Source organism: Brachypodium distachyon, chromosome 1, assembly GCF_000005505.3.
Source record: "Brachypodium distachyon strain Bd21 chromosome 1, Brachypodium_distachyon_v3.0, whole genome shotgun sequence".
NCBI classification, from domain to species: domain Eukaryota; kingdom Viridiplantae; phylum Streptophyta; class Magnoliopsida; order Poales; family Poaceae; genus Brachypodium; species Brachypodium distachyon.
The window spans coordinates 27,170,018-27,305,955 of NC_016131.3; the positions used below are offsets into that span (position 1 = coordinate 27,170,018).

The 135,938-nt window shown below is 46.3% G+C and overlaps 14 protein-coding genes, 5 long non-coding RNA genes and 1 other non-coding gene across 35 annotated transcripts in view; 9 read left to right on the forward strand and 11 right to left on the reverse strand.

Annotated features, from left to right (window-relative positions):
* Nucleotides 1-1,886, forward strand: part of LOC100831391 — a 5,858-nt gene extending 3,972 nt beyond the window's left edge. Inside the window, exons 4-5 of the long non-coding RNA XR_733199.2 lie at nt 332-629; nt 798-1,886. This is a non-coding gene — a long non-coding RNA (uncharacterized LOC100831391). The remainder of the gene's footprint in view (nt 1-331; nt 630-797) is intronic.
* Nucleotides 1,887-6,078: 4,192 nt separating this feature from the next.
* Nucleotides 6,079-7,074, forward strand: LOC112269891. The gene is made up of 2 exons (XR_002962123.1): nt 6,079-6,331; nt 6,693-7,074. It is a non-coding gene; the product is annotated as an uncharacterized LOC112269891 (long non-coding RNA).
* A 20,989-nt stretch (nt 7,075-28,063) lies between these two features.
* On the forward strand, nt 28,064-34,506 carry LOC100831907. 8 transcript variants are annotated; one of them, XR_001407541.1, is made up of 8 exons: nt 28,064-28,297; nt 29,620-30,777; nt 31,729-31,893; nt 32,367-32,457; nt 32,762-32,809; nt 33,431-33,536; nt 33,799-33,870; nt 33,975-33,985. XR_001407541.1 is itself a non-coding variant. In XM_014902103.1 (8 exons), the coding sequence occupies exons 2-7, from the start codon at nt 29,768-29,770 to the stop codon at nt 33,867-33,869; spliced, it is 1,434 nt and encodes a 477-aa protein (XP_014757589.1). In that variant the 5' UTR covers nt 28,064-28,297; nt 29,620-29,767; the 3' UTR covers nt 33,870; nt 33,972-34,485. The 8 variants fall into 8 exon arrangements, 7 of the variants coding, with proteins under 7 accessions (XP_014757589.1, XP_014757586.1, XP_014757593.1 ...); XM_014902103.1 differs by having other exon boundaries at nt 33,431-33,479; nt 33,972-34,485; XM_014902100.1 differs by having other exon boundaries at nt 33,431-33,479; nt 33,975-34,485.
* A 975-nt stretch (nt 34,507-35,481) lies between these two features.
* Nucleotides 35,482-39,893, forward strand: LOC100843438 (putative clathrin assembly protein At5g57200). 2 transcript variants are annotated; one of them, XM_010241958.3, is made up of 15 exons: nt 35,482-36,108; nt 36,224-36,293; nt 36,413-36,510; nt 36,680-36,818; nt 36,919-37,046; nt 37,148-37,240; nt 37,314-37,364; nt 37,465-37,530; nt 37,639-37,704; nt 37,807-37,887; nt 38,160-38,252; nt 38,339-38,515; nt 38,604-38,682; nt 38,886-39,004; nt 39,332-39,893. In XM_010241958.3, exons 1-15 carry the CDS (start codon nt 36,022-36,024, stop codon nt 39,719-39,721), a joined length of 1,737 nt encoding a protein of 578 aa, XP_010240260.1. In that variant the 5' UTR covers nt 35,482-36,021; the 3' UTR covers nt 39,722-39,893. The 2 variants fall into 2 exon arrangements, with proteins under 2 accessions (XP_010240260.1, XP_003563341.1); XM_003563293.4 differs by having other exon boundaries at nt 35,483-36,108; nt 38,160-38,237.
* Nucleotides 39,894-40,074: 181 nt separating this feature from the next.
* On the reverse strand, nt 40,075-41,137 carry LOC100826206. The gene is made up of 2 exons (XM_003563322.4): nt 40,534-41,137; nt 40,075-40,290 (listed from the first exon to the last, which is right to left on the reverse strand). The coding sequence occupies exons 1-2, from the start codon at nt 40,967-40,969 to the stop codon at nt 40,226-40,228; spliced, it is 501 nt and encodes a 166-aa protein (XP_003563370.1). The 5' UTR covers nt 40,970-41,137; the 3' UTR covers nt 40,075-40,225.
* Nucleotides 40,075-48,254, reverse strand: LOC100824664 (TBC1 domain family member 5 homolog B). 4 transcript variants are annotated; one of them, XM_010241975.3, is made up of 6 exons: nt 47,760-48,252; nt 47,364-47,467; nt 46,785-46,961; nt 44,708-46,317; nt 44,037-44,186; nt 40,075-40,290 (listed from the first exon to the last, which is right to left on the reverse strand). In XM_010241975.3, the coding sequence occupies exons 1-5, from the start codon at nt 47,894-47,896 to the stop codon at nt 44,040-44,042; spliced, it is 2,175 nt and encodes a 724-aa protein (XP_010240277.1). In that variant the 5' UTR covers nt 47,897-48,252; the 3' UTR covers nt 40,075-40,290; nt 44,037-44,039. The 4 variants fall into 4 exon arrangements, with proteins under 4 accessions (XP_010240277.1, XP_024311818.1, XP_024311820.1 ...); XM_024456050.1 differs by lacking the exon at nt 40,075-40,290 and having other exon boundaries at nt 43,820-44,186; nt 47,360-47,467; nt 47,760-47,902; XM_024456048.1 differs by lacking the exons at nt 40,075-40,290; nt 44,037-44,186 and adding an exon at nt 44,282-44,332 and having other exon boundaries at nt 47,760-48,254.
* LOC100828064 (diphthamide biosynthesis protein 3) lies at nt 41,287-43,410 on the forward strand. The gene is made up of 2 exons (XM_003563328.4): nt 41,287-41,676; nt 43,115-43,410. Exon 1 carries the CDS (start codon nt 41,412-41,414, stop codon nt 41,646-41,648), a length of 237 nt encoding a protein of 78 aa, XP_003563376.1. The 5' UTR covers nt 41,287-41,411; the 3' UTR covers nt 41,649-41,676; nt 43,115-43,410.
* A 1,318-nt stretch (nt 48,255-49,572) lies between the features above and the next one.
* On the reverse strand, nt 49,573-52,744 carry LOC104585406. Its single transcript, XR_733211.3, has 2 exons — nt 50,563-52,744; nt 49,573-49,799 (listed from the first exon to the last, which is right to left on the reverse strand). It is a non-coding gene; the product is annotated as an uncharacterized LOC104585406 (long non-coding RNA).
* An 861-nt stretch (nt 52,745-53,605) lies between these two features.
* Nucleotides 53,606-55,992, forward strand: LOC100828366. Its single transcript, XM_003563329.4, has 5 exons — nt 53,606-53,743; nt 54,569-54,652; nt 54,746-54,887; nt 55,187-55,247; nt 55,492-55,992. The coding sequence occupies exons 2-5, from the start codon at nt 54,610-54,612 to the stop codon at nt 55,669-55,671; spliced, it is 426 nt and encodes a 141-aa protein (XP_003563377.1). The 5' UTR covers nt 53,606-53,743; nt 54,569-54,609; the 3' UTR covers nt 55,672-55,992.
* An 87-nt stretch (nt 55,993-56,079) lies between these two features.
* Nucleotides 56,080-59,624, reverse strand: LOC100845878 (cryptochrome DASH, chloroplastic/mitochondrial). Of its 2 annotated transcripts, none has more exons than XM_003563301.4 (12): nt 59,031-59,624; nt 58,697-58,836; nt 58,316-58,540; nt 58,085-58,229; nt 57,789-57,976; nt 57,672-57,718; nt 57,480-57,556; nt 57,227-57,302; nt 57,083-57,152; nt 56,865-56,988; nt 56,655-56,704; nt 56,080-56,402 (listed from the first exon to the last, which is right to left on the reverse strand). In XM_003563301.4, exons 1-12 carry the CDS (start codon nt 59,446-59,448, stop codon nt 56,199-56,201), a joined length of 1,764 nt encoding a protein of 587 aa, XP_003563349.1. In that variant the 5' UTR covers nt 59,449-59,624; the 3' UTR covers nt 56,080-56,198. The 2 variants fall into 2 exon arrangements, with proteins under 2 accessions (XP_003563349.1, XP_010240284.1); XM_010241982.3 differs by having other exon boundaries at nt 57,789-57,980; nt 58,089-58,229; nt 59,031-59,622.
* Nucleotides 59,625-60,112: 488 nt separating this feature from the next.
* Nucleotides 60,113-64,984, reverse strand: LOC100832202. The gene is made up of 11 exons (XM_010241998.3): nt 64,651-64,984; nt 63,851-64,358; nt 63,266-63,364; nt 62,541-62,641; nt 62,388-62,459; nt 62,109-62,199; nt 61,770-61,850; nt 61,246-61,302; nt 61,035-61,157; nt 60,881-60,919; nt 60,113-60,653 (listed from the first exon to the last, which is right to left on the reverse strand). Exons 2-11 carry the CDS (start codon nt 64,193-64,195, stop codon nt 60,525-60,527), a joined length of 1,137 nt encoding a protein of 378 aa, XP_010240300.1. The 5' UTR covers nt 64,196-64,358; nt 64,651-64,984; the 3' UTR covers nt 60,113-60,524.
* Nucleotides 64,985-67,839: 2,855 nt separating this feature from the next.
* Nucleotides 67,840-73,765, reverse strand: LOC100842214 (V-type proton ATPase catalytic subunit A). The gene is made up of 19 exons (XM_010242003.3): nt 73,525-73,765; nt 72,837-72,963; nt 72,684-72,739; nt 72,541-72,597; nt 72,342-72,453; nt 72,198-72,235; nt 72,020-72,121; nt 71,872-71,928; nt 71,723-71,794; nt 71,462-71,563; nt 71,143-71,338; nt 70,526-70,632; nt 70,035-70,229; nt 69,844-69,930; nt 69,379-69,483; nt 68,923-69,020; nt 68,756-68,834; nt 68,359-68,447; nt 67,840-68,257 (listed from the first exon to the last, which is right to left on the reverse strand). Exons 1-19 carry the CDS (start codon nt 73,594-73,596, stop codon nt 68,143-68,145), a joined length of 1,866 nt encoding a protein of 621 aa, XP_010240305.1. The 5' UTR covers nt 73,597-73,765; the 3' UTR covers nt 67,840-68,142.
* A 4,290-nt stretch (nt 73,766-78,055) lies between these two features.
* Nucleotides 78,056-78,161, reverse strand: MIR169B (microRNA MIR169b). Its single transcript, NR_126834.1, has one exon. It is a non-coding gene; the product is annotated as a microRNA MIR169b (primary transcript).
* A 2,312-nt stretch (nt 78,162-80,473) lies between these two features.
* On the reverse strand, nt 80,474-83,162 carry LOC100825273 (bZIP transcription factor RISBZ5). Of its 2 annotated transcripts, none has more exons than XM_003563319.4 (6): nt 82,359-83,162; nt 82,136-82,250; nt 81,653-81,782; nt 81,467-81,542; nt 81,130-81,255; nt 80,474-81,047 (listed from the first exon to the last, which is right to left on the reverse strand). In XM_003563319.4, the coding sequence occupies exons 1-6, from the start codon at nt 82,512-82,514 to the stop codon at nt 80,769-80,771; spliced, it is 882 nt and encodes a 293-aa protein (XP_003563367.1). In that variant the 5' UTR covers nt 82,515-83,162; the 3' UTR covers nt 80,474-80,768. The 2 variants fall into 2 exon arrangements, with proteins under 2 accessions (XP_003563367.1, XP_010240308.1); XM_010242006.3 differs by having other exon boundaries at nt 82,136-82,253.
* Nucleotides 81,190-82,248, forward strand: LOC106865925. The gene is made up of 3 exons (XR_002961597.1): nt 81,190-81,332; nt 81,401-81,558; nt 82,113-82,248. It is a non-coding gene; the product is annotated as an uncharacterized LOC106865925 (long non-coding RNA).
* Nucleotides 83,163-84,826: 1,664 nt separating the features above from the next.
* LOC100844442 (guanine nucleotide-binding protein-like NSN1) lies at nt 84,827-88,535 on the forward strand. Of its 2 annotated transcripts, none has more exons than XM_024457829.1 (8): nt 84,827-85,218; nt 85,518-85,659; nt 85,745-85,918; nt 86,072-86,286; nt 86,775-87,039; nt 87,205-87,384; nt 87,474-87,685; nt 87,760-87,957. In XM_024457829.1, the coding sequence occupies exons 1-8, from the start codon at nt 84,952-84,954 to the stop codon at nt 87,862-87,864; spliced, it is 1,560 nt and encodes a 519-aa protein (XP_024313597.1). In that variant the 5' UTR covers nt 84,827-84,951; the 3' UTR covers nt 87,865-87,957. The 2 variants fall into 2 exon arrangements, with proteins under 2 accessions (XP_024313597.1, XP_003563345.1); XM_003563297.4 differs by lacking the exon at nt 87,760-87,957 and adding an exon at nt 88,074-88,535 and having other exon boundaries at nt 84,830-85,218.
* Nucleotides 88,536-123,978: 35,443 nt separating this feature from the next.
* On the forward strand, nt 123,979-128,143 carry LOC100832510 (pollen receptor-like kinase 5). Its single transcript, XM_024456667.1, has 3 exons — nt 123,979-124,979; nt 126,448-127,355; nt 127,438-128,143. The coding sequence occupies exons 1-3, from the start codon at nt 124,283-124,285 to the stop codon at nt 127,882-127,884; spliced, it is 2,052 nt and encodes a 683-aa protein (XP_024312435.1). The 5' UTR covers nt 123,979-124,282; the 3' UTR covers nt 127,885-128,143.
* On the reverse strand, nt 126,163-127,441 carry LOC112269723. The gene is made up of 2 exons (XR_002961644.1): nt 127,218-127,441; nt 126,163-127,057 (listed from the first exon to the last, which is right to left on the reverse strand). It is a non-coding gene; the product is annotated as an uncharacterized LOC112269723 (long non-coding RNA).
* LOC100821582 (tRNA pseudouridine synthase A) lies at nt 128,069-131,943 on the reverse strand. 2 transcript variants are annotated; one of them, XM_003563307.4, is made up of 9 exons: nt 131,584-131,942; nt 131,381-131,498; nt 130,772-130,956; nt 130,484-130,629; nt 130,135-130,226; nt 129,697-129,944; nt 129,364-129,433; nt 128,607-128,669; nt 128,069-128,516 (listed from the first exon to the last, which is right to left on the reverse strand). In XM_003563307.4, exons 1-9 carry the CDS (start codon nt 131,727-131,729, stop codon nt 128,328-128,330), a joined length of 1,257 nt encoding a protein of 418 aa, XP_003563355.2. In that variant the 5' UTR covers nt 131,730-131,942; the 3' UTR covers nt 128,069-128,327. The 2 variants fall into 2 exon arrangements, with proteins under 2 accessions (XP_003563355.2, XP_010240321.1); XM_010242019.3 differs by lacking the exon at nt 130,135-130,226 and having other exon boundaries at nt 130,515-130,629; nt 131,584-131,943.
* Nucleotides 131,944-132,200: 257 nt separating this feature from the next.
* LOC100822517 (probable serine/threonine-protein kinase PBL17) overlaps nt 132,201-135,938 on the reverse strand; it is a 4,968-nt gene continuing 1,230 nt past the window's right edge. Inside the window, exons 2-6 of the mRNA XM_003563310.4 lie at nt 134,952-135,271; nt 134,357-134,492; nt 133,817-133,953; nt 133,291-133,414; nt 132,201-133,147 (exon numbers count right to left, since the gene is read on the reverse strand). Of these exons, the coding sequence (XP_003563358.1) occupies nt 132,492-133,147; nt 133,291-133,414; nt 133,817-133,953; nt 134,357-134,492; nt 134,952-135,271 (1,373 nt within the window). The 3' untranslated portion in view covers nt 132,201-132,491. The remainder of the gene's footprint in view (nt 133,148-133,290; nt 133,415-133,816; nt 133,954-134,356; nt 134,493-134,951; nt 135,272-135,938) is intronic.

Sequence of the window (135,938 nt, forward strand, 5' to 3'; positions counted from 1 at the left end):
TACACTTGTCTAATGGTTCACCAATGCATGACATAGAAATTCATGCTAGTCTTATACTCCTCCGATTTTAAACTCTTGTCGTTGTTTTAGTACAAATTTAAATGAAAATCACAATAACAATTTAAGATCAGAGATACTCCCTCCGTCCAACAAAAGATGTCTCAAGTTTGTCAAATTTTGGATGTCTGGACATGACTAAGTGTATAGATGCATTCAAATTTGATCAAAGTTGAAACATTCTTTGTTGGACGGAGGGAGTAATATATTTGTAAGAAACGAGTATTTTTTTTCGTGTGTGTTATCAATCTTATTAGTTGTTCCTTGTACTCAGGCCGCCTGGTCCACCGAGAGAAGGTGGTGGTGGTTCAGGTGGTGCCTTCAGTGGAACTCCGGATAAACCACGTCCTAAAGCAGCTGGTAAACCGGTTGGTCGCTAAGGTGGGACAAGGGATATGCCTCATGCGTGTGACTTGTTTCTGTGTTGCAGATTGTCTGTATCCTATGAACATGTTAATCAATCTATACCAATATATTAAACTAGCATGTGTGCCCGCGCGTTGCTACGAGTCAACAAAATCACAAACTATTTATTTTCATTTTCTGTGTAAGCAACTCATGGCGCCGTCGAGGTCGGCATGCGGGTGTGGTGGCGTCGGTTGTAAGACGAAGTAGGAGAAATCGTGAAAAAAACTGGAGGAAAAGAAAATAACGGACAGTGGCATATTGGTTGTAATTTTAATGAAATTAACCTACGGTGGCGACCGTTTTCTGTGTAGGTAACTCATGGCGCCGTCAAGGTCGGCATGCGGGTGTGGTGGCGTCGGTTGTAAGACGGAGTAGGAGAAATCGTGAAAAAAACTGAAGGAAAAGAAAATAACGGACAGTGACATATTGGTTGTAATTTTAACGAAATTAACCTACGGTCGCAAGTTAACCTACGGTGGCTATCATTTTTTATATATTGATATAGATTGGAGTTGGTGGTACAGTCGCCGTACGTCCTCAACCCCTTCCGCCCGACCCTATCGCACGGGAGAGTCCCTTGCACGCGGCCCGACCTTATCCCCTCTCCCTCTGGCTGTCTCGCACCTATCCCCTCGATCATGGAGTTGGTTGCGTCCTGCACTCCTGCCTCTTCCCCTCCCCTCGTCCCGATCGCCCACACGTAACCTCCCTCGCCCCCTCCACAATCCAACCCGCTCGACACTCGGCTCGCTGCCTCCTCCTCGTCCGTGCTCCTGCACGCAAAGCTCCGCCGCTACTTGAGCATATCGACCGGATCCAGCCGCCGCACGAGCTCCTCCTCTCGCCCCATCCCCCGTGCCATGCTCCTCCTCCGCCTGAGGCGCCCCTTGGCCGGACCCCGCCGCCCGTTCGTCTCGCCTGCGCATCCCGGCCGTATCAGGCCGCTAGCCCTAACCTCCTCTCGCCCCATCCCTTGTGCAGATCTCTGCTTCGCCCCCACCTGAGCGCCTCGGCCGGATCCACCGCTTGAACTCCTCCTCTCAACCCATCCCTTCTCAGATGCTAGCTAGGTTGCCGTGGCAGCCGTCTCTGTCATGTGTGGGAGAGCATGGAAGACAATCCCGACACAACACCATTACTTTGATCTACTAATATGGTTGTTTGATTGAGATGATAATTTGTTCTACTCCGTATGTGTTTGTGGTCAACCGGATTGAACTCCAACTTGAACGTGCAAATAATTTTGCAGTTCACAACTCCACATGCCTGAGTGCTAATCCTGAATGAGTTCAGAACTTCAGATAAGAAATGCATGTTGCATTCTCATTGGTTGTATTTTCCCCCCCTTGAAACTTGAATTGTGCTCTGCTGAAATAAGTTTACGTTGGTACCTGGGAATTTATTCTGAAGTGTTTAGTATATCACTAGTAGAGTGCCCGTGCGTTGTCCCGGTCTCTTAAACACCTGCACACGAAAATTCATGTTTATAAAAAAAACAACAATTTCATTTGACTCAAGCAACCAGGGCGCATGTGGCAGCTCCCCATGCGCGCAGAGGGCTCGCAGCACCACGCTCGGGTCGGCGGAGAACGTGGAGGCCGCCGTCGCTGACGTTGACGACACCGAGACGGTGGCGCGAGGAGGCCAGGCGGGCCAGGAGCTGAGGCGCTTGTTCCGCGGGCGTGTGGGCGGGACTGTTGCGGGGAGCGGATGGAAGCGAGGAGGGTACAGGTGGTGCTTGGTCGGCGTAGGAGCTAGACACACACAGCAGCCGCCGCCACTCGGATCTGAGGCCCCCAGTGAAAGGGCATTTCGATCCCTAATGAGTTTTGGTGTTAATGACAACATAACTTGTGGACTAATCGTGCGCCAAGTGTTTTCAGATTTGATAACTAGTGTTGTGACACGATTCATTGCCCTCAAAAAGGAAAGAAGCGTATAAGGATTTACGGTCTTTTATTTTATTGAGTCGTAGGAAAATCCGTACTATAAAGAGAGAGTCCATTTGGGAAAGCTTTGGGCGAATCAACTTCACGTACACAAATCTACTAGATTGCACCCACATAAAGCCTAAACCCAGTTTTGAGTTGAGAGTTGCTTTAATCCTGCTAAGTCTGCCAGACAATTTCAGTTTTAGCCGGTACTACCTCCTAATTAAGAGGAGGTTCCGGTGGGCAAAACTTCTACCCAGGTACTGTAACACTACTGGAATCCAACTGCGTATAGCGGTAGGAGGCCGGTAGCAGGGCAGAAGTTCTACCCCCTAGAACTTCTGGTCTGCCTCCTCCCAGGTACTGGTCTAACTGAAATTGGTCGTAACGGTTAGATTTTGAGGCTACTTAAAGGGGCTTCGTCCCCAACGGGTTTTTTCACCAAGCACAGCCAAGAAAAACCCCTCTCTCACCCCAAGAACACAAGAGTTTCATTTCCCTTGATCTCCCTCCCTAGTCCCCCCTTTGATTCATCTTTTGAGGATTGGAGGAGAAGATCAAGATCTAGGGTTTCACCAAGTCAAAAAGTTGATTCCTCTAGTTTCCTTTGTGGATTTTGTTACTCTTGGAATTTTGGGATCCTTAGCCGGAAGGTGTCTCCTCAAGGCCACTAATCTTGTGATTTTGGTCTAGCAGGTGTGCCGGCGCGTTGCTACGGGTCAACAAAATCACAAACTATTTATTTTTATTTTCCATGTAGGCAACTCATGGCGCCGTCGAGGTCGGCATGCGGGTGTGGTGGCGCCGGTTGTAAGACGGAGTAGGAGAAATCGTAAAAAAAACTGGAAGAAAAGAAAATAACAGGCAATGGCATATTGGTTGTAATTTTAACGAAGTTAACCTACAGTGACGACGACCGTACCATCACCACCAACTCCAATTTAAACTCATGGCGCCATCAAGGTTGGCATGTGGGTGTGGTGGCGCCGGTTGTAAGACGGAGTAGGAGAAATCGTGAAAAAAATTGGAAGAAAAGAAAATAACAGGCAATGGCATATTGGTTGTAATTTTAACGAAGTTAACCTACGGTGACGACGACCGTACCATCACCACCAACTCCAATTTAATAGATAGTAATAGATAAAGCACCAGAAGAAGAAAAAAATGGCATGACCGGTGTAACATGTATAGATATGTTGTATCTCGTGTGTTTTCGGGTTTTATTGTACGTAAATTTTGGGAATCCTATATGTTTGCGATTAATTTTATGACTAACTTGATACCCATCCAGTACTTTTAGATATATTTTTGTGTATATTTCACTCAAAAATGAACTTTTGGACTCTCTTTGGTGATATTTACGTTGTCATCCTCCAAATACTCCCTCGTCGCCTCTTACCTTCGGATCGGGTCGACGTGTTTGCTTGGGCCTTGGCTTTTTTTTTTGAGAGGGCTTGGGCAAAGGCACAGTAGTAGCAAAGGCCCATGACACCATGTCCGACCGGACTTGTCACAAGGCCCGAGTCCTTGCGCTCAAAAAGAAAAAACAAGGCCCGAGTTCTTCGCCTAAAAAAAAAAGAGGCCCGAGTTCTTCAGAGAAGAACCTGAAAAGCGAAGTGACGATCGAACCGGACTCCAACGAGTCAATGACCACACGTCCGGTCATAAGCGAACTGGAGTAGCTATTCTTGGAATTCCTCTAAAAACAAAAAGAAGCTATTCTTGGAATTCAGCTCTGCCCGGCACGGTTCCATATGTTTCAACCTTACGCGCGTTGGTCACCCGGTGTTGAAAATTATTCGGGATACAGTACAAAATACACCACGTGCAATTCGGCAGGCTGAAGCTGCCCGAGGCACAGCTGGCCGGTCCGGTCGCATCGCTGGAACTGAACCGCATATGCAGTCTACGGCACCGGCGAACGTTGGTGTGAAGTGTGAACATGACAATTTCAAGGTACCGTAGAACATTTGAAGTGTGAACATTTGTGTTGGAGTAGCAAGATGTAACAGTTTATTTGAGCCCTTAGATTGAAAAAATGAACGATTCATATAATTTCAAGGTACCGTAGAATAGCTCACATTTATTTGTGGACGGAAGAAGTAGTAGCTGGGCCACAGCCGGCTAGTGATCCTGCTCCAAAGGCCTCACCTTTCAGCAGAACTCCGGATACCCAAGGGCCCCTTAATGCTTCCACGCTCCAAGTGGGATTACGGGACATATATACGTGTGTATGACTTGCTTCGACATTAATTTTATCATATAAACAATGTTAATAATTGGGACAACGAAAAGGAGAAGAAATGGCACAGTCACAACACTTGTACATGCATGCATCATATACGGGTATGGAATTTCTGCACGAAACCACTTAATTAGGGTTTATTTGGATCATAAGGATCCAAAAATATAGGGATAGAAAAAAAATGTAGGATTGCAATGTCAGGGCATGTTGGATAACTACAGGAATAAAAACTACACAAACTGTTTAAAATAAGTGTTTGGATGCTACACATAAACAACACAGGAATGTTGAGATTAGATGGTATTCAATTAGAGTAAGGGAGGAGAGATATAGAGAAGTTGCATTGAAACTTTCAAAGAAAAAAATTTCCGTGAGATTTGACCTCGTGTTTAGATTTCTACAAAGTTTGGAGGAAAAATTCATATCCCATAAAATTTCTTTGATGTCAATTCTATAATCCAAAGGGCATATATAGGAATTATTCCTTAGGATTAGAATTCTCTTATTTTTTTCTACAAAATTCCTATGATCCAAAGAAGGCCTTAGGTATTATTTCCTCTAATTCATAATAAGTGTCTCAGTTTTCATACAATTTTGTACTAAATCTGTAATTGGCTATATTTTGTACTCCAGCCTGCTCACTTTATTTGTTTTGGGCCAATCTTCCGCTGCGGTTCATTCAAACCTTAAGTTTGTTAGCCACCGGTTGACTTATCGCTGAAATACTCCCTCCGTTCATAGATACTTATCACTGAAATACTCAAGTCTACCTACAGTACGATTAATACAACGTGTGCAACAATTTGCAAGATGCTCTACTGTCAGGACTCATCAGGAAGAAGGCCAGAAGCGCAAACGACGGAACGTAGTCTGAACTCTGAACACACGTCGATGCCTTCCGGATCGGTTAATGTAGTTGTTGACTGAGATTGATCCCAGCTTATGAAATATGAATACCTTGTGCAGCCAAAACCGGTCTAGCTGGAGCCTAGAGGCGTCTATTAATTTCTGCCAGGATCGATCCGTGTGTGCAAAGTTCAGAAAAAAAAACCGAAGCGATGTCAGAGAACTGGCTGGCTAAGCTAGCTAGGCAGATGCATGCATGCTTTCGGAATCCAGCCTCAGCTGAGGTCCATTCAAACCTAGCTCTTACGTTAGCCACCAGTTGACATATTTCATTATTTCGGGTACATATACAGTTGTTCAAGTCTACGGGCAAATACAATTAATAATACACGACAGCACGTCACTATGTGCAATTGGTGTCAAAATAAAATGAAATACAGCATGTGTGCAATCTGCTGCTGTCAGGACGAGAATATTTAGGTTGCGCAAATTAAACGAGGTTGAGAGCGCATCGGGACGTGGTGTAAACGCACGTCGACGCCTTCCGGAACGGTCGCCGGGTTAAGGAAGGTTCGCTCCTTATAAATAAGGAGTACCATGTGCAGGCAAAACTGGTCTAGCAACAAGCTGCAGGGCGTCTATTTCTGCCAGGATTCCCCGTGTGCAAAGTTCAGAATAGAAATGGTACTCCCTACCGGCTCCGGTTGCGCTCCTGGCGGCGCCGATCCTCCGCCTCCGGTCGCTCCCGCCGTTGACCAGCCTCAAGCAGCTCCAGAGGTCTCTCCGCCTGCAGTTGACCAGCCTCCTGCCGTCGATCCTCAGCTCCCCGGTCCTGCCGCTCCAGGTTGCCATCATCTTTCTTGCCTTCTCATTCCCAGCACGTTTTCATTGCTTCGTCTTGGGTGTTTAGTGCTAAATTCCCCGGCAGATCAATTACTCCCTGTTTTCTACTCGATTCCTCGTTCCAAATAAATAAGTTGCATATGGCACGAGACGTTACGCCAATATTATTTTCGGAAATAAAAAAACTTTCATACACATGGCCGGAGGCATACCATCATTTTCGGAAGAAGAAAAAACTTTCGCACACATGTCAAATATTACTTATCAAAGTTTGACATGAAATTCCATGTTAGTCTTGTATATTTGTAAGAAGGAATTACTTCTTTTTTTGTCTCATCAATCTAATTACTTCCTACCTGTAGTCGTGCCGCCACCGGATGGTCCACCCCGCAGACCACCAGGAGGAGGTATGGCTCCTGATGTACCTGCTCGGAGCAGAACTCCCGATAGACCAGGAGGACGTCGTCCCTAACATCAATTCCACGCTCCAAGTGGTATTACGATTTACGATCGAAATGCAACTTGCATGTGGCTTGTTTATGTACCTTATTATAGACAATGTTAATTAATAGAGTACTGAAAAGAAGAAAAGTTGGCATGGTCGCAACACTGTGGAACATGTATGTATGTATGTTGTATCAAGTGCATCAAATATGTGTGTAAGATTTCTGGTAGTGTTGTGCTATGTAAATGAGATATCGTTTAATATGGTTTGTGAGGAAAAAACATAATTGTTGGATTGGAGTGACCTCGTATACTTTTGGGATTTAATTATTATACACAATCATAAATTTATAATTAATCTGACACCCCTCCAATACTAAACTTCCCACGTATTTCAATCGAAAAATAATTTTGGACTTCCCTCGGTGATATTTACATTGCCACCCACCAAATAATGTACGTAATTGTTACTCTCCCTCCGATCCATAATAAATGTCGCCCATTTTATACTAAGTCGTTACAAACTTTATACTAAGTGGGCTACACTTTGTATGAATCGGAGGGAGTACTCATTCAGTGTACGTACTTCAAGTGGGCCGTATTAAACCTTCCGTTAGTTAGCCACCCAATTAATTTATTTGAGATAGTAGTACTCACTCTTTCTAACAAAAGATGTAACAATTTTAACCAAATTTGAATGCATCTATAGATTAAGTCATGTCTAGATACATTCAAATTTTGACAAACTCGAGACATTTTTTGTTGGACGGAGAAAGTATATACAGTTGTTCAAGTCCACCAGCAGCACAATATTAATACACTATGTCCAATAATTGGTGTGAAGAAACCGCTGTCAGGACTGAACTGCTCGTGTACGTAGTGTGCTGTGAACATACACATAGATGGACAACGACTTCCGAACCGGTCTCCGGGAAGGAAGGGAGAGACTAGTTGGCTTAATTGGCTGAAAGAAATGGATCTATCTCATCTCAGCTTATAAATACCCCTGCAGACCTGCAGTGCAGGCAAAACTGGTCTGGATACATCTAACACCTATACGTGCGAGGATTATATATCTGTGTGTGCAAGGTTCAGATATAGAGGAAGGATCCGTGCATTTCGTGCAAGAATTAGAATAGAAATGGAACTTGCCACCGGCGCTCCAGCCGGCGGCGATCCTCCGGCCGTGGACCAGCCTCGAGCCGCTCAAGAGGTCCCTCCTGCCGTTGACCAGCCTGGTACTCCCGCTGTTCCGTCATTCCCATCACGTTTTTTCGCTTTATTTCGAGTGTTTGGCGCTACTTTCAAAACAAAAAAAAGTTGAGCTATTTTCCAAGTTCCAAATATTTGAAATATGTAAAGCCAAGACACAGGCGTAGCATGTTAAATACTCCGTATTACACTTGTCTAATAGTTCACCAAAGTATGACATAGAAATTCACGCTGGTCTTATGCTCCTTCCAACCTTAAATTCTTGTCGTTGTTTTAGTACAAAATTTGAACTAAATAGGACAACAATTTATGACCGGAAGTAGTATATTTGTAAGAATACAAGTTTTACAATGGTTATCGATTTTAGAAACCGTCCAACCTAATTGATCCAACGGTAGAGAAATAGAAAGTACTAAATACCGGAAAGTACTAGAATTATTAATTTATTTTTTTAACCAAAAAGGCTAAACCAGTAAGGCAGAAAATCGGCAACTGATTTGTGTTTCCTATTATTTTCTTGTTGTATGCGGTCAATTAGCTAGGTGGCTGCATGCAGTAAATTAGCTAGGTGACTAACGTGTGGCTGCATGTGGCTACAAACGCTGCCTTTTATATCCTTGTCGCTTGAGGTAAATTAGCGAGGTGAGTTTGCAATCAATTGAAGATTGGGCTGTGCTTTAATAATTGATCAAATTCTCCATGGTTAGTCACTCTGTCATGTCAATCCTCTGACCCGAGTCACCCGGCACTACTCCCTCTTCTCCTCACTCCTCTGAACCGACCTTGCTCCTTATCTCCAAGCTCTCTGCAGCGGCGGCGGTGACCCTCTCATCTCCGAGCTATCTGCCGCCGCGGCGGTCGATCTCTCACTCTCTCATCTCCGAGCTCTCTGCGGCAGCGTCGATGACCCTCTCATCTCCAAGCTGTCTGCGGCAGCGGCGGCAGTTGGGATTCGCGTGGCAGCCGAGACCCTATCGACCTCGCGCACCCGCGCGTGCAGGAGCTGCATCTCCAACAGCTTCCGTTGAGTTCCTCCGCGCCCTGATCGATCTCTGCGATGGCGGCGGGCGGGATCTGCGTGGACACGCGGCGGCGGCCGGGGTCCGCACGAAACGGGGGTTGCCAGTCGGAAACTTGCAGACACGGCGATAGGAACCGGTGGTACAGGCGGCGTCGGTCCGATTCTTCAGTGGAGGCGGGTTGGGAGCAGCGGGAAATACCGGTGGGTGCGGATGCTCGACGACATGCTCACGCACAACCCTGCCGTGCAGCGCGCCGTTCTCTCCGAGGCCGCTCTCGAAGGCTAGCTCAACCTTAATATGGATTGCTAGCAGAACATAGGATTTTCTAGACCGTTTGCCCGTGTAATAGCTATGTAAGGCTGGAGCTTTTGGAAGGAGTGGTAGCATATCATAATTAACACCATGCATTGTATTAACTAGTAATCCGCATGCATAAATCAACTTTGACTGATTTGCAGTACCGCTTTCATAGTTGCAGCAACTCAGAAGTGATGCCTTTTCAAATGTAAAATAACAAAAGAAACTCATGTGAGAAAGAAACTCAGCGCACTTTCACAGGAATCATACTGAAAAACGACTTACAAAAAAATACGATAAGCCAAACATGGGCCAGAGAATTACAAATTAGAGCGGTTCAATAACAGATAGCACCTACCAAATAAAGTTTAAGAGTTCCGACTAATCACCTAAACAATTTTCTGCTGTAATAAAATCATACGGTGAACAAAAATGAGTTACTATAATCAACTTTTTATCCAGACATTCAACGAAAAACAAGGGAATCACAGGTTATTCAATATCATCATACACACACTACTCTGGCTGTGCGCTATAAGTATAGTGATCATTGTTTAGGTTCTTTCCTCCAGGAACTAGAGAGCTTCTGGCTTCATGTAGCCCTTTTGTTGCTTTATCTTATAGAACCTGGCAATCTCACCACAACAGAAACACATGATCATTATTTTAAGAGAGTTGATATTTGCAAAGTCAATATTTTAATACAACAATAAAGAAGAGTACTGGCCATGCTAAATTAAGTTTGAGCAATATAATTGTCATCAGAAAGGGGGAAAGTACATAAAAAGAAATATATATTTTATAAAACTAAATGGCAAAAGAACGTGCAATCCTGTGCTAACATTGAAAAAATCACACATAATATGATAATAACAGTAGATAATAACTCAAGATAGATAATTTGTCTTCTACTGGAGTTCTAGTAAGAATATTTTACACAATCATATATAAAAACCGAAGATAGATAATTTGTCTTCTACTGGAGCAGTAATGATTGACCAGACATGTTAAATAAGACAAGTATTTATGCAAACTTAACCGTTTTCAATACCAAAGCACTTTTTTTAACTGGATTGAGTTCAAGGAATACAAAACTCAGGTGCTTACCGCAACAAATATCACATTTTGCTTGCTTCCCACATATATGGTGCTTACCGCACATAATGCATGTCAAAACTCAGGTGTATATAGAAAAGATAGCACAACGATGTTCTAAAACATTAGTACTCCACCTGACTTGAAATGCCTCGGAACAACACTAGCATAAGTCAAATTTAATAAGTCGCATCGATATGACTTAAGAGGCAACATGCATCTTGTGCACGTCCACCGTAGTAGCCATTGGGATCGTAGAGTTTCCTACACAGAGAAGCATTAAAAGGAAAGTAGTTAGAACATGACCTTTTAAGCATAAAGTTTATGACACTGGGATGATGAGTGGTTACTAACATACAAGGTTGTTTCTGTTAGGTTCGTTGCATAGGAAACAAAAATTTCCTACGAGAAGTGCAGAAGAAAACCCAAGAATATATATACTAGATGTATGTAACGAGAGGGATCATGAACACCATACCCTCGTAGACCGCTAAGCGTTACGATCACGAGATCGTTGTTGGTGTAGTGGAACTTTCAATGAGATCAATCTCAGTGCCGAACGGACAGCACCTCCTTGGTATCCACACGTTCAGCTTCACGTTGTCTCCTCCTTCCTCGATCCAGCAAGCGAGAGGGAGAGGTAGACGAGATCCCGGCAGCACGACGGCGTGGTGACTATGGTGAATATTCTCACGGGCAGGGCTACGCCGTGCGCGTGAGAAGAGGAGGAGAGGAGGGCTCAGGGGAGAGAGATCCAACTGAAAGCTTGGGGTATCTCTCTCCCTTGCCCCCCCCTTCTATTTATATAGGGGTAGAGGAGGCATGGCCGGCCAGGACTATCCCGTGGCCAGGACTCTCATGCGGCCAGGACTCTCCCGCGGCCAGGACTCTCCTCCTGGCCGCATGGGCCCTGTGGGCTAGCCCCTCGGCCCATTAAGGCCAGGGTGCTCCCTCACAGGCCCATTTAGCCCAGGGATAGGTGGGCCTCAAGGTGGAACCCTCCGGATCCTCCGGAACCTTCTAGAAGCTTCCCGGTCAAAACCGGGAAATATTCCAAACTTTCCAGAACCCTGAAAACAACTTTCCATATATAAATCTTTATCTCCGGAACATTCCGGAGCTCCTCGTTGCGTCTAGGATCCCATCCAAGACTCCGAATCATAATTCGATATCATCATCATTTATCTCATCTAACCCAAGCAACATGAAACGTTAAGTGTGTGACCCTACGGGTTCGAGAACATGTGGACATGATCAAATATCAATAACCAATAGCGGGACCTGGATGTCCATAATAGTTCCCACATATTCCACGAAGATCTCATCGGTTGAACCACTATGTCGAGGATTCAATTAATCCAGTATCCAATTCTCTTTGTCTCGCGATATATTACTTGCCCGAGATTTGATCGTCGGTATCGCCATACCTAGTTTAATCTCGTTACCGGCAAGTTCTCTTTACTCGTTCCGTAATATAATACCCCCGCAACTAAACACATTAGTCGCATACTTGCAAGCTCATTAGGATGTTATATTACCGAGAGGGCCCAGAGATATCTCTCCGTCACAAGGAGTGACAAATCCCAGTCTTGATCCATACAACCCAACAAGCACCTTCTGGGATACCTGAAAAACACCTTTATGATCACCCAGTTACGAGATGACGGTTGATGCCCACAAAGTATTCTTCCGGTACTAGGGAGTGGCATGATCTCATGGTCTAAAGAAATAATACTTGACATAATAAAACATAAGCAACTTAAACTTAAGTGACACGATCAAAAGCTATGTTTAGGTTTGGGTCTGTCCATCACATCATTCTCCTAATGTATGATCTCGTTATTAAATGACAACACATGTCTATGGTTAGGAAACCTTAACCATCTTTAATCAACGAGCTAATCTAGTAGAGGCGTATTAGGGACACGGTATTTGTTTATTTATCCACACATGTATTTGAGTTTCCAATCAATACAATTATAGCATGGGCAATAAACATTTATCAAGAAGATGAAATATGATAATAACAAATTTATTATTGCCTCTAGGGCATATTTCCAACAGTTTCATCCAAGTTTATGCATGTACACATTGCACCTAGTGTTGAACGTTCCTAGCAGTATTCAGCCACACCCAATATCTGGAAATATTGAATTGCATACAGTCATCCTGCAGATTTTCACTTCCATTTAAGAGTAGAGATAAAGAAGAAAATAGACATTCACTTCCAGTTCCATCTGTCGAGTTTCCCCTTGGTCTCAAATTTCCCCTCATTATATGTTGTATGTAGTCACTAAGATGTGATTAATCATGAAGTTACCTTATCGACTTATATAAGATCTTTGAGGGACAAAGCACAAACAATGCACAGTGTACTAGGCATCTAGCATGATTTGTAGTCATTCTTATTAGAATCTGACCTGAAGTAGATTATGTCATTCTTACTTTAGTCCTTTCTAAGAAATCCACCCATTTTCCTCAGAACTATCTCCTGGTTGGCTTCATCCCACTCAACATAGCTTTTCCGCACACTACAACTTTTCTCAAGAGCATAACTGTTATAGAACTTGAAACCATCATCCTCGCTACCAAAACGTCTTAGCGACGATATCAAGATACTCATCCACAGAATCATCAACCATGTCTTTTAATCACATACAAATCAAGATTTTGTTTAGTTTTTGGACTATTAATTTTGCTGGAAAAAAAAAGAGAAAATAAAAAACTTACCTCGGGCGGCGGCGGCGGCCAGGGCGGCGCGCGGCCAGGCTCGAGGAGGGCGGGGGCCGCCGGATTCGGGCGGGGGTGGTTGGCGGCGCGAGATGGGCTGTGCGCAGCGGACGGGGGAGGGAGTCGAGCGGGGATGGTCGGGGAAGGAGATAGTTTCTCGTGCCCAGGCTCAGGTTCTGTAATACGGATTAATTCAACGGACATAATTAATTCCCGGAGGAGTACAGAGATGTACTGAAAAATACTTGCCAATCATCGACTTCATCGTAAAAGAAGTCTTCTAAGAAACGCGTATTTTTTTTCGTGTGTGTTATCAATCTTATTAGTTGCTCCTTGTTCTCAGGCCGGCCTGGTCCACCGAGAGAAGGAGGTGGCTGTTCAGGTGGTGCCTTCAGTGGAACTCCGGATAAACCACGTCCTAAAGGAGCTGGTAAACCGGTTGGTCGCTAAGGTGGGATAAGAGATTCCCCGTGCTTGTGACTTGTTTCTGTGTTGTACACTGTCTAAATTGTAATACTTCCTCCATCCAACAAATAATGTCTTAACTTTGACTAAATTTGAATGCATGTATACACTAAGTTATGTCTAGATACATATAAATTTTGACAAACTTGAAGCATCTTTTGTTGGACGGAGGAATACAATTTTTGTACTGTGCTAAATTGTACGAGCACGGGACAAGTGTACCTCGTCACGTTCACACTTGACACGCTAGTGCCATAGACTTCATATAACAGTTCAGTTCCAGAGCATATATGCGACCGGTCAGCTGTACCTCGTCTTGTTCTCTTCTTACTGACAGCAGCTGCTTCAGCCTGCCGCTAAATTGTACGTGGTGTGTTTTGTACTGTGCTACGAGGATCCACCCTGACCACCACCTTTGGAGGCAGACGAGGGCCCGCCGCCACCATGGCAAGGCCGGCGCGAGGAGGAGATGGGGGAGGAACTTGACGGCGGCTAGGGTTGGGCTCCCAATTCACCTCCTGGGAGACGAGACGGGTCGGGAGGGAGATTTATTCGTTTTTCTTTGGCCCCTCGTTGTAGTTGGGCCGCCGCCGGTCAGTCCCAGCCCGACGCCACAGGTTTCCGTTGTTGTTGTTGTTGTTGATGATGATGATGATGTTCCACGTTGTTGCAGCAATGGAACAACTCCTGATGATCCACTTTTCGATGGACCAAATCCTTGAGTTCCACCCATCAGCGGAACTCCCGATAGACCACGACTAGAGGTGCAACATGGTGACTCCTCAGGGCACTTTTTGGCCATTCTTAGTTCAAACAAATGAACTAGTTTCCCAAAAAATTGTGTCAGTTTAAATTTTTAGTTCATTTGGTTGAACTAAAGAGAGTCAAAAGGTAGCATGAGAGTCATAATTTTGCAGCTCTAGCCATGACCACCGCGTGCTCAAAGTGGAGTACCGGATGCTTTGTGCGAGCGAAAATTTTCAGATCCCATAAACAATCTTAACTAATGAAGGCCGGAAAGAAAAGAAGAAAAAGTGGCATGGCCCCGACCGACACTGTACTAGTGCCATAGTGCCATGTATATATGTTGTATGGACACTGGTATAAATATTCAAATTGCGGGGTTGACTGCCACCTTGCTGAGCCATTTGAAAACGTAGAGATGGAGCTTGTTCTGAGAGGGAACTTATTCGATCCAAAACGAGAAAACATGGATTATAGCCTATGAAACACGACAAAAACAGTGATTTTTACAGACAATAAAAAAACAACGAGAAACTGTATGCTAGGGTCTACATGAGAATCGGCCAAAACCCCAAAAAGGCGTGCGCTATAGCCCACGAAAAGATCTGGAACGATGATTTTTTTACTAGCCTAAAAAGGTCGGGAATCGTGTATCGAGGTTCACGATATCGGAAAATCAGATGAAAACCTAAAAAACATGGAACATACCCACTAAAACGTCTGCAATCGTTGATTTTTCGGGACCAGACAAAAACAACGGCCTAAAACCATGTACCGGAGATCATGAGATCGAATAATCAGCAAAAAACAACGGTCTGAAACCATGTACAGAATCAAAGATGTCAGAAAATTGGATGAATTCCCAAAAGCGATGATTTTTATAGACCTGTCAAAAATAGCCTCAAACCATGCTGGGAATCACGACACCAGAAAATCATTCGAAAACTCAAAAATCACGGGCTACTTTTTTATTTAACGGTAATTTCATTGGACATGCCAAAAATAGCCTGAATACCTGTATTGGGCCTCGCGCACGCTGCCTCGTGTCGGCGGGGTGACGCGCACGCTGCCGTGGGGCGAGGCGGCGGTATGTTGGCTGCGTGTGGTTTACGAACTCGATTTATACGTGAAGCAGTCGTGGCTCTAGAGTAATACAATACGGAGTACTACTAATTAAGCAAACGAACTATTGGAATTTTTTTTGGAAGATAACTCTTGGGAATTGGGATAAGTCTTGTTTAGGTGCATGCCAACGTAAAATAATAAGAAATTTAAATATTAATATGGCAAAATTTACTATTTATAATACAGACAGACCCAATGCAATCCTATAGGACTTGAAACAAAAATTGCCACCAGAGCTTGTCTATAAATATAGGATAGGTCACGAGAAGGCACCACCGATCCATGACAAATCTCATCGGCAGCAGGAGGAACGGAAACCCTAATTGATGCAAATTTTGTTGAGGTATGAGCCAAACTAGCATTAATTCGTACATGCTCATGGTTGCAGATTGTACTATATATGTATGTAGATCTATTTTTTCTATGATTACACAAGGAAGATGCGTACGCATGCCATATACATGTTTCTCTCTCGGATTCATATTACTTGTCGCAGATTTGTGCAGATACGATATATATGCTTCATTGCGTAAGTACATGCGTATCTAAACAAAGCTGCGACGATAATATGGATCTAAGGGAGTAGAATTGACAGAGATCGGTGACAAATCCACGAATTTCCTTAGATTTCTAGAGGAATCACCCGCGCACATGTGTAATACTGTAATTCTGAGACTCTGAGCAGCAGAATTTGAATCCGTGCTCCGCATCGCTTCCTCATGATTCTATGATACTTTCATATTGTCCTCTTCGGTGTTCCTCGAGCGACGATGTTAGGTTTTTCCTCTCCCCATGTCACATTGAGTATATATTCCATGACCCATTGATCTAGGAAGAGGTGGTTGGGCATGTGGCATGTAAGCGGCGAGACGGTGACGGTGCCATTGTCCTCCTATCATGGGTAAAAGGTGTTGGTAGTTTGCAGCTCAATCGAGCGCAGCGTAGCTAAATGATTGAGAAGGAAAAGGTTGCTTACACGGCTAGGCCGTCAAAGTACGTGGTAGTGCTTGCGAACGATTTTCGGAGAAAAAGTGCAGGTGCCATGTGAGGAGGTGTTGTCGAAGACGACAGAAGAACACAGGGTAGGAGAACGAATGTCCGGAATGCATACGGCCGATAGGTTCTTTATTATTTTTCTGATCCCATAGAAGTCATTTGAAGTTTTTCAGTAAAAAAAAGGTTTTTTCTATAAAGACACAATTAGTTAGGATCTTGACCTTATTTTTAGTAGATTAGTTTGTAGTTCAAGCCACCCCAATTTATGCCTTAATTTTAGCAAATTGACCTGGGCAAAGCTCTCTGTTATATACTATGTCATCAAGAGATTGGATTATCCTCGGAACATCTTTTCTTCTACATGGTATCAGAACAGCTTCATCATCTATTTAATTTATTGATATTTTCATCTCGCAAACCTAGTATATTGAATTAGCTCACCGTTTAATTACGATTCGCATAGATTGGCGTTTTTGTTCCTCGCCGCTCCTATTGTCTCGTGCAACAACCATTAATATTTCCACGGGTGTTGTGCTTCTTTCCTGTTGATCAATCTCTTTTAACCATCGGTGCTGCTAATTTCCTTTTTGTTTCACCATCTTGTTTTTTCTTTCTTTGTCTCCCTCCGATCCAGGTAATTGATTTCACTTTTATTTTCCTTCATCTGGTTCCCTTGATTCGGTCTCCTTGTTGAATTTTTTTTTGTGTTATCGTTTGATAGAAAATAGTTTAAGCGCGAATTGAGCGACAACAGACTATTCACCCGGATTCAATCATTGGATTGTATGTTGTTGTGTCACACTTTGACGCATGTACTCGTTTAGTGTGGTAAGTCGTGTGTCCCGCTATCATCATCCTAGTGACCTCCAACATAGATCTAGCATGTGTTTCACTAGGATGCACACACGTGTATGCTTGGGTGTGGTGGTTTGTGTGAAAGTGCATACTTGTAAGGGCAAACTAGGTTATAAATTTGAGAAGGGATATTTTCTTAGATCTTAGTGGGTATGATTTTTGGGGATGGGGGCCAAAGACCAGTTAGAATGCATATCTCAAATAAAAATAATAAAGAGTTTGTCTAAGATTGTATACATCATCTCATAGTAATAGACTTTATCAACTTTTTTCAACTAGTCAATAATCTTAATTAAAATCTTCGATAAACAATGAATGAATCCTAATTGACATCTGTTATAAACAATGACTGATTAACTTCTAATACCTAATATGTTTTAATTTTAGTCAATTAGACTTATATGTTGTCTTTTTCAATTTCAGTCTATGTGCGGTTATATGGTATGGTTATTCACACACTATTAGTTTAATAAGTTGATTTTATCCGAATGATAGATTCAATAAATCCTTAATGTTTTTAGTTTGATTTTAATTTATTTGTAAATATGACAGTGTAGATCCACAATTGTCGATGGTGTGGATTTTTGAGAATTAAACTAATGGAGGCAAGAAAAAAATGAAACAATGAGTGCCGTTGAACAAGTAAAATAAGTAATAACGAGGTGTCATCGAGACCGTCGCAGTCGTAAATGTGCCTAAAAGCGTTGCCATTGTTGTCTATGGGGTGTGCATGTATCCTGTAAATTTAAAACCATTGCGTTGTAATATATGAGACATGCATAGATCATGTAATTTAAAAATAGGGTATGCAGTCGTGTGCGGATCATGTATTTTTCTTTAAAAAAGTATTTATATATAAAGTTAATGAATTTTCTAGTAATTACTTGACTTTTTTTTGGATCCTTGGATCTAGGTTTCTGCTTGCGACACCACACCGGCGTCTTTTTCTGCGATACCATCAAACCGGCTAGTCTGCATCCACCAATAAATCTAGCCCATCCATCCAACTTTGATATATGTGGCAGCGTGCCGCCTGATCCTCTCTTGCCGCCGCCATTCTTTGTTCTTCGCATGTACTTTTCTTTTGCGGCTGCGACTACAACCATCCTTCGAGGAAAGGGTGAGATTGGGGAAGGTGAGATCAGAGGCCAGGTGAAATGGGACCTAGAAAAAAGGTGATATCAAATCTATGACTTTTGGGAAAATTTGTTTTGGGAATAGATATCAGATCTGTTGGTAGCATATAATGTTAGAAATTCGATTAAAATTTCATTGATAACAAAAATCTATTCTCTAGATCTTTGTGGATATCATGTTTAAAAGGGCTCATTTCTACAGATTATAAATTTGATTAGAGTTACATGTAAGATTTGACATCAAATCTATTTTCTACATCTCTCTGCATCTCACGTGTAAAGAAGAACCACGTTAATATAGTACGGAATATTATGTTTCTCGACCAGCAATAAAGTGCGATAGAAAAGGGGTTAGAAATTTTATTAGAGTTAAACGTAATGATAGCATTTTTTTTTGTAGATTTGTGTGCATCTCAACATAGTGTTCTATTTCTCAACCACGCAATAAGAAGGGGAGGGTGAGATCGGATCTTCTGACATGGTAGAAGGTTAGAAATTCGAGAACTGATAATTCGGTCTGAGTTAGACATAAGATTCATAGTAAATTTAGTTTTAGACAGTGTCTGTGTGCCCCTCATGCATGTAGACAACAAGATATAATTTCCAACCACGCAAGAGATAAAGAGGACAAATCAGATCTTCTGACTGGATGAAAACTTACAAATTTGGTCCAAGTTGGACATAAGATGGATATATCTAATCTATTTTCTTTCTATCTATGTCCATCTCAGCCATGTGCGGTAGCAATACCAAACCAAATACGACGAGTAGTGGGGTCCTGAGCTAGCTAAGCCTTGGCTAAACATGGGAAATCTTAATTCCATGATGCCTTTCAAATCCTCTTAGCCACTATCCTACTGCAATAATTCTCGCTAAGAAGAATGGCCATGTTGTGGCAATTCCACCTAGAAGGTAATGGGGTTACTCCCACAAAAAGTCATTGTATAATGCTCAAGGCTCTAAGCTGAGTAGCAGGATCAACTTTTAAGCTAATTTTTTTTAAATAATACGATTTTTTTAATCATTTTAAAAAATAATACACGTTTTCCAAAAATTTCAAAAATAATACGGCCTCGGCCTCGCCCAGGCCGAATGGGCCCAGTCGGCCTGGCCGGAGCCGATTAGGCCCAGTCGGCCTAGGCCAGGCCAACTGGAGGCAGGCTGCGCAGAGTGGGGGCCCCGCAAGAGGCAGTCGGCCTGGCCCAGGCCGACTGAAGCCGAGTGGGCTTCGCCCAGGCCGACTGGAGCAGTCGGTTTTGGCCAGGCTGACTGGATGCAGTTGGTTTCACCGAACCCGATTGGTAGTAGTAATCATACACGGCCGAGGCCCATTTTTTGTCTCGAATCCTTGCGGTTTTTTGAACTAAAAGACTTGACAACTTGGAATAAAGTAACATACATCGATAATGTGCTGGACAATTTTTGTGTCAATTTCTTGCGGTGTTTTTGAACTAAAAGACTTGACAATTTGGATAAATTAACATACATCGATAATGTGCTGGTTATGGAACCAAGGCACGACTAAATTAACATACATCTATAATACCGCAATTGGACAGAATTAAAGATAGCAAATACAATTGAAACACAGTACAAGCACTACTGAGTCCACTTAGGCCATTTTCCGCTCGTCTCGCCACGTTCTTCTGCAGCTTTTGCCACAGCGGCCCTTTCTCTTTGCCTCTCCCTTTCTGCCTCACGAGCATCCTTGCGCCTTCGTTCCTCATCTTGCATCTCAAGCGCTTTCTCCATGTTTTTCCTTAGTGCTTCGTCAATCCAACGACATTGTTCCTCCCTATGCTCTTTCAGCTCTCTCTCTTGCTCCTCTTTCTCTTGGGCTGCAGCTTTTTCCGCACGCTCCTCCGCGTGGAAACGCTGCCATGCATTTCGGGATCTTGTTTTAATCTCTTCCACCGCCCAATCCGGCATCTCCGTGTCAATCCAACGATACCACATGCATAGCGGCGGAGGCGACTACAAAAAAGCTTACTGTTACAAATCTAATATGACACAGAAAACATGTTTTAGAACACGTAAATGTGCTTACCGGAGGCTTGTCGTACGGCGAAACCAGGATAGGTGGTTCATACTCATAGTTCGCGCACATGAAAAACTTCATGCCCAGCTTATCTGAAAAATCTGTCACCTCCTTCACCTTGCATAGATTGCTGCACCAACACCTGCGATGTTCCACCCCCGGAGGTAACATCGCTTCTTTCATCTTCCTCGGCCTCTCGCCCTGGTCGGAGCAAGGCAAACTCATTGGGGGACACTGGAATATTGGAAAAAAACAGTAGTGAGAAGGATGCTTGGATAACTACCGGAGATGAGGTATTTATAGGCTCTCAAACTCATTCTCCCGCCACCTTTTCCCGCCAGCGTTTTCCGACACCGTTTCCCGCCTATTTGTATCTTCTGTAACTATAAAAGACCGTCCATGGTATTGAAGTGTAGTCCACCATTTCGCCTGGGAAGATGTCGTCCGGCTTCACAGATGATCGTAGATTTTGGTCAGGTATGTCCCGTGAGCTATTGTGGTTAGCCGATGATTTCAAGATAGACAATAGGATAGTTCCATGGGACGAACTCATTAGTACTGACACCCTACTAACTGAGCTGGGCCACCAATTAAGAAGGTGCAATTTCCCATTGAAGACTTCTGCAGAGATACGACAAAAACTGCTAATGTTGCATGAAAGGTGGAAGAAGCACAGTGAAAGTAAGAGTGAGTCATACCTACAATGGGCTAAAAAACATCCATTGTTATGGGTTGAAGAGGAGGAATCCGATGAAGATATCTTCATGCCAAGCAAAACGGGTAAGAGTTCTTCATCGTCCAAGGGGAAGAGTACTACACCGTCGAAGCGAAAGCACACATCATCGTCCAAGGGGAAGAGTACATCATCGTCCGATGAAGATATCTTCATGCCAAGCAAAACAGGTAAGAGTTCTTCATCGTCCAAGGGGAAGAGTACTGCACCGTCGAAGGGAAAGAGCACATCATCGTCTAAGGGCAAGAGCACTTCATCTTCGTAGGGCTAGAGTTAGGTTATATTATTTTAAGTTGTCGGTTTTAATTTCAGTCTTTCTATTGCATATGTATTCCAGTCCTACCGTTTTTTATTTGCAAATGTAACTTGAATAAGAATGCGAAAAATGGTAACATGTCTCTCTCATACATAGGTAGAAATATGTCTCATACATAGGTAGAAATATGTCTCATACATAAATAGAAATATGTCTCATACATAGATAGAAATATGTCTCATACATAGGTAAAAATATGTCTCATACATAGGTCCTACATGCAAATATCAGGCACGGCGTCTGGGACGGCGTTCCGGGGGTGCCTGTGGCGTGGTCCAGCCATACCTATGAGGTGGCATAATGTTGCGCGGAGGAATCACGGACCCATCCTCGCGATACTGTGTATCCTCCTGTGTGGGGTCTGGTGGCGGAGTATTGAACATCCAACTGTGTTGGACAGAATAGTTCTCTCCTTGAGCGTGATCCTGCTCACTACCCCACGAGGGTTCGGACAACGACGACTGATGCCCGTAGGCTCCTGCATGTGGGAAAGTATTTAGCATTAGAATTGTGTACCAGTCATGATAATGAACACAATAGATAGAAATATACATACCCTGTGGCTGGGTCTGTCAACGAAACTTAAAGTTCATCGTAGGACTCTGCTGGTGCTGTCACGCCGAACCTCCAGCCTGAAAAGAGGGGGGCCGCTGGTCCCACGCCGAACCTCTAGCCTGAAAAGAGGACTGCTGCTGGTGCCAATAGTCGAAAGAAGACTGCGGCTGGTGCCATGACGAACCTTCGGCCTGCTCAGGAGGTGGTGGCCTGGGCGTCGACTGCTGTGGTAGACGTGGACGCGGGTGGTGTCGGAGGTGCGGTGCTTCCTGCTAACGTGGCCGCTGCTGTTGCGTGGAGGGACGCGGGGGCCGTACGGATGCCTGGTGGTGAACAACGTCCGAAGTGCGGTTGCACGTGATAGCCGCGTAAACAGAGCGTAGCTTCTCCTCCATTCGTCTTAGCCAGGACTGGTGCGGCTCTCGTGGTAGTAGAAGTGGACCGGTCAAAAGCGAACGTCCATACGCAGCGAACTCGGCCTGTAAATCCTGTGTCAACTGAGCCTGCAATTGGCACGAATAGTATTACATATATATGGCAAAGTACGTAACAAACACATGCATTATGTTAAGCGAAAATACTTACCGCGTGCTGTCTAGAGCCTGAAGTAGACTGGCTAGGGTACATATCTTGCAAACTCGGCTCGGCTATCTTCTGGGGATGAGAGTGTTGAATGATGCTCAATCGGGTAGCTGTCATGTACCTCTGCAAATAGCCGTGGAATAGATCGAGATCAAAGGCCTCCAATGGCCAAACCCGTGTCGTCGTAGTCTCCCACCCTGTGACGTACGACTGAACCCTCTGCAGCCACTGAGTCTGGGTCCTGGTACTTCCCTTCCTGGTAAACCTGAGATCGCAATAGAAAGTTGAACAATTAAATTATGGACAATTCTGGCCGACAATCATAAATTGTAGAACTACACATACCTGTGGACGATCTGTGGAAGTGGATCCTCCGTCGGTGGAGGAACGACCAACTGGCGTGCCCCAAACTACCTCATGACCCTCTGCTGGGCCATCTCCTCCACGCAGACATCAAAGATGATCTTTGATTTGGTCATCCAGTAAGGGTAATCTCTCGTGCCGACCGTGGACATCCCGCCAGGGTATCTAACATCGATGGCGTCCTGTGTGTACAGCTCCCAGACAACCGCCTCGGAGTGCAACACGTCAAACTGCTCGTTGAATGATGGGTAGTAATTCCTGACCTGATCGTGTGCAAAGCGTCTCTGTAAAAAAAAGAAGTTAGCTTCATTCATGGTTTATGTAAACTAATGTATAAATTTCACATTCGACATACCTTGTTACGTGTCCAAATTGTCGCGAAAGTAGGCAGGTCGATGTGTTCTAAGTCAAACAACTCCTACTCAGGGTTAGGGTGATAAACCGTAACGTCTGGTCGGCCGATAGAAAACCTCTCCCACGACCAGAGCTGCAAGAATAAAGAACATCCAAGCAGGGCTGACTTGGGTGACGCAAGCTGACAAGCGTTGCACATACCCTCCTGCCAATCAGCTGGTCTGTGAGCCTCCGAGGTGAGTGGCCCAGCTCCGGCAAAAATACCTTGAAAACGTAGTGCCATACCCTCCTGCCAATCAGCTGGTGCCTGCAACGTTCCTATGGGATCACCCACCAATGGTAGTCCCAGCAGCATCAACACATCCTGGAGAGTAGGAGCCATCTCTCCCCAGCGAAAGTGAAACGTGTGTGTCTCGGGCCTCCATCTATCCACTAAGCAGCTCAGCAGCGGGTGGTCAATTTGTAGCCGTGTAGAGTTGAAGCCTCGTCTCTCGTCCTCTACCATTTCCTCACGAGTTGCCTCAACAAGTCGTGCGAAAGGTAAATGCCAGCCCACTTCAAACTGCAAAAATAAAATGGACATGTAAGGGATGAATAAATAAAATGGACATGCAAGGGATGAATGAATAAATACCGTTGAATCCAGTCAGGGTGTATCATCCAATTTTCCTTAGGAGTGCGCGTGACAAGGACAAGGGGCATAGAAAACATAGTTGAACAAAGCGTACACATTAACACATAGTTCCACATAGAGTACAAATTAAAATATAGGGCACAAATTAACATATAGTTTCACATAGAGTACAAAATAAAACTTAGTTCCACATAGAGTACAAATTAAAACATACAGTACAAATTAAAACATAGAGAGTATAAATTAACACATAGTTTCACATAGAGTACAAATTATAACATAGTTCCCCACAGAGTACAAATAAAAACATAGAGTACAAATTAACACATAGTTTCACATAGAGTACATATTAAGGCCATAGTCTAGTTTCTTCCTCTCCCTCCTCATCCACGTCTCCCTCTTCCATGGACAGTAGTTCCGCCAGTATCGAAAGTTGGACAATAAGTGTCTCTATGGCCAAAATGGTTGCATAGAAAACATTGTCGTGAAGGTCCTCCGGCTTCAGATTCATCCATATCATTTCGGATGCGCCTGGACGGGCGTCTGCCTGTGCCTGTCTGCAGTAGCCCGGGGTCAGGGATGTATCGCCTTTCACCAGGGGTTACCTTGTTGAAATTGCCCATTGCACGAAACCCTCACGTCTCACCCGTCCATGTACTAAGCACAGACTCTTTCAGGTAATAGGGAGACACAAATGAGATTGCGTCCATCCCTACCTGCGCGCAAGCAGCAAGTACATGTGAGCAAGGAAGGTGAAGCAACGTTGGTTTGTTGCAGGTGCACTCACACGTTGGCCACGCTTCATTTCCAATCTTCACCTCATGTGTCCTCAATTCATTTTCACAACCGAACTTGTCAGTTGACAAGCGCACCTCAAACCCATGTTCTTGATTACCGATGGCGACGACAGTATGAGACCTAGCTTTTTCCATTTTCTCATCCATGTACTTCATAATCTTTTCACAGTACCGTGTATTTGGGTTGTTCATGATATGCATTTCAGCTCTCTGGCGTCTATCTCTAAAATACTTCACCGTGCCATGGAAAATACCCTCGACGATGGCTGTAAGTGGTAAAGCCCTATTTCCCCTTAGGACAAAGTCGCATGTTTCTGCCAGGTTAGTAGTCATGACGCCATACCTAGCGCCATGTGTGTCGTGCAGCAAAGACCACCGCTCCAGAGGCTCGTGCTCTATCCACTGCTGAAAGTTTTTAATCTGCCTCCCAACCCTCTCCTAGTGCCGGGTGGGTCAAACCCTGGCAAGTCACAAAGCCCAACAGGTTCTTCCTCAGCTGGTCCTGTTCCAACTGTTGTCTGTGCAGCCACTGCTGCTACATGTGCTGCTACTCAGTTGGATACTCTGGGTGCAGGAAGTGTTGGATGTCGACATAGGTGCCTGGATTACGGGCTTGCAGTGTACGGAGGAGGCGGACAACAGAGTCGTACGAATCGAAAAACGAACCAAATCTTTCCTCGAAAGCCCTCTGCTTAGCCCTCCAAGCCTTGCCATACGAAATGTTGTACTTAAACCTTACCCTGACCTTATGCATGATGGCCTTCACTTCCATTGCTTTGCTCTCCACTATCTCTGTGTAAAGCAACCGAGCAAGAAGCGTCGACGATAGGTTACGATGGTCTTGAGGGATACTGGGAATGACACATGTGTGCAACACCAAGTCACTCACAACCCAATCTGTGTCATACTTAAGAACATAGCCATGCACCCTCCCGGGACAATCTATTTGTTCGCACTCCATTGTCAGATATTTTTGTGAAGAGACTGTTGTTTTGAAAACCCTTTGCGTGGACATTGCCCAAGCAATTATTGCATCCTGCAGATGTTTCTTGTTAGGAAATCTAGCACCCTTCGCAATGTTGTTCTGATGATATTGCCATGCAGAGTCGTGCCCATCGTTCACGGTCATAGCTGAAGAGAAGTCCTGATTCCATGATGCAGGAATCGGCACTTCCTCTTCGTCCGACTCATGAGACTCATCGTCATAAGAACTACGACCATTTATATATTCATCCTCCATCTGGTTCTGCAAGTGACCATCTTCTTCGTCCGCATCTGCCTCGCCAGTGTACTCATCCTCTCCTACTGCCTCGGAGCTCTGGCCTGATTCATAACCACCACCTCCAGCATTCGACACAGAGTTTGCATTGGACAAGTCATAACTTGATTCACCCTCGCCTTCAGCTGGATTGGTCTCATGAGCAACAACCTGGATTAAGGCGACAGGTGTAGTTCCCCTTTTCTCGCAACTTTCTAACCAGCGCACCCACTTTGATGTCCGGTCTAACGGCCTCAAAACCCAGAAAATATTTGAACTTGACTTGGTCCACAATACTTGCACATGGACGGTTTATGTTTCAGGATTGAGCGCTAAACATCCTACCAACCATTCCTGCAACTGACTAAACGTCCATGTTTGAGGGGCCGTTAGATCCAACTCCACATATTAGACTGACTAAACGTCCATGTTTGAGGGGCCGTTAAACTGACTCAGATCAGCTCCGTGCTCAGTTGTTAAGACAGTACCGGAACCGTAGTAAAAAACAAACTTTGCTAAACCGCACATCTCTGATGCCTAAAAAAATGTTTAGACGCGTCAAATACTAAGCAGTACGGCATATAAAAAATATTAAGACGCGTCAAATACTAAGCAGTACGGCATATTAAAAATATTAATACGCGACAAATACTAAACAATACGGCATATTAGCGTCAAATACTAAACAGTACGGCATAAATAAAATCTAGCCCATCAAAACATATTACTACCGACCATACTATTTAGGCGCGTCAAATACTAAGCAGTACGCCAGATTTAAAATATTAATACGTGTCAAATACTAAATAGTATGGCATCAAAAAAAATCTAGTCTATCAAAACATATTACTACCGGCCATAATATTTAGACGCATCAAATACTAAGCAGTATGACATTAACCGTTGTCCAAAACAATAAGCACTACCAAACGCTAAAACATACTTTTATATATACATACACACATATCCTCATAAACATATACGTTATAGGATAAATACGTGAGAGATTAGGATTTACCCTTGAAGCGTGTGAACCCCAACCTCGAGCAGCCTCACAGTCACCGGATGAGCACCACCACCACCTCCAAACTCCTCCAAACCACCACCATTGCTCCAACTTTGCACCACAAAATTAGCTCTACATAGCCTATGAAAACAGTAGATCGAGGTGTCTTTGGGTGCCAACTAGATAGGGGATGCGATTTTGTGGGTTAAATGGGATCAAAATGCACTAATTTGGGCTAGAAAATTGGGGCATTTGAGGAGAAAAGGAAGAACAGAGAAGAAACGAGGAGGAAGAAGAAGGGGGCTCAGGCGAGCAGTCTGGCTGGGCTCGGTCGGGCACGGGAGGATGGGAAGGGAGAAGGGAAAGGGAAAAAAGGAAAAGATTCCCCCGCGGCCCACCAGGCCCCTTTCGGCCACGGCTAGGCCGAGTGGCCAGTCGGCCCTGGCTAGGCCGACTGGGCTCAGTCGGTCTGGGCCAAGCCGAGCGCCTCGTGGGGGCCCTAGGCACTGAGCAGCCGGCTTGCAGTCGGCCTGGCCGAGGCCGACTGGGCCTAATCGGCTTGGGCCAGGCCGACTGGGCCCATTCGGCCTGGGCAAGGCCGAGGCCGAATTATTTTTGATATTTTTGAAAAACGCGTATTATTTTTGAAAATGATAAAAAAATCCTATTATTTAAAAAAATAGCAACTTTTAATTTATTATGAGCCCAAAGGATAGATTCAATAAGTTCTTGCCAATAACCACAACCGCTGAATAAAAACATTAAACTGAAAGCCCAGACAAAATGAGTACCTAAGAAAAAAGAGGTCAACTGAAATATATTTCAAGTAATTTTTGGTCAAAATAAATGAAATAGTCTTATATTTTGGAACGAAGTGAGTTTTTTTTTCTCCACCAGGCATGCGGGCAATTTGAAAAAAAAAAGTCATTTGTTCCTTATATCCACGGTGGCAAGGTTTTTCATTAAATAGTATTGTAATCGAAAAATATTAAATGTGGTAACTGAGCTGCCATGGATCGAAGCTATTTCATCTCCCCTGTTTTCTCCGTTGTAAGCATATCATCACTCCCACTGCATAAAATCGTTTCCATTTGGAGACAGGCGCGGGAGAGGAAAGGGGAGAGGCACTTGCTTCAAGAGTTCTATTGAAGCAATAATTCTTGTAATCGGCTCCAGTATACTCCGGATCCAGCCACCGCGGAGGAGTTAGGTATTCTCTTCTTCTTTCCCTGAGATTTGTTCTAGGTTTTTTTTATCAGAAAGACATACTTATGCACAGATCCGTTCTTGTAGTCTAGCTATGCTTTGCTTAGATTTACACGCTTGTTGATGGTAATCTAGAACTCATAGCACTCGTTGATTGGTGCTTTGCTTAAATTTACACGCTTGCTGATGGTAATTTCGAACTCGTAGCACTTATTGATTGGTGGATTTGTTTAGTTCGTCGATTGATGTGTTGGAATCGTGGAGATCAGTAGTTATCGGATGGATTCAGTCAGGATTTGGGGAAGGAATATCTAGGTGAGGAAAGGGGAAATCTGTGCTATCGTGGGGATTTAATGGGATGGGGAATTTGTGTACTTCACATAATCGACTAATCGTGGGGACTTTGTGTATTTCACACAATCGACTAATCACGATGTCGGCCCCATATCTGCAAACCTGCAGGGAAGGCAAGATCTTCCTACTTGCAATTCTAGCTCTCCTCAACAACAAACCCTAGATCGATAACAGAAGAGCCTATTTAGCCTCCGCTTCAAATCTCTTCGTCGCACAATGTTCACCAAGGTGCGGTCTAGTTGTATCCTGGCCAGTTGAATTGCTTCAAATATCTTCGTCAGTCGTCACACACAATGTCCACCAAGGCACATGTTATTTAGTATCTGTATCACTCGAACTACGTGTCATTGACCTTCAATTGTATACACATAGTCGTCAAGGAATCCTGCAATAGACCCACTTATCAGGTTGCTTCATCTAGGTCAGTGCTTGGAGGTCCTTGATGGACGCCGTTGGGGGTAAGATGCTTGATTTTTTTTTTTGCATGCTAACACATATACATTCACACTTTAGACTAAATGGTTTTTGCTATTCTTGAACAGAGTAAAAACTTTTTGTTTGGTAGATTCTACATACCGTATTTGGACTATGGTTTTCATGTCGTTGAGTCGAGTCGAGTCGAGCTCGAGGAGTTGAGTCAACATGTCGCCTGCTATGGCGACAACTGAACGTACGGCGTAATAATAATAATAATAATAATAATAATAATAATAATAATAATAATAATAATAATAATAATAATAATAATAATAATAATAATAATAATAATAATAATAATAATAATAATAATAATAATAATAATAATAATAATACTTCCTCCGTCCGGTATTAAGTGTTGTACCGGACGGAGGCAGGAAATATGAAATTATACCTCACATATGACAGCTAATATAGTTATGTTGTACCGGACGGAGTACATCTTTCCGGTTTGTAGTAATATAATTTTCTAATGCTTTCTTATCTTTATTGAAGAGCCTGTGAGTTGCTGCTGGAGGATTTGTTTATGGCCAAGGATATTTGAGGTTGTGCTTGTTAAGCATTAGACTGCTGCGAGTGGCTAAAACAGTTCCGTGTCCAAGATTGTGATAGGATCGGTCTCGTACTTTTTATACGAGAACCTATGACTTTTAAATCTAATAAGTGCCCAAAGAGATCTAGGGAGAACCTCTCTTTATGTCAGAAGAAGAAATTCAAGCCATCAACAAATTCATCGGATTTATCCTCAAGCTCGAGTTTGTTGTCTGTCGATAGCGTTTGTTCTGTTCCTGCTTCAGAAGATGGTCACAATTTGTTTAAACGGAGGAAGATTGCCAAGGAATGTAATTTCCTTCTGACAAATGGAAATGTGAGAGAGAGTAGAACTAGAAGCTTCACAACTTTTGGAGATAACTCGTTGCTGATACAAAATGGCGGTGGCAGGTCACTTACTGTTCCTTCAAATGTACAAGTTTCAAAATATGGTGCAAACATTGATGAATATACAACAGAATATAAAGAGCCTAGAGAAGCTTCTAAAGGAAGTATATGTAAGAACTCATCGGGATCTCTTTCTGATGTGGATGATAGGAACTCAATTTCCATATCAAGCATGCCATCTTATCTCAATCACAAGACAAAGGATGCAAGGGACTGTTCATTGTCTAATACGATTGCTACAAAACAAGTTCCAGTTACGGATTTAACATCATCAAGGGAGCTTTGCATATCCATGCCCAAAAGAGATATCCCCATTGAAATGTCAGAACTGAGCAATGCATCAACTACTATAACCCATGATGATAATGAAAGGAACCCTTTATTTGCATGTAAGCGTTGCGGGTCTTTGGAAGATCCATGCCAAATGTTAATCTGTGATTGTTGTGAAGGAGCATTCCACTTGCAGTGCTGCCAACGCCGCATCAAGAAAATACCAGATAAAGAGTGGTTTTGCCTGGATTGTTCTAGAAAAAACCCTAAGAGGCAGGCGTTGCCGAGTAGAAAAGATGGATCACTCAAGCATATTGAAAGACCTCGCCGAGGTCTTTGTTCGATAGGAGATATGCTGATGAATGCCAAACCATATGAAACTCAAGTGAGAATTGGTAGAGACTTCCAAGCAGAAGTTCCAGAATGGTCCGGTCGAATTTCTTGGTATGCTCACTCTTGACAAAATTTACTTAAGTCCACCATTACAATTGGGTAGGAGAAGCAGCTTTGACTTAAGGAGCGATTTCCATGTATGAAAAATGGTACTCCCTCCGATCCATAGTAAGTGTCTCAGATTTAGTACAACTTTGTACTAAATTAGTACAAAATCTGAGACACTTATTATGGATCGGAGGGAGTAATTTAAATGGGAAAGGCTGTCTTTCCCATGTCATAGTGAATATCATCTAAAGAAAGACTGTCTTTCCCGTGGCGCCGTGAATCATCATCTTGTAGAGGCATAGCTAATTTTTCAAATGGAGTGGGACATTTGAATTTCCCATCCAACTCTAGGGATTTGAATAGTTCACTAAGAGCCTGATGCGTGTTGCATTGTGGAAGATTTGCAAATCTATCTCATGTTTCTTTTTAGGAAATGAAAGCTTTTATTACCCCCAGCCTCTGCAGACAAGATACATATAGCCTATAATTTTTTATTACATCATTTATTATAATTGAGATAAAAAGCGACCAAACCCATAAAGCAGGATCAGTCGGTCACGCCTGAAGCTATCTAGCAACTAAAGAGTCTATCTCTGTGCCCATAAGAAGATAACCTATGATATGTATATGCACATCTCCCTATGATATGTATATGCGCATATACTTGCTTCTTTTTCATGTGTTCTTAATCTTCTTGAACATGATCATTGGAGTTGCTCCAAGTCAAGATTTTTCAATTTTATTGTTACCAAATTCCATAAATTATACTCCGATCTATAAAAAGTGTCGCCGTTTTGTACCAAGTTAGTACAAATTTTGTACCATGTGGGCAACACTTTTTATGGATCGGAGGGAGTAACAAAGGTTTAAATCCTGAAATTACATTTAACTTTACGCCGTACTGCAGTTCTACTTTTGTTGTTTCTTATTGCAACTTCCCAATTATGAATGCAGCAGTGATGATGATTTCGTTGAGCCCTCTGAAATTGATGCCACTGAAATCACAAGTGTGGACTTGCAGCAGTCATCACGGTGTAAAGACAAGAAAAAGAGCATTGGTAACTGGATTCAGTGCCAAGAAGTCTTGGATACAGGAGTTGTTTGCGGCAAGTGGCGGAGGTAACATTTAACACAGCCCACCCAAAATCTCTTTCAGTGTGTCTGTGCGTGCGGAGCAGTGTTCATGGATTTTTCCATGAGGGCAAGGGTTTATAGTCTAGAGTATGTACTCCCTCCCTTTCAGATTATAAGGCCCATCTCCTAATTCACACTAACCAAGGAGTGCCTAGTTAAGTGCTAGAGTAATCATTAAAGAGCCATGTATGCATAGAACCAAACTAAAAACTTGAGGTTTTGGAAATAGGCCTTGTAAACTGAAAAGGAGGGAGTAAAAGGCAGCATTATAGCCTACTTGAGCAGGTTAGACTGCCAAATGTTAGACGTTTTATTGCCCGCGTGGCAACATCTTTAATAGGAGAAAAGGAAGTCCTCTATGCTATGTTAGAAGTCTCTTCTGTGTTCCACTATTTTGGCTAAGAGTTATTTTCATGACATGCATTCATGTTTCTATTACCTCATGGGACCTTTTGCAGGGCACCACTGTTTGTTGTTCAATCGAGCAATTGGGATTGTTCGTGTTCAGTTCTTTGGGATCCAATTCATGCTGATTGTGCTGTTCCACAGGTATGTTCTGTTCTTGCCTCTGTATTTTATTTTATTTTTTGGTGTAGCTTTGTGGGACGGCACATGTTTGGCTTGCTTCACCTGTTAACTTCATTAGGCTAAGTGAGCTCTTCATAAATGATAGTTCATCGATTAATTGAGCTAGATGTATTTGTATTACATCCATGTGCAAGTATAATGCATCAATGAATTTATTTGTAGTGTTTGAACTTAATCTGGCCTACTACATATTATTGATTGCATCATTCAGTAACTAAAACCGCTATGCAGAACTGATTTCTGGATTCTTGTCCATCAATTGCAGGAATTGGAGACTGATAAGGTGCTTGAGCAACTGCAGTACATTAATAAGGTATGTTCATCTGATCCTTCAAAGTGATTACAACCAGCACAATCTTTTCATCGAGTTCTTAACTGCTATTACCTCAAAGTCACTCTTTTTGGCACAATATTAGATCATGATAATTATTTGTTGATTGTGAATTTCCAATTCCATGAGCTTTTAATGAATTTATCAGTGCCTCAATAAAGTCAGATTTATGAGGTCAATTTTGACAAATTAGTTAACATCATGCCCACGGAGTGACAGATGATCTGAAACTAACATTCGAGTTTGGCCCAGAAAAACGTGTTGGCAGTAGGGGTGTTCAAATCCGGTTTGTATCCAAACCCTGGAAACCGCTAAATGCTACTCCCTCCGATCCATAATAAGTAGTACAAAGTTGACTTTGTACCAAACCCAAGACTTTGGACTAAACCCAAGACACTTATTATGGGTCAGAGGGAGTAGCTTAGTTCATTTTTCTTCATTAGTTCAAATCACCCTGGCAGATCTAGTACAAAAATTTTGACTTATGGGTTTCACGTTTTCCTCTGAAACCGTATTTGAACATCCTGGGTTGGCAGCACACCGCTTTGAAAATGATCTGGTAGCCCAGTCTGATGGATCATCTAATTGCGTGCTCCCCTGCAGGTGGTGGCCTTAGTCGCACTACTGACTCCTGAGCACACCATCTTCAAAGGTGGCTGCAGCTGCAAGCCAGGCCTTGTCTGTGTTTGCTGCCACTGAAGTTTGATCAGTTACTAAAGATCAATGTTGTTCGCAAAATAATTCTTCATTTCCTTTCTATATTTCTTTTGTGAAGTGATCTCCAGGAGGAAATATTGCATGCCATTTTAGTTTTCCATATCCAAAGGAATGAGTTATAGGGCCTTATTCTAGATTGCCTGATTGCCGTAGTTTCTGCTCTCGTTGCTGTCACATGCCCTGTCAATTTTACTTTATTTTGTGCCCACTTATCTGCTGTTTGAATCCAAGCTGATTGAATTTTATCTACGTAGCTGAAGAAACGTCTGGATGGTCGCGAGCAGAAACGCTGAAAAATATACATCCATCAGAAATTCAGAAGTGAGGTGTGCATTTCCAGTCTAGATACTGCTTAACAACATTTAGCACTTTATTTCACCCTGCTGCTTTCTATCAACTTTGATGGGTTCATTCCATCTTTCCTTAGCAGGTTTTGTCTACAGCTGAACATCTATTTTTCTCCCAAGTGACCTGCAAATGAGAAGAATGGTTTCGCCGCTCCACCTTTGAACACCACAAGTCCCTACAGCGAAACAAACATCTCTGGCTGTCTGCAGAGAAACGTGCATAGAGGGAACCAATGTTGTAACATCCCCCCTTCACTGCTGCTGCCGTTGATAGTTCTCAGCTCATTTCCCCAAGCCATGTTGCCTTTGAACTTGACAAGATTTCCTCCCCAACGTTATATTAGACGAATTTTTGGCTGCTTCCTTTGAAGAAGCAAACGGTGTTGCTGGTGAAGGACAAAGTGAAGGGCAAAGCAATACGGACGCCGAAGTTCTTTTCTTCTTTCTGTGAGATGAAACCTGATGCTTACATCACGTAAGCCTGAATTTTTCAGTGGGAGGTGTATCTGCAGTTTTGACACCTTTACTTGTGCCCGTGGAATTGCAATGGAATTGTGTTTATCAGTGAAACGGAAGAGTGGCCCCATAAGCTTCTGCAATATGCCTTGCTCTCAAGAAAGAACCAGTCACAGTAGAAGACAACTACTAATACTTTCTTTTAGGTAATTAAAGTTCAATCTGAAGTAAAATTCAGTGTCCAACAGATATAACCCACTGGAAAATTTATTTAAACTTTAAATGACCGACTGAACGTATTCTGAATTTTTTTAACTGTTGGCGAAAAATTTATTTAAACATTTTCTTTCCTAGACACGTTTTTTTTTCCATATGAAACATATTCCAAAATATATTTTCTGGCACGAACAAAAAATTTATCCAACGTTACATTTTTCGCTGGGCGTTGAACATTTTTTGTTGAGACAGGTGAACATGTTACAAATTATGTTTCAAAATGTGGAAAGGTTTTCATCTAAATAAGGGACAGTTTTTACAGGTTTGGTGAACATTTTTTATATTAAAGATCGGTAAACAAATAAATGAAAAAAATGATACCGCATTTTGCTTGGAACATTGTGAATAAATGAAATCTACTCCGTATATCATAACACATATAGCTCCTGTCTTCAACGGAAAATCATATAGCCATGAACATTTTGTATGAACCATCATGATCATTTCCCACAGAATGTAGATCATCTTTCCTACTTATAAAGTTTTGAGTTGGTGGTCGTGAATTCACTCCTTCCTAACATTTTTCTTGTCGCTCTTGACAAGTAGATTTTACAAACCCATGAGTTAAAACTTTAACTCATAATCATCCCTTACAAAACTTCTGCTGATGTCTTTTCTCTTCAATTTTCATGAATTTGGATTCAGAGTTCTAATTTAGAAAAGCCTATCATCAAGTTTTATGACATTGTTTTAAGCAAACTATCGTGTAAAGGCTATCATCAAACTTTATGACGTTCGTTCGTAAGCTGACTATCATGTTCTATTATTTATTTGTATTTTTTTCTGATGATTTCGTAACAAAACACCGGCAAAAGGTAGTTTTTTTAAACGAAGTTGCTTTGTACCCTCGTCATCGTCTCCGCAATTCCGCATTCACCGCCCATGGCCTCCTCGTTCCCACATTCTACTGCTCGAACCTTCATGGCGGTGTTCTACGATAGTGTCCACTGGTTGTCTCGCTTTCAAGTCCTTGGAGGTGCTCGTGTGAAGGTTACATGCTCGACAAGATCACATACGAATGGCCTTCAACCTCTCCGGCGAATCGGCGGCGCACCCGCCGCCGCCCGCACACCTCCCAGCCCCAACCAGTCCAAGCAAGCAAGCCGACGGCCCAACTCTTCCGGTCCTCCCCCCGCGCGTTGCGGGGCGAGCACCACCAGCAGCACGCCGCCGAAGCATCCGGCTCCATCGCTGCGCACACAACTTTCTTTCCTTTCTCTCTGGCAAACGCGCGCCCCCCCTCCCCTCGCCTCCCTCTCTCCCTTCCATTCCTCCCCCCACTACTAAAATTGGCGCGCCGGGTTAACTACCACCGTCCGTGCGTGCACGGCGCTGGGACCGCGGGCCACACGGCGGGGCGGGGGCGGGGGGACGAGGAGGACGGCGCGGCGTGCGGCAATGGCGTCCGGCACCTGGCGCAAGGCCTACGGCGCGCTCAAGGACTCCACCAAGGTTGGCCTCGCCAACTTCAACAGCGAGTACAAGGTCAGCCCCGCCGGTCCTCAACCTAGAAATGCTTCTTCTTATTTGATTGGCCTGCAGATTGACATGTTCATTGCTTCTTTGTCGTAAGTTCCTGTTTGGTTTCTGATCTTTGCAGGATTTGGATATCGCCATGGTGAAGGCGACGAACCACGTGGAGTGCCCGCCCAAGGAGCGGCACCTCAGGAGTGAGTGCTCTCTGTTCTTGGCAACGCAATGCAACCTCTGATTGGGTGGGATGTGAACCTTCCATGTCCATGCCTATTTCAAAAAAGCATTACTAGGTTTGTCTTTTTGATGGCTGCAGAGCTACTCTATGCGACCTTGGTAAATCGCCCGCGAGCTGATGTCGCCTACTGCATATGTACATTGGCGAGGAGATTGTCCAAGACCAAGAATTGGATAGTGAGTCTTGTTCCTTACTTGTATTATGTGAATGATGATCCTAGCTTGATTCAAATCATATAGTATATGCCCCTGTTCTTTCTTAGTTTCCCTTGTGAGATGAATGTCGCTGAGATATATCCAATTGTTGCATAAAAAGGGCAAGTATTAACCAATGTGTTTGCCGCAGGTTGCATTGAAAACATTGATAGTGATACATAGATTATTGAGAGAAGGTGATGGGACATTCAAAGATGACTTCTTGACCTATTCATATAGAGGAAATATTTTGCAGATTCCACACTTCAAGGATGACTCTAGCCCATTAGGTTTGTTCATTGTGCATTGTTCTGAATTGCAGCAACCAAAGTAGCTCTCAGTGTTCTGTTTTGATATCTGAAGTGATGCTCTCCTACCTCCTTTTGTCAGCATGGGATTGCTCTGCTTGGGTTCGCCTGTATGCATTCTACCTAAACGAACGGGTGGAGTGCTATAGGGTTCTAAAATACGATGTTGAAGCTGATCGTCTAATGAGATTACCCCAGGCTTCGGGCAAGGTAATATCGGGATACTGATTGTTTTGCATCTTTGACACCATTGCAATTTACTGATTTGGTTTTTATCCTTGTAATGTCGCAATCTGACAAATTTCTCCCAGGCACACAGTAGAACAAGAACCCTTCCATGCAGAGATCTTTTAGATCAGTTGCCTGCACTACAGAAACTACTTCTGAGGCTTATTTCCTGCCAGGTTTGGTTTTCGTAAGATCTCATACACCTCTGTTATTTTTCTTTCCTTTCGTTCATCTTTTTCATCAGTGCAGCCCGATGGTTCAGCTTGCACAAATTACCTTGTACAATATGCATTAGCCCTTGTAAGTTTCAAACTTGTTGTGAAAAAGCTTCTCTTTTTTACTTTAAGTTCACAAAATAGTGTATTTCTTACTGATCTCACGGAGGTTTTACGGGCCTAAGGTTCTGAAGGAGAGCTTCAAAATATACTGTTCAATCAATGATGGCATCATCAATCTTGTTGACATGGTACACTAACAATTCTTCTGGACACATCCTACGTCTTATGCATATGGCATATGTTCATAATCAATTCATGAACATAAGTTCAGTTTCTTGTTTCTCTTGCATGAATAGTATTTTGATATGCCAAAAGTTGATGCTATCAAGGCCCTTGAAATTTATAAAAGAGCTGGCCAGCAGGTACATAAAGTTCGAAATCTATTTCGTGTACATTGTGGGTTGAAGTGTAATTTAATTAACCAGTCTTTTGGACTCCATGCTGTGGTTTTGCATATTTCACAGGCAGAAAGGCTTTCGGCCTTTTATGACCACTGCAAACGTCTTGACCTGGCCAGGACTTTCCAGTTTCCTACTTTGAGGCAGGTATGCCCATTCATTGATTCATCCATATGTTAGTAGCCCCCATATTGACTAAAGTAGGCTCAGGAAGGAGAAAATACATGATACTCATTATGCCATAACTTGTTTATTTGTGTAAATATGGTAGTCGGTCCCAATTGACAATTTCGTACAGTTGCCTTCAGAGTTGAAATTTTCTTGGCTATTCCTAATTATCCATTTTAGTTCGTTATTGTTCACTGCCGGGTTACAAGATTAGATATTTAGTGAAATGTTGATGAGTTACCAACATGCAGCCACCTTCTTCTTTCCTTATAACGATGGAAGAGTACATCAGAGAAGCACCGCGTACAAGCATCACGAATAAGGGTGTGGTGAGTGCATTCACGGTTAGTAAAACTGTAAAGGAAAAGAAGTGAAGAGACTGGATGAGGGTCTACTATTGTTGTGTTAATTCTTGCTGTTGCTAAACCAGGAAAATGAGGAGCAGAGTTTACCTAGTGACCACGAAGATGAAGCTCCACAGGAAACCGAGAAACCGGCGGAAGAGGAAAAGGAAGAGCTTGCAGAGCCTGAAGAAGAGCCACAGTTAACTGCTGAGCTCTCAGAAGAAGATGAACCACAGTCATTTCCCACCACTGGGGATCTATTAGTAACTCCAATCCATTATGTTCTGTTTTCATTCCAAATCAGTGCCTGTTTCGTTGAATCTTATGCGCTTAAGCCTGCACTACTTGCAGAACTTGGATGAAGAATTACACCCCATGATTGCAAATCTTGAACAAAGCAACGCACTTGCTCTTGCTATTGTGGCACCAGGTATGTACTGTGGATTTAGTCTCCAGTTAGTCTTTCCACTTAACTGATTAAACAAAACCGTACAATTAGCCGTTATGTTGCCAAGGACTACGACTCATGATCCAACAAGTTTCGTCTGGATCAGTGTTATCTCGTGTCTCAATAATGTTTTTGGTCTATAAAAGTTGTGTCTGCTGCTAAATACTGCAATTTGAGTAATGTAGGGAGTGAGAATCAGGCCTCAACTTCTCAAGACTTGTTTGCAATCGACAAATCTGGGTGGGAATTGGCACTGGTCTCTGCACCAAGTAACCATACAAGTCAACCAGCTGGCATCCAATTGGTATGCACATCTTGCTATCTTTAGATCCAATCTCTTCATAATGTTTCAGACAGCTCATTAGTAGTAGAAGAGATGGTCACAGATTATGGTTCAGTTTGCAGTTGTTGAACCGTGTTGTGCTGAACAGCGTAATCAAGTTAGTTACAAGCATTCTTTTACTACTCCAGTAAGATTTTTCTGTTACATTAAAAGAAGAAGATTCATTCAATCAACACAGAGAAACAAAGAAGTGATTTTGAAAAGCCACCATAATACCAACCACAGCCTGTAACTGAATGCAAGTGAAAATTATCATAGGTGAATAATTCATCTGCATTTGCTCAACAGGCTGGAGGGTTTGATAAGCTGCTGCTAGACAGCCTATATGAAGATGAGGCAAGGAGACATCAAATAGCAAGCGTGACCTACACAGGAGGCCTTGTGGCAAACCCATTTGATCCCAAGGACCCATTCGCCATGTCCAACAGCTTCGCGCCGCCATCGAATGTGCAGTTAGCTATGATGGCTCAGCAGCAACAGTATTACCAGGCACAGCAGCAGGAGTACTTCCAGGTGCAGCAACAACAGCAAATGGTGATGATGCCACCACAAACATACCAACAGCAGCAGGCTCAGTATTCCACGAATGCCGGATTATCCAACCCATTTGGTGATCCTTTCAGTGGTCTCGTTGCGATGGCCAATCCACCAAAGCAAAGCAATTCAAATTTAGCCTGAATTGCTGCACATTCTTTATTGTATCTTCCTCTAATCTTCCTCTAATCCAGTTTTGAGGAGCAACTTGTATAGTCTGAAACATTTTGATACTGTACCTCGATGATGTATTGTACAACTAACATTTGGAAACTGATATGACCATTTGAATGCCAGTATATTACACAGTTTTGACTATCATGCACATCTCAGGGAATACAGGAGCATGTTTACCATCTTACATTTTAGAAAATATCACATGCGAACTATTCCCTACACCACGCCAAACAAGTCACGTAATATGACAAGAAATGGGTGGTTCGAGAAATGGCGTTACTGATATCGTATTGGTGAGTGTTACAAATGATCGGAGAAGATGACATGAATTCAGTAAGTTCTTATTTCCCATAAACAGGTCATGAATCCATAGGTTTTACATATTTACAATAGCAGAGAACAATAGGCAAAACATAAACAGACAAGCCTTTCTTGCTTCATCCAGTGCAAACAACAACTAGTTCCTCCAATTTATTCCTCTTCAGCTGGATCTGCCGCATCCTGGTTTGATCCCTCCGCTTCATCGGAAAAGCATCCTGCATGACCAATTAATCCACAGGTGAGCCACAGTTCTAAGCAAAGACGCAAGAACACAGTGTGATCAATTGACCATTGTTCACCGAGTACACAGATACTACACAGGCAAGCTACATCAGCTTGGATTGCAGAACAGAGCAAAAAACTCTAGTTCAAAAAACTGTTCTGAATCGCGTTTCAGAACTATCAATCAGCATGGATAAAAGCGATATCCGGGGAAATGGGGATCTCGGATCCCTCACCGTCGACGAAGTAGGTCGAGCAGGGGTATCCGCGGGAGGAGAAGGCGACGGCGCGCGCCTCCTCGTCGGAGAGCCCGCGGGGCGGCGGCGGGGGCAGCATCCCTATCCCGCCGCCGCGGGTGACGAGCTCGAGGAGGCCGAGCGCGGCGCCGGCGGGGCGGGGCGGCGCGAAGTAGGACGTCCCGGGCCGGAACGGCGCCCACTCGGGCTCCGACATCCGGGCCATGGCGCCGTCGATGGCCTCCTCCAGCCGCCGCTTCAGCGCGCTGGCCCCCTCCGCGGACGACGCCGTCGACGCCCCGTCCACCTCCAGCACCACCGGCCGCCGCGTGTGGTGGGCCCGCCGGCCCAGGCGGCCCGCCGCCGCCTGCCCTCCCCCCACCAGCCGCCGCGCCAGCAGGCCCGCCGCCGTCCGTGAGCACAGCGCTCGCGCCATCCTAGTAAGCCGCGGTGGTCGGAACTTGTTGAAGAAGAAGCAGCCGCTCCCGTGGGTGCCGTGGAGGTGTCGCGAAAGGTCTCTGGGAGGGCGGGCGGAGGAGCCGGTGGTAAATATAGCGGCCCGCCCGGGGCCTCTCCGCAAATAGGTCGGTGTACCGCCCACGCTTCCGTCTCGGGGCCGGAATTGGTTAAATGTTTTCAAAGACGGTTTTGCCCCCCGGAAAAAAACAAAACCACGGGCTGTCTCTCTCGCCGCCTGTTTTGGCTACGAACCCCTCAGGGGTTGCTCGTAAATAACAAGATAAGAGAGGGGCTTAGTGGAGAAAATTAACTCTTCTCGTCTTGAGTCTTGACCTTCTTCTCTAACACGCAAAGCTTTCTTTCTCCTGTGTGGCGGCGCCGGGAAACTTATCGGGAGCTAGGGTTTACGGCGGGCGGAGATGTCGGCGTACGACGAGGTGGAGATCGAGGACATGGAGTGGAACGCGGAGCTGGGGGCGTACACGTACCCGTGCCCCTGCGGCGACCTCTTCCAGATCACGCTCGCGGACCTCCGCCTCGGGGAGGAGATCGCGCGATGCCCGTCCTGCTCGCTCTTCCTCACCGTCGTCTACAGCGCCGAGGACTTCGCCGACGCCAAGGAGCCGCCGGCCCCGCAGCCCGTCGCCGTCGCCTGAGGAAACGACGCGCACGACGAGACGGACGGTGAGGATTTTCTCTGCGCGATTGGAACCAGTAGCTTCCGGTGAAGGATTTTTGTTTTTTAGGTTGAGAACCTAGGATTTCTCTGTGTTATTTCGTGAAGGATCGTTTTTCTGTGTAATTTGAACTCAGTGTTTAGCTATTAATTTCTTCGCTTTATGTATGATTTGGAATTCAGTAGCGAATTAATATTGGCGAGATTTTTTATTTTTATTTTAGTTTTGAAGACCGTCTGCTGCATGAATTCAAGTGAGAAATAGTATCATGATGGTGGTGCTTGGTAGATATGCCATTAAGAATGTATGCCAGCTCAAGCTTAGTTTATCTTGGGTTAGGAAGTGTATCAACTAAGTTGGGAAATTTATAATGGTCAGGGTACATGTATTTGAATTTCTTTTAACTCCCAACTACAGTAAGTAATGTTTTGTGTTCAAAGCCTAGAATTTGATTGTGTGGCATTGGTAAGAAGGTTAATTGTAATGACATCTTAAAGTTGGAACTCTGATTATAATTGTCCTCAGGAGATTCCATCAGCCGATTTTGGTTGATGAGCTTCGAGGTTCAGTTTCTTGCTTGGTTGTTTGCTAATTGAAGCATTCTCCTGATGGATGTAAAATAGTAAGTTTTCTTGTTTGGCTATATGTTGCTAGAAGTATTAGCCTTTTCACTGGTTATTCTGGCAGATCCATTAGAATAAGAACAACCGATGTAGGTCAGCAGCTTTCAGTTTGACTAACCAGGAAGCTTGTGTGGGTCCAGATTATAGCCATATCCTGGCAGTATTTACCTTTGTTACCTATGACTCTATGAGCATGAGTTTTTATTGGGATTGGTTATTTTTCGGGTACACTATTCGTAGTTTGTGAGAATTCGTTTCTGTACAGTCCTCATGTCCTGCCATTTCAAGTTGCTGCAGTTCCGCTTTCTGAGGTTCACCTGGTTGCCTCTTGTCCTTTTTAGAGTCTTAAACAGGGAACCTATGATCCTCGAAAATCCTCTGAGGACTTGGTACTTTAGTTCTGCTAAGGTTTTCCAGTGCATCCATCTGACAGGGAGCTTACATGTGGGTCTTATGTTCTTTATTTAAGATTGCATGTCTAACTTAGGTTTAGCATAGCAAGAAACCATGCCATTTCCCTTTCATGCTTTCAAGATTACCAGGAGATGTTGCATCTGTCTAGTTCGATTCGTACCTTGAACCTCGGTAGCTCTGCTCAAGTGGATTCACCATGTATGCTCCTAATTTTTTTTTTTGGTGTTCTTCTAAACGCATTTTGCAACCTCTGTTTCATCAGTATTTTTTAAGTGTCACTGCATCTTACATGTCTTTCTTTTATCTTGCAATCATGTGGGAAGTGTTGACCTTATATTCCATTGCTGGCTTTTTCTTTTATCTTGCAATCATGTGGGAAGTGTTGACCTTATCTTCCATTGCTTGCAGGATGATGGTTTCAGGCTCGCAGCTGGGTAAGACCTGAGAGTGGTTGTCCAACATACACGGGAGCATTTGTACTTGTAAGATGAGAAACTCGAGGCATAATATCAGCATTTGGTTGTTCAATTGAGTTATCAGTAACTCTTTATGGACGCCCTCCTTTGTTACATAGTTATCATCAATTACTAGTGCTCCTAAATTTTTGTCCCAAATTTTCTGACGCCCCAACTTGTCTGTAACATATGATAATAACAGTGGTTCTGCCATAATCTTTCATTCTAGTGCCTCGTGGCATTCTGTTATGTGGCTTACCTGGGTTTGTGATGACTGCTCCTGACGGTCATGAGAAGTTGTTAACACTGACATCGTTGTCATAAAACGTCTCTACCAGCACCAGGGCCACAAAGTTCTAAATATAAATTTGATACACATCAAGAAAATATAATGCATCCAGATGGACTAAGCACATGGCTGTAATGCCCACCATGCCCAAAAGTCTGATGCACATTTTATGGTACATAATTTAAGAACAAAAGAGGGCAGCAAAATCAATTATATTTGGTTGCTCTTGTACAAAACAATGTGAATTGGAAAATGATACTAACAAATGAGAATAGGATATCCAGCTTCACTTCTTAACAACCAACCGAGATGAAATGGGATAACAAATGAGAAAAAATATGTAGAGCTTCACTTTACAGCCAGCCGAGATTTAATCAAATATGAAGTTATTATTTTATCAGCATCATGTACAAACTATTTACCAAGCATTTGGAGGTCTTTACATTGTTGTTTTTCTTTTTACAACAAGTCCAATGCCAAACATAAAAATGAAATTTATACAAAAGGGCTATAGCCTATAGAAAAGGTATAGAAAAGGTATATATGTTGTATACTAGTTAGGATTCACAAAGTGATAGAACTGTACTAGTTAGATACGACGTAAAAGATTACTGATCCTTCTGAGCTCTTCGAGAGCTGCAAGCGCTTTAGCTTGCTCTGTGCTTCCAGGAACATTTTCCCTTGATTTGTCTGCTGAGGCCAACCGTAAATTTGGCTGAAAGAAGACTTCAATAACCTGTCAAATAAGCGAGTAAATTAGCTAAAGGACAACAGACGGACACACTTATTCATAGTGATACCATGAGCCGACCTTAAGATTATATACTCCCTCCGTTCCATAATTCTTGTCTCAAATTTGCCCAAAACTGGATGTACCTATTCCTAAAAAGTATCACATGTAATATTTCGACAAAAATTATGGAACGGGGGGAGTACTTGACAATAGATACAGTTATCTTTCATTATTTTGTATCTTCTTTAGACAGAAGGGCAGGGTTTTTTCTACATGGAAGTTACTAATGTGCTGTTAAAATGAATCTGTCCAGTGTCTTTAATTAGCACAATGCAGGATCAATAAACAACGCCAAAATAAAATAAGAGCTTTAGAAGAAGAAAAAACTCTAATTATTAAAATTATACATGCCACTAGTTTTTCACAAAAGTAATAGTTGTCTGTTGCATCAAATAATTTGAAGTGCAGTAACAGTTTGCTGCTTTTAATTTCATAGTCAGCAGCTTAAGTCAAGCATGGTTTACCTGAATGTTTTCAATCATTGATTCACCAAGAGACCTTAGTTTTCCGGTCAACTCTTTATCAGCCACACTTGAACTCGAGCCTACGTCAAAACATAGTGTATGCTGTTGATAATCCACCGATCCAACTGTTTGATTTGTGATTGCTGCTTCATCAATCTTACCATTTCTCGGACGGGATTCATCAATCCTACCTTTATGCACAGAGGGTGGATCAGGCTCGTTAACCACCTTCTCATCATGAGAAAAACATGGTTCTTCCGCATGATTGGTATCATGGTCATAATCAGTACCACACGACAAAGATGTGCTGCTGTCCCTCGATAGGTATCCACTAGTTGCTCCAAGAGGATCTCTAATTTCACTGGAAGTTGGGTAGTAACCATGTCCTGCCTCCCATACACCGTTTGAGTTACTTCTAGAAATCTCTGCAATACCTTGACCAACACGATCATTTCGATGTTCTATAGGCATTGGTGGTAAACTATTTACTACTTTAGCAGGAACTGTATCGGTGTCATGAAGTTCATCAACAATAGACTGACTAGTTGAAGTCAAACTGTTCTCCAAATTAGCATCCTTGGTGGTAGAAATATCTGATTCCGTGTTAGAAACACTTCTTCGTAACAATCCCCTTCCCTTCAGCCTAATAACTGGACCACCACTACTCTTGTCTCCTGACATCTGGAGCATCTTCCATGTCTCTTCCCAATAATTGGGTGGAGTCAAGGGATTTTTTCCTTTCAGAGGAGATGAAGGAAGATTTGATTCTAGAGCAAACGGTTGCAATAGTTTGGCTTTCTCAATCAGGTTCGTCAAGTCAATATCTTCAGGAAAATTTAACAGTCTCACCAGGCAAGAGGTCGCATGTTCACTTCCTAGCAAGGAGGATCTGAGATGAAGCATCATTGAAACTGCCATTGACAAAATCAGGGCACCACGGGGAGAACATAAAACCTTAAACTGATACTCTGCTGGACTCTTTATGTCTGTGCAATATGGATGGTTAGGAGAAGAAAATATCTCATCCCAAATAAACAGAAGATTGTCAAGTGAAAATTCACGACCAAATAGAACCCGAAGCCATCGTAGTGCAAAGTACTGAGGTTCTACTCCCAACTCCACGAGATGACTGTGAAGAGAGGAATCCACACTAGCAAGCAAGTGATATATCGCGGATGATGCTTCCCTTACAGGTGTCAAACCTGTGCTTGATTCTGGTGCAGGACTGAGAGAATAGAAGTCAGTGATAGCAACCACACCTTGTGCACCATTCACCAAACCGTTCATCAAATTCTCAAACATACAATAGGCATCATGCTCCATAAACTTTTCAGATAAAATAATACCCAGCTCACCCTCGGCTCCATATTCGTCATTTATCAAGAGGAGGTCCCTGGTATCAGGATCAAGATCGTCCAAACTTCTGATTTTAGCTGCACTACCCTCAAAAGTGTTTGTCCTGTCACTCCTGTGCAGCTTTAACCTATCCGGGAAGGTTTGGCCATCAAAATCGTCATCAAAAAGCTCCTCATGAAGCACCCTGACTTCTTTGAAGTGCTGCACATCAACGTGAAGGACATAGAGCAGAGGAGCTAAGAGTTCGTGCATTCCTGTAGATGAAAATTGATGTACATTATCAGGTGTGCAACAAGAATAGATGGATGTTGGTGTAATTAGTGAAACATGATAGGTCAAAACATTTATCTAGCAGCTCAAACAGCATGTTGAGTTCTACATGTGGTTGGAAACATGTGCACCTACGCATTTATTAATTATACGGCAGAAATAACGCTACTTAGTTTAACAAATAAAACTCTTGAGTCGTGTTCGTGTCATGAAATCAACCAGTGTTACATTATCAATTGCTATGAATAGATTACAACTATTTAAGAAACAGTTTGGGGTTGCAAAATTTCTTGAATAGAATTGGCTTCACAGGTAATATTGAATAAATATGAGGCATGTGAACCAATTCTCTTAGGTATACTGTCTTGCAGGTTTGCAGCCTTAGTTGGATTCTACCACCGTTAGGCCAGATGAGAAGTGCACAATAGCTGAATACACACCAATGACTTACCTTGTTTATATCCAAACTCTGGGTACCTAAGGCTCCATACTAACAGTATACGTTCAAGCATGGCCTGGCATGTGATTGTTTGGAAGAAGTCTCCCAATTCAGGATAGAGTCGGGACAGATCTTGGTTCAGCATTTTCTCAAGTTCCGCATTCTTGAAATATTGACCCCAAGTACTTTCTGCATTCATGATGTACAAAATAATTAGAACCAGAAAAAAAAGAGATAATACAAGTAAATGTTTGTGTTGCTTTTCAAGAAAGATGCACAGAACATGAGAAGATGACACTTTCTTGTGTTGCTGAGGATACATGCTGAACCAAGAAAACATCCTGATAAAACTGAACTCACCAGTTCATCTGCCCTATCCCGCCTGCCTCTCCCAAGTCATCCAGCACCAACCATTCAATCAGACAATTGGTAACAGATTCTTATTGATTTTGTTTCACCCAACCAATGTGGAGCCAGGAAAGTGCCCCTCTGGCCCTCTCATGTAAATACTAGTCTAAATCTACAAGTGTCTCAATGAACAAGTGACAACTCAAACAGCATGTACTTGAGGCAAAAAGCTAACCCACCTACCTGGGTTCTGCGACAGTGGATTCTCCACGACAAGGTCCGGAGCGCCTTCCTCATCCTTGGAATGATGGGGGTCTATCAACAGCCGCCGCCGCAGATTCGCATATCTACAAACAATACCAATCCAGGAGTCAAAACCTTTTTTTTCAAACCCAGCAAACATGCATATGCTGCGCCCATACCAACGAAATCCGACCCTAAGTACATCATCAAACATTTACTGCGATAGGAACAGATCATTTGGAGGAAACGAGGGGGCAAGGGCTGATTGAGGGTGATCTAAACACAAAACATGCGTCGCGCCGTCGCGGGAACAAAAGTAAAACAACCCGCCGTAGAGAAGTGTTAGGCTTGGCCGGGGACCAAAGGATTACGAGGAACCGAGGGGAGGGGGATGACCTGCGACGGGAGTCGGCAGCGGCGCGGCGGAGCTGGTTGGTGGGGACGGCGGGGGAGGACGGGATGACGCCGAGATCTGCGCGCCACCGGGCGCCGCGGAGGCCGGAGAAGCGCGGCCTCGCCGGTGGCTCCGGCATTGCCGCGTCGGCTCAAAGCTCCCTGCCAGCCTCCTAGGCCGCGCTGCGCCCCCTCCAGACAGGGGCACCACCGAACGCCCGCCACCCGCGGTGACGGAGGTGGGAGGGGAGAGCAGACGGAAATCGGCGACGTGTCGATCCGCGATCGCGGCGGAATTGGATTGGGAGATGGGATCGAGGAAGACGCGGGAGCCAGCCAGGAGACCTCGTTGGCCTGACCGCCCGAGGGGCGAGGAGGGAGGTGGGATGTGGAAGGGAAAGGGAAAGAAAGCGAGGGAGGGAGGGAGAAAGCGCCTTGGGTGGCTTGGCTTGGACGGAATGCAAACAAGCGACCCGTTCGTTCGTTCCCTCGGCCAAATGCTTTCTTTCTCTGTGTTTTCCGGTTTCCCTCGGCCAAATCCGTTGCAACAGTCGCTTTTATAGTGTTGGGGCATGTTATAATTTTAATTTTTTGACAGGTGGTATCTTGTTGTTTTGAACCGGGATATTCTCTTTTCACTGTTTTTACAACGGATATATGCAGTTTTTATGAACAGCACGGAACAACTGAACAGGAAAGGCAGGAGCGAGTTAGATGTATCCAAAATAACCTCGAGGCCTCGTTAGGATGGTTCAGAGGATTTTCATAAGAAATTCAAAGAATTGAAAATTCCATAAAAAGTTAATTGTAGATACATTCGTTTTGTAGGAAACATCAATAATATCTTTTTAGGAATCAAATTGATTTCTTGTATTTTTGGAAGAAAATGAGCATTAGGTTAACCTCTTTTTCCCCATAAGAATGACTTTGCACAATTCTTCATGATGTCAAGTGACACCTATAACAATCACCGCCCATGCGTTGCAACGAAAAAATAAAATACGAGTAAAACACAATGTGTTTCTATGAACACATGAAAACTGAACATATCTCCTGCAAAGTTGTTTTGTGGGTTGCAGCTTTTGAAATTCAAAAAGATCCCAAAAAAATCCAAGTCATTGCAGAAAAGACTTTTGGTTACACCACAGAAAAAAAAATTCACACTATATATTGTTTATTTTAGAGTAAAATGCATCATTGGTCCTAATACTTTCGCAAAGGTGTCCAGTTAGTCCTAAGTGTTTGAAAATGCACGTCTAGGTCCTACATCTTTGATAAGTGGTTCACTGCAGGTCCTATTCGTATATACGTCTCTTTGGCCTGTCGACGTGACGTTTTGACCTTTGCTACGTGGCCTGGCCCCCAAATGTCAGGTAACCTTTCGAATAAGAAAATTGCAAAAAATATCCAGCCTCCTCTATTCTTTCCACTGCGCCCCCTCCTCTCTTTTCTCCACTATTCCTCGTCCTATCCCTAGCCGGGTGGCGACTTTGTTGTTGACTTCCTTGACCTGTGAGCGCTTCCGCGCGACGATAGCCTCCACGACGCAGCGCTCCGTGTCGAGGTGGGCGACGGCGCGTGCAACAGACTCCTGCGCAAGGCGGGCCGCGACGAGGAGCACACACGCGGCACGCTCATCGAGCACGCAGCGGCCAATGAGCGCGTAGTAGAAAGGTCGGGTCCGGGACGCGGGAGAGGAGGAAGACGGCAAGGCCGTGGTTGGAGCAGGGCGTGATAGGACCTAGACGTGCGTTTTCAACATTTAGGACTAACTTGACACCTCTGCGAAAGTATTAGGACCGCAGGTGCATTTTACTCTTTATCTTGTAATAATAAAGATGTCTTCCATTCCATGATCAAATATCAAAACAGTACAATCTTTCAAAAGAGTTACAAAAGAAATTTTGAGCTACTCTCCTATTCAAGGTACATAAGTTAATTCAATAGCCAACATTCGCTTAAATAGAAGAATAACATAATAACATCTTCCTTCCAACCTTTATATTGACTCAGCCCCATCTTCCGCCAGTACTACATGCGTTGCTACAGGAAATGAAATAGAAGTGAAAACTCAAAACCTTTCCTCATGAAAAATAATACTACCCAATGAGCAAGGATGATTCATTGATACAAAAATACAACAAAAACACAGTTGTATGACTACAGAAAACAAACTCTGCTTGACTGAACAAATAAAAGAAATGATTAGGAGGCTAATACACATGTATACCTCATCCACCTTGTTGTTTTAGACGACTAATTTGATTAAGACATCACAGAAAGACAACTGAAATGAGAGTCAAGCAGTGAGTAAACACTACCAACTCCCCTAGATCGAACCATGTAAGATCCCACTATGCTAACAGGCGGATTCAGTCCTTTCAGTATAAGGAAGCTGCTTATATAACCAAGGATAGGATAAGTCTGATTAAAAGGAAAGGTATAGAGGCTTGAAGCACAAAGGAAAACACTGAGCTATAGTGCATTGAGAAGGGAATTATGTTTTGCTGCTCTGGCCAGCTGAACAAAACCTCCAATTCTTCTATTAGTCACGTTAAATGAAACTCATGGCTCAACAGATCATAATAGAGTTCTCCTTTTCTCTTCAAGGAAAACATTTATATTGCAGCAAGATTAACAGATTAATGGATAGAAGTTGCACGATAAGTAATCATCATCAGAGAGTGGACTCAAGACATGGAATTATAAGAAAACAATATTCAGACCAACTACTTGCTGGAATCAAATACCAAATGCAAGTAAAAGACAATGTAGACTAAGATACCATGAGGGAGTATTTGCTTACAGGCATGCTTTCTTTCTGGTCCATCGTCATGGCATAAACCAGAGTATGCATCTCTTTCAGATAGAGCTGTATAAAAAAATCTCGAGATTACATGATAATAAAAATCGAACCAGCTAAGAAGCATATCCAACCAGCTAGAACCTGACAAAGCAAAGAAATATAACAATTGGTAATTAAAAAGAGAAGCTTGCCTTGGTAGTAATGTAAATGAGAACAGGAAGGAACTCATCAGCACCAGATGGCGATCGATCATTTGAAATTGACACATTCAGCAACAGGTTATTGATGACTTGGCAACGGCTCATAATACATATAAGATTATTTCGTGGTGATTTGAAGTTGTGTGATTAGAGAATGTACATTAGAGGATCTCCTCATAATTATATATGATCAACATGTAAAAACAGTCATATTCTCATCTCCTCTAATATGGGATTCCTCATCTCTAACTCTACATTGAAAAGCCGCTAAAACTACCGAGTACCCTAAACATGAGAAAAATGCAATAGTAAATATGTATTGTGTTGTCAATCACATTTTAGACAAGAAGATTCTCTATCGACCCTAATATGTACTGTGTTGTTCAACAAGCCCTTTAAGTAAGCATCTACTACTTCTCTACTAATTGCGACCAGGGACAAATTATAAATTTATCTTAACCAAAAGTATGAAAAACAAAAATTATTGTAGGAACTGCAGAACAGTAGCACCTTATTTTTGCTCCAGTCTTCACATTATTCGTCAGATTGAGCAAACTTAGGTTCTTTGGGAAGATATTTACTACCCCCTCCATTTCATAATTCTTGTCTCAAATTTGCTCAAAAATGGATGTATCTAATCCCAAAAAGTGTCTAGATACATGTAAGATTTCGACAAGAATTATGGAACGGGGGGAGTAATATTTTAATTCTCACATTGTGACCAGTTTCATACAATGGACAGATTCATCCCAGTTTCTGAACTAATGTCTCAGATCAACATACAATCAACCCTCAAGGTCAAATCCTGGATCGTTTTGGGCAGGTTTTGGGCACACCGGATCAGTAGCAAACGGCGCCGGCCTGCGTCAAATCCTCGATCTGATCTAGGGAACTGAAGAGAGACCTCGATCCAGCGACACAACTCGAGGTGCAACAGAACATCAGTAAAAAAAGATAAATGAAGGAAATAACATTCATAATGATGTTGCATAGTCTTAAGGGAGAAGGGACTGAATTGCAATAACATTAAGAATGGTATGCTAAAACTACTTACAACACAGTCTATTTCCGTACTCCAGATAGGTCGATGCCAATAATTTTATACACTGGAACTCTCAGCTACTCACCAAAGATTAATCAAATTACGTAGGAGTAGGTTACTTTGATATTTATTCCCAAGTACCTGAAGAAACAGAAGAGTATCTTGTACTACCTGAAACAAGTGCAGCCAGCGGAGATGGGAATTACCAAGTGGTAGGGTCGTGGCTGCATCTCCCGTCTCCTCCATCGCCCAGCGCCCTTCACTTCGTCCCGATCTTCGTGGTGGCGCAGCTCCTGCTGTTGTCCTTGTCGCCATGCTGCCGGGGGAGAGGAGGTAGGCGGCGCACTACTCTGGCCGCGGTGGGCGCATACGAGATCGGAGAGGAGAGAGGCCGACATTGGGGATGGCGGTGCAGCGAGAAACTCCAATACAATCAAGCTTCGGGAACTCCAATGCGAAATTGGGAGAGGAGAGACGATTCGGGGAGGAGTTAACCATGGCTTCTGCCGTCGCCGGCCTTCGGGTATGCGTTTGAGGTGGCCCTCCGGATCTGAGTTTGGAGGGACGCAGGTTGGAGAGGACGGGAAGGAGAGGCGACCCGGCGGCGCGACGGCCGGATCCGGCAGGGGGGAAGCGATCGGCGCCCGCGCAGCTCGGGGAGACGGGAGGCAAGGAGAGCAGTGGGAGCAGAGGAGGGGGAGGCCGTGGTGGATGCGGCTGATCCAGCGAGTAGGAGTTTGGGGAAGGGGCGGCGGCCGGTGAGGGAGAACTCATCGGCGTTGAACTCGACGAAGACGCGAGGTGGATGCGGATCCGCGAGGTGCCGCCTCCGGGCGGAGCGTCTGCGAGGCGCAGGCGCGTCTACGGTAGGGTAGTGGAGGTTAGACGCGAGGAAAAAAAAGAAGAAAAAAACGCTTCGAGCGGAAGGGGAAAGTTTTCTGCGGTCGGGGGTGGGAGGCAGACGACGGACGGATTAAGTAGTAAAGATATGTTCTTTCTTTTTTTCCCTCAAAAAAAAAGATATGTTCTTTCTTTTTCTATGTTTTCACTTTCCTCCAAACCGAACAAGCACAGAATAGCTAGATGAGCTGTAAAGAAAAATGCCAACCAGATATTTTCCACGCTAGTATTAAGGGGAAAAAAAGTCCAGATGATAACCTCACACCACCATTCATAACGAAGTGTTTGATAGCAGAGATTATAAAACCTGAAATCTAACCTACAACTCTTTTTTTTCATACAATATGCTCTGTAGTTCAACTACAACTCACTCTTTTTTTCATACACATTGCACATAATACGGGACGGAGGAAACATGTGATTGCACTTGATACGGGATCGAGGGAGAGTGAGCATGCGATTACTTTTGAAGGTGTTGTTGTTTGTTTTTTCAAAGGTTGGTCGCGACACGCGCCTGTCACGTATGGGAGGAGTACGTACTGGTGGTGTCCCTGAAACGAGTCCTGATCGGCCTTGGGTACACGGTACACGCAAGCCGATGCTGCTAATTTCGCGGCCCGGGCAACAACGTCGGCCGTCCATCCACCACCGTCCGTCCGTGGAGCTTAGCGAAACGGCCTGTACAACGGATCCACACGCAAGCAAAAAAAGAACGGACGGACGATCTTCTTTTCGGTCATCGGGAGCCGTGACGTGACAGGGTCACATGGACGGACGGTGGTCCGTTTTTTTCCTGCTTGCCGATTACACCTCCGTCTCGATCTCATCTAATTATCCCCTTCGAGATCCCTTCGCAGCAGCGATCCTAGCCGTCCATCCATCCATCACCTTGCTCCCTGCCGCTCCCTGGATAAATACCATAGAGCCCTCTACCGAACGAACCCCAGCCGGAACTTTTACCCAACCCTCCTCCTCTCCGGACTCCGGCCAGCCGCCCTCGCCCTTCCCTCGCCGTCCTGCTCCTCCGCCTCCTCCGCAGGTGAGTTACTCCTCCCTTTCTCGGTCCTTCGCAATCCGCGGGTTCCGTTTCCGTTTCCTTTTCCTTTTGGTTCGTCCGCGGATTTTTATTCCGAGGAAACAAACACGCGCGGCGCCTGTTGCTCCTCGACAGACCCCGCCCGTTAATTCCCCTTCCTCGAGGCGCCCTAGGTTTGCTTGCTGCCTGCTGCGTGCGTCGACACGAGATTGAGCAGCCGCGGCGCGGAGGTAATTTATTCCTTTCCGCCGGCGCCGTGGCCGCCCATCGGTTCATGGAACCGGCCAGATGCCTCCGAAAAAGGGGTTCAGATATGTACGGGTAGCGTTAGGGTTTAAGTTCTAGCGCTGCTAATTGGCTCAAAGTTCCTGATGGATGGATGGATGCTCAAGTCGGCGGATGTTTCGCTCCTGTGTGAATAGGATCTCTGCCCCGGCCAGAGGATTTCGTTTCTTGAAAAGTGTTTTTCTTGGTCGATTGCTATGCTCAGATATTGATTCGGCTGCTTTTGACAGAAAATTAGTCAGGGAAGAATCTAGGATTTTTTGGACAAGGTGCTCTTTTGGTATGGTATTGGTGGTAGCTAGGAAGACAGCATTATGCACTAATCTTGGTGCTGCCATTCTGCATGAAAAAACCAGCGATTTATTGTCAATAAATCTGAGATTGTTGTGCCCAATAATAATTGAAGCTAAACCTGTGGGAATTAAATATGTGACATTCTGTGGAGCATACTCGGGGACTTTCATTAAAGCATGCAACTATGCCAAGAAAAAAAGGTTTACTTTTATTTACTCATAACTGGGCGGTGGCTACTTGATTGTGCAGGGCCTTGTTAAGTGAAGAATCTTCATTCATTTTTGGGTGACATGGGTATGGAACACTGGATGAGTGCTTTGAATCCTCCATCAGGTCCCAACCAAGCTTTCCCTTGGATAATGTAGTTTCAGTTTAGGCTGATATGTGACTGACTATTTATACATATATGTTCCATCTTACCAAAAGGTCTCGGGCGACACGGGGATGGAACAATGGAGGAAACGAAAGAGCTGCAAAAGCAGACGGGAGAAACAACTATGGAAGCACACCAAAGCACAGAGAGCAGGGATGTAGCGATCAGATGTCCAATACCATGCAAAAGCAGAAGGTATACTTCGTAATCTGAATATTGTCTCCATTAATCAGTAGTTATAGAAATTTACAGGGAGGCTAAATCAAGTTTCCTTGCCAAATTCAGCTCATTTTAATGCCAATTGTTGCCTTAAGTTAGTTGTCTTATCTAGACTTTGACGGAGTATGTTCTCGTTTTTATTTTACATGAACTATGTTCAATTTTACTGCAAACCTGTGCTGCCCTGCTATGGGGTTTTCATAATATAATAGACTTATAAAGATCTACAACACTATTCAGATATTTATTTAAGTTTCAATGATTTCTTTATTCAGGCCATACATGGAATATGATTTGAGAAATGCACAAGATCTCTCTGATCTCATTGTGAGTAAGGTTAGTTTCTCTACAGCTCTTTCTTTGGGGGGGGGGGGGGGGGGTAACATGACACTATTTGGTGTTTCTAAAACGTTATTCTACTTTCCAATCATAAGTGATCATATTTTGGAGTAAACTATAATTTATTTCTCCCTTTTCTTTTCAATTGTGTATGGAGTAAAGTTTTAGCACATGTAAACAAACATTCCAACCTTAACTTGTCTTTCAAGCAAGTCATGATTCAAGGTTTGACCATCTGCAGGCTTCTCCTCCATACTTTATGGGATCTCCGCCAGTTCGTGCAACCAATCCTATTGTCCATGATAAACAATTCCGTGCATGGAAGGTACAGAGCATAGATCAGTCACTAGGCGTTCCTATACCAACCAAGGGTTACAGTGTTGGTTACCGTGCGAACGAAGGATCACCCTACAAGCCTTGAAGCTACATTTATCAGTTTCATGGCCACTTGGAGACCCACCGCGAAGTTGTAGTTGTAACTCTAGTTCTCAAGTCCAAACTGTACATATGAGTCATCAACCTTAGAACCTGTTGTTTCCGAGGTTTTTTTGTTCCATGTCATTGCAGAGTTCTGTATATATCTCTGTTAAATTTTGTCGGCGGTGAGGCTAGTTTTGGCAAATAATGTTGTCAAACTCTGTTGTTGAGAAATAAGGTACCTGAATGAAAATCACTGTGGTTCCTTAGTTTCTAATTGCCTGTCAAACTGTGCTAGATGTATTATTGGAATTTTGTTTTGCCTGCTGTTCTGTTGTGTGATATATCTGAAGAGATCATGATCGGTTCTGATTCGTCCTTAGTTTTACAAGGTTACTGAAGTTCTTGATGGTCGACCTGTAATTTGCCGAGTACTTCTGAAATCAGAAATCAAACAATTTTACACAGATATGCTGAACTTTGTCACTGAAACATTTGCAGAGACTCTTGATGGATGGTATAAATGGCATATTACTTCTGTCTTCTGTAAATATTGTTTGGTTTTCTCTGCCTGTTAAATTGCTGATCTTTTTTCTGATGTCCACCATCGAACTTCAGTGGGATGATCTGCTTGATGTATGAGGCCCCTGGGAAGTTCCTCCTTTCCTTTGGGAGTGACTGGAGCTCCGGTAACCAATAGGCGACATATTCGCCGTCAGGATCGTACGTCTTGGCCTACAGAAGAATTTTCACTCATGGTCAGAGTGTTGAAGGTTAGAGTAGTACAGACCCACTGTGCCCTGATGTTGGCATCTTAAGGTTATGAAGTGATAAGTTGATGCTCATGAAACATACAATGCCATGTGTTCCTACGTTGCAATGATCACTTGCTATTATGGTAGCCATGATTCTGTATGGTAGTTCTAATTCGAGTTCTATCTAGTAAAAACTAACATTCGGATATTGGTGTTTAATCTTGATGCTTACTTGCTTGGGGATACTGAAGTATCGGTCTTCTCGTGGATCATTGCCAACTCCTGTCAAGAGTGCAGCAGAAGCTCTGTCAGTTCCAGTATTGCAGAGTATGTGTCCATGAGCTCCCACTTTTTCTTGCATTTGTTATTGTGCTTGAATCATGCCAAGTTATCTAGTATGAAATGTCTAGAATTTAGTAATGGGATGTAAGGAAACACTGACCTGCTCCATATGTCCAGTTACCATAATTTGAAGCGGGGTCATAATCCAGTAGGCATGTTTCAAACCATTCAGCTCCCATTCTCCAATCGATAGCCATGTCTCGGACCAAAAATGAGCAGACAATCTGCATATAAGATGAATGATTGGGAGGTTGGAAAGCCTGCAGTGTTAAATCCTTATGCAGTTATGCTGCCGACTGATAGTGTGCCAAAGGATACCTGACGGCCACGGTTCGACATGAAACCAGTAGCTAAAAGTTCCTTCATGTTGGCATCGATAAGAGGGTACCTGAAATCCACCATGACAGGTTTCAGAGATATGACAAGCATCAGAAAGATGGAACAACTTGGAGTATAGCGTACCCAGTTCGACCATTTCTCCAAGACTCGAACAATACCTGATCTTGACTCCACTTGGAGACTACTTTCCTTGGACCTCCTATAAAATTTCAATAAGGATTTTACTATTTTGCATATTTGCCAGCCAAATGTCACCTTTTTCTCTAGATGAAATAAATTGTGCATCTTTTGAAATAAATGAGAAAGATAAAATTCAGAATGATTTTCCTTCCACAGTGTCGTATGTAAGGGCATGAGAGACAACTGCATCTTTTACCTAAGTGGAAAATGGAGCTCCCATATTTTACTGAAAGAAATCTGAAGTAATCTCTCCATATTAGCTCAAATAAAACCCTGAAACCATTGCCATGTTAGGAAAGGTATTCCAGTCTGTAGAGATTTGAGCATTCCTTACAAACAACTAGGAATTTGAGAACTTCCTAAAATTAGATCGGAAAGGCACACTAACCAGTATGTGGAATCATTTGCTACTCTCTGCTTTTCATATCTCTTCACCTGCATCATGACCAAACATTTTGCATGAGTGAAGCTAATAATGTGTGCATGCAACTATGAAAAGCTTTACCTCTTCGCAGATATAACGTGGTGAAAGACTGCCAGAAGCAAGCCAAGGAGAGAACTTGGTGGAGTAGTCTGGACCTAGCATGCCATTCCTAGTCTCTTTGTAGACTTTCAACTGATCCTTCTTCCAGAAGTATTCATGAACTCTTCCTAGTGCTGCACTCTCTCCTCCTAGGAAATGCATTCCCTTCTCTGACTACAGAGAGAAGCAAATAGTACCAACTGTAAGAAAAAGAATCTGAAGCATATTTATCAAGGTACAGTGGACCTGAGAATTAGTATTGACGCAGCTAACTGAACCTGCCTTTGTCACACTTAGACCAAGGGACTCTAATGTGGGTATTGACCCCCAGCCTCCAAGCTCATCCAGGCCAGAACTAGGGGCAGGCCCGAGCAAAGGTGGCAATTTGCAGCAGTTCTGAACTGAGGACTTCGATTCGACTGCCTGGTGAAAGCATTGCATCAACAACAATAGCCTTGCGGCTCGCGCTTACAATTGATAGACCAGTCAAGATGAAATGAAGTTCCTACCTTCCTGAACTGCGTGTAAACGTCCGGCAGATTGCTCACGGGAAACAGGAGATCATCGACATGGTACATTGTCGTTCCCCAGATGAGTTGAAGCTTGGGGTTCAGAGGTTTATTCTGGTTGGATGCTCCTCCAGGACCTTGAGGGATAACTACTTGCTCCAAACCTCTGTGCACAAGGCGCTCGACTAGGATTTCCTCGCTGCAGGTTTCCTGATGAGCATAGACCTGGAGAATGGAGATACACCACTCGCTGCCTTAATCTGAGGTATACATCTGAGGTGCCTTACATGAATGTATATCTAGTACTCCAAGATGCAGAAATTCCACATCGAACCTAATAAACTGGCTTAGTGATACATATGATTGTGCAGATGGACATACTGTATGTGCTCTGACAGCCTTGGCAATTGCAGGGAGGATGTCTTCAGGCTTTCCGTGCCGGACGAGCAAGTTGAGGCCTCGTTTCTGCAGATTCTGCTTCAGGTCTTCCAGACACTCTATCAAGAATTGCGCCCTCAATGCTGAAACAATCAATCGGTCGGATCAAATGCCATTGCTTAGCATACAACGAAGCAGCCAAATTCCAGTTAGCAAACGAAAAGTTTCCAGCTTAACAGGGGCGAGGAATTGGGCGTGCTCCTCGGCAAACCTCCAATCCCAATTCCCAAATGCAGCATGAGCCCGGGAGCCAAGAGAAATCCATGTGCTCTCTCACCTCCAGTTTTGGGGAACCCGAAGCGGTGCGTGACGCCGGCGAATATCCGGGGATCGACGCAGTAGACGGGCAGGACGGCCTCGGCGGCCGCCCACGCGCGCACCAGCGCCTCGTTGTCGAGCACCCGGAGGTCGTTCCTGAACCACACGACGGCCACTCCACCGCCGCCTCCACGCCGCAGACCTGGCGAGGTGTGCCGCCGGAAGGCCTCATCGGCCGTCGCGGCGGTCTCGTCCGCGCCCAGGGAAGGCACCGCCACCGCCGCTGCGCCGTGCAGGGGGCGAGAAGAGCTCGAACTCGAGCTCGCGTCGTGGCTCATAGTGAGGAGGACGCGGAGGTTGGCGGTTGATCTCGGGAGGAGGAGGAGGGATTGGGCCGTGGAAGGAAAGCAGGAGGAAGAGGAGAGGTGGTGGAGCATTTTGTGGACCGGGAGCTGAGGTTTTTGAGAGTTGAGGGGTTGACTTGGAAGATGGGGGCTGGAAGAGGAAGGTGGAGGGAAGAGTTGGGAGTGGTGCCACGTGGGGGCGCTGGAGTGGTGCCACGTGGCTGGATGTCAGCCAGTTATGGGTTTTGAGGGCGATGGGTAGGTATGGCGGTAGACCGGAATGTCAGTGTGCTAAATTATACTTCTTTCGTCTCAAAACAAGTGACGTTGGTTTTATGTAAGTATTTATATAATTCCACGTCACTTATTTTGGGATGGATATATGATGACAAAATGGCAGTGGGAGTTTTTTTGAGATACGAATGATAAAGTATGAGTTGATATAATGTGTTTCTAAAACGGAGAATTATCTAAGCCTAGGGAGTTTGTCACGACCTTTTCAGAATTCATTATGGAGTATATGATAAATGGCGGTGGGAGTTCTTTTGAGATATGAATGATACAGTAAAAGTTATGAATTGAGATAATGTGTCTCTAAAACGGACATTTATCTTAACTCTTATCTTAAGCCTAGGGAGTTTGTCAAAGTTTAGCTCTGCCCGTTACAGTTCATTATCCCTTTTAAGTCAGAATCAATGCACAGCATAAAGGAAAATTCAACATGCCTGAATCCACAATAACAGATGCACCGTAGTAGTATCCAACAAGAATGAGAAGATTATAAAGATATGTGGGGTACTTCTCGGTTACTGTATCTCTGTGTGTACAAAAGAATTGATCATATAATAACAACTCGGCATATTGACAAAAATCTGTTCTCCAAGAGCAAGGAACTAATGATGCTAAGTAGTGAGGGGAGAACTAAAGAAAAACATACAGAAGGCACAATAGATTACATCAAGGGCAGTGTCATTGCTATAAATGTCGCCGCAGCCCTACCCACGGACTGAACTACAGGTCGTCGCAATCGCTGCAGCAGCAACATGTCCCCCGAGGCCCAGGTCCGTGTTACGAAGCTAAGTATTGATTCACTTCACAATTTTTACACAAAGAGAAAAGAATGCTCATGTAGTTGAACCATGTGTTGAGGGCAAAGAATCAGGTTGAACTCAAACAGATGTGTAACTGGTGAATATCTTCAGTAAATTGTCAACAGTTTCGGGATAAAATTTTCTAGCAAAAAGGTAGCATGGACTCTTTGATCCGTTCCACAAACATGGCTTCTGTGTCACAAGTTTCTGTAAAGGGGACGAAAACGACAAATCAGTATCTGATATTAGTTGTCAAGGCGTGACAAAACATAGTGTCAGTTACAAGTTTGTGTTCACGTGAAAGTATCGCAAAACAAATCATTTTGGATATGTAACAGATAATTAATGGCAAAGTAAATGTGCAAGATCTGGCATGATAAATTTATATGTTGTTCTTTCACAGTCAAATATTGATGACTAATTGTTGCCCTTACCTGATCATCACTTGTTACATGAAAGTTCTCATCAACAGCCTGCACAACAGTCATGTACATCAGAAATTCAGAATACATCAACGTAAGGGTTATGCACTAAATGAAAACGCGTAAAGCTCGTCTCAGGAAAGAAGTCAAGCAACACAAAACATACTGTTATATTCTTTAAGAGATCATAGGTGACGTCCTCAGCTCTATATGACCTTGGATGCCATTTCCCCTCGGACCAATCAACATGTGTAACCGACCAATTAGCTATCCCACCAGGATCTACCATCTGAAGTTCCGTAGAAAAGCTTAGCAGTTAGAAAGCAACTCAAGGAAATAAGATGTAATTGCCACTTCCACAGATTGTAAATACTGACATTGAATAGTGTTGGCAAATAATGCTCATCAGCAATACAGTTGCGTCCATCTGCTGGCTGCAAATCACACGATACAGGCAACTTAGTTTTCAACTTAATGTAGAAAGCTAGAGAAATGAAAATTACGAGTATTGGTTCAGAATTCAGGAATTATGACTACAACACAAGCTCGGTTGCTCAAAAGCTTGCAACATCTCAGTAGGTAACTTTGCAACACAAAAGGAATATATGAAGGAGCATTCTCATTAACTTATTATTAGAATACTTACATGTTGCCTAGGAAAGAAAACAGAAGGAAAACTTTGCAACTGTTCTTCAGTTTACCATGGCTATTTTGTGAGGAAGTTGGAGGGGGATGAAAGACCATTTGACATTTAGAGATAATTGCTGAATTAATGTACTAAGCGTTTACTATAAACTTTGGACTATTATTTGAGCACACGTTGTATGCATATTTCCTATTGAAATACCTGGTATTCTCCATTGCATTAACCAAAGACAGCAACTCTAGAAAAGAAACACACCTTGCAATATAGCTTGAATTTCTTGTAGTAAAGGTTGTCCGCCAGAATCAATAAAGCATGTCTCCGTGTAATTGCAAACCACTATAACAACAACAGTGCACAAGAGAGCATGCAAGATTAGAGTCCTATACTCAATCACTGACTTCTGAAAATGTCAGTTTTATATGCTGAAAAGAGTGAAAGTAAATGATAGGAATATACAACTAACATAATTAATGGTGGACCTGCAGGTCTTATATAGAAGAGAAGAATGTAAACGATATACAACTGACATAATGAAAGGTTGACCCTGAACTACTCGTCATAAATAAATAAAAAATACAACAGAAAAATCTGTACCTGGGCACCCTTTCTGAAATCCCTCTCCTCTATTTCAGGAAGCATCTCGAGAGAATACCTTCCATTTCCATGTGGACCAGGATCCTGGAAGCTATAAAATGATAATAAAGGCAGAACAAAAATTAAAATACATGGACCATTCATCCGCGAATGATAACATAATGTAAAAACTAAAAGACAACATGGTTCGATCACATGCCAACACCACTTGTGTCACTAGCCCCACTTTACTTCCCTATTTCTCAAAATGGGAATGAATACAAGTGCCAGTGTTCTTACCAGTCAACGAAACTAATATTTGTTCCCATCAGGTAATTATAGACATAGTCAAATGAATGCAGCGGAACACAGCTGTGACACAAAAGAAATATTGATTACAATATGGTAAAGGAATTGATCTAAAAGGAAGTCATCCATAATCAGAGTCCAAACCTATCAGAAAGCAAGACAAAAAATTGGTTATCAGCATCTTCCAGAGCATTGGCTAATAGTCTCTTCTCTGCATCAATCATAGAAATCTTTCCCCATACTACCTGCATAGCAAGACATACATTATTCAAATTTAACATCCAGAACATGCAACACAAATCATTAGAATAATCAGTTAGAAGAGAAACCCACAAAAAACTATGTGATATATAAGAAGCCCCTCAATTCAAACTGCTAGTAGTGTTCTTACAAGAGCTGGACCTCATGATACTAGTATTGACCCTGAGGATACAAATAACACAACACTTTTGTCGAAAAACCCCATTTTGTTGGCATATAATGTATCCGACATAGCACGCCACAAAAAATTGGGAATTACACTAAAACTCTTTCATGCAAGCAACAGATCAAGTTATGTTCCCAATAAAAATCAATATAAGCAAACTACTATGTCATGTCATGTCGTATGTAGCAACTGTTTAGCCATTGCCCGTTTGCTACCTTAGAGTAAACACCTTAATGAAAGCATAAGTTTTTTATGGCAGGGGCACCAATATCAGTCATTTAAGTCATTGACACATTCGACAGTTGAGAAACAGACCATTTAAATGTGCATACATAACTTTGAAAATAGAGTACACAGATTTACTTGACAAATCCCTGATAAAGCAGATAAGTTTAGATAGAACACCAATCCAAACCTATGAAGGACATAAGCAAACTATTACCGCGTCACTGTGAATATCTCGGCCAACAAACAAAGAACTAGAATGCACAGGCTTCTGACGCGACGCGTGCACATAGATGGAGTATCGCCCCTCGTGACCCTGTACAGAAAAGACAGAGTTATTTTGTTTTAAAGTTTACATGAATTATATAAATAATCGACTTTATTACTTCATGTAGACATGCAAAGAGCGTTAGGAGCAATAAGAGGCAGGAAGTTATAGTGACAGGTGCATGCCAGCAAGATACTGTTATTGACTTGGTTAGAAAGATTGGTTTAACTTATTTATGGAGACATGGATAGATCCTCAATATTCAAGCGTCCAAAGATGAACACTGATCATATATTAATATGCTCGTTGAACCACCAGCTTGATAAAAGGAAAGAAAAAAAAAGTGCATTGTCAAATTTGCATTTATTGAGAATAGTGGTAAAGTATTTCTTAGCAACCCAAGTAGTTATCTCTCTATATGCTAATATTGCACGGTTGATGCTTTCGCGCCATCAGTTAAGGGAAACCAAGGACCCTTAAAACAAGTGATACTCCGTGAAATGGCACAAGGACAACAGTTTTAATCAGACAAACCTGCAAAAACTTCTCCCACAATTTCTCAAAGGGCAATGAACCAGGTGTCAAGAACATAAGAGCGATCTTCGGACTCTTCGACGCAGACATTGGCATTGCAAGAATATCCTTCATAACTGCCGCTGAAATAATCTCCTCATCAGTCTTCTCCCGACGGCCTATGGAAGGGAGCCAATCCTTGAAAGATGTACAGACACTAGATGCAGAGAGGTAGCACTGCGAGTACTTGCGCGGCGGGTACACATAAGCCCCAATCAACATAACACAAACCATGCACAAGAGCACGATTATCCACATGGGCTTCTTGGCAGCGGGCCGATTGCGCTGAGGCGGCATGACAGTCATGTCCTTGCTGCTGGCCCCTTCCTCCCACTTGTCACGCTCTCTAGGCACTCTCAGCTCCTCGCCATCTCCAGATCATCTATGATCTCTGGTTATTTTTCTATCTGAAGCAACTTACCGCTACACCAGCCAAAGCCTGATGCGATTTCAGGTAACGGCCACCTTCCTGCATTTTGCAATTCCAAGGTAAGCACAGCAGCAATCCAAGAGAAATCGTGGTAAAGTAGCAACAACCAAGCAAGCAAGGCACTGTAATATATTAGCTTCTCCCGTGACAAATTCTGCGGCGATTTACCACCGAGATGCGGTCCTGCCTAGAAACAAGCACCCCCCAGCTACCCGATGGTAGGGGGGCAGGGTGGATCTAGATGGCGTGCCAGGTGTACACCGGCGACACCCAGAACTTGTGAAGATCAGCGGGATTTTAACTAACCGCTGGACGAGAAACAGCCGCGTACCTCGAGACCCCAAATGGCCCTCAGCGGAATGGGTGGAGACGGCAGGCCAGGAACGCGATGCCCCGAACGACGAAGAACCGCGACGCCACGCGCTCGAGCCGGCCGGGGGCGGGGGGCGGTCGGGGATGGGTTGAGGCGGCGGCGCTCGGCGGCCAGGTAACGCAGGGCGCTTACAGGATAGATTCACGGAAGAGAGAGAGAGAGAGAAAGAGAGAGGAACGGAGGTAGAAGAAGAGAGAGCTTGGGATATTTGACCAAGGGTTTGTTTGTTGGTTTCCGATTAACTAAGCAAAGAAGTGGCACTAATTGCCGGCTTGTGAGGTGTTGGGGGCTTGGTTAGGTTAATGGAAGAACGTGGAGCTTTCCTCCTGCTTTCCATTTGGACGCGAGAGGAGAAGTGGTGACATCCCTCTCTCGAAGCGTGCTTTCTTGGACCCTTTCGTTTCAGTTTTTTTTTTGTTTTTTGGGGGGGAATTTCGATAAAAGAAAATGCCGTGTCTTGGTCTTTAATTCAAATCGGTACCTAACGGCACGTGCTCTTGGGAGAAGAAAAAAATTCCGAATGTTCAAAAGTTTTCAAAAATATTTGCACATGTGTGTACATTTTTTTTTGTTTTATGGCAAAACGATGAGTTTGCATCTTGTGTGAAAAACAAATTTAGCGCTTCAAGAACTGTTGGAATATTTTTCTTCTTTTGTAAAGTGATCTTTTTTTCATGAAAAATTCTGGGCATGTAAAAGGCGTGAGTGTGTATGTGTGTTAAAAGAAACTTTCTTTTTTCCTTGAGAATACTTTTTTTCTATTTTTTGGCACTATTTAGTACTCCGGTCCATAATAAGTGGCTTGGATAGAGAGAGTACTTTTTTATTTTGCTGTTCATCCTAGGATTATAAGTTCCGATGAGCCAAAACGCCGCGTGCCTTCCTTTGCATTTTTATACTATAGAATGATCTATCACAAATATGTCACATACAAGTGGACTTGGAATTTACCGGTCAGTGACAAGTGACATTACATTGTAGCAAAGCCAAGCTAAAATGTGACATTTTATCACATCCCACCTTTACTTTTTATATCATTTCTAGTTGTCCTAAGTTGGAACTAGGTGTCTCAAATAAAGGTGACATGACAAAAAAAAGAGAACAGCTTCAAAACATTCTCCACGGTTTTATATTGTCAGGTTGAATTGTTGGTCAAGGTTCTTGATTCGAGGTTAATTATCCTGAGCAATGGTTGTTCAGTTGGACGCCAGTCCACTGTAATAAATGTGACACGTGTGGTCGTTAAATCTGCTATTTATTGCCAGAAAGGTTACGAACTCCTATTCATTGCTATTCAATTTCCCTTTCGGTTCGATTACCGTTTCTAAACGAATGTTACCCCAAATAACATAACTACTGTTCTAAAAGATTAATAACTTTGCCCAATACCTACCGTTCAGTTGCTTTGCGGAGAGGGGAGCAAAAAAAACTTGGCTTGAAATCTTTGCCGGTACCTTTTGGCGCACACAAAAGTACTCCAGCGGCATGGTTAGTAGCGCAAAGTACAAAAGTGGCAGATGCAGGGGAATATTCGCACGGTGGAAAGGCAAGGAACACGCGGCCGTTTTTACGGGTCTCCCGAAAAAGATAAACGAGGGGTCACCACCAGAGGGCTTATTCAGACTACGTACGTGTTCCGACGTTCACATGCTCAACAATCTGTAATCTAATCAGTCTGACAGTAAAATTATACTCCAAATACATCTGCCAGGGAGTCACGAAAAATATACTCCCTCCATGTCATGTTAAGTGACTTAAATTTGTCTAAATTTGAATGCATATATATACTAAAATATGTCTAAATACATGTAATTCGGCACTTGATATGATATGAGACGGGGAAATACAAATATGTACGTGTATTCCACTGTTTTACTCACGCACGTGCCTACGCGAAACTTTGGAAGTAGTGGGTACATGTTGCGGTTGTTTCTTTGGAGATTTCCATGACTGACTTGGTTCACAGTACTACTTACATGTGAACTGTGGACCCGGTGGCGGTAATCTAGACGAAGAAAAATCAGAGAAAGAAGGACACCAATTTCGAATGATCCATGCATAACTAGCTAGCTAGCAGGAAAACGAGTAATGATCTTTCTTGTCACCTCGAAGTAACAAAAAACCAAGAAACAGTGCTTCCAGCTCCATCCAAGCTGACGCATTCTGGTCCGGGGGGCCAGGACCAGGACCCAGTAGAACATCCATCCTCAGCAGAAAAACGAAAGTGATCTTCTGGCTAGCACTAGCAAAGGCCAAGCTTCCAGAGTCCAAACACACGCAAATGGAAGAGGATGGACGTAGGTAGAGACAAAGCTGGGTGGGTTGGCCTGGTCGGTGGTTGGATCATTCGCTGCTATGCGTTTGCGTTTGCGTTTGCTGCTCCTGGTCCCGATCCCGATCCGTCTCCTGCGCTGCACATGCACCCTCGTGCCTCCAAATTCCAGTCCAATGTTTCCCGACCCTTACGAAGCGTGCAGGTATTCTCTTCTTCTTCCAGCTGATCGATCCTCCATGTGGTTCAGGGAAATTGAGGATTCACGCCGATCGTCTCACGATTTGTTTGTTTTTCTTTCGTAAATATTATTACTTTCCTCCGTTCCATATTAAATGACGAAATATTGCATGCATCTAGACGAATTTTATTACTCCCTTCAGACGGAGTTACTTGTTGAAATATTACATGTATCTAGACGCTTTTAAAACATAGATACATCCATATTTAGATAAATTTGAGACAATTAATATGAATCAGAAAGAGAGTACATATATATACGTTCATTTTTAAGCAAATTTGAGTTGCTTAGTATGGCACAGAGAGGAGTATAAAGTGGGGCTAAAATGGAATGCCCTTTTGTGTTAAAGAAAGTTAGCGATGACGGCTGGTGATTTGTCCCACGTGCTGCGGGGTCACAGCTGCTCATATCTCCTCACTAAAAAATGTTACCACGACGTGTCCATCAATTTAATCATTGTAGCTCACCCCGATCAAAAAGAAAATCATTGTAGCTCAAATAATTTTCTTCAGTCCATCCAACGATACTATTTTCGCATGACGGGTATAAATAATTTTCATATATAATTCAGGTCAACGTTGAAATTATCTTGCAGACATTATCTTTTGCATAAAAAAGGTGCAAGAGGGGGCAATAACGGCAAATAAATATTGACATTATTGATGTTCAAGTAGATGGACATCGTGCTTATTCAACTATCAACATGTCCACCACCACCAGGATCTTACAACAAATCATGGTACATGGAAAAAATAATGCGTGCGTAAAGCACTGGAGACCAAACAAGGTGATCATCAAAAACAGTGTAGTCGCAAAAAGAAAAGGAACCTGAAACGTAATTCGCATCTACAACCTCTGGGCGAAACAAAAGCAAACTGCTTGCAAGTCGTTCACAGCATTTGGTACTCCTTATTGTTTACATGGCATACACAATATTTTACCTAGCTTCGTCTTCTAGGTTGCGGAATCCAGTGGTGAGGTCGTCGTACAATTTCTGGAATTTCGCAACTAAAACGTCTTCGCCTTCTGCAGGGTCTTCAAACTTTTGCGATCTGTTTTTATGCAAGATACAAATATTCAGTACATTATCAATAAATATCTGAAAAGAAAACATCAATTAGTGTCACTTTAATTATAAAATTCAAATACTTACACAAGGCGATAAAATAGATCACCCATACGACTCTTTACAACACTGTAGGTTATCTTATGTCCATCAGCATTAGCTGCTCGCTCCACAGCCTACAAGACAGACATACATACATATATTAAAGAAGAAAACTTAAGTAGTTGTATATTTCCTTGGACTCGTAAGTACTCAAAATAGATACAGCCATACAGTTCAACATAGAAATAACTATGATAGGATAACTGTTACTGGAACAAATAGCCCCTAGATCAAGATTAAGCAATATCAATCTTCAGAGCAAACAGGCAACCTTCCCAATGGTATAAAAATACACATCCTTCAAACGACCAAGTTCAAGCATCCAAGCTGCTTGTGCAACCTAAGCTTAAGGGACTAGAAAGGTTACAGAAAGTGGGATTACCTGATTCGCTAATGTGTTGAAATGAATAATGTTGCGCATCATCCAAACAGATTTGTAGAATGGACAATACTTGTCATATCTGTTTAGACAAGTAATCATGGTCAGAAATGAAATGAATAGGCACTTAGAACAAATCCATGTATATCAGACCGGTCAGTGTAACTCACGGTGTAAATGCATTTTGTGCCAAATAATCTTCCCTCAGGAGCTTGGCTGTCTCCAGGGTAATCTTGTCAGATTCTCCCAATGCATCTTTACCAACAAGCTGGAAAAACAGGCAAAATATTAATGCAACGATGATGTGCGTGTGGCGACAATTGTATTATGCAAAACACAAAATCACAAATTCTCTCTCTCGATACATATGGAACTTTTCATGGTTTACAATAATACTTTAATACAAATTGAAGAGTATAAGCAATTAATACTTTAATAGTCTCTTAAAATATGATTGAACAAACAGATCCAGGTAAATCTCTGAAAAGATGACCCACAACATACAAATAACAACTCGAAGTATTTCAACTGTTGCTCATATGATAAGTTAAAAACTAAAACATGTCAACAAAGTTTGGGAATGAGATACACATCAACAAATTTAGATAAAAAGCGAAAATGAATACCTGGACAATTTCATTTAGATCATCCTCTCTCTGCAACACTTCACGAGCTTTTGTTCTCATATCAATGAAGTCAGGATCGAACTTTTCATAAAAGGATTCCAAAGCCTGCAGTGAAGGTGTGTTAGTATAAAAACCAGTCATAGCTGCGTAGCCAACAGCATATGAGATACAAAAGAGAACAATTTTCAAATCGTCTAACATTCGAGATGCCAGGGTCTAAACACTAAGTCAAGTGAATCTACTAAACAATCACATGCATCTTCAGTTCATGTATAAAACGATTGTTATACATCATTTAGAGTCCATGCTATCTGTCCTACGGAACTCAGCATATTGAAGTTTTGAAAATATTGCATCATCTACAAAATCTGTAGGTTTCTTTTTATATAATGTTGTTTCAGTGCAGAGAATTCAAAGACCAAAGACAGTAATAGCATCGGAATCCTAAGCAAGTTAGAGAACAACCGTGGAATATTTTGAGTAAGAAATGAGCCAATTAACAGATGGGAAATGCTTCCTTTGTGCCAGCTTCTTATCCAATCCCCAGAAGACCTACAATTCAGAACAGTTGATTAATGCTTAGTAGCAACAAAACAATGAAGATGACATCAGCAAGGTTGGGCTTAAGGGTTGGAGTAAACTAACAATTCCCTTACCTGAACAATACTAAGGGTTGCAGAGGTAACAGGATCTGAAAAATCTCCACCAGGAGGGGAGACGGCACCAACAATTGTAACACTGCCTGTCCGGTCTGGACTGCCAAGACATTGCACCTTACCAGCACGTTCATAAAAGGATGCCAACCGTGAAGCCAAATATGCGGGGTAACCACTATCGGCAGGCATTTCAGCCTAGAGATTATTGAGCACATCATTAGTTATAACAAACCACATCAGTACACAGTAATCAAAATCCTAGGAGTTATAAAACTGAGTTTGGTACATGGGAAAAACAAAACAGTATCATAATCCTAGGTCAAGATTACAAAGTAAAATTAAATCCCAATTATGAATAGTGTAGTCAGAAACTTTCAAAATCATTCAAAAGGAGTTATCGTTTTGCAAAATAGGATAGCATACAGCAGTCAAACATAAGTTAGAGGAAATAAAAAAAAGGGAAATTTATAGCTTGGAAGAAAGCATCATACCAAACGTCCTGAAATCTCACGCAGTGCTTCGGCCCATCGGGACGTGGAGTCAGCCATCATACTAACATTATAGCCCATGTCACGGAAGTACTCAGCGATTGTAATTCCTGATGAGAGAACAAAAGTAAGTTTTGTTTACAGAGAAAACATCAGCTGCAAAGCATGAAAAAGCAATGACTCTTCAGCAAATTAGCAGAAAACTAGACATGCTGGACCATAGGTTCATTCACTACAAGATCAAGGCTACCAAGTTCCCATCATAAACTGAAGTGAAGTCTAAACAAAGTAGTCAATATATCACATCAAGCAATGCTAATATAAGATGCATACATCCACAATGTTGCACTCGAAATTAATGGCTACAAACATAAAGATCTTCAGGGTATGCCCAGATGCATAACTCTACCTGTAATTGCAGCTTTTACTTATTTTACCATATAGGCTGCAAGACACTAGCTTGCAACAATGCCATGCTAGATTACATTTAGATAAGTGTGATTTCTAGTAAAGCAAGCAACAAGATGTTTTTGAGAAAAAGAAACTACAGAAGATAGGAAGTCACGTCTGTAATAATAGAATACTGAATGCAAATTGCAAAATACAAACATATGAGTTACCTGTATAAATGGAGGCTTCACGAGCAGCGACAGGCATGTTGGACGTGTTAGCCACGAGTGTTGTTCTTTTCATGACTGACTCTTCACGTCCATCAGGCAATGTCATTGTCAACTGCGGGAAGTCCATAAGGACCTCAGCCATCTCATTTCCTCTCTCACCACAGCCCACATAAACCACAGTGTCAGAATTGGAGTACTGCATAAGGTAACTTGAGTCAGTCAAAAACCAAAAATCACAGAATTGGGTCATTAAAAGGGCCAATGTCCACAATTGGACAAAAAGAGCAGTAATGAAATAAGAGCAGAGTAGCCATAAGACCTTCGAGAGAGCCTGACTAATGACAGTTTTTCCACAACCAAATGCTCCTGGAATAGCACATGTTCCTCCAAGCACCGAGGGGAACAGTGCGTCAAGCACACGCTGAAATCAATTCACAGTAAATGTGAGATACGTTAAGATTTAAATGGAGTAGCACAGGAGTCACTTCATGATGTTTGGTGCATTCTGCAAATAAATGTTGACAATAATGCAAATATATTTTATATGGAGGACACGGGTTTGAGTAGCTAGCTAATGTACCTGTCCTGTTAGAAGAGGTGTATCAGCAGCAAGTTTTGATGAAACAGGCCTTGGTGTCCGGACAGGCCATGTCTGCGGACCAGAAATACGACTTGTTCAGAGACGCATACTCATGAGATACTCAAACTTAATTAAGGGAAAATGTTTACATGGAGCATGGTGAACTCTTTTTTGATGCCCTGAAACTCCAATTCCAGCACTGTATCCTGCATAAATAGCAATAGGGTGTCAGTTATAGTTAGGAAAAGCAAGAAATTAGGTGCAGAAACAGCAAGCCTTTATGCAACATGTACTGACCTGCAAACTGTACTGGCCAGCAGGGGCAATGTAACTAATTTTTCCCATAGAACCAGGTGGAAGCGCAACATGGTGCTTCATCAGTGTATTCTCAAATACGGTCTGCAAGACAGTAAGACAGTATAAGTTACCAACAGGCATTCAAAGATTGCAGAATATAGGTATGTTGCTAACTCACAGCATATAGATCTCCGTTGGTGATAGCATCTCCAACACCTGAAACAAAGGACCAAAAATTATTCATCTTTGTATACAGAGCACAAACTGAAGAGGAATGTCAACACCATGCTAGTCTTTTATAGCATGCCATCTCGCGCATTACCTAGCTTATTTGGCTGAAACTCCCACAGTTGATCTTTGTCAAGGGCAGGGACTGAAACACCACGTGGAATATAGACATCTCCAGATTTAATAGCAATAGTTTTTAGAGGACGCTGCAATGAGAAAAATAAACGGTCATACCATAAGCATAACTCTTTTGCCAAGTTTAAGAAATGTTTGTTTCTTGCATTTATCTTTACCTGGATTCCATCAAAAATATTTCCAAGGATACCAGGTCCCAATTCAACTGAAAGAGGCTGCATGAAAATATAGCAACGGCAGGTTAGAATTGAGTAGAAAGAACGATTTGCGTAATGCATGCCTACATCAACAGGCACTATACCTTTTTTGTTCTCAACACTGGATCATTAACCATTAGCCCAGCTGTTTCCTCGTAAACTGCAGACAGCACAGACAGGTACAGTTTGTGAAATCATTAGTGTACATATCCCCAGGGAGAAAACTCCACAGACATAGCCATTGCGATGTAGCATACCTTGAATTGTAGCTGAATCGCCCTCAAGACGAATAATTTCCCCAATGAGGCTATCATGACCAACACGAACAAGTTCGTACATGGCAGCACCACCCATGCCATCAGCCACGACCACAGGTCCAGAGACCTAGAACAGCACAGAAATAAGGTGAAACAATGCATCGTGGACAAATAAGAGACCATCAAATCACAAGAGACCGCAGTACAAACTAGTGACCGGCACATCGTCTGATCCGACCAATCCCAAGCCCAGCCACTCGGTTTGCACGATCTCATGATCTAAATCGACAAAACCCTCGACCACACTAGTTCCAGGTTACCCTGGCCAGCTGAGAACACCACTCCAGCTCAACATTGGTCCACGGAGGGCAATCGCACCTCCCCATGCCATGACCCAAACACCGACAGAATCCTAAACTAAAACCGCCCAATTCGACGAATCTCACCCCCATCAATCCAACTCTCCCGACCCGAGTATCAGCAGCAGAGCGGCGTGGCAAGTACGGCAAAACAGAAACCCGTGCGCTCTCGCGATCGAGGGCAGCAGCGCGCGCGCACTGCAGAGATCCAGAACCACCCTAACCCGAAACCGGCGCTGCCGCACCTACGCATCGGAGATCACACGAAACGGGGCCGAGACACGATCCCGTGATCCAACCCGAGGAGTGGGGAGGGTAAGGATGCGGACCTTGCGGACGTAGCCGTACTCGCTCTCCCTCTCGCTCTCCTCGAAGGTCGTCATGCGGTCGCCGTGCGCCATGGCGGACGGCCGGGTAGAGGTCGTCGGCTCTCTCGCCGGCGTCAGATCACAGGGGAGGGGAGAAGAGAGGAGAGGAGATGTGAGACGGGTCTCTGGCTCGATCTGGGGCTACGGAACGCCTGGACTCACGAAGGGGCGATGGATGGAGAAAGAATTCAAGGGGGCCACGATTGCAGATTTGCAGTGCAGCCACGATATTTCTTCTGAGCGGTGGGGCCTACCCCCATAATTGTTTTTCTCGGTCACGATCCCAACCAAGCAAATGTCGGCCGTTCATTCGTTGCCCGAGTTATTTTTTATACGGGGTAGATTTGTTTTCAAAATTTTGTCTGTCTCGACTCGTTCCAAACTTGCATTGACTCTCTTTTTCCAAATCTATGCCAATTTCCTTCCAAATTATGCACTAGTTTTGATTTAGATTAGGTTGGTTCGTCTATTTTTAATGCGTTACTCGATTTTTGAGAGAGTCACTAGAAACCGGACGTCCGGACCACCTTGAAATTGTAATTCAGGCGAATAACCAAAAATGTCCAACGCTTGCCATTATTTTGGAGCGATGGATGGAAAAAAACGCATAGAACGAAAAACATCATTCGCGTCCATGCTTCCACGCTTCCACGGATGTCGTGAGCACGCTAGGAGAAATGTGTTAGCTTCATACGGATACTGCTGGAAACTAACGTGTTGAAGTGTGGACGTCACACACAGTCGCACTAAATCAGCGACACGTGTTATGGTCCTTGTGGATCGGAGGTACAAGGTACAGTATGAGCATTAAGAGATACTTCTTCGGTCCATTAGAAATGTCGCACATTTAGTACAACTTTATACTAAATCCAAGCATCGCACATTTTCAGTTGATGATGGAGATAGTCGATCGCATGACCCTGCTTAGCACGAGGTTAGTATACAATTCTTCTTACTGTCTTTTTTATCACCAATCACCATGTAGGCCAGCTTTGGTTTGCGCCCGGTCCTAAACGAGACCATGAGAGTATACCATTACGTGTCTTCACCAGTTGGAGTGCAAGTGTACTGCTTTGTTCTTGCTTGAGCTCTGATCAATTCGCTTCCAAATCTCAACACTGATACGTATGTCGTTTGGAGATTGACGGCGACTTGGTGAGTGCAATCGCTTTCGGGCCAGCGAGCCGCAAAAGGGGAGACACGTGCCCGTGCATCGGATGGAAGAGCCTGCAGGGCAGGGAACAACACTTCCAACTTTCCAAGTAGGTGTGCGTGCTTCTTCGCACAGATGAGCGTGGGGACAGTAGATGGATGTGATAAGAGCGAGTGTGGCTAGCTGAGACCAGTGCTCAGCTGGTTTAGGGCTGTACACGATAAGAACATGCGTGAACGGGTGACAGCAATGGAGATAAGCAGATGGTTACCTGACATGCCGTAGAAGAGAAAGAAAGAAAAAAGAGATAGCTGCCTGACATCGTGCCGAGGATTAACCAAACGATGCAAAGAACGCCGCATGTTCACCAAAGCTAAAAATGAGAACAATCCACTAATCCACTTATAGATCAACACTCCTTTTTTTTTTATCGAAAACAGTAGGGGAGGCTCCTACTGTTGTATGTTATTAATAACTAGTGAAAATGCCCGTGCACTGTCACGGCCCAACGCACATGTCACGACCACTTTAAAAGATGATCCCGTGCGCTAATAAATCATCATTCAAATTCTGTACCAAATTTTCACATTCTAACAAGAAAAGATCCAATACAAAAGTTCAAAACATAGAGCAAATTTGTATACATCCAAAAGTCTGGAACCCATAAAAAAAAGATGCTAATTTCCAAACATGCAGTCGAACTATCAGTAGATGCTAATTTCCAAAGTAATCATTCGGTGCATGGTAGAACACTAATCTATCTATTATCCATAGCAGCTACCATCAATCAGGTTGGGAGTACATTCCAATTAGCTATCGAATTATCCGTCGATTAGTGCAAAGCACCACAACAAATGAAAACAACAAGGATTCGTCGGATGGTTGAGCTATGGCCGACCACCTACTGGATCTCATGCGTGGATGGCGGACGACGGCCACTTTTTGGATCACCGTTGGGATTGCAGACAACGATTGTCGGATGGATCTCGCGTGGAGTCGGTATGCTTGGAGTGGCCAGGGCGCGAACTGCAGTGAGAAAGCAGTGATGTCCAGGCAAAGGAAGGAGCGGGAGGTCGGGGGAGAGAAGGGAGGCGGGTGGGGTGGGGTAGCCAGAGAGGAAGGGGGCTGCGGCGGCGGGGGCAATGGAGCAGGTTGGGTGGGGCGTCGGGAGGGGATCGAGCAGGTTGGACGCTGGGGGCGTCCGAGTCGAAAGAAATAACGAGCGGTGGCATATTGGCCGTAATTTTGATGACATGACGTACGGCGGCGGTCGTACCATCACCATCAATTCCAATTTAATATATTGGTATAGATAATAGAGTACAATTGCATATTTACGGACAGGAGCATATCCCTGTTTAATTTAAAAAAAGGCCTATCAAAATATCAAAAGGAGGGGAAAGGGATTGAGAACCTCTTGGTTTTGATATCATTTAGTTTTATGCATCGAACCAGTTTATCAAAAAAATCAAACTGACGGAGAAATGAGTATAATCACTTGCTTTCCAACTTTGTGAAAAACTACAATATGGAAAACAAAAATCAGTCCAAGGTAGGTTTTTAGAGCCTGTTTAATTAAATTTCTTTTTACAAAAATTCATAGATCCCAACTATCAATTCCATGAGCATCCAAACAACAACAACATTGAATTCAAAGCCTATTTCCATTTTCACCTGGATTTGTGTATTGAACCCCAATTCAACTCCTTGGACTTGCTACCAAGCAAATGCTCATTTCCATTGCTTATGATTTTTCAAAAAAGAAATACCAATCTGTAAGAAATTTCCCTCCGTATATTGTTTTTTGCGATGACAAACAAAAGTACAGTTGACTTTTTAAGTGGACAAAAGTATAGTTTTTTTTTACCAGTGACAAAAGTATATTTTTTTTTGAAAGGGACAAAAGTATAGTTGACTACTCACTAGAATTCACAACGCAAACATTCCCAACCAAAGTTTCTGCAGGCTGCAGCCCGTTTCTCAAACGGCAGAACCTTCCAAGGCCCGTTGCGGCAAAAAGCCCATATCACTAGGCAAGGAAGCCCACCTAGAGAGCCACCTCGCAAACCTCCCCGAGAGGAGGAGGAGAGCCAGACCGGAAGGGCCACGGCTGCGTCACGGAGGCGCCCGCCCCGCGCGCTGGCCGCACTTCTCGCGTTCGCCTCTCGCGACGTCCTCGCCGGTGGGCTCCGCGCGGGAACGCGGCGGCGCACGGGAGTTCGATATGAGGTACGCTCCTTACTCCCTGCTTCTTCTTCTTCCGAGGCTCCAATGGTCCAACCCCGGCTAGGATTTGTACTGTTGTTGTAAAGCATGTGGGATGTATGCCTGCAATGTCGATTAGAGGTTCCTCCCGGAGCTCAGTTGATAGGATTATGGTCGCTACTGAGGGAAACCAGTAAGGACGTCTCGCAGATAGTAGTAACAATTCGTGATCCATCCACTGCTTATATTTAGATTAGACAAAGGAGGCGGTGCTGACTCCGGCCTCTGGACCGATTGATGCACATAGCCCATTCGGAATAATCTGAAGAAGCCACATTACATGTCAATGGAGACTTCGATCCTCTCTGGATCTGGGTCGATCATTTTGTCCAACCCTAGACCCGGACACTTGTCAGATATGCTCAGCTAAGTTTGGCAAACAGATACTCAAGATATGCTAATCATTTATCTTTGTTATCTTTACATGCTGTACTCTGTTATCCGAGTAATCATGGGACTTGCTGGTCTATGAATTCAGGTAAAATAAGCTATTGAAGATTTGGTGTGTGAAGTGGAACACTGAAAATAGTTTGCTGGACTTGGATCAATCCCATGGAAATTTATTTTAGATTTATGACCTAGGTAATATTTCCATGCCACCTAGTTACTTAAATGGTATCCATGCATGCCTTCCTTTATTTGCTACTCGTGTTCAGCAAGGCTCGTCATCTCTACAAGTGATATGCTCACTTACTTAGCCAACATCTTTTTGGTTAATCCACATATCTACCTATATGCATAAGGAGGAACATGATGTAATTAACCATTCACTCCATCTTGCATGTTCGGAGGACTTGACCAATGGCACATCCAACTCCAGTTGTGGCACTATCAGTCTAAAATGTTTAATCAGATTGAATTACCTGTAGTGTAGATGGTTGTGTATGAACCGACACTAGCACATCATTCTCAGCTAAACTAAGATAATCATGATATAAATGCCATAATAGGATCCATATATCCTTGTGATAATGTTATAATGCACGCATGACCTGGAAAAAAGGTAAACCATGTAATCCATGCAACAGCCTCGCGTGAGAGAAAGAGAGCAAGATGTTAGCCAAGAACAACCTGCCGGGAAATATCAGCATGGATTCAGACCAGGGATGCATATAATTCCCTGAAGCGTACATGCACATACCCGGCAAGTCATCCTTGGCTACATTCCACTCTCTATCTCGTTTCACGTATGGCCATTGACAGCATATCTCGTAACTGTTGTTGGGTGAGAATGAACAAGCATGTAAACTGGACTTCAGTAGGATGTGCACTGCTAGAGGGGTGATGCATGCATGCCTAGCCATTGGCTAGTGCTTGCTGTATAGGATGTTCAGTTGTCTAAATGTTTGTCTTGTATGTCTGCTTGATCCTTATGTGTTGCTATATATAGACTTCCAAAAAGAATAACCTCAAGATATGGCTTGCATCTTTTTTCCTGAAACTTTGTCAAAGAAGATGCCTGATTCTTTTCGATGGAGGTGTTAGTCTGATATGGGTAGATATTCTTTCCACGTCCATGCAAAGCTATGTGGTTTTACCGATATCGTGCATTTTGTGGTAGGCATGCAGCACAACAGAAGTTAATTTCTCTATTTGAGCAGTGGATAAAATGTGAACATTGTTGGAAATGGCTTAGCCTTTGTCAAACATTAGTTTCTTTTTATGGCATGTGTGGATGCAGGTCAAAATTAGAAAAAGAACAGAAACAGCGAAATCTTTTATCATGAGATGTTCTAAATTGTAAAAGAAGAGTAGAAGACCTAAGCTTCCACATTACAATAAAACGATAGTACGAGTTAAGTCCTTTCAGAACGTTAGGAAATTGGAAATGTACAAGTGATATTGAAATTTTGATGATTTAAAGATTTTTCTGAGAATTTATGGCGAGTGAAGATCTGTGCATCTAAAAAAAACATTGTGGTTTGTTCGAAACTAGTAGAAACTAAAGCCTAGCCAGATAAGAATTTTCACGCATAAGCCGCCAACTCGACCTGCAAGGGGTAAGCCACCCCCAGGCATTTGCATTAAGAAGAAGACCTTCTCACGCAGGTCAAGAAACCCAAGAACCCCTGCCCCATCCTTACACAGCGTCACAGCGGCACTGAAGCCCATGTGAGACCGGCCGGGCTTTACGCCTGTGCTTAAGGTGTGGGACAGACAAGTGGATTTTTTAACCCCAACCTGAAATTTGCTCCCATGGGGAGTCGAACTCAGGACCTGAGAAGTGCTACTAGAGTTGTTCCCTAACCATTAGGTTAGGGCTCGTTCGCCTCTTCTCATTTTCAAATGATCGGATTTGGCTTTATATAGAAAGAACAAACCTAAAAGAGTCAGCAGTAAGTTATCTAAAAAGAGTCGTTACACACCAGTAAAGATTAGTGCCTCTTTCCTTACAATGCGTGTTGTATCCTGGTTGATCAATAATATTACATGCTGATATCTATGTTTCTGTCAAGCTGTCATGAATTCATGATCCACAAGCTGTCTTTTTTTTTCTGTCGCCAAGTGATTGGGTGAGAGGCAGTGAGAATTAATGTCTTCTTTCTTCTCCCTTTTCACTTTGGATGAATCTCTTTTACTGAGAACATTTCCTCCATCCCCGGATTCATCATTCACAATGTTCTGGGGATATCATTCTGGATTCCCTACCAATTGTTTTTAAAGCTATGCCCATCATTGGTTTTAATTTGATTGGGCCAAGTTGCAGACGTATGATTTCTTGAGAATTTACAATATATGAGTTTTATTAGGCCTAGTTTGCACAAAAGCTTGCATAAAGTTTGACTAGGAGCATTACGTTTGTCAAAGAATGGCAGATACGGTTCATGCAATATGACCTATTAAATGATAGGGGACCAGGAAGAAAGTTGTGTGGCCAAAATCACTAAGGAAATTGGACATGTTGGTTGATGCATGCCATACCTTTTCTTCTAATAATAGAGAACAATCTCATCATACCCTTTTGGTGGGGGAAAAGGTGCTGCAATTGTTGCCCCTTGGACTCTCTAGAGGCTAATTCACTTTTTTGAGATTTTTATTCGGTCAACCCTTTCCATCTGATTCTTTCCACTTATTTTTTCGTCTTTTTCATGTTTATTTCTTCAACTTTGTTTTATCTTCGTGTTTCTCGAGGGCCCAAGATTTACTTTTAGTTGGAATAACAGTGGAATGAACAACATGTGTGTGTGTGTGTGAGGGGGGGGGATGCTCTATGTGCCGACATTACTTTTTACGATATGTTGTAACGTGTATGGAATCATTGTCCCACTTTATGCTTTCCTGATGCCTCAAAAAGTTTTATAGCAACAATATGTCAACGACTAGGTCTCCTAGAGATAGTGGTGCAAAACCACCATATTCTTTTTTTTTTCTCGAACCCACCCCTAAGGTCATTAGAAGAAGACACCAAGAAGGTGCGAAAGTAACAACTCAACTCCACAAGGAGAAAAGAAAGCAGCCCAACGGCCACCAAAAACGAAAAGAAAGAGAGAAAAACAACAAGCAAAACCATATTCTTCATTTTAGATCATGTAGTCTGGCAAATTCTGATATTATTTTAACAAAGTATAGTATCCCCTATTTTTTCCTCAAATAATCATCTCGCTGAGCTGGATTGAGTCCTAAACACGATTCCAATTTCACAGATCTTTTTAGTTTAGCGCGGGGCACCAGGCTACCTCACTGGCTCACTGTGCAAACACAACTCCTTGTGCCATTTCCTGGAAGCTACTCCGTATTAGCCTATTACTTCACATGGAAGGTCCTGTTTGAGTGTTCGGTGTGAATCTTAAGGCCACATGTCACCTGCACAGCTGGTCACCTCGCTTGACATCCGGTTATCCAAGCTCTCTAGACTTGCAGTGCTTTGCACCGTCGAAGTCTGAACTTGTCGAGCCGGGGTTGGATCTTTGAAGAGTGCATGGTTCCCTGGCAGATCCAACCCTGTGGCTGTGAGCATGTCCAAGGCTTGACACATCTTCCTTGAGTTCAGAAATGGTGCCGACCCTAGTTGTCCTACGTTACAGGACATTGCAGTCCTTGCCACCATATCTTCTGCCATTTTTACCTGTCGAGACAATTTCAGAGATTTGCAAGGCTGGTGGGTGATCATTAGGAGGTACCAATTTCTGTCAGAGGGGAACTGTTACCTTGACTCTTAGGGTCTCCACATCTGATTTCAGGATCCTGTTGTCTGTGACCGCGGAGGTGAAATGCTGGCTGGCCTCTGTAAGCTGCTTGAAGAGTGACGCACTTTCACTTTTAAGCTGTTCAACCTGCTCAGGATTTAACATGTAGATGGTCATAATCTCGAAACAAGTTTTGCATCATCGTGTGGCAAGGCCCTACTGAGGTAAGTGTACTGTACTACATATCTGGCAAAATCGTTGAAGTGATCTAAAAGCCTAACTACTGCAGCAGAATATGGTGCCAGGGCAGAGAACAAGGCTGCAGACAGTCAATTTTCGTTTGAATCAAAGAGTGTACCTGCAACTCGAGGTCAGTTAATTGTGCGTGCTTTCTCCTCCTCGATCGCCGAGCTGACTCCCTGTTGGACACCATCCTGAAATTTGGCACAGGTAATTCATTCATCATAAAGGGGAAACCGTAGGCTCTTTGCTCAAGTTGATCAGAATTTACAGAACTAGACACACAGGATTCATCTCGTTATACCTTCTTATTCGCATTGTGTCTGTGGATTTGCGATTGCATTGACCTCCTTCTATATCAATCAGCGACTCGCTACCAGATTCTGACTCACTTTCAAGGGCCTGGTTCCCTGAGGTGGTCTCCCTGGGGCTAGCTGCGATAAAAAAACAATACAGCAGGTGAGACATACTTCTGGTATGTCTGGTTCGGGTATGATCAGTGTCTTTCTCAACTCTAAATCAACATGGTTCTCTTATCGCATGTTTGACTAGGACCTATTTGGAAGGCAGGAATTTGTTAGTAATTTTGCAAAGGAAACATCCACACATACACAGATGAATATTTGTTGTTTCTTTCCTTGATTAACTCCTACGAGATTCATTGTGGTTCACATGTCCAATTGCTCGGTTGGTCTGTATCTACATAGTAGCTCACGTCATGTTTCCACATATAGATATAACACAATCCACTTTTGTTACTACAGATCAAAAGGCATGCCAAATGTACCGGAGACGGCCGCTGTTTGCGAACCCATTGTCGACGAGACAGCAGGGTGCGGCGCACAGACACCGTCGGACCACCACTGATGGCCGGCGTCGCTCCCTTCCAGTTCCAGGGCTTTCTGCTGGAGCATATGATGAAGTTCAGTCAACCCATGTACACAACACAGGCACAGCACAGCAGAAGCCAAAGCTAAGATGCAGGCTTGGAGTAGTGTGGCAATGCTCACCGAATCACCGAAGCAGAGGCCAGGCACCGGCAGGCCGCCGCCATGGGTCGAGGAGAACACGCCGGCGTCCGTTCCTGGGCTCGGTCTGTTCCGTTCAGCGGCAAGGTGTTGTCGTATGAAGGCCTCCAGCTCCAGCTCCGACGCGCACTTCTTCATCCTCGGCGCCGGCCAATTAACACGGCAGCAGCTAGCTCCTCCTGTTGCGTATAGAACTATGAGAACGTTGCTGTCTGTCTGCCGTGTCTCTGGGAAGCCTCCGGTGATGGGTCGCCGGTGAATGGATTATAAGGGCGTTGGGAACAAATCTCGGGACGTGGAAAGCTCCGTTGGGAGATAAACCGCTTTGGTGGGTGAATGAATGGACAGTGACGCTGGCTGACTCGGATCCTCGTCGGCTGAGGCTGGCCGTGTCTGGCTGGTGTTGTTGGTTGCGAGGGTTTTACGATGAAATTGTCCATTGGGATTTTGTTTATTGCATTGACACCCGACTATTCTTTCTCCGCTCTGCTCCCTATGTAGATTTTTTTAGACTGAAAGTATGCTACAGCTCCGGAACTAGAGAATTTGAGTGCCTGAGGTTCAGCTTAGTTAGTACTGACAATCAGCGATTTGACTTACCGCATCTCCAGCAGGGTACTAAGCGGTTACTAGTCCTGCGCGTGGAGAAGAGATGGATAGAAAAAGATAGTATTAGTTACTTGCAGAAGTAACAGGTCGTGCATGGGTATTAAGAATGTATAGAGAACGGTCGTGCATGGGTATTAAGAATGTATAGAGAACGACATGTGGTCCCGTAAAAGCAAGAGAATAAAAAAAGAAAGGAGTAGAGAAATGAGAATTAGTATCAGCTTGCCATTGAAAATGCTTTTAGGTTGTGCTTAGTATTTGGGTGGATTATTGTAAATCCTGTTTGTTTTACCCATTTTTATCTTGTTTAGCTAAAAGACTTAATTCTACTTTTACATGTATTTTCAAAAGAAACTTTTGATTCAGTACTACGTCTATTCTCTTCTTGCTCTTTGCTCCATATTGTACTTTCTGTCTTAAAGACAATATATCAGTCCTTCTATCATTATTTACCATGCTACCTAACAAATCGGGGCCATCACATCACACGTGTTGCGAACAGAAACGAAGCAAACAAAACAAGACAAATATACTAGCGCCCGAAAGCCAAGCACTCTCCGTTTTATCCACCCAAGAAGCGAGCCGAAGTTGAAAAACGAAGTCGAAAACAAAACAAAGATCACATGGCTCCCCAAGCCGGCGATGGATTGAGCGAACGAGTGGCCACGCGCGCGGCGAAAGCGAGGCCCCCGTCCCCGTCCGAGTCAGCAGCACACACGGCACGGGGACCCATGCCCAGAATCTTTTACTCGACGAGATGGATTCTCAGTGGCCAGTGGGCGTCGGTTGACAGCTTGCGCCGGCCGTGTCCACATGATCCGATCCGGGGCTGAGTGGGCCGTGACGTGGCCGGGTTGACCGGTTAATCCTGTTGACTCCATCATTCTGCGCGCGTTGACGAGGCTCCTGCTTGCTGCTGCTGCTGATGAGGCCGGTCACAATGGGGAGTAATTTAGAATAGTAACATGTATACGTTACTAGCATAAGTTACTACCTCCATAGTGGATAGTAACATATATGTGGTGTCATGCATACTGTCATTTATTAGATTGTAGACTCATATTGCCTTGGTTTGTGTGATGTTATGATAACATATCTAGTTACCACCTCTCTCTCTTTTTTCATTTAATATCATGACATGTCACCAAAATGCCTAGTTGGCATTTTATGTTACTAATTAAGTTACTCCCATTATGACTAGCCTGATGGCGTCGGGTCGCGGTCATGGTCGGGACTCGGGATCGATGGTGGAGTCAGTATTTTTTTTTCTTAACAATCTTTTTTTAGAGGATTTTTTTAGAATTAGAATCGAGTTTTTTTTAAAAAAATCATATATAACTTTATTAAACTTCATAATTGTTACAGTGACAGTGTTTCGGATCGTAGACCCAAAAAAATACGAAGCAACTCATATAACTAAGAATTATAATACTTGCAAAAAAACCCTAAGAATTAGGATGAAATCCCTCACACACACGTCTTCTCCTCGGTCACCGTTGGAAGGGATTGTTGGGCCGGGCGTTGATACCGAACTCTCTGAGATTACGTTGGGCCGTGATGACCAAACTGCACGCCAGCGTTTTGCTTCCGCAAAAGGGAGCCAGTTTTAGGCTGGATGGGCTATTTCCAGGGGTATCTTCGGGGCTTTCCTAGTAGCAATATCGCACCTCTACGATGATGGGTCAGGCTGGACCAAAACTGCTCACTGGCCTCGTGCATACGGTGTTCACTTCGTGGGCTAGATGGGCTATTTTGAAGACGCATATAAAGGCTACTTGCCCAGGTTCCGTCCTTTTGGCTATGGGCCTCTGGGCCCAGAAGTGCCCATCTTAGGCCCGCAGGGTAGTTTGCGCTGCCATGCCGACCTCAACCCCAGCCTAAACCCTAGCATCTCTCCCTTCGATTTCCTCCTCCTTCCTTCACCGCCTCTCTCTCCCTCCCTGCGATCCCCACCGGCGGCAACAAGATGGTGAAGAAGAGCAAGAAGAGCAAGAGCAAGCGCGTCACGCTGAAGCAGAAGCACAAGGTGCTGCGCAAGGTCAAGGAGCACCACCGCAAGAAGCGCAAGGAGGCTAGGAAGGACGGCAGCAAGAACCACAAGAGCAAGGTCGAGAAGGACCCCGGGATCCCCAACGAGTGGCCCTTCAAGGAGCAGGAGCTCAAGGCCCTCGAGGTCCGCCGGGCTCAGGCGGTCCAGGAGCTCGAGCTCAAGAAGGAGGCGCGCAAGGAGAGGGTAAGCGCGCTCTGGTAGTACTAATTCCTTAAGTGTTCTGGAGCCACATCACCAAATTATTAGCATAGCCTAATGCACCTCCTGTTGTTATATATTTTGGTGCCGAAAATTCCAGGATACCTGTCATTGGCCAACAATCTTTTGCCACACTTAGCTATTGAGGCAGAGAAATTTGTGTCAATTTTTTCTTCAAATTTCCTTTACGTTTCTTATTCATATTAATTTTGATAGCCATATGTTTTTTTTTTCTGTTTGTGCTTGTTGAGCATTAATAAAATATTGTGGTCTCTTCTTTTCAGGCTCGGAAGAGGAAGCTTGGGTTGCCCGAGGATGAAGATATTGCTAATTTGGCATCTGCAGCTTCTGCACAGGGTACTGAGTTTGCAGAGAAGGATGCAGCAAAGGTGGATGCTTCTGTAGAATTGCCTAATAAGAACAATGGTGGGTTTCTTTGTTCCCATCACCGATTTCTATTGCCTTGCTGCTTGCATACATTATTCACTGAAGTTGCTGAATGTGTCTCTAGATCATTCAGAGAGGGCTTTCTACAAGGAGCTGGTTAAAGTTATCGAAGCTTCTGATGTGATTCTCGAGGTTCTTGATGCGAGGGACCCGCTGGGTACTCGTTGTGTTGACATGGAAAAGATGGTTAGGAAGGCTGATCCAACTAAAAGGATTGTGCTGCTGCTTAATAAGATAGGTATTATGCAACTTTGTATTGTTTTTAGGTTAGCTCATTTCACTTTAGTAGCTCAATAAGATAGGTATGATGTAACTTGTATTGTTCTTAGTGTTAATTCGTTTCCATTTTGCTATCTTTCTGCAACTTAAACTTCAATTTTATGTATTCTAGATCTTGTTCCCAAAGAGTCAGTAGAGAAGTGGCTTACATATCTGAGGGAGGAATTGCCAACTGTTGCATTCAAGTGCAATACCCAAGAGCAGAGGACCAAGCTAGGATGGAAATCATCAAAGCTGGATAAAACTAGCAATGTTCCACAACGGAGTGACTGTCTTGGCGCTGAGAATCTGATTAAATTGCTCAAGAACTATTCAAGGAGCCATGAGGTAACAGGTCTTGTTTTCTTATAGATTACTGGATCGGAATACCTTGTTTATGTGTATCTAGCTTCAGTCAGCAGTTAGGACTTCTGTTTGTTTTGTTTACATAAGTTTACATCATCTTATATGCTTCACCTGCTGTCAATACTGTTGGATTTATGTCCCTTCTCTTTTTTCTTTGTCATGTTTCATGCAAGCCATGCTAATGTACAGATGGAGTTACTAAACTATTTCTATGTTCATGTGCAAGATACATAAATTTTCTATGTAGACATAGTTGAATCTTACTGTTTCACTTTGAAGTTGTTTTCACTATGTCTCATCATTGACAACTTGATATATGTTTTTTATCCTTTTCTTGATTTGGGCTTTCTGATACTGTCTGCTTATTTTGTTGTTTTTATTTTCTTGTTTTTGTTCTGTTTCACTTTGCATTTTCTTTTCTGTTCTGTTTTGGGCTTTCTAGATAAATTTTGTTATTGTTGTGCTTGCAGCTCAAACTGGCAATTACTGTGGGTATTGTCGGGCTTCCTAATGTTGGCAAGAGCAGTTTAATCAACAGCTTAAAGAGATCCCGTGTGGTTAATGTCGGGTCCACTCCAGGGGTTACTAGATCAATGCAAGAAGTTCAATTGGACAGGAAGGTGAAACTGTTGGATTGTCCTGGTGTTGTAATGCTCAGATCTTCCAACAGTGGTGTCTCTGTAGCACTTCGGAACTGCAAAAGAGTCGAGAAGATGGAAGACCTAATCACTCCTGGTAACTGATATCTTTCATTTCTCGTCATCATTTCAGATAGCTCTGTTTCATTCTCTTGGTTTACTATGCTTCTACTATTTTATCTGACGAAAAGCCTGATAATGTGGCTGGAAGTGCATCATGACATGACTTATACTATTTCTTATGTTTATTTAATTTTTTCAGTTAAGGAAATACTCAATCTTTGTCCGCACGAGAAGTTGATGTCTTTGTACAATATGCCAAGCTTTACTTCAGTTGACGATTTCCTTCAAAAAGTTGCCACCCTCAGGGGAAAATTGAAAAAGGGTGGTATAGTGGATGTTGAAGCTGCTGCAAAAATTGTGCTTCATGACTGGAATGAGGGTACAATTGATATGTTTATTGTTTATCCATTATCATCAACTTTGCTAAATCTTTATTTTATTTCAAAGTCCCCTGACCCTTGTTATTAGGTAAAATACCCTATTACACACTGCCACCTAAAAGGGATGCGGTGGAGGACTCAGATGCAGTGCTTATTTCACAAGACGGGAAAGAATTTAATGTTGATGAAATTTACAAAGCCGAGTCTTCATATATTAGTGGTCTAAAATCTATGTTGGATTTTAGTCATACAGAGATTCCATCGAATGCTCCACCAGAGATCAACGAAGAAATGCTCGAGGTATTTTTTTTTTCACAGCTATTAGGATCCTTTAATTCATATATGCCGGTTTAACAGTCATGTCATTACTGTAGGTTTTTGTTGTCATCTCACTATTTGATGACTGCATGAAATGCCCTTGTAAGAGATGCAGTTATAAACTGCATACCTTTCAGTTGCATGTTTGTATTGGAGGGTAGCAAAAACTTACTGAGAGAAAATAAACATTTGAGAATTCTCTAGAGACTTGGTTCCATCATGCAATTCGTAATGGAAACAGTTCTTGGTAGTAATTACGCTTGCCTATTGTGTGTGTTGGGAAGCTAAAGTTAACTTGCATTTGGAACTACATGGCACTCATGATGAATAGTATTGGACAGCTAGATAACTTTTATCCTGCACTGAACAGGATGTGAAACCTGTCGAGGAAATGTCTGATGTGAAGGACCGTGAAGGAAGTAAGTCAACAAGTGGTAGCACACAGCATGACAAGTTGTACACCGCCGAGGGCATACTTGATCCTCGCAAGAAGAAAGCAGAGAAGAAACGGCGCAAGGGAAACAAATTCAGCGTGCTGAACGACATGGATGCGGATTACGATTTCAACGTGGATTACCAAATGAAGGATGCGCCTGCAGATGATGAAGATGGCAAGAAAGGTGGTGGAGATGAACCCGAGGCTATGACTGGAGTCGACGATGCGTGAAATAACCTGCTGTCTGAGAAATGCCAAGTAGATGTATTACGCTGCTAATGCCTTGTCGATTGCCTGCCAACAATGGACAAGGGATTCAAATTTTTGTACGTGTTAGATGAATGAAGAATGTGAATGCTGCTTGTTTCCCCCTCTATTTTTTGTCTTTGATTTGCACATGCACGACTTATATGTTCCCTCTTTTTTATAATATTACACGTTAGGTGTAGTTAAGAGAAGTCCTTCGATTCGCTTCTGAACCTCCATTAAAATTTCCCCAATCGAGTCGAACCGTACAAACTGAAACCTCAGATTGTCCTACGACCTATCTGTGTCACACGTGGAACCCACTAGGTTTTCCATTGAGGCGCTGTCTTCTTGGGGTTGTAGGTTTGAGCTCCCTATTGTGGTCGCTTGTGCCGCGACTCGTTTTCTGTTCCTGTCTTGGTCAGATGTTTTGAATTCCAACCTGTATTTGCTGCTTTCAGGGTGTAGATTATGGTTCCTATAATAGACACGACGATTTAGGCACTCAATTTGTGAACCATTTAATTGGTGATTTGGGTGATGCTATTGTGCGAGTGAAGACTGAGAAGAAGCACTGTTGGCTCAGAATGAATAGCAGCAACTTGTCCTTCAGGCCAAGCAAACAGTTCAAATGAATAGCTGAAGAATTGTTTGATTAAGGACAGAGCATATGTTTCTGAAATGCAAGCAAAGCACATGGAACAAAATGAGGAGATGAATGGGACATTTCGAATTTATGTTTGTGTGTGTAGTTTCATGTTTGTTGTGCATTGTAGTTTGCCTTGCTGTGAAATGACAGAATGGATAAGGGCTTCACTCGTCTATTTGAGTAATCTTGTACTCCTATGAGATGGTTCCATGTACTGCTATGACACGGCAAGTCAATGTATGAGATGGTTCCATGTACTGCTATGACACGGCAAGTCAATGATGGGTTGTCAAGGCTCATATAACTAACACTGAAAACATCAGAGTACAACCGAAAACAATAGTACAGTCAAAAACAACTAACACTAACACAATAACAGAACATAAAAGGACATGTTGGAAGAATACAACTTTACACAATAATAAAGTTTGGCAATTGAACATCCACAAAATGGGCCTGTTTAACAGCAGGAGTACATAACTGACACTGTAATAAAGTTCCACGGTATTCGCAGAAAAATAAAAAAAATGTTCCACGGCCGGTTCAAATAACTAACACTTCATAAGGCAAGTAAATATAACTAATACTGAGACATTAAAAAAAAGTATCAAAATTCTGCATTTTTTGTCCTTCTTTTGCAGATATACTTCTCAAGGCTGAAAACAAAATGTGAAGTTCAGTGTTAAGGCAAGCTTGGTGAGAGCTGGACATCACACTTGTGACATTTTTCTATCGGTTTGCCATGACTATGTTTTAAGAAGGCTCTAGCTTTGCTAGCAGCTTCAGATTGGCTTGACTCTTGTTGCTTTTTTCTGCTGCTTGCCACAACAGGAGGAGGCTGGGAGCATGTGTTTAGGCTTGTGCCTAGTGGCTGGGAAGGTTGAGTTCCTACAATGACTTGTGGCTTCATGCTACAATTTCCTTTGCTCTGACTTGGGTCCATCAAACTAACCTAAGACATCCAAAAATGGTGAAACTATAATAACTTGACAATTATTTCATAAACTTGATAAGAAAATGACATTCAAAAGTGGTTAAACAATTATTTCATTTTCTTTGAAGAAGATTTACTCCATCAACATGTGACTTATGTGATACGAAACATAACCATAAGTAACTACTTTTGAATATGAATACAATGCTGTTTAAGATGGCATTGTCTAGCTTGTGAAACAGTCAGATTTGGCAAAATCATCTGCAGATGCAGGACTGTAAGCAAGTACAGATGGAGTTAAAAAAACAGCGATTTATATTTCCACATGTTTAACTATGCACGAACATGTACCATCAGCCGAATATAGGGGGTTTGAGAATGAGAGAATCTACCCAAGATCACCCGAATGTATTCTTTTCTGTTGCGTAAAGGACAGTAAACATCTAACCATGAATCTACCATAAACACTATTCTAAAATTCAGGCTTTTTTACATTTATATTAACTGAAACAGATAACTTGTATAACTCGTTGCATAACTAACAGAACTGTTGCGTAAAAAGGTGACGAGAAATTCACATGCCCAACATCTATTGTCTATGGTAGCATCTTAGATGAAGCACCGATACGAGGTTCCTCCTCCCTCTCTACAACTTCACCTTCAAAAAATTCATGGCCGACCACACAAACCCTCACCGAAAGGGAACGTGGAGCTCGACCGTCGACTCGATCATGATGTGCGCCTGATTCTCCTCCATCATCAAGGGCTCTACTTGAGACATTAAAGAGATGAAACAACTGCAGGTGATACAAAAATGTTCGACGCTAATGGGTGTAAGTAGACGATGAGGTTCAAAATGATTTTATCAGGCAATTGCCAGATCAACCTACCACATCAGAGCCAGGCAACCTAATAACACAAGACCGCCTCAAATTGGCTGATTATGGAGGTAATAAGGTAATACAACTTAGGGTGGGGGGGGGCATTGTCGTGGTGGTGTCACGGCAGATGCCATAGGATGGCTTGAGATGGGGCCGATGGACGAAGGAGGAACCGGAGGAGGGAAGGCGCGATGTAAACCACGCACAGAGTAAGAACACACGGTGTTTACCCAGGTTCGGAGCCCTCTTGACGAGGTAAAGCTCATACTCCTTCTTTGTTGTATTATCCGAGATATCATGGTGCTCCTTGAGCTGTTTCTTGAGGAGGAAGAAGGAGAACTCCTAAATGGCTAAGTGAGGAACCCCTCTCACAGGAAGGGTGGAGCTTCTATTTATAGGCCAAAGATGTCACACTGACATGTGGACCAAAAGCAAACCCTAGCTACCACCGGGCCCGCCGCGTACGCCCCATGGTCCCCTTCGGATTGTCCGGGAGGGGACAATGAAGCTTTGTGCTTTTCGTACCGCCAGACGGCGCGCACTGTAGCCATGCCCCGGCCTTCGTCATCTGTCCTTCTACGGCGCGTCACTGTGCAGTCTCCCGGCACAGCGACGTGAGCAACGACTGCTTTTCCGTCATAAAGGGGGCGCTGCTTTACTTTGCGCCATGTGACCAGGATAGGACCATTGGCGCATCCCGGCATTAGCCGAGATCAGATAGTTCATGCTTATCCTGCAATCATATAAGACAAGATAGATATACCTCGCCGGGGTTCCGCCTTTCCTCGGATCCAAGTTCTTGAGTCCTGCAAGAAGTGGCTGAAGACCTTCTTCTATGTCAAGAACACCTCCGACACCGATAGAATCAACTTGCCAAGATTCATAGTCGGCCCGCCGAAGGAGAAGAAGAACTGGAGGTATGACCCCAAGGATTCTCTCCCGGAGATCAATCAGGTTCATGCCGGCATCATCGCGCTGAAGGAGACGGAATGGCGGCTGATGATCTGTTGGCCACATTCGTATTCCGGTGAGTCTGTCCGCTCCAACGCCGGACTCACAAGATGTGTTTCCACAGCGGCCGGTTTGACCCGAACCGGGTTTCCACCATCATGCTGGACAAATCGAGGTCCGACGTCGAGTTAAGGCGATCGTCAAGACCAACCTATCTGAGAACTGGAGCTGGGGCATGGTACCATGTAGCCGGAAGAACCGTGCGCCCTTGGTAAGTTTTGTCCACTTACTTCTTCGATTTTCCTCTGACATGATCGTATGGCGGCCTTTGACCGATAATTTCTTATCTTGGTGTAACCTTATAATTTTGTGTAGAGATTTACGCTTCAGCGCAATGAGGACGGGCACTCGCCGGACAAGCGCTTCGGAAGCGATCGCTTGGGAGCTGACCCGAAAGATCCGGATTCGGAGGATCACATGCCGATTCCTCATGCTGGCCCTAGACGTGCCGTAGGTAATAACTCCCGACCTCCTCTCATGGATATCAGAGTATTCATCTCCAAAATACTCATGTCTGCATTGGTCCGGGAACAGCTGACTTGGACGATCCGAGCCTTGCTGCGGCCCCTGCTGCTGCTCCGGTGTCGACTGGCGGGAAACGCGTTGCCGGCACCGATCTGTCTAGGACTATGAAGCGGAAGAAAACCGCTGGCCGGCAACCAAAGCCGAAACCCATGGTCGTCGGGTAAGCTTTACGCCATTTCAATTTCTAATGTCGGTATTTTTCTTAACCGATATGATGGTAACAATATTCCATTCCTGCAGGGAGGCTCTGACTGCTACTCAGTCTCAGACCTGCATCGCGTCCGAGATCCCGGCAACCTCGTCTCCACGTGCAGAGTCTTCTACCCAGACCATGGGAGAATCCGAGACCACCGCAGATCCGACATCTCCGGTCCGAAATGTCGGCCCTGGCATCGACGCTTCGAGCGTCGCTCAAACCAGGACATCAGCGGCCGGGACATCGGCTGCCGGGGCTGCTCCTTTGCCGGCAGTGCCTGATGCGCAACCGCAACCGTTGGCCACGGATCCTCCTCGCTAGCCGGCAGTGCAGCCCCAACAACCTCAAGCCACAGCAACCCCGCCGCCGCCGCAGCCACCGCAACTGCAACCGACACAGTTAGCGGCCGCTCGAGCGAAGAAGACTAGGAGCTCTGCCATCCCGGCAGGACAGCAGCCTCCGAGTTCCTCCGGCTCGCCATCCATCCGGGACAACGAGCAGGCACAATTGGGGATCTCTCGGCCAGTATGTCATGGATTGGAACAGCGCCTACAGCTACGAGGTCAACTCCGGCACAATCCAGACAGTGTAGCAAAACGCTCTGGTGGGGCCACCACCTGTGGCGGCAAATCCAGAGTCGGTGGTGGCCCGGATGTTCCAGGCAAGGGTTGCGTTGTTCGAGTCCAGCCGAACTGCCGAGGTGCGAACATCCCTTGAAGTTTTTTATTCTATCTTTAGCATATATATTCCTAGTCTCCGAGGTTTAGGGCGAGTAAGAAATAGTCGGCCAGAAGCTTACTTCAAAAAACTTCAAACACTATTCCCCGAGATTCAGGTCGAGTTTAGAATAGTCAGCCTGAAGCTTAAAAACTTCAAACACTATTCCCCGAGGTTTAGGCCGGGTTTAGAATAGTCGGCCTGAAGCTTAGAAACTTCAGACACTATTCCCTGAGATTCAGGCCGGGTTTGGAATAGTCAGCCTGAAGCTTAGAAACTTCAAACACTATTCCCTGAGATTCAGGCCGGGTTTAGGATAGTTGGCCGGAAGCTTAAAAACTTCAAACACTATTGCTGTTGATTTGCCACTGCTATTAGACTAACCATGGATCACCCTCCTGCAGAGCTGTATGAACAAACGCAACGCGACCTTCAAACTGCTGCTCGCATCACACCTGAAATTGGCAGAGAAGCACAAGGCTGTGGTGGCCGAACAGCAGAACAAGAGTGAGTATCCTTCTACCGACATAAAAGCTATGTCGAGCTATCTATGCATTGTGAAAACTGACATGTGCCTTCGTACACAGCCGGGGACGATGCACAAGTGTCGGAGCTGCTGACACGCATTGCGGAGGTGCAAGGTATACCTTTATTCCATATGTCGGATTGTGTCCGTTTCTGTCTTAAACTCTTGTAACCCACGTCCTCCAAACAGGGGGGAAAACTCAGCTAATAGAGCAGCACTGAGATGAGGTGGCCCGGCTAAGGGCGCAACTCGAAGCGCAGGCCGAGGTGCATACCTCAGCGCTTTCTACGCAAGCCAACGAGAAGATCCGCCTGGAAGGCGAAGTCCAAAAATACAAGGATCTTCTCGCCAAAGCCAAGACTCGAGCCACTGCTGCTGAAGAGGAGAAGACCGAGAGCGCCCATATGCTAAGCGCGTGCACACGGGATCTCGGCAAGATAGATGGACTGCTGGCCAGTAAGTTGCCCTAACCCGAATTTTTTCCTTTGATAATTTGTCCGACAATAGCAATATGCCGGGACTTATCACTTTTTCTTTGTCTTTGTCAGAAATCTTCCCGCATTCTACCGAAGCTGCTCAGGCCGCCGTAATTAAAGCTCGCGGGAAGAGGGATTCATCCAAGGCATTGCCATCGGAATACGATGTGGATGATTATCTCAATATGGACCCGCGTCAAGCCTTTGAAGGCTTTCGGGGTTGACATGCTTAATGCCGGCATCCGCGCCTTCCGAGCTCTTTGGCCGGGAGAGGAAGCGCCGAGTGCCATCCTGGAGCTAGCCAAGCGTCTCCTGGAGGTGGAGGACCGGCTTAGCGAGTGGCGGGAGTCGGACGGTCGTGTCGGCGCCGACAAGGCGTTGTCGTTTGTACTTTCTTGGTACGACGGCATTAACCTCGACGTGTTGCAGTCCATGCGCGTCGGCTCTCCCTTCCTCTCAGACCCGGAGTTGATTGCCAAGCGTCAAGAGCGGCCCTACTCCTTCATCCAGTTTGCCGATGTGCATTCCTTTGTGGAGGGTCCGAGATCGGACGCAGATGAAGAGGCTGCCGAGGAGGAGGAAGAAGAGGTGGATGAACAAATCGTGGCCGAGTCACCTCCCGCCGAGATGGATGCTCCGAGCGCCGACACCAACGATCCTGCTACCTAAATTTGTGCCTTTTATGTCGACAAAAACTCTATAAGATTGTTAGATCCCCGGGATGCCAGGTGCATATGTAAATACTTTGAAGTAGTTTTGTTTGTGATGCACAAAAGTTTGAATTGGCTTATGCCACAAGTTATCGAGTTTCCAACCGAGTTCCCAAGTTTATTTTTTCTGTTGGTGAAATTATATGACCTCGGTTCTTTGTCTGCCTGGTTGGCGTTTGACGTATGAATCACGGAGTCATAGAATAGACCTTCCAAAAAATCTTAAACTCAAAAAACTCGGCTGGAAATGCTCGGTATAGGAAAGGAATGCTGGGTTAGGTAAAATAACGCACATCTCGGCTCGCTCATTGGTTTGTTTCTGCAATCTTTTTTCATGTGTTCAGTAACTTCATATCCGTGCTCTAGCTTGCCATGAACCGGGTTGCGGACAACAACTAAGTCATAGAGTGAGTTTTCGGTACCGACACACTACTAGACCGACATAAGATTACACAATCAAGCCATACCGACATACAAATAAATAAATGTAACACAACATGCATACGAGATGGGAGTCCCCGAGTTCCTTTTAAGAATCCAGCGGATACTTTATTGTCTCAAATTATTCAACATAAGGAAAAAACGATACAAATACTCATCTCTTAAGTATAGAACGGACGAAGCAAAGCTACATTCCATGGCCTCTTGGTTTCCTCGGCAGATCGGTCCATCCTGTTCGCATTGGGGTCCTGCGCATCTATAAGATAGTAGGAATCATTGTGCAGCGCTTTGCTCACAATGAAAGGTCCTTCCCATGGAGGCGACAATTTATGAATGCCGGCTGTGTGCTGCACAAGCCGAGGCACGAGATCTCCTTCCCGGAACACCCGCGGGTTTACCTTCCGGCTGTGATAACGCCTAAGTTGTTGTTGATAGATGGCTGACCGAGATAAAGCCAATTCTCATGCTTCTTCGAGCAGGTCGCCATCATTTTCTTGGGCTTCTTTTACCTCGGCTTCCGTATACATGGTCACTCGCAGAGAGTCATGTTGGATGTCGGCTGGTAAGACAGCTTCCGCCCCGCATACGAGGAAAAATGACGTATATCCTGTGGAACGATTTGGAGTTGTCCCGAGACTCCATAACACGGCCGGGAGCTCATCTAGCCAGCATCCTAGAGTGCGTTCTAGTGGCTCGATTAGCCGAGGTTTTATGCCGGCTAAAACCATGTCGTTTGCTCTCTCAACTTGCCCGTTGGACTGAGGGTGTGCTACTAAAGCGACATCCAGCCAGATTTTCTTTTCCGCACAAAATCGCGCAAAAGGCCCCTCTGCGAAGTTTGTTCTATTATCTGTGATGATGCTGTGCGGGTAGCCGTATCTCAGGATAATATCCTTCAAAAATGACACTACGGTTTTGCCGTCACACTTCCGTATCGGCTTCACTTCAATACATTTGGTGAACTTGTCAACCATGGCCAAGATATGCGTCATGCCTTCTCGTGCCTGCTTGAAGGGTCCCACCATATCCAGACACCAAACAGCAAATGGCCAAGGGATTGGGATGGTCTTGAGCTCAGATGCCGGCATATGAATCTTGCTGGCATACCTCTGGCAACCGTTGCACTTCCTGACCATGTCTTCCGGCTCTTGTAACGCACTCGGCCAGTAGAAACCTCGCCAGAATGCCTTGGCGACCAATGTTCTTGAGAATGCATTTTGACCGTACTCCCCCAGTGAATATCTCGGAGGATTTCTTGTCCTTCTTCTGGCTCAACGCAACGTTGCAATACGTTGGTGACACTTCTCTTGTATAGCTCGCCATTGATAATGGTGTATGCTTTTGCTCTTCTTTGAATTTTCCTCGCCGACACCTCCTCTTCCGGCAGATTCCCGTCCTTGAGGTAGGACATTATTGGCTGCGCCCAAGCCGGCACAGGACGAGTTACAAAAGTTGGTTCGTCTATCTCCATTGGTTCAACCGCCATTCCCTCAGCCGAGTTAAGGCGCTCAGTCCCCGGGTTACCGGAACCACTGCCACCGTCAATGTCCATTGGTGTGACGTCAGCTTCCGAACTTGCCGGAATAAAGATCGACTCCGATTCTGGTCCAATCCACCAGGAAATCCGCCAGCGCCTGAGACTTCATAGCATCTCACCTGTTATACTGCAGCGTGTAGGGTGCTAACTCAATAGCCCACTTAGCTATTCGGCCGCTTGCATCTTTATTGCTCATGATTTCTGAGATGGGTGCTTCACATATGACCCAGATCTGATGTGCATCAAAATAATGCTTCAGCTTCTTTGCCGCCATATAAACGCCGTACGCCATCTTCTGGTAGTGGGGATAATTCTGTTTTCATGATGATAACACCTCACTCAGGTAACATACTGGCCTTTGTACCGACTTGCCGTCTTCATCTCTCTCCACCACTATGACGGCACTGACAACTCGGTTTGTTGCTGCTATATACAACAACATTGGCTCTTGCGCCATTGGCGAGGCTAATATCGGCGTCGTAGCGATCATCTTCTCCAGTTCTTGGAAGGCTACCTCTGCCTGCTACGTCCACACAAACTTGTCGGTTTTCTTCATCAGCTGGTAGAAGGGCATTGCCTTTTCACCCAGCTGAATAATGAAGCGACTCAGCGATGCTAAGCATCCAGTGAATTTCTGCACGTATTCGAGACATTTCGGCAGTTTCATTCTTTCTATGGCGACAATTTTCACATGATTCGTTTCTATACCTCGTCTTGACACAAGGAATCCGAGTAGCTTTCCTGCCGGCACACCGAATGTGCACTTGGCCGGGTTTAGCTTCATTCGGAATCTCCTCAAATTCACACATGTCTTCCGGATATCATCTAGCAGCGTGACGCTTTGTTTGGTTTTTATGACGACATCGTTGACATATACCTGCACGTTTTTGCCGAGTTGATCGTGCAAGCATTTCTGCATGCACCTTTGGTAAGTAGCCCCTGCATTTCTCAAACCAAACGGCATAGTGCGATAGCAGTAAGCCCTGAACGGGGTGATAAATGATGTCTTTATTTGATCATTAGGGTTCAACGGTATCTGGTGAAAACCAGAGTACGATTCTACAAAAGACAACAACTCAAACCCGGCACTGGAGTCGATCACTTGATCGATCCGAGGTAACGGAAAAGGATCCTTAGGGCATGCCTTGTTCAGGCTGGTGTAGTCGATACACATGCGCCAGACCTTGGCAGCAGTTGGGTCCTCTTTCTTATTCTCGACCATGACCGGGTTAGCCAACCAGTCAGGGTGCAACACTTCCATGATAAAGCCGGCAGCTAGAAGCCGGGATATCTCTTCCGATAATATCTTCCTTCTGTCATCGACGAAGCATCGAAGGGGCTGCTTCACCGGTCTTGCGTCCGGCCTGACATGCAATGAGTGCTCAGCCAACTCTCTCAGCACACCCGACAAGTCTTGATTTGACCATGCAAAGATGTCCCGATTCTCACGGAGGAAGCTGGTGAGCTCGCCTTCCTATTTCTCATTCAGGCCGGCACCAATGATGACGGTGCGGTCCGGGAACTCACTGTCGACCGGGATCTTCTTTGTCTCCTTGGCTGCCTAGAAAGCCGCTTCCATGAGGGTTGGTCATAGCCGGCAGGCCAATCTGTGACGACTGAGCCAATGCGACGACTTCTTGCAGCTTCCTCTTCTCGTCGGCGATGACCAGTGACTCGGCCAAAGCAGATCCTGCTGGCACGCACTCCATCAATCGCTTGTAGTTGCCGGTAATGGTTATGGTACCATTTGGCCCCGGCATATTCATCTTCAGATAGCTAATGTGGGTAGTCGCCATGAATTTGGCCAATGCCGGCCTGCCGAGTAGCGCATGATACGGACTGCTGAGATCTACCTCCTCGAACACCAAGTTCTCGGTCCGACAGTTCTCCCTGGTGCCGAATAAGACATCAAACTGGATCTTGCCTACCGGAGCGCAAGACACTCCCGGCACAATACCATGAAAGGTAGTCCGGATAGGCTCAAGCATGTTATCAGTAATACCGAGTTTGAGCATTGTGTCTCGGTACATGATGTTTATGCTGCTCCCATTATCAATGAGAACTCGAGTAAACTTGACATTGATGTCAGGCCCAATGAGCGTCGGGTGGACCACCGGAGCATAACCACCAGGATTCGGCATGACCTTAGGATGATCTGCCCGGTTCCAACAGAGCTCCTGTTCCGACCAGTACATGAATTTGGTACTGCCGGCATGACAGCGTTAACTTCCATCTCACGCCTGCGCTGGCTTTGCTTGTTGGTCGGCTCCGTGATAAAAATCATGTAGCTTTGGTGATGCTCCTTGTACTCGTTTCTTTCTGCATACTCCAGGATGCCTTGGTCTTCCACCTGATTGACAGCATTATTCGCCGGAGGGGGTCCTTGAATCTATGCATTGGCGCCTGTGAGCGGCGGTGGAGGGGCAGCCGACTTGCCTCACCCTTCTCGGCCCGCTGCATCCAGCTGCATTGCCGGGTTGTGTGATTCGCCGGTTTGCTGGGATTGGTCGTGTGGAAACGACAAGGCTGATCCAGCATCATCTCGAACGTATACTTCTACTTATCTTGCCAGGGCTTCTTCTGCTCTCCCTTCTTGGCCTACTACTGATTCCTAGTCTTCTGACGCTGGCTGGGACCGGCATCAGGTTGATGTTGAAAGCCGCGACATAGGCTGGCCCATACCGGTAATCCGGCCTGTCGTCCCTTCTTTTATTCCGATGATCTTGATGATCATTCCTCCGGAATGCTCCGACAGGATTGTATGCCGGCATCAGCGATGGCTGAGTCAGGTCACCCAACGCATACATGTTGGCAATCTTGATCATCTCGGACAAAGTGGCCGGCATTTCCCTTTGCAGCTTCTGCCACAACATGCTGCCATGTCGGCACCCTTGGGCAAACCATGCTATTGCCTGCGACTCCACTATCCCTTCACAGGAATTGCGGAGGTTGTTCCATTTTGTCAGGTAATCTCGGTCGGTCTCATTGTCCCTTTGCTTGCACATGGACAGCTGCTGAGGGCGGTTAGGTCTCTTGTAGGTGCTGGTGAAATTGTTGACAAAAGCTTGTTCAAAGTCTATCCAGCAATTGATGCTGCCTTACGGCAGATTGTTTAGCCAGATCCTGGCTGGCCCTACCAGCATCTGGGGTACATAATGTACAGCCCATCTGCGATTGCCGCCTGCCACATGCACTGCAGTGACATAATCTTCCAACCAATCTTCCGGCTTCGTGTTGCCGTCATACGTTCTGGTACCCTTGAGTAGCTGGAAACCCTAGGTTGGTGTCTCTGTCATGATCCGGTGAGCGAAACAACGCGGTCCCGGAGGGCCTTGCTCTTCCAGAAGCTCCGACAGATAGATTCTGTCGAGCCGATGTCGGGCATCTAGCGGCGACACTTGCCTGTTTCCCACTCGGGCTCCAAGTGGGCCGATGTAACATCCCAAAAATTTCAAACTCTTACATGTGCGTTGCATCCATGAGCATCATGCCACAATTGCATATTTGAATTCAAATTTGAATCTCAAAAGGGCTTTAAAAGACTTTGTTTACACCCAATTAAGCTTTGGATTTTCAAACCAATAGGGTTTATGTATAAAAGGGGTTTATTGCATTTATAGGCTATCCCATATTTTTCGAATAATTATTTGGAGTTGAAAAAGTATTTTATTTAATAGGTATATATAGCCCTAAAGGCATTTATAGGGAAAATGTGTTTTTATATATTTTATTTTCAGGGGAAACTACTCCCAAAAGTTGAATCATGGTAGAACATGATTTTACAAATTTTCTGGAATTTATTTGGACCAATTTGGAGTTCAAACTCAAAAGATATCAAAGAAATGAGAAAAACAGAAAAAGAAAAGGCTAAAAGAAAAGAAAGGGGAGAACCGGACCGGCCCAGTCCGACCGCGCCCGACCGCACGCGAGCCGGCCCAGCCAGCCCGGCCGCCCCGCGCGCGCGCCCACACTCGCTGACAGGTGGGGCCCACCTATCAGGGGGCTTCGTCCTCGCGGGGAAAGCTCCCGCAATCCCCGCACCGCCTGCCATGGACGCGCGCAATCTCCGCCGCCCCGTCTGCTCCGACCTTCCCGAAGTGCTCCGCTCGCGTCCCTATAAAGCTCTCGCCTCCGCGCTTCTTTCCCCTCTGATCGTCCCCGCTCGCACGCCGCCAGGCCGCCGGAATCGCTCGCCGGAGAAGCTCCACGCCCGCCGCCGTCCCGAGCTCGCCGCCACCTGCACGGTACGCCAAGGACAACCGGACCTCCCCCATCTTCTTTCTCTCCTCCTCGCGGTTCGTTTGACGCGTTTCTTCTCCATCTTTGTGCCCTGCAGCGCCGCCCGAAGCTTCGCCGGAGCCGCACTCGCGCCGCCTCGTCTTCTTCGACCTAGGCGCCGACCCCGACCGCCCGAGCCCACGCCGACCGCGCCGCGCCTCCCCGTGAACTCCCCGCGTTGCCAGGCTCGCCGGAGCACCCCGCGCCGCCATGCCCGTGCCCGCGCCGCCATCCCCTCCGTCTCCGGTGACCGCCGCCGCCGCCCGGTAAAAAACCCTAGCCCCTCGTCCGTCCGATCGTTGATCAACGGTGTAGATTAGATCATTCTTATTCACTTAAACCGAATCGGTACCGACGAATAGGAACGCGCCACGTGGCATTTTTTTTTACAAAATAAAAACCTAATTTTTAATCCCCCGGAATTAATAAAAGGCACTTTTGCAGAAAAGCCCTTGTAACTTCAAATGTTCATAACATTAAATCTGTTTGGCCAAATTTGAATTTTTGAACCACATTCAAAATACAGATTAGGGTTTTATGCCATTTAAATCATAACTTTTTATTTAGAAGCCCTTTTTGAATGGAACCAGTGCCCAAAATTTTCTTTTATTGTCCTCTGTCCAATGGGACAGAGAAATAAATATTTTGAATTAATCTATTTGACTGATGCCAATAAAACCTCATTTTAGGGTTTGAACCCTAGCCATTGCAATATGTTTAAACACCCTAATTACATGTGCTTAATTATCAATGCCTGGATCAGTAGATCACCCAAATAAAATCAACCAAACTCATGTCACATATTTTACATTGCATCATGGCATACATAATCTTTTGCTTGTATGGTGTGTTTATGTATGTGTATGTTTGCTTGATTGTATTGTTTTCTCGGAGAGCGAACTGTGTGACTGTGAAGAGTGTCTGAATACCAACTACTATCAAGGCAAGTTCACTTTGATCATTCACCTATTACTTTATTATGCACTAGATTTTATTAGTTGCATTGTTAGGATTATTATTGTATCTATGCTAGCTATGATCTGTCCTAATAGTATAGGATACCTTTGTCATGACCTTCAGCACCAATTGCCATCGTAGTAGTAAAATGCTATGCTATGATAATATACGAGGGTGGTATTATTACAATGTGATACTATTGAATTACAATATGATTTTCCTAGGGTATGGCAAAACAAGTAATTCAATGAACCGTCTTGGGTGGGCTGCTTTGAGTATTTGGATGTCGTGACGTTAGGTCCATTTCTATGGGTCCCTCTGAGTCGAGTTCCTGTGGATTTAGGAATGGATCGTCCATGGACGTCTCTCCCGTGGATTCGGGGAGCGCCTTCGTCACAATGTGGGATGCCACCCGGGATAACCAGAGACTGGACTAGTTTCCTTTTTAGTAGCTTCCAGTACAACCACATGGTAATATGGGCTCTGCCTGGATGGAGTAAGAAATGTTTACCCAGATCCGAGGGATTGTACTGAGGTAGTTGTGTAGGTGGGAGCGCGGGTCCCTCAGGTGGTTTGGGTGAACATGTTCTGAAAATTCTTGAAGTCGATGCCGTTGCTACTCCACCCGGAGGACAGCAAGGGATTAACACGTCGAATTCTTGTGGGGAATGTGTACCACCTCTCGAGAGTGTGAATCTAAGTACTTAGCCGTGTTCCCGGTTACGGACAATTATGAGCAACTAGATATTGGAGCTGTAAGGAAAGTCTCACTCATTCCAATTTCCTAATAAACGAATGGATTGAACCGGGTAGGAGCATTGATGTTTCTACTCAATGTGCCTAGGTTAATAGGAGCATGGGTATTTTTGTCCCGTGTCCAATAGAATTCAAAACTATTTGTCTAAAAATGATAGGATTTGAATAATGATGCTTTTATGCAAAATAGCCAAACCCCACTTAGCCAAACTATGCATGTACTTGGTAGGTCCTTTATAACTCTAATGAGCTTGCCAATACATTCAAATGTATTGACCCCGTAGTGGCTGCAATTAACAATGCAGGTGGATCCGATGATGAGTGAGGTTCGTCGTTTTGTCGTAGGTCATGTGCTTACATTCCAACATCCTCTCACCTTGGAGTAGTGTGGCCCTTATTTTCTACCCTTTTCTGTTGCAGTAGATTTGAAACATTGTTTTATGATGTTGAAACAGTTTTTGTTTTATGCTGACCCAAGAGGTCATGCGAGGTTGTAGGTACTATTAAATTCTGAATGATGCGATGTAATAAAGTACTTTGACCTTTGCTTCTGTATATTTCATCATGAAACTGTGTGTGCTAGTGAGTCGATCCAAGGACTAGCACAGTAAGTACAGAGATCGAACCCTAGTAAGGGGGAGGATCGCTTCAGCGGACATTGTCATGTTCTCGCCTGAGATAGCCTTCATTTCCCATGGCCGAGTATACGTCATCATAACGGTCTTGTCAGCGTTCTTCACCTCGATACAGGGGGTTGCGCCCGGCACCCTGCTGACCTGCAACAGTATTGGGTGCCGGACCCCGAGGTTGGCGTCCATGACCAGCCGAGTGACGCTCTTGTGGATCTCGACGATTGTTCCCGAGATGCAGACCACTCTGGCCGTCATCAACTCTCCTAACCATTTGCTTCTCAGCCAATTCTGGATCATAGCGCTCTAACCGCTTGTCTCGGCCTGAATTGACATTCTTGTCCCGTTTGCCACCAGGTGAAGATGCTTGCTTGTCGGCCCGGCCGCGCGCCTGCGGGCGAGTGAATGATCTGAGATGCACTGGGCTTGCCGTGCAACCTCATGTATGCCTCGTTTTGCTCGTTAACCGTGCGGAGCAACTTCTTCACATGCAGCTACTGCAGTCAGAGCGCCTCTCTCGTGAGATTTGGCAACTCTTCTGCTCCAGCCTTGGCTGCCCTGAGGTTCTTAACAGGGGTGCTATATTTCGGCTTTAGTGTCGATGCATAACTTGCCGACGCAGTGGGTATTGCCCGGCCATCCCTAGCTATCTCGGCGTTCAGGTTTCTGCCACGATTACGCACTTCCCCAACTCAGCTAGGGTTATGCATTGCAGTAGAATTGAGACCATGAGCTTTGTTATACTCACGGAGCGAAATCTCGAGCTCTTGCCGAGCACGAGCCACGTCGACAGCTTCCTGAAGCAGCTTCTGGCGTTCCAACTCCAGCTCAGCCTGCAGCTGAGCCGAGTTGGCGTTTGGTGCTACAGGCAAGGTCAGCCTTTCGATGGCGGCCTGGAGCGGAGTTGGCTTGAGCAGCGATGTTCTCCGCCTTCTCCATCGAAGGACGCGCCATTCTGCCGGACTTGCTTTGGAGTCCGGCGCTCTCTGCCGCGCTCTTGCCAGCATCGCTGTCGTAGCCCGGGGCTTAGACACCGGGATGCGAGGCACCCCCTTTTTGGTTCGGCAGTGGGTGTTGGGGATCGCTCCGGCGATCGCCGGCGAGGCCAATGACGGGCGTTGCAATGCACAAGTTGGTTTACCCAGGTTCAGGCCACCCGGAGGTGTAAAACCCTACGTCCTGCTTCTGAGTGTTTATTAACCAAAGAACAGGTGTTTACAAGGTTGCCGGGGGAGTCCCCGGGTGCTCTCTTCCCTTTTTGATAAGTGGTTACTTGCTACTTCTGGACTAGATCTCTAGGGATTGCAACCTCAGCTCTAGCCTAACCTTCCGAAATCGGAACCCCCCTGACCGGTGGCGCGGGTCCTCTTTTATACTCAAGGGGATACCACAGGTGCCACAGTTCGCATGGGGGACGCGCCCTAGGACACGCGTCGAACAGGGACCCAAGGCAGTTGCCTTCGCTGCGCTGGCATGCATGCACGGTGAGACGCACTGTAGCTAGGGCCACACGTGCCCTAGATTCACTGCGGGCTACTCACTACAGGTTGACTAGACAGGTAACCTCCTCCCTGTCGGAGCATTTAATGCTCAGCTTGTGCCACGCTCCACGCTCTGACGAGCCCTGCGCAAAAGGAGCCTGCCGGGCAGCCACGTGGCGTCGATACTCTGCTTGCTGGGCACCGGCCCTGTTGTAAACGCCTGCGCCAGGGAACACTCTCCTCGGCAGGTGGGCTCCCCGGGGGGCGTCCTGACGGGGGTCTTCACGCTGTCTTCCGGGGTAATCCCCGCAACCAGGCTAGTCCTGGTCCACGGCAACCCCCTTCCCAGGCTCCTGCCGGGCTGGTGCCTTCTCGGGCAGCTCACACTGTGCTGCCTAGGGTGTCGTCCTTGCGGGAAGCAAGTGAGGCGACCCACGCGTTGAGCAACGGTGGTACCTCGGGTGCCACTGGTGCGACAGTAGCCCCTGGGCGTGGGCCGGCAACGCCTGTTCCCGGGCGAAATCATCCTTGGTCGGTTGCCGGCTACGCCCTAACCGACACGTGGGTCCCGAGTCGTTTTAGGCTCCCGACCATGCGCCGCTCCAGGGACTCCGCCGTTACGGGCGGAGCGGTGGGGACATGATTTCCGCCCTAACCTTCCCCTTAATCGCGGGTGGTTAAGGCCACGTCTCGCATTCCCCTCTTAAAACGTAGTTATACCCAGCACACCCGTAGGGTGCGGATGTAATCGTTGCTCAGCGCTGGGGTGCTATAAAACCCCACCGCTGCACTGAGGGGCAATCACTTAGTCCCGAGTTCATCTTCCTCATCCCCATTCCTCCTTGCGCTCCTAATCTTGTTCATCGCCACCCACATTCTCCATGGCGCCCAAGGCCCCCAAGAGAGGGAAGGGTTCCATGAGCTCTGTGGTCGATAAGGGCGAGAAAGCCCCCAAGAATCCCTTGTCGGAGAAGGACCAGAAGAACTGGGAGATGAGGGCCACGCAAGCCTTCTTCAAGCCCGGCTACAACGGCGAGGGGGTCGACAAGATCCGGCACGCCGTTGCCAGCTCGTTCAACGAGTACGGCGAGACGCTCATCTTCCCCTCCGGTGGCAACCACCAGGACAACGACTTCCGGGTGTTCGACCGCTTCATCCTCGCTGGGTTCGTACCTTCGTACTCCCTCTTCGTCCATGCTCTCATGGCGGTGTACCAGCTTAAGGTTGCGCAGCTTGACCCCACTTCTCTCTTCCTTCTCGCTGTCTTCCAATTCCTCTGTGAGGGGTTTGTCGGGGTGATGCCATCGGTGGCGTTGTTCCGCCATTACTTCTACCCGCGTGTCGAGCAGTCGGGAGCGATGTCGTCGGGGGTCTCGTTCCGCGCCCGCGACAAGATGAAGTCAGAGTTCATCGTGCAGAGCAAGAAGAAGATCGAGAAGGAGTGGCGCGGGAACTGGTGTTGGGTTCGCGTGGATGAGCCCGACGAGTTCATTCATGCGCCCACCGAGCTGCCGGCGAGTAACGGCAGCTAGCGGGACCGCTACAGCCGAGACGCGGAACTCCTTCCCATCATCAGGAAGATCAAGGCCCTGCGGCTAGCGGGGCTCACCGATCTGGACGTGGCGCACACCTACATCAGCCGGCGCATTGCGCGGCTGCAGCTGCGGTCCCGCCCCGTGGGGATGTACACGGGACCCGGCGACACCACGCGCCTGCAAAGCGTGGGTGTGACGCCGGAGGTGATCCAGGAGTGGGTGAAGGGAATCACCGGCGAGGACGTTCCATTCTCGGAGCTGCCCCTGGGGGGCCCATCCCTTCACGCCGGCGTAGCGGGCCTCCACGACATCATCGGCAGCTACCCACCCTGCAACGAGTGGAGGCCGATGTCCGATCCCCCGGTCCCAGCCCCGAAGCCTCTGCCACCTGCAGCCCGTGGGAAGCAAGTGGCCGAGGAGAGCGAGGGGGGATCGGATTCCAGCTGGCCCGGCGACGAGTCCTCCGACGACCAGGCTGGCGGTGTTGTCGGGGCCAGGACGGTCCTCCCCGAGGCGGAGGTGGAGGACGAGGACGACGTGCCGCTGGTGCGGCGACCAAGAGCGCCGGCAGCAGCAGCTACCTCTGCAACGGCTGCGGGCGCCCCGGCGGCTGCTGCGGCAACTCCACGAGGGTCTGCGGCCTCGCCCTAGCGGGGAATCTTCACGGGTTACTCGCTCAGGCTCAACCCCCCAAGGTAAGCTGACGCTTTCTCCCCCCTTCTATTTACGAGTTTGTGTTTGCCTTGATTCCTTTGTTTGTTCGTTGACGCCTTGCAGGGACAGCGCTCCGGCGGGAGCCGGCAAGAGGGGGAGAACCGACACTGCACCCGCCACGCCCGGTAAGAAACCGCGCACCCAGGCCAGTGCCAGTGCCAGTGCCAGTTAGACCGGCACGAGGACTAGATTGTCGCCACTACGCCTGCCGCCGACCCAGTCCCAGAGGAGGAGGAGCCCGCAGCAGGTACAGACCTCTCCCCTGACGCCACTGTACATGCTCCTTCTGCACGTCGACCCCTAACCGCGTGTTTTCCTTGGCTTGTAGGCGAAACCCAACCTGCGGGGGACAGCCCGGCAGCAGAAGCCGGGACAGGGGGGGGGACAAGCCTCCCCCCGCAAGCGCGACGACCCTGCAAGGTACACATCCAGGACTCGCTTGCGCTCGTCGCTGGGTGCTCCATCTTAGCTTGAGGTACTTACTCTGCCCTTGTCGCAGGTCCCGATGCGCCCTCGACAGGGGCGGACGATACGGTGATCGACCTCACCTCTGACGTTGAGGACGCAGAGCTAAGGGACGAGCCGGAGGTGGCTCCTGCGCCAAGCCCCGCCGCCCCAGACGCGACGGTGGTGGCGCCCGCCACCGCTACCGGAGCAGCGCTCAGCGGCGCGTCCAGGCCTTGTAGGCCGGGGGCGCGAGTCCTGCGGCCGCCCAGCAGGAGACGACCCCCGCCGGGAGCATGGCCCCTCCACCGGACCCGCAACCCACGGGCGCGGGTGTGGAGGAGGACGTGGCTGAGGAGCAGCCGGCAGCCCCCCTGCAAGGGGACAATGCTCCCCCCGGCCAAACCATGGCGGCGGGGGTCTCGTCGTCGTCCGCCGCTACCTCTAGCCCAAACCTCGGCATTCTTGCCGGGGCGACTTGGGACCCAATCACTTGGGACTCAAGCATCTACGATCAGGGGCACCAATTCCTCGACACCATCAAGGAGCAGCAACTGGCGTTCGTCACCTCGTTCAACAAGGTGAGGGAGCACCACGCGCTCGCGAAGCTCCAGCTGGGTGAGGTGCGGCTGGATGTCGAGAGGGAGAGGCAGGAGCTCTCCTGGCTAAGGGAGGAGACCCGGCTAGCCCGGCAGGCCAGGGACGAGGCCACCACGCCAGTTGTCCCCGAGGCGGAGCTCCTCCAACAGCTGGAGGTCCAACGCGCCGAGCACCAGCTGGAGGCCACGACGCGGGAGAAGGCCGACAAGGAGCACGAAGACGTGCTGGCTACAGCTCAAGCTCGCCTCAACGAGAGACGCACGAAGTTGGAGGAGCAGGCCAAGGCTGCAGAGGACGTGGCAGCGGCGTCGGCGCGGCGAGAGAAGGAGCTGCGGGAGCAGTTCGGGACCCGGGAGCGCGAACTCATGGGGGAGCTCCATTCCGCCAAGGAGAAGAGCGCTCATCTCGAGTCTGAGCTGACCACTGCCCAGGGCGAGCTCGTCAAGACTGGCGAGGACAATGTGGGCAAGGCCAGGGAGATCGTGCTGCTCACGGAACTCCTCCGCAAGGCCAAGCTTGCGGTGGCGTTGTCACACACCAACCACGACAAGTTGGCAGAGCAGCGGCGGAGGGAGACCGAGAAGCTGCACGAGATCGCCCAGGCTGTCTGCGGGCTACTGCCGAGGTTCGAGCTGCAGGCGGCGAAGGTGGACGACACGGACGTCAGCACCCTAATCCCATTCTTCTCCGACATGGTGGGGAAGCTTGGGGCGCTGGATGTGTGGATCTGCAAGTTCTGCGACAGGGAGATAGCGTCGTGCGCCAGGGAGATCGCCGAGATGATCCTCCCCCGGGTGCACTACTACCACGCCAACTTCCCCTTCGAGGCGTTGCTGGACGCGTGGTCGGACAGCGAGGACGGTCCCTCCCACACCAAGGCGGTGGGCAGGTTCGTCGACGAGGTGGTGGAGCGGATGCAGCGGAAGCCGGAGTCGGAGCCCCCAGCGGAAGACCCTGGTAGCAAGTCGTCGTAGTTCCCGGCTATCTTTTGTTTTATTTTTGTTTCCTGCAAGTGGCGCTTGGCGCCGTTAAACAATTATGGTTTCATTAGCCCATGTAATCATTGGCTACTTTTAGGAATTCCGCTTTCTGGTTCTAATTGGTATTTGCTCCTGAAATCGACTCGCGGGGTGGGTCTTCCCGTCCTCGTGTGTTATGCTTTGTGTTGCCGGGGACTCGCACGTTACTCACTTAACCAGACCAGGGACCCGGGACGGACCCGCAGTGCCAACCTGGGGTCAGGCAGCAGCGGCGAGCCGCTCCACTTGCAGGTTAGCAACTCCCAAGCACGCAGCTATGGGACGGACCCATAAGCCGCATGAGGAGCGCACTCCCCCCACAAGCGTGCTTCTAACACTCCAGCCACACGCGAGACACGATCCACACCAACGAGGCAGCGTTGAGACTAGAAGACTAGGGGCCTAGGATAAAGCACTTAGCTATCTGTTCTCTTGCCGAACGTGTCAGTTCTGTACTTGGAACGCCTACTGGAGGGGTGCGGCAATGGCGTTGTGGCAGTACACCCATCGGTGTTGAACACGGATGGCATGCACCACCATAGCGTCTCTGCGGAAACCCTCGCCTTGGATCCGCTTGCCTAGGGGGTGCGGCAAGGCTGCGATGGCAGTGCACCCATCGGCGCTGGGCACTGATGGCATGCACCACCATCGCGCCTCTGCGGCAACCCCCGCCTTGGAGACGCTCGGTGGAGTGATGTGGCAGGGTCGCGATGCCGGGAACACCTTCGGCGCTTGTGCGCGGAGAAATGCACCACCACCGCTTCTCTACCGCACCACTCGCCATCTTCTTAGCTTTGCTCTGTGGCCACCATGCCCTTTTATAGGCACAGTGGGGAATCCCGCTGCCACGCACGCCGAGCTACCGCGGCACACATGGCGACAGCCCCCTGTGTTAAGAGCCTCGAAGCGGTCGCCACGCACCAGTGACGGCCCGCTAGACGACACGGCCCGTGAGTACTCCACGAGTATCACCGTGTGTCTAATCCCTATCCTTACCCTGCATGTCAGATTCTTACCAAGCCCGAGATGCTGCAATTTTTTTTTGAAATACACGAAAAAAGGCACAACACAGATTACCCTCCTGCCTCCCAGCCCCCGGGCACAGAAGGGTCGATACCAAACTTGGGTGTGAGCACTCTCTTACTCCCAAGACGCAGCTGTTGCATGGCGAGCGTTGCGGGGAACCTAGCAACAGCACGATCCCGTGCCGGAGTGATCCGGCAACGGGATTTTCATCTTCGAGGCTCCGGCAGCCCCCAGATCATAGCCAAGGATGGAAAGAGACTTCTGTGCACCTAGAGCAGGAGACAGAAGAAAAAACATGCAATAAGAGACAACCTGAAATTCAGGGGAAATTACTTATCTTTATTCATAGAAATTAGCGGATTACAATCGGGGGTTGCCCGGCTACACTAGTTCGAGAGGCATGCTACAACAGCATCACCCGTGGGACAGGCTCCGCCGCTTCACGGGTAGAACTTGTGCAAGTGCTCAAGATTCCAACTGTTTTGCACCGGCAAGCCTTCTCCGGTTTCCAGCCGGACAGCCCCCTGCCTGGTCACCTGCACTACCCGGAAGGGCCCCTCCCATTTCGGAGCTAGCTTGTTCCCGGCCTTCGTTCCTTGTATCCGACGCAGGACAGGCTCCGACCTCGAGCTCCCGGGTACGGACTCGCCTGCCATGATAACGGCGAAGCCCCTGCTGATAGCGTGCAGCTCGTACAGCAGCCCGGCATCAAAGTTCTTCGATGGAGTTAAGATCGTCAACCCTCTACACGTGTTGGCTCTGCTCGCCGTATGCGCGTACCCGAGGGGATCCATGCTTGAGCTCGAGGGGCGGCACCGCTTCTGCCTCGTAGACAAGGGCAAAAGGAGTATCACCCGTTGCCCGGCTAGGTGTGGTCCTGATCGACGACAGCACGGGCTGGAGTTCTTCAATCCAATGCTTCCTGTGGCCTTTGAGCTTGTCAAAGGTTCTCGTCTTGAGCCCCCGCAGCACCTCTGCGTTGGCTCTCTCCACCTGTCCGTTGCTTCTCGGGTGAGAAACAATGGCGAAGTGGATTTTGGTGCCCATTTCCTCGCAGTAAGCTTGGAACACGGTGCTCATAAATTGTGTGTGCCATTATCGGTGATGATGCCGTTAGGCACACCAAACCGGCACACAACGCCCTTGAGGAACTTGATGGCCGCCTGAGCGGTCACCTTCCGCACTGGTTCCACCTCCACCCACTTGGAGAACATGTTGATGGCCACGAGCAAATACTTGTAGCCGCCAACCGCTCTCGGCAGCTTGCCGACGATGTCCAGCCCCCAGACCGCGAACGGCCAGGAGGATTGAATGACTTGTAGGGCTTGGGCCAGTTGATTACTCTTCTTCGCATGGAATTGGCACGCCTCGCATGTCTTGACCAGTTGCTCGGCATCGGCTAGTGCTGTAGGCCAGTAGAAGCCGTGCCGAAAAGCCTTGCCGGCCAAAGCCCGGGAGGCCACATGGTGCGAACATGTGCCTCGGTGTATATCTTCCAGGAGTGTGCGCCCTTCGTCTTGGGGCACGCAGAGGAGTTTTTACTCCGTTTGCACGCCTCCGGTAGAGATTCCCGTCTACCCGAGCGTACATCTTGGCTTGTCGGGCTACGTGCTCCGCGGCAATGTCGTCTTCTGGGAGGGCTTCCCCCTAGAGGTAGCGGGCGATGTCCACCGCCCAAGGCGGGGTTTCCCTGCTCGTGCATGCCGCCACGTCGGCAGCATGGACCTCGTTGTTGCAGGGTTTCCGTCGGTTGCCGAGGGGGCTTCCCCGGCAGCCAGCTTGGGAGTGACTGAAGGTGCAGTCTGCCTGTGCCAGAACACTCCCACCGGGACCTTCCAGCGCTCTGCTGCCCACTTGGACAGTTCATCAGCCACGAAGTTATCCTTGCGCTTGATGTGCTCGAATCGCAAACCCCTTAACTTGTGTTCTAACTTGCGGACTTCATCCACGTACGCTGCCATTTGCGGGAAGTCGTAGTCCTTGTTAACCTGGTTGATCACGAGTTGTGAATCCCCGCGGACAACCAGGCGCTTAATATCGAGGGCGATCGCCGCCCGCAACCCGGCGAGCAACACCTCATACTCAGCTGTGTTGTTGGTGGAGTCGAGTTGGATGGCAAACTTCAACTGGTCTCCCGTGGGCGACTCGATGACGACTCCGACGCCAGCCCCTTGCAGGCTTGATACTCTTGGTGTTCGTGAAGTGCAGATCAAACTCCGACAGCTCCATCCTCCACTCGCCTAGCCTTGAAATGAAGCGCCCCAGCACGGCAACGCAGCCGTTGAGGCGCTAGACGTCCTTCACCTTGCGGGAAGCCTCCATTCTCTCGATAGCTTCTATCTTCCTTGGGTTGGCTTGAATCCTCCTGTGTGAAACCAAGAAGCCCAAAAGCTGCCCCGAGTCTACACCAAAGGTGCACTTCTCAGGGTTCAACTTGAGCTTGATCCTACGGAAGTTATCAAATGTCTCCCGCAGGTCATCAATGAGCGAGTCCCCGTGCTTTGACTTGATGACGATATCATCCATGTAGGCCTCAACGTTTCAGCCAAACTGGGGTCCCAAGCAATCGCGTAAGGCACGCTGGAATGTTGAGCCCACGTTCTTCAACCCGAAAGGCATGCACGTGTAACAGTAGCAGCCAACCGGGGTGATGAACGCCGTTTTCTCCTCGTCCTCGACTGTCATCTTAATTTGATGGTAGCCAGAAAAAGCATCCAAAAAACACAACAAATCACAACCGACAGTGGAATCTACTTTTTGATCAATGTGGGGTACAGGGAAAGGGTCTTTAGGACATGCACGATTTAAATCGGTAAAGTCTACACACATGCGCAGTTTATTTTCCCTCTTGGGTACTACAACTGGGTTTGCTAACCAAGTGGGGTACAGTACTTCCTTGATAGCCCCGTAGCCTTTAGCTTGTCCACTTCTTGCTTGATGAAGTCTTTGCGCTCCTGCGCTTGCCTAGGACTCCGGGAAGATCCGATGGTTCCCAAGCGAACACGTCGGAGTTCTCCCGGAGGAAAGTGATGAGGGCGCTTTCCTCTTTGGCATCGAGGTTCGCACTGATGGTGACGGTGCGCTCCTCGTTGCCGGCTTGGAGGGGCAGCTTCTTCACCTTGACGGCCTCCTCCTTGAACTTCTGGCCCTTGCCGGGGCGCGAGCTCGAGCTTGTGCTCCCCCCGGCTAGTGGTTTCGGGGTAACACAAGCCTTCTTCGCTGCTAGGTGATCGGCCGGCAGCGAGCCTTTGCTTTCGGCGACGCCCTCGTCACCGGAATCGGCTTCAGCGGCGGCCTTGACGACCTCGCCAACACACCAAGCCGCGTCCTTGAGATCGCACTTGATGGAGAGGACCCCGTATGTGGACGGCATCTTCATCATGCCATAGGCGCAATGGGTTGCCGCCATGAACCTGATCAGCGCCGGCCGACCAAGGATCCCGTTGTACGGCAACGGGGTGTGAGCCACGTCAAATACGAGGTGCTCAGTTCTAAACGCTTCTCGGGACCCGAAGGTAACCGGCAGCGTGATGCGCCTCGGGGGCGCACGATCCCGGGGTTCACCCCCCGGAATGGGTCGGTGGGCTTCATCTGCTCCAGCGGCAGCTGAAGCTTCTCCACCAGCACCTTGGTCACCGTCATGTTGTTGATGACCACGAAGGGCAGAACCCCTGACCCCAGTTGTCGGGCTGGGTGATCGTCAGAGTTGAAGGTGATCGGCACGTGCGACCACTTCAACGGCTGTTGCGTCTCCATGTCCGGCAACAACGCACACACTTCCCGGGTGAGGCGCTTAACCGCGCTATAGGATGGAAGAGGGTAAGCTCCACCATGGATGCAGGCGACGCCGCGGGGCTCCTGGAAGCCGGGCTCGTCGTCCTCGCTGTAATTAGACCCGCGCTGCTCGACAGCGCGAGCCTTGTCTCGTCCCCGGGGAGGCCGGTCCCTGCCGGCACGGGCTTGGCCGCGACCCCCCCCGGGCTTCTTCTCTGCCGGCATCTCCGCCGGCAGGCTTCGCTCCAGCTCTGGGTCATTCGGGCAATCGCGGGAGAGATGCCCAATATCCCCACAGTTGAAGCAGGCGCCGGCTGCCTGGCGCTCCTCGTGGCGCTGCTCGCGCCTCTGCTTGATACCCTGCAGGATGCGACAATCCTGCGCGTCATGGGTGGTGTTGGCGTGGATGGGGCAGCGGGACGCATCTCCCGGTTTGCCACCAGACCCGCCAGTGGATGAGGCGTTTTTAGCAGGCCTCGAGGCAGCCCCCGGTTCTGCGGCAAGCACTTGCTTCCCGCTGCGCTTCCAGGAGCCCTTCTTCTGCGAGCCCTCAGTGGGACTCGCGGCAGCCTTAGCTGCAAGTTCGGGCGCCAAGCGCCCTTCCACGGCCATGGCACACTTGTGCGCCAAGGCATAGAGCTCATGCGTCGTTCAGATCCGGTGTGTGCTCAGCTTCTCACGCATCTTGGGGTCACGGATGTTGATGGCGAAGGTGTTGATGATGGCGGCAGCCTCCGCCTCAGCGATGGAGTAGGCGAGACTGGAGAAGTGGTTGATGAAGCTCCGCAACGTCTCCCCCGGTTTCTGCACGACTGTGTGCAGCTTCGCCATGGTTCCCGTGCGCTTGTAGCCGCCCTGGAACACGTTCACAAACTGCTCGCGCAGGTCAGCCCAAGAGGCTATGGACCCGGCGGGCAGGTTGTGCAACCAAGTCCTCGTTGATCCCTTGAGGACCATTGGAAACCAGTTGGCCCTGACCTTGTCGTCGGCGCTGATGGCGTGCATCCCCAACGTGTAGGTCAGGAGAAAATCCTTGGGGTTCACGGTCCCGTCGTACGTCCCGAGCACCGGTGCTCGGAACTTGCGAGGCCATGTCACCCGGTGCAGCTGTCCTCGGTGCCCATGGGAGCATTCTCCTGCTCTTCTGGGCGTTGGCGTTCTGCCTCACGTCGGTGCCGACGCTCCAAGCGCTGGCAGAGGTCTTCTTGCTGGCGGGCATTCAGGATACCCCACGCGTCACCCTGTGTAACGGTCGGTGACGAATCCGAGGACCCCTCGGGATCCTCGCCTCCTTGCCCTCCCTGCGGGGGAGGGTGCTATCCATGCCCTGAGACGCGGGGCGCATCTCCGCGTCCCGGGTTCTGCCCCCGACCTGAACCGGCCGAGGCGCCCTCGCCTTGCGGCTCCTAGGCGGCGAGTGCGAGGAGCGCGTCCAGCTTCGCACTCCACGCTTCATGCACCGGCGTGCCTTGCGGTGGCTTGTAGCGCACCATGACGCGCGCGGCTATGATGGCTTCTGCCTGGGTTTGGGCGGGCGGCTGCCGATTCTCTGACCGGCTGCCCTCCGCCCTGTCCCCCGGCGCCCTCGGGTGAGTGGGGCGGGATTCCGTCGGTGTCGCACGTGACGCGCTGTGTTCTTGGCGCAGCTGCCGCTACACGTCTTCGGCCCGCGAGTGGACTCGCTGGCTGGCGCGTGCGGCATCGTGGCCGCTCGCGCGACTGGCTCCGGCGCTGGGAACCGCAGGCCCCCTCAGCCGGTTGTCTGCCGACGGCCGAGGAGGTGGCGGGGGCAGTTGTGGCTGCTGTTCCACCCGGGTAAGCTTAGGGTTCTCCTGATCCAGCGACGTGGGCTGCACATCGTGTGACCGCGTTTGTGCCACTGGGGCACCACGCGGATTGATTCGAGAGTCGCCAGCCCGCTCGGGAGGCATAGCGACGAGTTCTGCCGTCGATGGAGACGGAGTTGATGTAGTTGTAGACGATGACTCCGGCGGTCACCGACGAGCTCTCCGCACGCCCCCCTACCTGGCACGCCAGATGTCGTAGCCCGAGGCTTAGACAACGGGGATGCGAGGCACCCCCTTTTTGGTTCGGCAGTGGGCGTTGGGGATCGCTCCGACGATCGCCGGCGAGGCCAATGACGGGCGCTGCAATGCACAAGTCGGTTTACCCAGGTTCGGGCCACCCGGGGGTGTAAAACCTTACGTCCTGCTTCTGAGTGTTTATTAACCAAAGAACAGGTGTTTACAAGGTTGCCGGGGGAGTCACCGGGTGCTCTCTTCCCTTTTTGATAAGTGGTTGCTACTTCTGGACTAGATCTCTAGGGATTGCAACCTCAGCTCTAGCCTAACCTTCCGAAATCGGAACCCCGTGACCGGTGGCGCGGGTCCTCCTTTTATACTCAAGGGGATACCACAGGTGCCACAATTCGCATGGGGGACGCGCCCTAGGACACGCGTCGAACAGGGACCCAAGGAAGCTGCCTTCGCTGCGCTGGCATGCATGCACGATGAGACGCACTATAGCTAGGGCCACACGTGCCCTAGATTCACTACGGGTACTCACTGCAAGCTACTCACTGCAGGTTGACAAGACGGGTAACCTCCTCCCTGTTGGAGCTTGTGCCACACTCCACGCTCTGACCAGCCCTGCGCAAAAGGAGCCTGCCGGGCAGCCATGTGGCGTCGATACTCTGCTTGCTGGGCACCGGCCCTGTTGTAAACGCCTGCGCCAGGAACACTCTCCCCGGCAGGTGGGCTTCCTGGGGAGCGTCCTAACGGGGATCTTCACGCTGTCTTCCGGGGTAATCCCTGCAGCCCGACTAATCCTGGTCCACGGCAACCCCCTTTCCAGGCTCCTGCCGGGCTGGTGCCTTCCCGCGCAGCTCGCAACGCGCTGCCTAGGGTGCCGTCCTTGCAGGAAGCAAGTAAGGCGACCCACACGTTGAGCAACGGTGGTACCCCGGGTGCCACTGGTGCGACAATTGCCGCCATGAGCGGTCACCATGACCTCCGCACGGTCAGCGGGGCAGTCGACATGCCGGCCGCAAACCGTGCAAACGGCGGGAGGATCTTCGGCCACCACCACCTGCTCGGGATACCTGCAAGGAGCGTCAGTGGCGACATAGACCTCGTGCGTACCAAAGTTGATGAAGCGGCCTGCGCAGGGAAGTGGCGCGTTGTTGAAGCAGCCTGCGTTGTTGTCAATGAAGCCCAGTGTAACATCCATTTTAAAACTCTTCATATGCATTACATATCATAAGCATCATGTCACTCTGCATTAAACCACATTTGAAAACTAAAAAAATTTGCCCACAAAACCCTTTTGCAAAAATGCTTTTATTTGATTTTGGGCATTGATCTTGCTTTTGAGTATTTGCATTTTACCTATTAGGGTATTGTGGTAAAAAGGGATTTAGTGCATATATAAAGCTATCCCATAAATTGGCTTTTGAAATTATTTTGAAAAGTTTCCTATTTAGAAGCTTCCAGTACAACCACAATGCTATATGGGCTCTAGCGAGACAAGAGTAAGTTGTATGAACCTCCGTCCGATTTTCCCGGTCGCGCCCGAGTCCACGACGCCCACGACTCCACTCCGAGTTCCGCTCGCCCATGACCTCAATCTTCAAAAGTGTGCGCGTCACTCCGAAGCTCTTCCTTTTCTCCTCCAATTCCCCCAAACCGCTCGTCCAATTTCGCCTCGGTTTCAATTTAATTGCTCGCCGGAGTTGCTCTCGGCCGCCGCCGTTTTCCGCGTTTCGCCGCCGTTCCGGTGAGTCTCCGCCCGTCTTCTTCCCCGCCTCCGGCCGCCTGCGCTGCCCCGAGCCGCCCGCGCTCCGCCCCGCCTACGCCGCCCGCGAGCCCGCGCGCCGCCGCCCCAACTCGCACCGCCGCCCGCGCGCGCCGCCACAGCCGCTCGCCCGCGCCGCCTCCGCTGCCCCGCCTGCCCAGTACAACCACAATGCTATATGGGCTTTAGCGAGACAAGAGTAAGTTGTATGAACCTAGACCCGAGGAATTGTACTGAGGTAGCCGTGTAGGGGGAGCGTGATTCTCTCGTGGTTTAGGGAATTACCTCTGAAAATCTCGCAATCGATGCCGTTGCTACTCTACCCTGAAGACAAAAAGGGATTAACACGTCGGTTTCTTGTGGGGAATGTGTACAAACTCTCGAGAGCGTCAAAACTAAGTACTTAGCCGTGTCCCCGGCAACGGACAAATTGAGCAACTAGATGTGGAGCTGTAAGGAAAGTCTCACTCATTCCAATTTCTTAAATAAAATGAATGGTTGAACAGGGTAGGAGCACTTGATGAATCCACTTCAATGTGCTCTAAGATAATAGGAGCATGGGTGTGTCTACCCCGTGTCCAATAGTGATAAAATTCTATTTGATTAAGAGATAGGATTTAATAACCAAGCTTTTGTGCAAATAGCCTTGAACCCCTCTTTGCCACATTATGCATATACTTGGTAGGCTCTGATATAACTCCTAGTGAATCTTGCCAATACATTCGATGTATTGACCCTAGTAGCTGCATCGTTTAATGATGCAGGAAGCTCCGACGACGAGTAAGATGTACGTTCTGCATGTTTGGGTTACGGGCTTACATTCCAACACGCTCTCACCGTGGTGTTGATGTGCCCTTGTATCTTTCGCTTTCCGCTGCTAAACAGTTGTTTTATTTCCAGCTAACCTGTGAGGTTATGCGAGTTGTAAGTACCTTTTAAATTCTGGATGATTCGTTGTAATATTGAGACCTTTGTTCTATGATATTACATCTTTAAACTGTGTGTGCTAGTGAGTCGATCCAGGGACTAGCACTAAAGCACAGAGATCGAACCCGTGTACGGGGGCGGTCGCTTCACCCAAAGTGCCGAATCTCTGGACCAAACCGGAGACGACGCGCTCTCCGGTGATGAGGAAGCTTCCCGTCCGGATGAAAACTCCAGCCAGCGCTAATGCTGGCCCCACGGTGGGCGCCAACTGTCGTGGTGGTGTCACGGCAGATGCCATAGGATGGCTTGAGATGGGGCCGATGGACGAAGGAGGAACCGGAGGAGGGAAGGCGCGATGTAAACCACGCACAGAGTAAGAACACACGGTGTTTACCCAGGTTCGGAGCCCTCTTGACGAGGTAAAGCTCCTACTCCTGCTTTGTTGTATTATCCAAGATATCATGGTGCTCCTTGAGTTGTTTCTTGAGGAGGAAGAAGGAGAAGGAGAACTCCCAAATGGCTAAGTGAGGAACCCCTCTCACAGGAGGGGTGGAGCTTCTATTTATAGGTCAAAGATGTCACACTGACATGTGGACCAAAAGCAAATCCTAGCTACCACCGGGCCTGCCGGGTACGCTCCATGGTCCCCTCCGGATTGTCCGGGAGGAGACAATGCAGCTTTATGCTTTTCTTATCGCCAGGCGGCGCGCACTGTAGCCAGGCCCTGGCCTTCGTCATCTGTCCTTCTACGGCGCGTCACTATGCAGTCGCTCGGCACAGCGACGTGAGCAACGACTGTTTTTCCGTCATAAAGGGGGCGCTGCTTTACTTTGCGCCATGTGACCAGAATAGGACTGTTGGCGCATCCCGATGTTAACCGAGATCAGATAGTTCGGGCTTATCCTGCAATCATATAAGACAAGATAGATATGCCGGCACAATTTTGGTATGCCGGCTAGTTGTTAAGTCAGCTTAAAGATGCCAGCTTACTTGCTTATGCCGGCTTGGCTCTTGCTATCCCGGCTAATACGTGTCGTCGTGACCCTACTCGGGGTCATCCCCCCGACAGGCATTGATCTGGTTTCACATTATTAGGGTGAAAATTGGACCAAATTCAAGTTTAGGGTGAAAGTGGTCCCCTATGATACATTTGAAGGTGAAATCTATACTTTCTATTTATTATGACGAAACTTGGCGCTAGGGTCATGCCAAATTTGGAATTCCGACCAGCCGCTTTTATGCCAGCAATCAAGAAAAATAATATATAATGATTTAGTGAAGAGAATATGGAGCATATCCCAATTATCCAAGAAGAGCAGACAGTAGCGATACAAGTGCCGCTGAGGCCGGGCCCATTAGGGCATCACCAATAGTAGGCCGTTACTAATTTTCATCTCATGTCTTCTATGTCCTCTCTGATCTGTCGTCTCTTTTTTTATTTCTCTTCTCTTTCCTAGTGGACCAACGTGCCATCCGAGAATTTGTCCGTTGCTTACCTAGGTGGAGTTTTGCTCTGGAAGAGAATATGGAGCATACTCCAACTTCCCAAGAAGAACGGACGGTAGCGATACAAGTGCTGCCGTGCCGGTGAGGCCGAGCCCATTAGGGCATCCCAATAGTAGCCCGTTACTAATTTTCGTCTCGTGTCTACTCTCTCCTCTCTAATCTTTTATCTCTTTTTTAATTCTCTTCTACTAGTGGACCCACGTGCCATCCGAGGTTGCTTACCTAGGTGGAGTTTCCTCGGGCAGATACTGCTGGCCTGAGCTTCAAACAGTTGGCGGCGATAAATATGGCGGGAACCCCGCAAACAGGCGTGCACCTGCAAGTGTGCAGGAGTTGCTCCCGCAGAACCACTCTAGCTGCAGCGTCCGGAGATCCAACGAGAAGCACGCAATCTCCAGCCACCAAGAGCCTTGCACGGATACGTCCCTGCCTTCCGGCGTACCCTTCAGCAGCAAGTACCCACCGGCCACACCAATGCAGATGTAGTCTTTGTAGCCCAGAGGCAGGTAGATGAACGTCACATCCGTGTCCCACTGGCCGCTGCCTTCGTCACCGTCGTCGTCCCGGAGCACCGCGTACTGGAGATAGGACACCTGGCGTCCTTCGCTGTGCTCGCAATGGAGGGTGAGCATCGCGAGCCGCTGGCTCTGCTCATCCTCTCCGGCAGCGGCCTCCACGATGGCCAGCAGATGCCTGCCGTGTGTCCCTGCGGGAGTTGATGACGGAGAACTCCGGCGTGCTCCTACGTGCGTCGAGCACGAGCAGCTTGTCGAAAGGGTAGATCGTCTAGCAGAAGCGCCCGTGCGCGTAGCTCCGCCGCAGCAGCTGCGGGTGGAACCAGTGCGATTCGCTGCTCACGGCGCTCCAGCCGTCGAACGACATGGCGCGCCATTGTCCTCCGGTGCCGGCTCCGGAGGAGAAGAGGAAGAGGACCAGCTTGTCTGCGCACTCTGCTAGGCTCATCACTCTGAATGGCGGCGGCGATGGATCACTGCAGTCGTCGACGTCCTCGGCGGGGGGAGCGAGGAAAGGTTCGCAGATGTCGAGGGCGTCCGGATCGTGGCCGACCGCCGCGGTGACGTCGTCGGGGATGGCGGGCAGCACGAGGAACCGGCCGCCGCGCAAGGGGTCGCAGACGACGGCGGTGCCGCCCAAGATGCGGAGGTTGTAGCAGCATTCGATCCCCCCGCGGGTGTGGCCGGCGAGGAGGACGCGCCCGTCGAGGGAGTCGAGGAATTGCAAGGGCCCCGGGGCCGGGGCGAGGAGGGACGGTGAGGGGCCGGAGAAGAAGTGCTGGAGGATCGACTCGGCGGCGCCGGCGTCGAGGAACGCGCGGGCGGCGGGGGCGGAGGGGTGCGGCGGCTCGGCGGGGATGAAGGCGCTGGGGGAGACGACGCCGAGGAGCGGCGGCGCGTGGAGGGCGCGGGAGCGGCGGAGGAAGGACGCGTCGGTGATGACGCGGCGGAAGAAGGGGCTGGCGGCGCAGGCCCGCGCGAGGTCGGCGGGGTTGTCGAGGCGGAGGAAGATCTGCCGAAGGAGGTCCTCGGAATCCGCTGCCGGCGGCGGCGGCGCATAGGCTAGGTCGCCGGCGCGGCTTAGGGTTGGCTGCGGGGGCGATGCCATCGATCCTCGATACCACAGGCTCGTATACCTAGTACTAGTACGGAGTACAATACGGTAGATTTTTTTTTGAGAGGATACTATACCGTAGCTCGTGTGTCGAATACGTACAGCTCTTCCGCGTTGCACGGCCCAAGCCCAACAAGACGATAGGTTAGCCACTGTCGAAAAACAAGTGCCTAGGTGCAGCAAGGCCTTCCTCTCAAAAACAAAAACAAAATGCAGCAAGGCCGAGAGTTGCCAGCACTTCCTCGGTTTTGTTTTACATCGATCAGCACTTCCTCGTCAATTGCACGGGTTCATGCAGAGGCAAAATCAATTTAAAGGTTTTTTTCAGATGAAAATTCAATTCAAGGTTAGAGAGGAGACTAGGAGAGACTTTTGTATTCTGGTAAATGGGTAATTTAATTTATTTAACTTTGGGAGAGCAAAAAAAAAGAATCTGTTTTCAGTTTAGCACTTAAGCACGGCCAAGCGCCAACAAAAACACACGCGAGGTCTAAACGAAAAGTTAACATAAAACTAAGGTAGGGTAGTGTTCAAGTTGAAATGGAACGATGAAACTGTTTTTTCTATTTCTAGGAACCAAACGCGGAAATTGTTTCCGAATTAATTTGAAAGGTTTCATTACATTCCACCGTTTTTTTCTTACTAGCAATCAAACACTATCTAAACGTACATCTTAGTTACAGACAGCTCAGAGGGCTGCCAAATCACGATCCAGATCAGGTAAATTAACAAGCAGAATATCCCTCCCTCGAGAAAAGAAAACCATGAAGAATATCCCAGCAGCAGCATAGGCTGCTACGTCCTACGTACGCATATATACTAGCCATAAACACCCTCGTTCTTGTCGTTCTACACTTTTGTTGCTGTTAGCTGGTTGTTCTTTCCGGGTAAATATGTTGATTAGTCTCACGGGTCAACATTACTCACATCGCTTAAATCGTGGGCACTGCTGCCAGTAGTAGTTCTGTAGTTGGCTAGCTGCATCAGACACGCGTACACGTACGTATTAGGAGCAAACGATCTCGTTGTCGCCGCATGCATCTTTGTAAAAGAAATTACCAAACAACTTACATGTCGTACCCCATGATGTCTGGGTTCTGTTTAACTTTGTTTGAGCTCTTTTACCGTACACTAAAATGGATATGGGTGATCCATTTTGTTTAACACAGGGCCTAGATTAACCAATGCATCTTAAATACTTCAATATCGATTTAGCATGTGATAAAATTTAATTAAAAATGGAGTATCAGGAAACAGATGTAAGATCGTAATTTATCAGCAAAAACAGACTGATCTATAGTTTCTCCGAACACAACTAGAGTTGAGTCCTGCCGAAGTTGTGTGTCTTGTGCCTCGACTCACATGTGAAAAGTCTAAATTGTTGCCTTGCGTGTTAGAATCAATGACAACTAATATGAATTAGAAGGATACCTAAAATTTGTGGACAATCTGTTTTTGCCTAAATTGGCTTTAATTGTTTTACATGATAATGAAAACAAAAATAGGAGATTAAATAAGGCAAACGAGTTGAGCTGGTTCTAAGTATGAATGAATTGTTTCGCTGAACCAGCATTTTCTCGTGTAGCAGGAAGGAATTGGAGGCCGAGCTGTCCGGGGAAGTCGGTCGAAAATCGAGTTCTTTTCCACTTGACCCAATGGGGATCTAGCTAGGAGCCGAAAAGAAGCATCCTTCACGTTCGGCATTGCGGATCCAGCAGATAATCAGTGGAGGGCAATGCCACCACTCAATTTTGATAATTTAAGTTACAACCTCTTAAGAACTTTTAAGTGCCTCCTCTCAACTATTCTCCTGGCTCTACCCCTGACATTCGGTGCCAGCCAACACAACTCTCGTGACAACTTACCACTCCTTTTATCTTGTAGTACAACCCATACGATCGATCGAAGAGATCGAGCGACGACGACCACAAGGAAAACGTTGCAGTCTCAGCGACGACTCCCACCCAAAAACTTGCACACCCAAAGATAAAACATGCCACGCCCGCGCTTGCATTTCCTAGCTTCGCGCCTGCAGGCTGCCAGCCTCGGGAGACTTCCTCATTCACGTTCAATCCATCCTCAACCCACGAAGAAACGCCGCCCTATTCTTAGCTCTCCACGCCAACCTCCGGCCGTCGTCCTCCTCCAGCCTCCCAGCATTCCCGCCTTTCTTTAGCCTCCCCCTACCCGCCCTCACGCGCCCATTTGCTCCGTCCCCGGTCGCGCCATGGCCGGCGGCGGGCTCGCCGCCGGGCTCCTCATCCTCCTCCTGGCCACCACAACCCTCACGGCGGAAGCGGCGGCGGCGACGGAGACCGACACGCTGCTCACCTTCCGCAAGGCCCTGGTCGGCCCAACATCGACGGGCCCACCAGCCCCGCTGGACCAATGGACAACGACGCCCGGCCCATGCCTCATCCCGGGGAAACCCTCGACCTGGTTCGCCGTCCGGTGCCACCCATCCACCGCCCGGGTCCTGGGCCTCCGCCTCGAGTACCTGGGCCTCCAAGGCCCGCCGCCCGACCTCACCCCGCTCTCCTCCCTCACCGCCCTCCGCGCGCTCAGCTTCGCCAACAACAACCTCACGGGCGCCTTCCCGTCCTCCGTCTCCGCCCTGCCCGCGCTCAAGATGCTCTACCTCTCACGCAACAGGCTCTCCGGCGCCGTCCCCGACGACGCCTTCGCCCACATGAGGGGCCTCAGGAAGCTCTATCTGAACGATAATGGGTTCACCGGGACGGTGCCGGCGTCGGTGAACACGTCGCCCAAGCTGCTCGCGTTGCAGCTTGCCAGGAATGATTTTGAAGGGCCCTTGCCGGAGATGGACAGGCCTAGGGATCTCCAGACGCTTGATGTCTCGTTTAATGATCTCTCTGGCCCTGTCCCTCAACGGCTCCGGAAGTTCGGCGCCCCCGCGTTCCAAGGTGAGCTTGTTTTGATTGATTTGATTGTTTGCATTTGCATTGCATGCACGCAAGAGCCATGTTGATTTGTGTCTTTTCTTTGCCTGCTGCATGCATGCGACTTTCTCTATAGCTAGGCCCTAGATATGAGATCGTGCGTCAATGTTGATTCATTAGCAGTATATTAGTTTAAGTGATTATCTTTCTTTTTTCAATGAATAATATGTTAATATCAAGCGATATGATCTTGTTGTCGTCTCGTAGTAGTAGACGATGTTTCAGAGGTGAGTACCTAGGAGGTAACGTTTAAATCAGTTAATTAAACGTGTTTATTTTCACATTTTTTTAAATGTTGCGGTTAACACTATGCTGTTAGGTAGGTGCTTGCTTTCCCTTTTTTGCATGTCGCATTTCAAAATCCTTATGATTATAGTATCATTTTTTTAAATGTAAATAACTAAAAGCATCAAGAGTGAAGTTGTGATGTCAAATGACAGCACAGCTTACCCATAAAGCCGCCACTAGTTTCAACCTTGTGACACCACCCAGAGATCGTGAGGCGAAGTAAATTGTGGTTAGGGTAGGGAGTTCAGGGTTAGGGTTTGGGTTGGTGGGACACTGGGACATGAGAAGAATCATTGTCCTCATGGGGGTTAAAGGGATGACAAGCGGGAGCGGCACACTAACAGACCTTTAGAGCCGTGCCATGGTAGCACCACTACCCGCGGCCATCGCAGGCCATGCAACACAGAACTGATGGAGCAGAGGTTGAGGGTGTGCGAGGAGGGGGAGGAAGGTGACAACAATGGTGATCCGAGAAAGAAGAAGATAGGAATTAATCCTTTTAAAAAGTAGAGCTAGTCCTCAAATCGTTTGAAGAAGATAGGCCTCCATGGAAAAAGGAGAGCTAGTCGTTGGATCTATAGATTAAATGGTTGATTTTGGATTCCAAGAACAAACTTGTTTGGCCGGCATAGAATTGAGAATTGGTTCATAAAATTAATTTGAAATTTCATGGAAGCACACCTTTGTGTATCCCCAATTCCTCTCTAAAAGACACCATTCCATTGGATTTGTCTCTCATTCTACAAGTCCACGTGACAAACAAACATGATTTTTGAATTCAAAATTTAAATTCAACCAAATGAAATCATGTCAAAATTTGATTCCATTTCGTTTCCGCCGGACGAAATGAAACCAGGGCTGCAAAACAAACTGTGAGCTGACCTGCACGATTGACCCAAGGATATGCCAGACGCGTCCAACTATACGTGGAATAACAGCATGATTGATTCGTACTTGTACAGCTCTGCATTCGCACAACATGTAGAACGCCCCAAACTGCTAGTATCACGACGTGTAGTACTAAGAACTGGGATTGATTTGATCTTGCTCTCACCCAAAATTCGTTTGCCCCGTAAAGTAATACAAACTGCATCCGCACTAGAATTCTCTCTGCAGCTCACAGATATTGAGAAAAATCTTTCAGGCAACAAAGGTATGTGCGGCCCGCCGCTGGTGGACGCTCCATGCCCACCAGGGCTCGGCGGATCACCGTCATCGTCATCAGGAAGCTTGAAGATCCTGATGATCATCGCCATCGCCGTGGTTGCCCTGGGCGGCCTCCTCGCCATCGTGGGCATAATCATGGCGCTGCTCGCCCGCCGCAACAACGACGACAAGAACGCCGCCACCGAGACGGCCGGAGCCGGCCGTGCCGTGGCGGCCAAGCTGCAGACCACCTCCGAGTCGTCCATCAAGGTCGAGCAGCGCGACATGGAGGAGCACGGCGCGGTGGTGGCCGTCTCGGCGAAGCGCTCGCGGCGCGACGAGAACCCGGCGGGGAAGCTGGTGTTCATCCAGGACGATGAGAGCCGGCGGGTGGTGCGGTTCGAGCTGGAGGACCTGCTCCGGGCCTCGGCGGAGGTGCTCGGGAGCGGCACCTTCGGTGCCTCCTACAAGGCGACGCTCCTGGACGGCACCGCCGTGGTGGTGAAGCGGTTCAAGGAGATGAACGGCGCGGGACGGCGGGCCGACTTCAGCGAGCACATGCGGCGGTTGGGCCGGCTGGCGCACCCGAACCTGCACCCTGTGGTGGCCTACATGTACAAGAAGGAGGAGAAGCTGTTCGTCACGGAGCACGTGGGCAACGGCGGCCTCGCCCAGATCCTCCACGGCGGCGCCAGCGCGACGTCGCTGCGGCTGGACTGGGCGGCCAGGCTCGGCATCGTCAAGGGCGTCGCCCGCGCCCTGGCCTACCTCTACGACGAGCTCCCCATGCTCACTGTGCCCCACGGCCACCTCAAGTCCTCCAACGTCCTCCTCGGCGACGACCTCCAGCCCCTCCTCACGGACTACTCCCTCGTCCCCGTCGTCACCCCGCACCACGCCTCCCAGGTCCATCTCATCTCAAGTAAATTGCCATTGAATTGAAATGAAATGAAAATGAACTGACCCGGTGGGGAATTTCGTCGAACAGGTGATGGTGGCGTACAAGGCGCCGGAGTGCGGGGCGGCGCAGGGGGGCAAAGCGAGCCGGAAGAGCGACGTGTGGAGCCTGGGGATCCTGATCCTGGAGGTGCTGACGGGGAAGTTCCCGGCGAACTACCTGCGGCAAGGGAGGGAAGGGTCGACGGACCTGGCCGGGTGGGTGAACTCGGTGGTGCGGGAGGAGTGGACGGGGGAGGTGTTCGACGCGGAGATGCGCGGGGCCAGGGGCGCCGAGGGGGAGATGGTGAAGCTGCTCAAGGTCGGCCTCTGCTGCTGCGACCAGGACGTGGCCGCCCGGTGGGACGCCAAGGAGGCGCTCGCCCGCATCGAGGAGATCCGGGACAGGGACCCCGGCGGCGGCGGCGACGACAGCAGCACCGCCTCCTCCTACCTCAGCGACGGCGCCGCCGACCCGCATTCGGCGCACTCCACATAAATATACTAGCCGCAGGCAGCGAATGCAAACCGATCGATCTATTCGTTCTGTACGTCTTGGTGTCGCTCGCGCGTGCTGTAATGTACTCCGTAATAACTTGTTAAAAAGAGCCGTTTAGATTATGGTTGGTGTGGAGCGCGTAGGTGTGATTATTATTCGTGTGAGAATAAAGCCGTTTGATCCCTGTATAATTTCTCCTTCTCATTCCATTTAAGCTAAAGTGTTTTTATCTGGGCTTCACAAGAGGGCCCAAAGTTCACATGGGCTACACATCCGAATTTCCAATTGGCGTATGAATAATAGCCGAGAAATGTGAAATTGGTCAGATTGAGCTTACACAAGTGAGACATGCAGGATCCACGGCAAAAAACGGAATGATTTGATCTTCGCTTGTTGAAGAATCATGCATCTTGTGCTTCTCCCCAGCTGGTAGACTACTTCATTTAGTCAACAATGAAGCACTTGTGTTTGTTGAAATCTTCATAGCCAACATCTGCAAGGCAGAGGCCCTCTGCGGGTGCCGGGGGAGCCGTTGCGCGCCTGCAAGTGGCTTCCATCAGGTTCAGCAACACATCGTCTTCAGCGCCAGCAGCAGCCTCCCTTATGGCGGTCGCGACAAGAACCCTAACCATCTGTTTGGTATGATTTAGTTTAGTGGTATCCAGAATTCAGTCAGTGGTTGAGGATAGATTACCAGGACATGTAACAGTTTGTTGTATTACCTTGCGTAGGAACCTGTCCGCGACTAGCTCGATGCACATGACCTTAGTGCCTTCTTTGAAATTCTGCAGAAATGGGAAATTAGAACTGAACATGATATTTTCAGGAGTGATTTGTGCACATATGCAATGAAATGGAGAAGCTTCAGACCCTGGATTTGGTAATCATAAGTCCATACCTATCATGTCAATTTGTTATGTTTCAGACATTATTTAGTTCTCTGGGTTCAGTAAATCAAACCTACAGAGATAGATCCTACAAGATCATATGCTCGCTAAAAAAAAAAAGGTCACATGTTTTGTTACGTGCAGTCAAGTTTTAAGCTTTTGGTTATCAGTATCTTTCTGGACATTGTATCCTAATATTGTAACTTTACTATCTTTACAAATGTGGTACAACTTTGTACTAAATCCCAGACACTTATTATGGATCGGAGGGAGTACAATATAAATTGGTGATCAAAGATATGGTTTGAAGATGTTAATGCCCAATACACTAAGGCTGACTAAGGCCAACTTCTGATATCCAGTAACAAAGCTGAAGTTGCATGTACGAATAACGCGGTAGATTATATGCAGTATGGACTTTACACATCTGGTGTCACAGAAGTGCTAATATTGAAGTATTAAACATCACCCTGATGCAACTAAGTTCAAACTCCAAAGTATATCACAACCAGTGCAAGGCACACAATTCTTTTCCATTTGATAACTGCAATATGTGCACTATTAGAGATAAAATAATATATACTAGCATCACCTCATCAGCAGAATATAGTTTCGAAACTGCAGCTCGAGAATGGAACATAAAACACTCCGTAGCTGGGCCACTGCAAAAACAACAGAGCATAAATTGAATAACTGATGAGTTTATCAAGCTTCAGAGTATGTACAGAAATAAAAATATTCAATCTCATAAAAGAAACACATAATGTCCCCTTCAGATAACAAGCAATAATGAAGGGTGTGTGGCAGACAAATTCATGGTCTCTGGTGAACAACCATATGTGGATTAGGTGATGAAAGATGAGCATGAGGAACCACTTCTGTACTTGAAAATACGAAGCATGCTATGATGGATAATAAAACTTACTCACTCCGTGAAGCTTGTGTATCACGCGCAAATATTTTGTATGATAGCAATTTTCCTTCCAGTTTTCTAATGATTTTGTCAACCTTGGCCACATCAAAACTCCGACACGTTACATTGTATTCAGGATTCTCTAGTATTATAGAGGACAGTTCTTTCCCAGAGATTGGTTCAGCGTCCTGATCAAGAGGAAATATATAAAGGTATTTCCTCCATTTGGCTGAAAAATTAGGATGAAATTGACGCGAGACCTGCAAATTACATCATCGCTTAATATTCAGCATAACATCATCTATGGTGCAGGTCTTGGCATTCTTCCAGCCAGAAATATAAATCCCATTCCAGAAAATAATGTTTTAGACAAAAATACTCAATACTGAATACAGCCACCAACATGCATATTACTTGCAATGATATACTCAAAAGGAAGGAAAAAAATACCTCTGACACAAACAAAGATTTAAGTTTATCTGGTGCAGCCTCATTAATTGTGTCTTTTATATCGCTAGGCTTTACATCATTTCTCCATGTATCTAAGGCAATTAACAGTAACGATATCATGTCAGTTATCGGAAGTGATGGACCAAGAACACTGATGTATGTCGTCATGCCACTGAAATAAATTTTCAGATAAGCACACAAAGGACACATTAATTAATTAATGCAAACAAAGTTCTGTCAGATCCAGTGATGAAATACATGATATGCACCATAAAAAGTTTATAAACGTGATTAAATTTGACGAAGGCAACACAGAAAGCAACAATATGTGTTCTCAACTGCAACTAACAAAATGAGCAGACTTGCTGAAGAGCAGTCACCCCTTTATCAGTGCGCCCAGCAACAGTGGCACACCCCTCTATTGGCAGAGATCTTTCTTGAAGTTGTTTAGCTTTTCTCTCATCAACAAATTGTCCCAAATGTTTTTCCACTAACCTGGAAACAACACAGAACATATTGCATAAGCATCAGTTTTTTTATTCTGTCTTGAAATGCAAAGAGAATGAAGAGAAAAGTCTGAAGAGAACTACAAAACAAACTCATAGAAATGAGATTACTCCATTGCTATTATTCTTACCCTTGAACAGTGTTGAGATCAGGCTGCTTCTGCCAACCATCAAACGACCCCCCATGATATGAAAGAACAATTTTAAAGTTTAATCTTTCCCATCTGCCTCCCCGGGCTTTGGAGGATGCAACTGCCATCTGTTTCTCAGATGATGTTTCAAAATCCTCTCCATCAGTACCACTGATATGATCTTTCTGCAGAAGGAAACAATATAAAATGCATAAGAATATGACCTATTCCGAGAAAATTTGAAACCTATCCTATGCATTAACACAAATGATCCTGGTGTTCCTAGTTAGAACCACACCCATGGCTCTTGCCACTTCTGCATTAGCCATGCACATGGCAGGTCAATGCATTAGCCATAGAAGGTTAACGCAGAACACACTGGTGTTTGGCCAAGTGATCGATCTTGGAATTCTTTCTGGCCTTCTGGGTGAGATTCAGTTTACAATTTCATACAAAATAACCACTACATTAGTTAGGGAAAGAATCAGCATCTGTCACAGGACAAAGTCATGTCACTGGCATGAACACCTCTTCAGCCATCCAATCAATGGAACCATAATAAAAATCACATAAAAAATCTAGTGGCACTGCTTATAGATATCTACTAACCTCATCTTTCCTGAACATCTCGGCGAGCCCCGCCGTCCCGGCGCCGGTGCGGACGAGCATGGCGTAGAAGTCGACCACCCTGCTCCAAGGCCGCGCGTGCATGTACTCATAGCTCTCCCTGCCCAGTCAGAACAGTTACCAATCAAGCCCCCGGCTCTATTGAACGCTAGAACAAGTGAGGTAAGGAGGAAAGGGCGGTTTACTTGGCTGTCCACCGGAGGTGGCGGCACGCGTCCGTGTGGTTGTACTGCGGGTACTCGTCCCTCTCCGCCGCTGTGGAAACCGATAGGGCCGAGGGGGGCTTCGCCTTCGCCGCCGTTGCCATGAGGGGCCGGAACTTCGCGAGCATGTACGGGCGCCGGCGGCGGAGGGAGAGCTGGGCAGGTGGATTTGGGGATTAGGGCATTTGTGGCCGGGCCCTAAGGCACTGTGGCGGCGGCGGGTGGTGCTTGCGGGGGCGGTGTGCGGGTGATGAGGAGGGGGAGAGAGAGAAGATTGCTCCGATGATCTCACTGTTCTCCCGATCTGAAACTCAAAAATTTCTTTGCCAAGCAAACAAGAATGGGGGATACTCCAGTTTGTACTTTGTAGCCTTATTCGAATTCATATTTAAATTGAATTGAGCTCTTTCACCAAGACAATTTAACTCAGTCATCTGAGCAGATCCTCGAACATCTAATTCGGATTATAATTTTAGAACTAGAGTAGCAATTTCGAATCTGCTATTCATATTTGGGTACTTTAGCACAAGTGCAAAGTAAACAACACGTGAACTGTTCATGTTGAAAGGAGAACTGTCATATATCTATGGAAAACAAACTCAACACACCGGACAAATTTTCTCCATTTCCATTGATTTTTGGTGTGGATCTTTCCCAGAGAACTGTTTGGAGTTTACAGCATGAACACCAACATTACATGCTTCCCGCGATGCTCATCTACATACAATTTGCTAACCGGAAGAAACAAGAAACCCTAGCATGGTAGTTCCGCCATCAGAAAGAAGAAGAATGCAACACCAGCTGACTGATCTCGACGACAAGATGGAATGGCAATGCCGAACACGGGGTAAGGAAGACTCGATTTATCGTCAAAAACTGTTTGGTGTTACTTATATCTTGTATAGATCCTCATCTGGAGGAGGATCCCTCATACTCCCGGTTCGGGAAGGGGATGCAAGGGCCTCTAGCCCCGGCTGCAGTCCATCGGAGTCAGGCGAAGGGATGTACATCTTGCACTCCAAAGAGGGCTCGCTCTTGCTCCTGCCGTTTGCTGGCCGTGTTCTCCTGCTCTGAGGCACTGGCTTTCCATTCGCTGGTACCACAGCCACGGCTTCAGTCTTCGCTGTTGGTTCCTGCTTCACCTTCTCTGCCTCGACATGCTCAACAGGTTCCTTTGGGACCTCGTAGAGCGTCACAGCACCGGTCATACAGTTCTGCAAGAGTATGTCCTGGCATTCGGGCATGCTATGAACCGCCTCAAAGGTTTCAACAACCTGGCTCATAGTAGGCCGCCCTTTAGGGTTCTGGCTCAAGCATCGGTATGCCAGGCTGGCCACCTCAATGGCAGCCTTGGTGGAGTACTGGCCTTCCATTCTTGGATCAATGATCCTAAACAGCTTCCGATTGTGGACCAGGAGGGGGCGTGCCCACTCAACTAGATTATGCTCACGGCTGGGCCGGCTCTTGTCCACGGCCCTCCTCCCAATAATCATCTCGAGAAGCACAACACCAAAGCCATAAACATCGCTCCGTGCTGTCAAATGGCCTGTAACAAATCAATGGGTCCAATTAACATGCGCAAACTTGACAATACAGTGTATATTCATACTTGAATCTACATATATATTCAATAAATTTCCTTCTAGGAGAGGATGGCGTTTCTAACAGTAGCGGGAATCCTTCGCTCACCAGTCATGACATATTCAGGAGCTGCATAGCCGTAAGTTCCCATGACCCGAGTTGAGACATGGGTTTGGTCCCCACTGGGTCCAGTTCTTGCCAGGCCAAAGTCTGAAAGCTTAGCATTATAATCCTGCAAGGGTAATGCACTGTGAGACTGGGACACTATCAAGGTATACTCAGCACATGGCAACATGTTATGAAGTGCCTTCTATTTCTACAGGATGAATGAGGATACTAGTAAGGAGACGTCTTCTACTACTAAATGGTGGTGCCATGCTACAGACAGAAGCATTGTGGAGTGAGAAAGGGCAAAATATGAATTCATCGTGTGGTTCATTTGGCATAATGCAAGGTACCTCTGGATGTTAACATTGACAAGTCTTTATAAATAGGTAAAATACATCAGAATATAATCACAGCATGGGTTTATATTTTGCCAAAACACACTCAGTCGCAGATGCAAAAAGCTTGATACGGCAATGGGCTTAGAACAACGATATCAAAGCATCTCAATGATAAGTGAAATACGAACCGCATCTAACAAGATGTTTGACGTCTTGAAATCCCTATATATGATGGACCTCTCGGCTCCGTGAAGGTACTCAAGCCCCCTTGCTGCACCGAGTGCAATCTTCATGCGAGTTGACCATGGCATATTAAGACAAACTCCTATTATTTACAAGCAGGAAGATTAAATCAATTAAATCTGTCCTTTAAATGGAACATATACATATGAATAATCTTAACCCCAAAAAAATGTACAAAATCTTCTCGAGCAGATTACACTATGATATCATAGTGTCATAGAACCAACTGAACAACTCAGATCACATATATAGTAGTCACCTGACTGACTTGACAAATACAGTAGATAAATTCAAGAGCTGCTTGGATGTAGACGCTACATTGTCAATCAAGGTTTTAAAATGTTGGTTGCACTTATCCTAAAACAGAATCTAGTTCACACGTAAGATTTAATTGCATAGGTCAATGGGCACAGGTTATGCTGCCACGATGACTGTTAAAGAGGGAGGGAGTGGAGTTTGTCAAGTTGGGAAGAGTTAGAGCTTACGGCGAAAAAGGTGCTTTTCAAGGCTGCCACAAGCCATGTACTCATATACGAGTAATCTGTGCGAACCCTCACAGCAATAGCCAATTAGTTCAACTAGATTTGGATGACTAAGTTGGCCAAGATAGTTGACTTCTGCCTGCAAACACAAGCAGAAAACCATTAGCAGTCCTCCAATAATGACAGATGAACCATGTTATAGTCGTGGATCCACCTACGACTGACCATAACAGTATGCTCTTTTTTGAACTATTAATATGAATAGAACAACAAACTTTCATCTAGTGTTAATGTTATGTTCAAGTTAATTCTTAAAAAATAATGACAGCAAAAGATGCTTGGAACAAAGGTATTCCTCCAATCCTAAATTCTTGTCATGGTTTTAGTACAAATTTGAACTGAAACCACAACAAGAATTTAGGATCAGAGGGAGTAATGAACATCTGCTCTGATCACTTCATTCAATCTTAAAAATCCAATCAGTTAGGAAAGGTTCAAGGAGACATCACATAATATAGAAATTAACGACACCTATTCTTAATGTATATGAGCTATCAAGGTTCAGGGAAATGATAGGATAGGAAGCAACAGGACTTACCAACCATTCCTTGTCTCCCTGAAAGCCCTCTGGGTTCAGTTCTTTCACAGCAACTTGCGTGGATGGAAAACCCACTCTAACATTTTCATCAATTACGCCTTTGTAAACAACTCCAAACCCACCCTCTCCAAGAATTTGGTCAGGCCGAAAGTTCTTCGTGGCTGCTCGCAGTTCGTTGTATGTGAAAATATTAACATTTCCATATCCTTCAGTTTGCAGGTCCTCCACATCTTTTGGAGGTGCAAGAACACTTGATATGGCTTTAGAATCAGATTTGCACTTCCTCAACCCATCTGGTCCACCAGCTTCAGCTGAAGTGCCTGTTATTGTATTCTGTACTGTCAGAACTCAGAAGCATAACTTGAGTGCACCAACACGAAAAGTAAGGACATGCCAATGTAACTCAAAGGGGCAAGGAATGAAGGAATGCCAAACTGGCTCTACTAAAGGCCAGTGACCTAAAAGGGACAAGGAATGCACCGTTTGATGGCAGTAAAGAATCAAAGATAATGCACAAACCATTTTATTGGAAGCCCAAATTAGCTCTACCGCAATCTTTTTAAATCAATCCTCACCAGATTGTTCTATTTTATGAGCAAGCCTGCAGAATTTTTTTCCATGGAAGATAAAAATTCTCCAGTCTCCAAATTCACCTAGCAGGTCATGAACGTGGAGTTAAGGAACTATGCTAGGGACAAGGATGGGCCGCTGTTTGTCTTCAGAAACATTCTAATAATAGTTCTGAAGGATCATTTGTTGCCGCATGTCCACATCTGAAGGGTAGCATATGCCCCCCATTTTTTCTGGATGGAACAGTTTCCACACAAAGTCTCAAATACTAGCATTAAATCTCTCAATTTATCTAACTCCTGATTACCTAGGAGATGAATTTGTACCTTCATGTTACCACTACTATACAATTTAATAGCGCTCCTTTCTACTCGCGCTGAAGCCTGTTTGCAATTGCACCTGGAATTATATGATTCT

Bases quoted from the DNA above. Each gene is read 5' to 3' on its own strand.
- LOC100843438 (XM_010241958.3), top strand. From the start codon at position 36,022: ATGGCGTCCGGCACCTGGCGCAAGGCCTACGGCGCGCTCAAGGACTCC. The intron at 37,705-37,806 runs GTACATAAAGTT...CATATTTCACAG, and splicing joins ATAAAAGAGCTGGCCAGCAG to GCAGAAAGGCTTTCGGCCTT. The intron at 38,683-38,885 runs GTATGTACTGTG...TGAGTAATGTAG, and splicing joins TCTTGCTATTGTGGCACCAG to GGAGTGAGAATCAGGCCTCA.
- LOC100845878 (XM_003563301.4), bottom strand. From the start codon at position 59,448: ATGCTCCACCACCTCTCCTCTTCCTCCTGCTTTCCTTCCACGGCCCAA. The intron at 57,977-58,084 runs GTTCAGTTAGCT...CTCTGTAGTCAG, and splicing joins TCTAAGTGTGACAAAGGCAG to AGAAGGGAATGCATTTCCTA. The intron at 57,557-57,671 runs GTTAGTGTGCCT...CAATGGTTTCAG, and splicing joins GCAAATGATTCCACATACTG to GGTTTTATTTGAGCTAATAT.
- LOC100842214 (XM_010242003.3), bottom strand. From the start codon at position 73,596: ATGGCGCACGGCGACCGCATGACGACCTTCGAGGAGAGCGAGAGGGAG. The intron at 70,230-70,525 runs GTATGATGCTTT...AATAATCTCTAG, and splicing joins GTGAGATTTCAGGACGTTTG to GCTGAAATGCCTGCCGATAG. The intron at 68,448-68,755 runs GTAATCCCACTT...TCTGTCTTGTAG, and splicing joins TCAACACATTAGCGAATCAG to GCTGTGGAGCGAGCAGCTAA.
- LOC100828064 (XM_003563328.4), top strand. From the start codon at position 41,412: ATGTCGGCGTACGACGAGGTGGAGATCGAGGACATGGAGTGGAACGCG.
- LOC100824664 (XM_010241975.3), bottom strand. From the start codon at position 47,896: ATGCCGGAGCCACCGGCGAGGCCGCGCTTCTCCGGCCTCCGCGGCGCC. The intron at 47,468-47,759 runs GTCATCCCCCTC...TATTGTTTGTAG, and splicing joins GCTGCCGACTCCCGTCGCAG to ATATGCGAATCTGCGGCGGC. The intron at 46,962-47,363 runs GTAGGTGGGTTA...TCATGAATGCAG, and splicing joins TCCACTGTCGCAGAACCCAG to AAAGTACTTGGGGTCAATAT.
- LOC100831907 (XM_014902103.1), top strand. From the start codon at position 29,768: ATGACTTTTAAATCTAATAAGTGCCCAAAGAGATCTAGGGAGAACCTC. The intron at 30,778-31,728 runs GTATGCTCACTC...TTATGAATGCAG, and splicing joins TGGTCCGGTCGAATTTCTTG to CAGTGATGATGATTTCGTTG. The intron at 33,480-33,798 runs GTGGCTGCAGCT...TTATCTACGTAG, and splicing joins TGAGCACACCATCTTCAAAG to CTGAAGAAACGTCTGGATGG.
- LOC100828366 (XM_003563329.4), top strand. From the start codon at position 54,610: ATGGGTATGGAACACTGGATGAGTGCTTTGAATCCTCCATCAG. The intron at 54,653-54,745 runs GTCCCAACCAAG...TCTTACCAAAAG, and splicing joins TGCTTTGAATCCTCCATCAG to GTCTCGGGCGACACGGGGAT. The intron at 55,248-55,491 runs GTTAGTTTCTCT...GACCATCTGCAG, and splicing joins CTGATCTCATTGTGAGTAAG to GCTTCTCCTCCATACTTTAT.
- LOC100832510 (XM_024456667.1), top strand. From the start codon at position 124,283: ATGGCCGGCGGCGGGCTCGCCGCCGGGCTCCTCATCCTCCTCCTGGCC. The intron at 124,980-126,447 runs GTGAGCTTGTTT...AAAATCTTTCAG, and splicing joins CGGCGCCCCCGCGTTCCAAG to GCAACAAAGGTATGTGCGGC. The intron at 127,356-127,437 runs GTCCATCTCATC...TTCGTCGAACAG, and splicing joins CCCCGCACCACGCCTCCCAG to GTGATGGTGGCGTACAAGGC.
- LOC100826206 (XM_003563322.4), bottom strand. From the start codon at position 40,969: ATGGCGCGAGCGCTGTGCTCACGGACGGCGGCGGGCCTGCTGGCGCGG. The intron at 40,291-40,533 runs GTGAGGGATCCG...TTGGTCATGCAG, and splicing joins CTCGACCTACTTCGTCGACG to GATGCTTTTCCGATGAAGCG.
- LOC100821582 (XM_003563307.4), bottom strand. From the start codon at position 131,729: ATGCTCGCGAAGTTCCGGCCCCTCATGGCAACGGCGGCGAAGGCGAAG. The intron at 129,434-129,696 runs GTAAGTTTTATT...TTGTTTTTGCAG, and splicing joins ACACAAGCTTCACGGAGTGA to TGGCCCAGCTACGGAGTGTT. The intron at 128,670-129,363 runs GTGATGCTAGTA...CCATTTCTGCAG, and splicing joins AACTATATTCTGCTGATGAG to AATTTCAAAGAAGGCACTAA.
- LOC100844442 (XM_003563297.4), top strand. From the start codon at position 84,952: ATGGTGAAGAAGAGCAAGAAGAGCAAGAGCAAGCGCGTCACGCTGAAG. The intron at 85,660-85,744 runs GTGGGTTTCTTT...ATGTGTCTCTAG, and splicing joins ATTGCCTAATAAGAACAATG to ATCATTCAGAGAGGGCTTTC. The intron at 87,040-87,204 runs GTAACTGATATC...TAATTTTTTCAG, and splicing joins GGAAGACCTAATCACTCCTG to TTAAGGAAATACTCAATCTT.
- LOC100832202 (XM_010241998.3), bottom strand. From the start codon at position 64,195: ATGACTGTCATGCCGCCTCAGCGCAATCGGCCCGCTGCCAAGAAGCCC. The intron at 61,851-62,108 runs GTACAGATTTTT...TTGTTGTTATAG, and splicing joins ATTTCAGAAAGGGTGCCCAG to TGGTTTGCAATTACACGGAG. The intron at 61,303-61,769 runs GTGTGTTTCTTT...TGTGATTTGCAG, and splicing joins AATTCAAGCTATATTGCAAG to CCAGCAGATGGACGCAACTG.
- LOC100825273 (XM_010242006.3), bottom strand. From the start codon at position 82,514: ATGAAGAAGTGCGCGTCGGAGCTGGAGCTGGAGGCCTTCATACGACAA. The intron at 82,254-82,358 runs GTGAGCATTGCC...CATATGCTCCAG, and splicing joins GCCTCTGCTTCGGTGATTCG to CAGAAAGCCCTGGAACTGGA. The intron at 81,256-81,466 runs GTACACTCTTTG...AATCCTGAGCAG, and splicing joins TAACTGACCTCGAGTTGCAG to GTTGAACAGCTTAAAAGTGA.